The sequence below is a fragment of the Tiliqua scincoides genome, chromosome 3 (genome assembly GCF_035046505.1).
Source record: "Tiliqua scincoides isolate rTilSci1 chromosome 3, rTilSci1.hap2, whole genome shotgun sequence".
NCBI classification, from domain to species: Eukaryota; Metazoa; Chordata; class Lepidosauria; order Squamata; family Scincidae; genus Tiliqua; species Tiliqua scincoides.
This window is the reverse complement of record NC_089823.1, coordinates 195,833,049-195,977,227: the sequence shown is the minus strand read 5'-3', so window position 1 is coordinate 195,977,227 and position 144,179 is coordinate 195,833,049. Positions and strand designations below refer to the sequence as shown.

General features: G+C 44.1%; 1 protein-coding gene and 1 long non-coding RNA gene across 3 annotated transcripts; one reads left to right on the top strand and one right to left on the bottom strand.

Annotated features, from left to right (window-relative positions):
* The first annotated feature begins 34,558 nt into the window (after positions 1 to 34,558).
* DGKG (diacylglycerol kinase gamma) lies at positions 34,559 to 142,378 on the top strand. 2 transcript variants are annotated; one of them, XM_066618899.1, is made up of 26 exons: positions 34,559 to 34,625; positions 38,049 to 38,125; positions 44,115 to 44,135; positions 48,157 to 48,322; positions 51,825 to 51,887; positions 53,893 to 54,144; positions 65,064 to 65,234; positions 73,326 to 73,375; positions 75,936 to 76,010; positions 76,536 to 76,655; positions 81,916 to 82,033; positions 84,469 to 84,557; positions 85,979 to 86,095; positions 87,462 to 87,560; positions 91,432 to 91,548; positions 92,429 to 92,502; positions 93,166 to 93,240; positions 94,362 to 94,447; positions 95,312 to 95,401; positions 97,712 to 97,872; positions 104,316 to 104,380; positions 115,559 to 115,649; positions 126,347 to 126,548; positions 135,958 to 136,078; positions 137,577 to 137,637; positions 142,280 to 142,378. In XM_066618899.1, the coding sequence occupies exons 1-26, from the start codon at positions 34,559 to 34,561 to the stop codon at positions 142,376 to 142,378; spliced, it is 2,727 nt and encodes a 908-aa protein (XP_066474996.1). The 2 variants fall into 2 exon arrangements, with proteins under 2 accessions (XP_066474996.1, XP_066474997.1); XM_066618900.1 differs by lacking the exons at positions 34,559 to 34,625; positions 38,049 to 38,125; positions 44,115 to 44,135; ... (4 more) ...; positions 85,979 to 86,095; positions 91,432 to 91,548 and having other exon boundaries at positions 87,462 to 87,551.
* On the bottom strand, positions 38,209 to 41,104 carry LOC136646041 (uncharacterized). The gene is made up of 2 exons (XR_010794191.1): positions 41,001 to 41,104; positions 38,209 to 38,859 (listed from the first exon to the last, which is right to left on the bottom strand). It is a non-coding gene; the product is annotated as an uncharacterized lncRNA (long non-coding RNA).
* Positions 142,379 to 144,179: the final 1,801 nt, after the last annotated feature.

The window sequence follows — 144,179 nt, the reverse complement described above, 5'->3', positions numbered from 1 at the left end:
GTGCTGGAACGTTGTAGAAATGCAGTTTCCCAAGATCTCTGATAGGGAATCAGGACAGCTAGGCCAGTTTGAAACTAGTTTAAACATTGCTGGCATATGCCCGCTCAAATAGAGACTTCTGGACTCAGAAAGAAACCTTCTCCATGCTCAGATGCTGCTGGAGATTTCAGGAATTATGTCTCCAGGAAGCACCATGAAACAAAGGGCTACTGCCCAAATCAACCAGGATGAACCTGGCTTTGTGCAGAGCCACTGCTGACAGCCTGGCCTTGGAAATGTCAGCCTGGGGCTCCAGCCACTTCAGGTTTGCAGGTCCAGCTGAAATTAAATGAAAAATGAAACAGGCGGGAACTGGAAGTGGGGAGGCAGTTCGATGTGTGTGATGAATTTAAGGGAGTGCTAGGAGGTGGGGACAATACTCTCCCAAGACTAGTCCTGGCTGTCTTAGAACTCTTGCTGAGTGTAAACATTCTCACTCCTGCTCAGTCTTAAAAAGCAAAACGTGATGGCACACAATGGAGCAGCAATGATATAAAGTGAGGGAGCAATCAGAGGGATGGCTGCTTTCCCAGGCTGTCCTCTGCCTTTGGGAGGCTCTTTCCTGTACATGCAGAGAAGGCAGAGGCAGCGTGTTGCTTGAGGAACCCAGGTATCGCTTGATGTGAGTCTGTTTTCTGGCAGGAAGCACGTTCTGCAGCCAGGGATTGAGAGCCACCTTAAGAGTGGTAGCTGGAGCTGTCAGGCTGAGTGGGGAAGCGCTCAGAACAGCAGAGACAGCCGCTGCCAGCAAAGACAAGCTCGATCCACAACAGCACAACAAGCAGCCTTGAGGAAGAAAAGAGAGACTCCTCCAAAGCACTCCTTGCCCTGCCTTCTGCCTGCGTTTCCTACCACCCAAGGAGCCAGCCAGTTAAGCCTCTTGGATTATAAGGGCCAAGGCTACAGCAGGCAGGCTTGGGTATTCAGAGCCATCTGCTGTATTGATTGTGTAGCCCTCCCAAGTAAAAGGGGATACAAGAGAAGGAAAAGCAAGCCTCTGGCAACTTGAACGGTAAGACTGAAAAGCACAAAAAGAGCAGCTTGTTGCTTGCAGTTGGTGTCGCAGCATGTCTGATTGTGTGTTTGTGCTTGTCAGACTTGAAGCTGCTGCTTGTTTGTTTCATTCGAGCTCATGTTGCAGACAAACAGCAAAGCTCTGGCTGGTGGTGGCTTAATGTGGGGAGTTGGTCTGCAGTAGACCTGAAAGGAGGATGTAGCTCAAAGACTGCAGCAAGATGCCTGGGAGATTCTCTTCTTGAATTCAACTGCAGTTTAATAGCTTGTTGGGTCTAGTGCTGTGCAAGAAGACGCTGGGTACTTGATGCCCTCAATATAGACAGACATTGCCCAATGTCAGAGGCTTGTCAGGAAGGAAACAAGTGCCTGTTAACTGGGCTGGGCAGATATTGCAAGAGAATGGTGGGGAGGTAACAGACACCAGAATAGTCCCTGAGGGGACCTTGCTTTCCACCCTCTGGTTTAGGGAGATAGCAGCTAGGAGCTTCCTTCCATTCAATGTTTAAAGACTGTTTTTCTACTACGTGTAAAAATGAGATCCTTCTTCCCTAACTTGCTTCATCCCTGAGTTTCACCTGCTCATTTCATAGACCAAAAGTTTTTTGCTGTTGTTTTGTAACGCAGAAGTGATATTAGTTTCCAGGTAGCTGAGAATCCCATTCCATCTTGTTTACTCAAATCATATCTGCAACATTGGCTTTTGCGTGTTGTCTGCCTGGGAATCAGTTTTGGGATATCATAGACTTGTTTAACAGGAATAATGTTGCCAGCCAACATCATTCCTCCAGGCTGCTTGTTATAGTGCCAAAAGCTGTTCTGCAATGGAGACAGAGATGGAGCAAGTGACCAGCATAGGATGCTCACATAGGTTTGATACTTAGAAGGATGCATCAGATATGTATTGAACCTGTGCACTTTTGCAGGTGAAACATCATCCAAGAGGCAATTTTACATGATATACTGGTTTGGTCAGTTTGTAAGCTAGATATATCCAGGCTGAACTCAGCATGTGTTTATTTCTTTATTTATTAAAAAATAATGCCTCTTCATCTCGCATCTTAACCCAAATCTCAGCTCATTGTTTGCTGTCTGTATGTTAAATGTGTGCTGAATTGCAAGTCGGGTGCATAAGTGAAGCAGTCATGCTATCAGATCACGACAAACTCCGTCTGGATCCACTCAACACCCATTCTGAATCCTGCCCCAAGGCTCAAGTTATCACAAGTAGGAACCTCCATTGGAACATGAAGTTGGGGCCAGATGTTCTATGACAAGTCTTGGCAGACATTATAAAGCTGAAGGCCCAGTATAGGCAAAATTAGCCCATATACGCTTTCAGAGCCCAGCCGATTTGACAGGTGGCTTATACAGAATCAGGCCAATGACCCCTCTCATCCAGTATTGTCATTTCTGGCAGCAACTCCTTAAGGTCTTAGAAGTCTTTTGCATGTCTACTATCAGAAATATTTTATGATTGCAGATGCTGGAGCTTGAACTGAGGACCTTCTGCATGCAGAGCTTATGCTCTGCCACTGACCTGAGGCCTCTCAGAATAACCAAGAAGCATTCATAAGTCCATACCTTATAGTTAGAAATTGCTATGTAGTTCCACATCAAGGGCTTTCTGGAATGGTGCTTACTCAACGTATTGTGCTGATAAATTCCTCCAAGGTGTGCCACAATCTATACTTGGTTTGGTGGTGACAAAGAAGTTTCCATCTGGCTAGGCGACCCTCAAACCACACTTCAAGAAAGCAAAATAAATATTGGTCTAACCTGATGCTCCCTTCTCCAAACTGGCTCATATAGTTGATACAAAACCTTTCTATTTTTAGGCCAGCATTTAATGTAAGGCAATGTGCAATTTAAATTAGCCTACCTAGAAAAATTAAGAGAAGCAGATGACACTTTTTCAATTTGGTAGAAATGGCAGTCTGCGATTTTATTCCAAGAATTATAAATGACATCTGTTTCTTACCGAGAGCAAACGGAACTCGGAAATTAGCAAAACTAATTTTAAGTCTCTAGTCCTCATGACTACTGATATAAAAACAACTTAAAAGTGTGACCTGGATTTTTTAGTTGACTTCAACTTAGCAGAAAAATAAAACATTTTACCAAATTTCCTAGTTTGGAGCCCTAAGTAGTACCAACCACCTACTCTGTTGTAAAGCACTACATCTCCTCTCATCCTTAAGATGTGTTGTGGTTCAATTTGAATTTTAGACAGAATAATGGGTTAGCATTATTATTCCAGGAGTATCAAATGGTTGAAGGACTAATTACTCCTTCATTCCATATAGCAATACGTTGTGATATTATGCAGAAACCATTGAGTCTTTCTTACTGAAAGAACACTTCCAGTGTTCACACGTATGGGGAAAACTATATAGGATAAGGACTGACCCATTCAGAAGGTCTACTGAAGTGGTTGGTTCAGGCAGCAGATTACCTGAGCAGCAGGGCATGCTCTTCTCTATGGGCCTTCACTGCTTCTCCTCCTTCCACTATCTGGACTGGAAAAGAAAGAGGAGAACAGAGAGGGAGAGGAAATGTGGAGGGGAGGAGATGGGAGAGTGTGAGGCACAGAGGCTGGCACATCACCAGGAAAGGAAGCAGCAATTGGCAAGTGCCTCAGGCATCAGGAGGTCTTGGGCCATCCCTGTGTAACATTGCAAAACAAGGGCATTAACTATAGATTAATCAGGCAGTCTTTTTCCTTATTTTGTAAAGATGAAGTCAGCAGTCAATGACTGCACTGAAAGCACTAAAAGGGACCTTCCTATATAAAACTTGCCTCTGGATTTCTTTGTCATAGGTTACCACAAAGGCTAGCCATAATTAAACAACCACCACTGGCATTCCAGTGCACATTGCACTGTCAGAATGGGAGTGCAGAGTGCTTTGTTACCTTTGCTACCTGTTTTTGTTACTAGGCTGCAAGGGTACCCTGTTGTGATGTTTGTGCTTTTTCGTTTCATTTTATTGCACTCTACCTGCAAGAAGATCAGGGTGGTGTACACCCTATTTTATTCTCACAATAACTTTGTGAGGTAGGTTAGGCTGAGAGAAAGAGGCCCCAAGAGCATCCAGATAGTGTAATAGCTGAGTGTGCATTTAAAAATGGCTCTTCCTGGATCTACCTTAGCCCTTAATATAATGAATCTAAGTGAATCCACTGGCAGATGCATGATGTCCTGTACCCCTCTCCAGTTCTTAATGTTTCTTTTGTGACATTAGAACACCAAAGTGTAAGGATGAAATCCTATAACACCTGGAAGTAAGGTCCACTAAACTCAGTTATGCTTACTTATTGTACAGTACTTATTACAATCACTGAATTTACTGTACTGCCAGTCTTGTCAGTCACTCCCAAATGGATTTCTTCTTGCTGATGTAAGTCTTGATGGGCGCAATCCTAACCAACTTTCCAGCAACTTTCTAGCCACAGAGCAGACCCAAAGTAAGGTGCCCTTACCTTGAGGAGGTACAAACATGCCCTTACCTTGAGGAGGCCTCCTTGATTGCCTCCCTACTGCAGGAAGCAGTGCACACTACATTGGCAGAACTATGGCAGTGCTGGAAAATTGGTTAGGATTGCGCCCTATATGTCTCTTCCTGAGGGCGCAATCCTAACCCCTTATGTCAGTGCTTTCCAGCACTGACATAAGGGCAACGCAGCTCTGAGGTAAGGGAACAAACATTCCCTTACTTTGAGGAGGCCTCCGTGAGTGACACCCAACTGCAGGTGCAGCACACGTCCCATTGGCACTGTTATGGCAGTGCTGGAAAGCACTGACATAAGGGGTTAGGATTGTGCCCTAAGTCCTACAAGAGTTTGGCAATGCACAAACTTTGAGAAACCTCTCACAAGAACAGGGATCTAAGGCTTGTGGTGATGTGCTTTTACTTCCTTTTTGGCATTTTAAAACATAGAGGAAGGCTCCAACTGAGAAATGTTCCAGGTTCCCAGCACTTTGTGCCACTTATCCATATCCCTTGAATCAAAGCTCTTCCTTCCACACAAATTTTTCTACAAAGGTTGTGCTCAGGGAGGGAATTGAAAACCTAGGTGCCACCACTGAAAAAACCCTTCCTCTTACTGCCCACCCCCTCACTACTGAGGGGGTGGCACCATAAAAGACTGTCTCTGATGACTTAACGGGGAGGGTCAGATTGTTTGGATGAAGGCAGTCCTTCAGATCACCTGGTTCTAAGCCGTGAAGGGCTTTAAAGGTAAGTACCAGCACTTTGAACTGGGCCCAGAAATGAATTGGCAGCCAGTGCAGGCCTTGGAGCAGTGGTCTGATGGAGTTGAACTGCTGGACTCCGGTGACCACAACAGCTGGTACATTTTGCACTAATTGCAGTTTCTGACTGCCTTCAAGGGCAGTCCTATGTAGAATGCATTGCAGTAATCCAGCCGTGTTGTCACTATGGCATGGACGGTCATTAATGTAATCAGCACAACTAACTCTATTCTGGATTGTATCTATTTTGCTAATTCTGTATGGTATAATTCCTGTCTGCTTAACAGTACAGGGATGACCTGCGATCTTAGGACATGGAACTAGCTGTAAATTAAGGCTCTACCATTATTTCTTCATCAGGCGTTTTCTGTGAGTTCTCATATGTACTGCAATCCATGAAATGTTCTGTGATTGAATAAATTCTGGTAAGCGATTTTCAGTTCTGATAAGTAGGCCATTAGATGTTGGGCAAACTGGACAGGCTCCACCATCTGGAGGATACATTTTCTCTTTGAATTTGTGTAGTCTCACTTACCTTGGGCTGAAACTTGCCTGCAAGATTTTCCCTAGTTTTTTTGTCAGAATACATTTAAAAGTATAAAACCCAAACTTACTTTTGCAACCTGGTAGTTGATGTGTTTGGGACTATAATGTTCACAGTTTTTGCCTAACTTACCCAATTTGGGGCTAAGATACTTCAAAGAGACTGAAAGGGATCCATGATACTGAAATAACTAGTGAAATAATCCAAAAATATATTATAACATAGTGATGCCTGCATCTGTTTTCATGGAAAAATAGCACAGGTTGTTTACCGGCAACATAAGCTAGTCAAGGCTAGTACATACAAAATACCATACAACAAGTGTGTAGATTATGTTTCAGTATCTCCATGAATATTAGTTTCCAATGGAATAAGAACAGATGGATAGAATGGATGGAAAAATTATTGCCCATACATGATGATAACCTGATTTAATATTTAGAGGAGCACAACAGTGATAATGCAAGTCTGGGGGAGATCAGATGGTAAATTCTGGTGTGAGCTTGGCTGATGCAATGACTATGAATGGGGTCCATCACCAGAATTTTGCCTGAAGCGTCACCCAGTGGGACCTGTGTATTTGCTAAAAAAGCCTTAATGTGCCTTGACAGCTCTAGCCTTTGGAGTGTGAAATCCATCAAAGTTTTGAGGAAAGGACAGAGAGGCAGCTAACAGCAGTTTTGCAGTTTGAATTCAAGGACAGAAAAAGGGAAAGACAGCTGTCGTGAGTCGGCTGAAGGTGAAGCTGTTTGTGGTATGGGGGTCTCTCCTGGGAATGTGAAGTGGGAGAGATTAGAATCTACTGCCTTACAGAAGTGCATCTTTGCTTGTGTTTATGCTCTACCTGCTTGCATGCATGTATGTTGTCATGAATATGTACATGTTAGGCCCTGGTTAGCATGTGGAGCCTGAACCAAACTAAGTCAGTAACGGAGTAGTGGCTAGCAGTTCCTAGCTGCAAGAATGTGAGTAAACAAACAAAAAGATTGTTGTCTCTCCTTTGCTGGCCAGAAAGGACAGACAACAAGAATTACAACCCATTGGAATGTTAGCACCTCTGCAGACAGAAAGGCGCCTTATCAAGCTGATGAAGTGCAGCTGTGGATCTCCATTTGGGAGGGGTAAGAACCAGGAGGGCTAGCAACCAGACCCACTCCAAGAAGGTTCTGTCCTCAAAAGTTTCTGATTGGACAGTCTAAATAAGTATGAAGTCACCTCAGTACTAATAGCATAAGAAGTATAATAATGAGTGCCCAAGGGGTGTGTCCATGTTCCTTCTTGGACAGAGTTTTGGTGCAACATCCTACACGCTGTGAGCTCCATTGTCCAACATGGGCATCTGGCCTCACAGGTAGCCTGGAGCTAAAAGATCTACAAGAGTAACTGACCCAGGTGAGAGTTAGGGATTAATAGAGATAGCCAGCTAGCTTTATTATTTTATTGCTGATATGTTTCCTAGATGTTTATGCCTCTAGCATTTGCTGCCTTATGTAACCTTATGTACTTCATAAACTAAAATCTCTTTTACTAAGTTGTATCATTGTCTGTTGGGGCCAAAGGTTCAGAATCCTGCCTAGCAGTTCAGCCAGCTACCAAGTACTCATTGAGGTCTAATAACTTGAGGACTGAAGCTTTAATTGGGGAGAGCGTTCAGTGCCTGCAAGGGATAGAATTAAGCCTAGAGGGTCTCAGTGTCCCTGGACTGACGCACTGGCACATACAGGGTGGTGGCAGTACTACTGGTCAGGGGGCCTTGAGGGCTTTAGGGTTCGAGAACCAAGGACTCTGAGCACCCCAAACCCCCCTATGTTTACAACATGTGTGTGTAGAACAGATATTACAAAGATACCACAAGTCTCCTGTGCCCTCTCATCTCAACCAAAAAAATCAAACATGGGTAATTCTGCCCCAGACCTCTCACTCCTAAAGCCTCAAGGAAGTGAGGAGCACCAAACATTTTTTGAAGTAACAGCACTGAGAACCGAGTTGACATATGTGTTTAAGAAAGGTATTAACTTTAGCTCTTAGGTAAGCAAGTTTTCATACTATTTCATACTATTCTCCAATGCAACAGTATTCTTTCAAAATTCACTATTATCTTTGTATAAGTATGGTTTACTTGCACGGACATCTACAGCCTATAGTATATTGCCAATCAAGGTGAATATAGACAAACTTTCTAAGGGCGCAATCCTAACCCTTTTCCAGCACTGACATAAGGGCAATGCAGCTCTGAGGTAAGGGAACAAACATTCCCTTACTTTGAGGAGGCCTCCATGAGTGACACCCAACTGCAGGATGCAGCACACATCCCATTGGTACCACTATGCCAGTGCTGGAAAGCACTGACATAAGGGGTTAGGGTTGCACCCCAAGAGTCTTCTCCTCTGCTGATGCAGCAGCACCAAAATGGCTACTGCGGCATCCTCAGTGGGGGGGGGGGAGTTTCAGAGGCCTCCTCTAGGTAAGAGAATAATCATTCCCTTACTGAGGGGTAAGCATGGGGAGGAGGGTTGGATTGAATCTGAGAAGGGGGTTAGGATTCAATGGCTGCCACTGAAACTGCCCCTTTCCCAGACTCGATCTGCCCCTCCCCTGCTTCGTCAGCACCCCATTCAGCCTGCCCCACCCCCTTAGCTGTGCCATTTCTCCCTTCCCCACCCCTGTTGCATCCTCCCAGCAATTGTGCGCACCAGGATACAATCCCCTTTTCCTGGCCTGACGCACCCCTTGAGGGTCCTTGGCTAAATAGCTAAATAGGTCTGAGAAGATCAAGTGGCGGCCAGGTGGTTTATGGGGCCTTATTTTTACTTATCTCTCCCAGGCTTCTGGTTACCCCCCCCCATAAGATACAGTTTATGCTCCACTGCCACCACTGTATCATGTAGGCTGATGGGAGATAGAACTGGGGCATAAGTTTGCAATCCTGTGTCAATTTTCTTGGGAGAAAGCACCATTGAAATGCCTTCTGAGTAAACCTACATAGGATTGGCCTCATATGTGAAAACACCTTTTGGTGAACTCCACATGTGTTCATCATTTTTTAAGAATACCTGAAAAGAAGATTATGCGGTGCCAGATTTGGTGATATTTTTATTGAATTTAATGCTGAGCATTTAGCTTTAAAGCTCAAAATGAATGATGGTGTTCTGAGTAGCCACTATTATAATTACAATATGCAAGTACGTATATGTCATGAGATCCAAAGATTTCCTGATATGAAATTAGGAATGAATAATGATGAATATCTGAGGACAAAAACAGAAAATCAGGCTGGCTTCTGTTATTCTTTCTGTGATTTGTACTCAGATGCACTCAGGAATGTGAGTTGTGGAGAAAGAATCAAAAGAATGAAATTCTTGCTTTTTGGAGTTTTTGCATCAAAATGGCTAAAATCTATCTGCCTTACAGAGCACAGTATGACTCTAATTGAAGTTTGCATCTTTCAGCTATCCATTTCATAATGCCACAGTTTGTTTTTTTTTAAAATGATTGGTTAAAGTATGCAACTTCCATTATATACAATATTGATTGGAAATGGTGAACCTGCCAATACCATATCCAGAAAACTACAAATAACTCATGTCTGAGGACAGCAGACATTCTGAAGTCAAAGCAAGTATAGATTTTATTCAGTCAAGCATGACCAAGCTATTGAACAAACTTGCAACCAAGAATCAAAATCCCGAAGTAGCTTGACTGGAATTATAATTTTGCAGTTAAGGGGATCTTGTCTGTAATGAAATGAATGAGATGGAGAGATGGCAGATATGACTCTGAGATCCCGATCCAGAACTAGTGTTCTGGCAGTGCAAGGTACTTTACAGTAGTGCAAAAGCTAGGCCACTGTCACATGCTTTCAGGCCAATGCTGCAAATTGGCAGTGGTGTGACGCATGCAGCAGCAGCTCTAGGAGTCTCAAATCGGTGCTGGTAAATTGGTGGTGGAGGCATGAGAGGGGAGAGAGGGGCAGAGAGGGGAAGGGCAGGGGGCGTTTCAGGGACGATCAGGAAAGGTAGGGGGCAGGAAGGGAGCGGATCTCAGCAGTATCAAGATGTGCCAGATCTTACCCTCTCTTTCCCAAGCCACCCTGCCCCTTTAACTCCTTGGACATATGTCAGCAAAATTGCTGATGTACATCCAAGGAGACCCATAGGCAGGCTACTGGGAGGTTAGTAAAAATGCTTTTATCTACCTCCTGCTGCCTGTCTGATCGCCCCGCCCCACCCCCACTGGATGCAGCACACTGCTAGTGGAGCTGTGTCAGTGCCAATGGTGGGGGATCGGATTGGACAGAAAAATGTGTGCAGATGGAAAGATCTTGAATAGTACGTGAATTCAGAAGATGAGGAGACTGTGATGCACATTATGTCCACTGCTGAAAGCATCCCTTGCTTGTGCTTATTGCAAACAGAAGAGACAGAGAGTGGGGAGGCTGCATGACACAGACTTTGTAAGTAAAGAGAATGGGGGGGGGCAGGCTCCAGATTGTCAGTCCCCACTTGGTACTTCGTGAGCACCAAGTAGGCAGGGAGAAGTGATGAGGAGTGACGGCAGCTTGATCTTCCCCCCTTCCTTCTTGGCCATCACTGCTGGGATCCTCTTCTAGTTTGCTTCCAGGAAGTTGAAAGAGGATCAGAGTGCCCAGTGTGGCAGACTAAAGAGGGAGGCAGTCCAATGGGCATGGGGCTAATACGTCCATTATCCCTCAAGGGTGCCCAAGGAGTGTCAGTCAGCTCTCTGATCCTGTTGCCACTCAGTGAAAGAGAGCAGGAAGAGGATCAGAGCAGCGGCAGCCCACCTTTTCCTCCCGTGGCATTAGACGATGAAAGGAAGAAAAAAAGCTACTGCTGCTGCCACCTCCTCACATCCTGCCAGGTGAGCAATGCAACGTAGATCCCTACAATCTGGAGCACACCCCAACTGCAACCTCCTTACCTTGAGTTTGGCACCAGCTCCTTCATCTGCACCATCCTGTTTTGATTAAACAGGATGAGTGGAGCATGCTGGGAACACCCAGCATTTCAACCAGAACAGCAAGGAGGAAGAGGGTGACCCTGGAGCTGAAGATAAGAGAGTGGGTTCCAGATTGCCTTGCCCCGCCTCACCCTCTTTGCCCATCCAGTTGCTTTCCTAAACAGCCAGGTGGATGAGGCAAACAATGGTAGGTTGTTTTTCCCTTCCTCCAGTGGCACTTAAGGAAGGGGAGGGGAATAGCTACTGCTGCTGCTGCTTGGAGTGCAAGGTGTCAGTGGCATGCATGTGCAAATGTGCATGCATGAAAGGGCAGCAAAATTTGGTGCTGCCTCAGGCAGTGGCCAAGGTTGAGCCAGCCAGGCCTGCCTATTGGGACTTTGTCACAGATCAGTATCTTAATATCATCATAAACAATATGGAACAGAACCACGGAGTGGCTTGTGGTTCCCAAGCTATCAAATATTTACAAGCCCCACTGCTTTATTGAAAATGGCTTTTGTTTTTCCTGTTGGTGAGAATAAGGAAGCAGCACTGTAAAAATCTTTATACGCTATTTAGAAGTTATGAAGGTTTTTTGAAATTATAGATTTATAAGGATATCCTTCTCACACTAATTATCACTAGTTTGCTATACACAAGGATTCGCTAAGAGTCAGAACTCCTTTTCTACTATTTTCGGCCAAAACTCCTCTTCTTTTCACCTGATTTGATTTAACAAAGGCAGTCCATGGGGAAAGTAAAGGAAGGGTGTTTCCTGTAGGGTTTAAAAGACGAGTTCTTTGATGCTCTTGTTGATCTCAAGAAACAAATCGCATTACCAAAGTCAACATTCCTTGAACTTAAGAAACTTATGACCTTGATATGGAAAAAGTCATCCAAGGATGTAAATCATGCTAGAAATTGGCTGTTCTGCCTAGTATCATCTTGATTGCCTGAGAAGAGGATGCCACCAATTCATGAAGTTCTTTGCCAATAACACAGACAGGGCAAATTAACAGACTACTGTAATGTAACAGTCTCTGATCAAGTGTAAGATGAGCCCTGCTGGATCAGGCCCAGGACCCATCTAGTCCAGCTTCCTGTATCTCACAACAGCCCACCAGATACTTCAGGGAGCAGACAAGACCACAAGATACTTGCATCTTGTTTCTACTCCCCTGCATCTGGCATTCTACTTACTCTTGCACCCCCCGCCCCCAATGAAGACACCAGACTGTGGCTTGGGTTTAACATGGGCCACTTTATTAAACACAAGTGACCAATTTTGTAAAACTTGTAACCTACTGAACACACCTTCCCTTGAAAGGATCCATGTCCCTATTGGCTATGGCTGGTTTTTAGAAGAAAGCATTCTTGCCATTGTTACTGAGAGTGCTCTCCAAAGACCCATGTTTGGGGGTACACATGCATCTCTTACTCCTGTACAGGGATCTTTACCCATTGGCTCATGGTGCACCCTTACTGTGCATATCAGCACTTGGATGGTTAATAGGTGAGACAAGAGCCAGAAGTAAATGAAGTGAACAAATGTCTGTTTAATGAGGGATTATTTACAATAATAGGGAGAGGAGAAAGTATGTCAAGTGACACATTCTCTAAGGTAGTGTTTCTCAAACTGTGGATCAGGACCCACTAAGTAGGTTGCGAGCCCATTTCAGGTGGGTCCCCATTTATTTCAATATTTATTTTTAATATATTAGACTTGATGCTACAATGGTATGTGACTGCATTTAGGAAATGTTACAGATCTGTACTTTTAATAGGCTACTCTGTATATGCATTTAACAATGATAGTAAATGGTTCTTACTCCTGGGAAAGTGTGGGTAGGATTGCAGCCTAGGATTGTGAAAAATTTTCCTGCTTGATGATGTCACTTCTGGTCATGGCATCACTTCCGGTGGGTCCTGACCGATTCTCATTCTAAAAAGTGGGTCCCACTGCTAAAAGTTTGAGAACCACTGCTCTAAGGCACATAGTTGTAGTCGAAATTTCTAAAGAGGTTGTAATCCCTTAACAGTGAAAGCATAATTAATCTATGCTATGTGATCCTCAGTATACACTTGCCTCTTACACCAGAAGAGTCTACTAGAAATTGATCAATAGTCCATCAGTAGAGTGCAGCCTGTGGTCTCTCCATTCCTTCCTGGCTTGGGTGACTAGAAGTTCAGAGCCTGAAAGTATTTTTAAGGCAGTTCACGGTAGCTGAAAATGCACTAATTGTCAAGCCAGGACATTTTCAAATCTTTCTGTATCCTGAACAGACTTCCAGAAAGGTGAGACCTGACCAAAAAAAGCAGCTAATCCTGTAATTCAAAATCCAACACGACTCATAATTTTGAGTACAATGGTTTGATTTTTGAACAATTAAATGTTTTCCTTTGAATGTAATCACTAATCAGTGGTTATATGCATGGAAAATAAGGGGCTGTGTCAATCATCTTGGTAAAGCTTCTGCCTGTTTTTATTTGGTTGGAAATTAAAGAAACTTCTATAGAGACATTGGAACATATATGCTTGTATTTTGAGGTATTTTGTATGTGCTGGCTTTGTATATACTGTTCTTCTACAGTACCACTTTTAAAAGTGCTATTTTGGAACACAGTACATATAAATTCAGCCTACCCCCCCTCCCCAAATTGCAAGAAATCTTGTGGAGACCTCTTAACCAAAGGTCAGTATGATGATTGACAACTTAAATATAAAAGTAGTTCCCAGATGGTGGAATGAAACAACACAACATCATGCTCAGTGGCTTACTGGTGGATTGTAACAGCTTCAATTACCCCACAGTTCTGCCTCTAGTGTTTGGTTAAGCTACTGAGAAAACATAGTACTAGAGTCATTTGGAAGCAGTGCTGAGTGGAGCTGGAAAGCCTCCTTTGTGGATCAGACATTAGTGTTCTCTGTCCATTATACAATGTATATTCAATTAAATAAACATATCCTTTAGAAAGATGAGAATCTTTCCTGTTTGAGGTTTTAAAAAAACAAATAAGTGAGAAAGGAGCTAGTTTCCCACATCCAAGTTAGGTGAATCAAAGAATGTGTTATTCATCTGGGAATTGTTGGTAGAAATTATCTGTTTGTTTGAGCACTGACTGAAAAATGTTTCTGGCAAAATTAATCCAAGAAAGTATCTACCACCCACAATACATGTCTTAGTCTTTAATATACTACAGGATACAGTAAATGTTGGTTTTTGTTACAACACACTAACGTTGTTCTTTCTTTGGAATCTGACCAAATCAATCATCATCATCTTAGCACCACTGATGTGCATCATGGATGGCCAAAGTCAATCCACCACCTGTAGCCCCCAAATTCCCCTGACCATCCCACTGCCCCCATGAGCACATCAACAGCTCACCGTCTTTGCCTGTCCTCCTACTCTCAATTTGCTGCCCCTTTTTGTAAAGTGGCTTGATGCGGAGAACCCTAGGGATGGAACTCTCTGCTCCCAGCATTCTCACTGCTGGCTACTTCAAAACAAGCAGCAGCAGAGCTGGAGCAAGAGAAGGTGAGCAGGGTGGGCAAGCATCGGGCCCGTGTGGGACATCCCCCAAACTGTTGCCTGAAGTGTGGGGTTCAGCCAGCTTCATGGCTGTTTTGCTTCAGGCATGCATGGTGATAAAAAAGCTCTGTCTGCCCTGAGAAGCTCACAATTTTAAATAGACACAAGGGATACAACAAAGGAAGGAGTGGGGAGTGGTGGCACAATAAACAGGAAGAATTTGCAACTATTTCATGTTTGTGTACTCAGCCATAGTTGCTATAAGGTAGCGGGAGTAATTATTACTTTTTGCCCCAATGTTACTAAAACAAGCTGCTTTGGTGAAATTATTATGCTGAAAAAAAATTGATAGAATCACAGTCTGTACTTTTTAATCAATGACTGATCTTGCTCTTGAAATGCAATGAGTTTGAGCTGGGCTTTTTCTGTTGGTTTAACTTCCAGTCTCACAGCCTCACCCTGGGATCCAAGTGTCAACCTGAACCTTGCTGATTCTGCCATTTGCAAGAGGACTGTGCAGTTGGGTATGTGGGTTTTTGTTTTGTCTGTGAATTGTTACTGTGAGATCTGTATTGTTACTGTGAGAAAGTACCTTCCCCATGTCACACTGGATCTCTCAGAGATTGCTGCGTCCACAAACGCACTATTGAGAGTGCTTGCTCTTTAATTTCAGAAAGGCAAAAAGGCTCTGAAAAGAGGTACTGGACACCATCTTGATGCAAGAGGGTGCTGTTTTTAAAACAGAATTGTTGATTTAGAAGACATAGTCAGAACCTTTACATAGTCAGAACAGTGGCTGATGCAGTTCCTAATCAGACAAAGCACAGAAGCTTACTGTGAAAGGGGAAACTGTGAAAAAAAAATTAATCTTGTTATGCCAAACTGTGGAGCGGTACAATCTCGTTCTAGTGTGTCCATATTAACCACAAAATTAATTGTGCATTGTGAGTCTAAGGACTGTTGAGTGGGGAACACGTTAGGATAAGGGAAAAAGTGGCTACAGTAGTCCACTGCCTGCCACAAATGGACGGACAATCAAGGGGAATGCTCAGTATATTCCATCATTGGTTAGAAATGAAAATGTCAGTTCCTGATCAGGTTACTGCTCCCAGAAAATTGAGCTGTCTTACTACCATCTTCTTTTGCAGTAGAAAACATCCTGAACAGGGTATGGGGTGTGTGGGCTACACCGGGAGATGTGTGTGTGTGTGTGTGTGTGTGTGTGTGTGTGATACCACTACTGACCAAATTTTTTTAAATCTTTGTACTTTCAAATAATACCATAATAATATATATCATTCTCTGTGTAATTTCTTGCAGAATGCAGTGAAACAAACCACACTGGAATATCTCTATTCTTTCAAAAGTTATAGCCAAAAAACCAGTAGAGCGGGTCAACGGTGCATCACCTGCTGCCTGGAGTATTGCCCTGCCTATTGGATGGGAGGAGGTCCATCATGAGGGGGGACATGCTGGCCTTCCACACTGGGTGATGCAAACCCTAGTGACACCACTTAAATTAAACAAAGGCTTATGGGGGAAAGAGATGTGCCCTTGTACTTTCCAGTACAAAAAAAAGTGAGTTAATGGGACCTTTCTCACAGCCCAATCTATCCACACTTTCCTGGGAGTAAGCCCCACTGACTCTAATGAGACTTACTTCTGAGTAGACATGCATAGGATTGGGCTCTCAGTTGTTTCAAATACATTTTGAATATAATCTTTTTCAAGAGAATATTTTGCTTCTTATAGTCCAACTCATTGACATACCTCTGACAAGCGAAAACTCAAATGTAAATGGTTTCAACTTGTTAGAGATTTTGTAATTGAGCTGGTCTGCAAAGAAGCAAATTATTCCCTGGGAAACATTGTACCTGAAAGGCGATGGGAACAAATAGTCCCGACAGCTGTTCTGATTTTGTGTTTGCGTGAATTACAAGTGTCAGGATCCTCCTTTCCTGTTTGTTACCTGTGTTTTCCCACCATCACAATGAAAATACACTTGGGGAGGGCAGTGGCTGGAAGGGTGAGGGTTACACAGCCTCTTCCCCCCATTCTGAAGGCTACTTCCAGTTTAAAAAAAAATCAGACAAAAATACAGACAAATACAGACAAAAATCAGACAAAAATAAACTGTGAATAATGCATAGTTTGGCCATTAGAAGGAGTTGTGTAAGGAGCTTAAGAAAGTACAGAAACATTTAACTCAGCATTTGTGAGTCAGTGCAGTCACATGAGGCTGGGAAGATAACTAAATCAGCTACTTAATCCATTTACATTAATCTGGAGCAGTCTCTGTACTGATGACACTGTAGCAGGTGTGCTGAGTGAAAGGAAGCAAGGGCTAATATATTCTTGGGGAAAGGTATACACAAAAGAACCAGGAATCCCCACCACAGGAAGCTGAAGTGAGTTTATTTATTGATATTCTTGCATTAACCTCCCACTAGATTTGTTCATCAACAAACTCTTAGCGCTCAATTCAACTGCTATTGCACATTGAGTGAGATTAATACTGAGGGCGGAGAAATATTCTCATGCTGGTGGCCCGTATGTGAAAACTACACAGTATCATCATTTACTGTACAGCAGGAATTGTATTAGTAAGCTTTCCCACACCGGTGGGATTCCATTGCCGATAGACTGTTGTAATATAGACAAAGCTAGATAGAAGAGCATCCGTTGCCAAATATGGATCATGCCTTAATGCACGCGTTGGAGAGCTTGTTTCTCATATCAAAATTTTATCTCTCCAGAATACATTGCATGTGCTGGCGTTTGTTTTTCACCAGGGTGGATGGCTCCAAAAGGATCGATCAATGTTAAATAATCCTCCCTTTGATCTAATGATAGCCTAACAATTCTGTAGGAGTGGGATGTGGGGGTGGGGAGCTGCAGCATGGCATGTAGTAAAAAGCTGGATGAATGAACTGTAGAAACCAAGCAAGGGAAGCTGCTGGTTAAATGCCTCTTTCCCTCCAGCACTGATATTATTATGCTTTCAGATAAAATTAGTTTGTAATTGCCTAGGATGTTTTAAGCAGGGATTGATTGGGCTCTGCTCTGTTTCCTAAGATGGGAAAGCCCAGGCTCAGACTTATTGCCTTCCCTTCTCGCCTTGCTTTTCTGAAGCAAGAACTGAAGCAGGAGGAGGCACGTATGTGCGCCAACCTCCAGAGGCTGAATTCAGCCTCCTGTGCACCAGCATCCAGTAAGTTTGTGCTGGCCTAGCTCGGGCGGCGTGATGGTCTGGGGAGGGTGTGGGGAGGACGGTCTGGGGGCATTCTGGAGCGAGGGGAGGTTGGGCCCACAGGGGGACCGGGCCTGGGAGGGGGTAGAGCCAGGATCTGGCACTTAGGCAAGATCCTAACTGCCTCCTGGGTGGCCCAGCCTAGTGCTGGGCTGCTTGGATATACCCCACCGCTTTAGGTAGTGCAGATCCAAGTAGCCCCATCTGGGCTGCTGCCACATTAGCCGAGGTAAGGGAAATTGATTCCCTTTGCTCCAGGTTGCACTGCAGCCATCCCCACTCCTGCGTTGGATACAGTGCAGGTCAGTCAGCCTGCCTGTTCCAGTGCAGGTTAGGATTGGGCTGCCCAGCAAAACTGCAGGCTGTGAGGGAAAAGCACCTTTCCACATGATGCTTTATTTCCAGAATATGTGTTTTTTCCCCCCAAGTTTGCCTGCAGATTTGGTGGATCATCCTCTGTGAATCTGCCTGCACACTTAGGTCATCTATGGAGGAACTGCACCACATTTTCTGCACCGACTCTTTGACCCCTTGCTCAAGCTGCAGGCTGAAGGCTCCCTCCACTGCTTGCTGTTTCATGTCTGTGAAGCGGCAACAGCAGTAAAGGAAAGGCTGGCCTTTTATAGGCCTTGAGCTATTGTGAGACCTTTATTCATTCATATTGCATCTCTAATATATTCATTTATGTAAATTTATGTTCAAATTTTAAATGTAAATTAATTTTTTTCCCAGCCCCCAACACAGTGTCAGAGAAATGATGTGGCCCTCCTGCCAAAAAGTTTGGTCACCCTTGTTTTAGAGGATATTTCAGACCCATTATGTTTATATGTTTGTGTTCCCTGCTGGTATGTCTACTGGAATTCTTGGTTTTTATTGTTTTAATTTGTCTCCTTCGTTGTGTTACTGACGATTTAACATGCTTTGATTTTTTATATACTGTTTTGTGGATTGGCTAGGCTAAAAAAGCAAGCTAAAAATAGCTTAAACGAATAACCTTCCCAGGTCACTAGGAACTTCTCTGGGTGAAAACAGCCCTACTGTTGTTTTTCTATTTGTGGTAAAGAAAGCATGAGGGATTGCATGTGTGCTTAGTCCCATCCTCTGCACACAAATGCTAACCCAGGGTTCCAGGGGTGGCAATCATGGACTTGATCTCTGGTCATGTTCTGTGTTTGCTGCTGTAGACAAATGTTGTTCATGGAGAACCTGGGGTCCAGGACTATGCATGTACATCATAGGTGCACTTACAGGCATTCATGCATTCAGCTCCCTGGGAAGACAAAAGCTTGAATAGGAGTAATGAGAATCCAAGATCTGATAGTTTTTGTTTTCTTGTGTCTGTGTAGGGTGTGAACAATGATAGTGCCCTCTGCCGGGATCTCAGTTTGAACAGAGGGACATTCAGGGTGGAGCTTGAGGGACTTGGGTAGACTACAGCAGGGTTTTACCCCATTCATTGAAGGAAATGGGGCAAAACAATGATGATATATGATGGTGGTAGGGTTTAGGTAGGTAGCGGTGGTGGTAGAGTTTTGAAGTGGACCGAGGAAAGCCAATTCTTTCTCCCACAATATTGGTGATAACTGCTTCATATTGTGTCTGGTATGCTGCTTGCAGTTTTTAGCTGTTCCTAATTATTAGTGTTAATAGTACTACTACTAATAAATACTAGATCTGTTGTAATATGAATTATTAACTCTGTAGAGTCAGTGTAGCTGGTTCCAGGTGAAATATGAAGAAATGGGGAAGAATCTCATCACATGTGTACCAGAGGTTGTTTTGCATAAAAGCATGGCAAGCATTTCCAAGAGCAAACTATTATGGTAGCTAGACTACCTTGTTATCCCATGGAAACTGCAAAGGTGCTGCACTGTCAAAAGGATCATCTGTTCTGTTTGCCCACTTATCCAGAGATGTTCGGTAGAAGAGTGTCAGCTTTTGATTCATAGTAGGTTTAGAAGGGCTTGCCAGAACCACAATATGAGCTGTGTGCCCCCATTTGTGACATCATGATTAAGTAACCCTTGAAACCAAGTGATGAGCCCTTTTGTCAGTTCAGTATGAGTTGTAATCATAATCAGGGAGTTTGTTTCACCGTGAAGTGCATTGGGATGATCGCTCAAGGACAGGCTGGTGTAGGTGATGCCTACAAAAATTCTTAGGGATTGGTCTGTGAGGCCTTGATGTGCATGCAGGTAACGTAACAGGACAGATGACTGAATGGTGAACAAGAACTGAAGGTACCAGAAAGAATGGAAAGAAGAAGTAATGGCACAGATGTAGCACCTTGAGATATGACCAGCTGATTTAGGTGTTGATGATGCTTATAAAAAAGACTAAACTGTGTTGTCAAAGTAATGAGGCTTGAACCGGGTGGTCTTATGGTATAAACGTGGTTACCAGCACTGACTGATATTATTCCTGTTTTCCCAACATGATGTAATGTTGGATATTTATGGAGATCCTTTTAAAATCTGTTTTCAGTAATCATCTAACGATTGATGCTGATTCCTGAAGACCCCGGGCCAACTCTGGAAGCTTGGCAACTGCAGTGTAAACATAAAGGGATCTAGACCTATTCTCAGGTCTATTGATAGACCAGGTCTATTATTTTCTTGCTTAGCAATATTTGGCTTTATTTTAAATATTTTTTGAGGGTAGATACTCCCATTTTTTCTGTACTGGACCATACATTTAACTGGTTTCTTAAATGTGGAGATGAGCAGCAGCACAGCTACCCTTCCTACAGCAGGACTGCTGGCAGTGGAAAGTACTTTGGGGTATATTGCCAAATTACACTCAGCTGTCATGCACTGTGGCTGATTGGACAGAAAAGTCTAATGCAAAGTTGCACTGACTTCAGTTGATTCTATATTCTGCAGTTGGTGCTGTTACAAACTCTTGTTGTCTGGAAAGAACTGGAACAGGCTGGGAGCATCACTTCTTTCCTGCTGGGATCCCTCAGCCCTTTCTCTCAAAGAAGAAAAATCCTGACCAGGTTGAAGAAACTGAATCCATAACTAAAACATTTCCAAAATAGCCTAGCCTCTGGGGATTTCCTGCTGGTTGCTTGCTCATCTGCTGTGCCCAGTAAGGCTGCCTTCTGTGTTACATCAGAGGTGCCTGAGAAGAAATGCTGGCAGCAATGAGCAGGCTTATCAAGAGGAAATGCTTTCGAGTAGTCCAGGGTTTCTCAAGCACCAGAGCTCCTGTTTCTGGTCTCTGTCAAAAACATTAAGCTTCGTGGCTCAGCCTGCCATCAGCCTTCCCTGCTAAGAGGGAAGTTCTAACAGCCCTTGGCGGGAGGAATAAAACTGAAGGGAGCCTCACTAAGCAACCGCAGACAACATCAGGAAGCTACAGAGTAGGAACGCTAATGAAAGAGGCTGTTTTCTTTCATTTTATCCTGCCCTTCTTTCAAGGAGTTTTGAGCAGCAGATATCAAACCCTCCTCTGTTATCTTCACAATGACCCTGTAAGGTGGCGTTAGGATGAGAGATACTGACTAATCCAAAGTCACCCAATGAGCCTATTATTATTATACTTTAAAATGTATTATTTATATATCATCATCAATGTACCTGGCACACATTACCATAAACTTTGTGGAAATTTGAACCTGACTTTCTCCAGTAGACATCTGGCATTCTAACCACTACAGAACTCTCTGCTTACAATTGTCCATCTTGTCATGTCTAACAGGGATGGATACAGATTTGTTCATAACCTAAAAGATGTGCCAGCCAAACGTTAAACACTTTTATGTGTGATTGAGTTCAGTGGCACATGCTGAAAATCCCCTCTATGAAATCAGTCAGAGCACTTGAGTTTAACTTAACTGGATCCTAACTGTGTGTTATACACACACAAACACACAAACGCAACAATAGAACTGCGTAGTTAGACATTCAATTCAACCCCAGTTAGAGATGTTTAAATGGTGTGCAAGTTTTCCATTTTTTCCATTTCAGCCCATGGTGTCCTGGGATGGAAGGAATGGGATGGCATTTGAGTGGGTATCATGTGGGAGGAGCAGGATATAAATTACAGATTGGAAACCTAAGAGTGCAATCTTAGAATTGATTTGGGCTGGCACAAATCCCTTGCGCCAGCCCAGGAGAGTTGCAGACATGCTGAGAGGAACCAGAGGCAGCCAGCCCGATGCTCCAAGAACTGCTGGCCTGCAGAGGTTGACGTAAGCCTTCGCGCCAGCTTCCTCTCTGAGGCTTGCGTTGGCCTGGATGGGCCGACGCAAGTTGCAAAGGTAGATGGGGGGAGGCGCGGAGGAGGAGGGAGGGAGGCGTTCCTGGGTGGGGGGAGGGCGGCCCAGGGGGAGGCGGGCAAGGACAGGGAGGCGCAGCTGAGATCTGGCAGTTATGCTGGATCCCAACCCCCGTTCCTGGGGAGAACAGAGTGGCTTCAAGCCACTCCGCTCTCCTGGGACTTGTGCCACCTCCAGAGGTGGCACAAGTCTGAAGAGACCCATAGGGGCCAGCAGCCCTTACCCAGGGATAAGGGGAAAAGTTTCCCCTTGCCTCTGGCTAAGGCCGCTTCTGGCCACTATCCTCTGCTGGATATAGCACAAGCCTCTTAATCCACAACCTCAGTTAAGCCACTGTAATATTTGTAGGATGATCCTATGCACATGGTTAATCAGAAGTGCAGTTTTGTTTAATAGGGCTGGCCTAGAGACTGTAATTAGGATTGCAGTCCTAATGAATGTGCCCTGTTGTATGATCCTATCCATCCACTGTGATCTGTGGAAGAGGCCTTTTGCATGTCCTACTGCCATCAAAAGTGCAGTTGACTTGATCTAGAGGGATAAGGCAGGGCAAGGATTTTAAATAAATAAATAAATAAATAAATGAGGCGTACTTGGAGTTAAGCCAGTGTTCATCCTCGATTAATTGGTTTGTGGTTCATCCTCAACGCATCAGTCTGACTCATAATTTGTGAACATTTGAAATTGACAGCCTGAAAATCATTGGTAACTCCAAAATCTTGCAGTCTGGTACAAAACAAAACTGAACTAGAAACATTATAAATCCCTCATTCTGCCAGAGTAACCTAGAACAGAATCAGAAAAAGACTAATATTAGAGAACTGGAAAATTCTGCAAGTTGACATGGGAAAATGTACCGATTGATGCCACAAACTGCACACACAGTGGCAGTGATCCCCTAGGTGGCATATTTAGGATACATTCAGCAGTGCCCCCACCAGATTGCTGGGGACCATGGGGCAGAACCCCACACTGGGCTCCCCCAGGTTACAAGCAGCAGGGGCAGGTGACAGCTCCTCCCATCCTCCCTCTCAGCAAATGTGGGGAGATCTTTGACAACAGCAGTAGCTTCTTCCTCTACATTGGCCAGTGGGAGCATCCCTACAAGTCCAGTAAAGATGCAGAGGCCTCTGGAGGATGCTTCCATTTATAGACGTGAGTGTTGAGCATAGCAGCAGCACAAAGCTCTTGAATGATTCGTGCTACCAGTGCTGGGAGGTTCACAAGTCAGCGCAGCCAAGTGGACCTTTTGATGGGCATGGGCCTTTTGCCAATTCTTCAGCTGATGGACCTCTAATGTCACTCCTTATGTTCAGACACAACCCTCTTTGTTAGTTTTGTTATATTTTGTTTTACTTAATATCTCATTGCTCCTGTACATTTGTTTGGTGTCCTTGTATTACTGTAATTCTAGACTTTTAAGATTCTGAACTAAGGTGTTTTTTTTTCCTCTCTCAAAAAGAGCACTATAAATATGTGCAAATATAGCCATGAATACCTTACATACCAGTAACTTTGCAAAAAAAAAAAAAAGATGATAGAAGGAATCTTGAAACGCTTTGGTGGGATTGTGAATTAAATGGGTTGGTGCAGTCAGAAACAATGCCACTTATGGCTGTAGTTCAGTCACCTTGAACCACAAACAAATCATCCAGTGAACAAAAATTTTTTCCCTTAAAACAATGAAATTAGGTTGTGACATTATCAATTTTGTGTTCTTTGCCATTTTCTGAATAGTCAGAATACACATAATGGGCTGATTTTGATGTCATGCTTTGTAGTTGTGCACCCTCACAAAGCACATATGTTGTTGTCTTTCTCCCTATGCCTGGGATTTTTGTGACAAGGCCTTTAATTGCAAAAAGGTGGTTAATCCAAACCACTCTTCTGTGCATGCTGATAAACCAGAGGGCTATCATCACATGTAGAGGTGTGGTCCAGGTGAACCTGCCTCTTCCACATGACTAAAGAAAATGCATTGAACTCCTTCAGATGTGAGAGGAAGGGCCAGTATTATGCATGCTTCATGAGCGCACATGTCTTGTACTGTGGGGGGCTAGTGGGACAGGTAATATATTGTCCAAGCTGGTCCACTGTTGCAGTTTCCTCAAGCTTTTGTTGTTAGTACCATAGTAGAGCCTTCAAAGCTGAAATACTCAAGGTTCTGAAAACTGGTGCAAAAATGCCTCAGAAGCCACAAATGATGGGTGGGCTTATATAGAACATGCCTCAAGGGGTCAGAAATCCTGAGATCAGAGGTGAAGAGTTGTTGGTGTGAAAAATGAAACAAGTTCCAGCAGGGAGATTTGTCTCCAGCAGGGTAGTACTTGGATGAGATGAAAGCGTTGGATGCTGCATTGAGAACTGTAAGAAAAAAGTGGGCCAGTTTTCATTCTGATCACCTGCATAGAGAAGGAATGCAAGTTGGTACATGAAAAATTTCGCTGTATTTCTAGCTCCAAATACAGTTTTTAAGTGATTCTTCCATAAAAAGGCCCATGGCATTGTATGGAAGCAGGCATTTCACCAGACATATAGCTTTCTATTATAGTGTGGCAGTAATAGGCAAAGTCACACCTGGCAAAGGAGCCCACCTGGCAATAACAACTAACCCTTAACTGCCTGGACTCTGTAGCCCTTCCTCCCAGTGCACGCTTAATGCTCCGAGAGTTGTTCATCCTTTATCTGTCCAGATCATGCAAACAAAAGAGTAACCAGTTTTATGGTTTGAACCTTTGCATGTTTGCTCAGAAGAACAGCCCACTGTATTCAGTGAGCCTTGCTTCAAGGAAAGTGTACACAGAATGGCAACCTTAGTGCTCTTTAATATGTGCGCTGACTGTGTGCCAACAAAATCATGGTCAAAATGTTTTAAAGATTACACATTCAATCGTCTTGAAAATGAGGTCTTAAAGCTACCCATATTGGAACTCACTTGTGAGCATTTTAGTATTCGTCCAAGGGCATGTCTGAGTTCACATGTCTGTTTAAAAAAAAAAATAGGTGCAGGTGCACCAGATTGCCACATTGTCTACAATGCACCTAAGGCTGGTGTTATCAAACTTCTTACTTCATTGACTTGCCCTTTGGATGTGGAAAAAGTCTATGTGAGTTGCTTCTTTTGATATGGGGCATATCTGACAACCTGGCTTCCACTCTGCTGTTTGCAGTTATTAGCATCCTATTGCTCCAGGTGGCTTGAATTTCTTTTAAGTCTTTCTGACTAGCAAAGTCCTTGTTTGTTCCCCAGTTAGTGGGGATGTTGCAAATGTGTGCATTAACTACTGTGCATTGTACCAGACCCTCCCCACCCACCCCCTGCACTGCTGTTTGGCAGCCCAGTCCATGTTATCTCCTGGGGCTGTGTGCATAACAACCAGTAAAACTTAAAAATCCATGTTGTTTGTTTTGTGAAATATCTATACAGGCACAGCTGAGAAAGAAAAGGCATTCAGGGAACAAACTAGGACTGATGATGAGTCGCACCATACATAACATGATGTGCACCTCACTGTAGTCAGAGTACTACATGTAGTACAGTCATTTTGAGAATGACAACTGATAGGTAACAGTGCACGCAGTCAGTGCAATATATAATCAGAGCATCAGGCAAGCATGATGTCCAGGCTGAGTATAGCAAATGGATAGTTAGCTCACATTTCTTTTCAGAAGCCCTAATTTGTTGGCAGAGACTATGCCGATGTGCCTGTGACCACAAAGAAGACAATTATTCAGAAAGTTAAGTTTTTAAAGGCATGTACAATATATCTGCAACCACCACCCATGGGCATAATTACAGAAGTAGGAATTGTGAGGCATTTTCTCCTTGAGATCTTATTAAACATTATCATAGCAACATGATGCTTTGCAGCTTAGATATCTCCAGTCCATTATGTGTGACTTATGCGCTGGGTGTTACAGTTTTATCATGGCGTAACTGTTCAGCAACCACAGTGTGTGCAGATTAGATGGCAAGAGCAATTCTTAAGGCTTAACCAGACACATGAGCCAAAAAAATCCTCAGAGTGCCTCCCCAGCAATATAACTGCTTCCAAATACATGTTGCTAAATTGCTTAGGGAAAAAAAGCACTCTAAAGTCTTTCTTGTGCCCTGGAAAACAAACCTCCTCTCTCCTTTGCCCCCCTCCCGCATCCACAGCCACACACGCCTTTTCTTTTCTCAAGAGCCCTGCTTCTGGAACCACGGCTCTTCCTGGCACTTAAAAAGCTCCATCTCCATTGCTTTTTCTTGTTCCTGGCAATCCCATCAGCTGCAGCTTCTTTCAAAGGCAGCCTCCTCTTCTCACCTCCCACTCGGACACTGGGGGATTTGGGGGTGGGAAAGAGAGTGGGCAGTTGAAAGTATGGAAGTGGGAAGGAAAGTTTCAGCTGCCAAAATGTCCAGGAGCAATGCAGCTTTAAAAGTGTCAGGAATGCTCTCATGGGTTGAGATGGAAGCTCTACTACCAGGGAAGCATAATAATAATAACCTGAGTTGGGCAGGGCTGACAGGATGATGAGGGTAACTAGCGCAGAGAGAGATTAATCTCCTTCTTGGAATATATGCAGTAGGTGGAGGAAAGAGGGGGAGAGTTTACTGAGCAGTTTCTCCTCTCCTGTAGCACTTTCAACCTATATCTGCTTTTTGCAGCAGAAACTGTATAATGTTATTAGTATTAAGGGTGTGTGGAAGGCAGTACTGAGAGCACTTCAGAGAAAATAGGACAGCATTTAGATTCTAAAGGGACCATGTCCAGGAAGCCACTACTCTTTCAGAATTTTTTTTAATGGACTATCTTAATTAGACCATAGGAAGGACTCTATTGCTTTCCTCACTCTAATATGTGAAGCAGTCTCAGCTAGGACCCTGAACTAGCAACAGAACCATACAAGTGTCTTGTTCCATCTCTGCTGGTTACATCTGGAAGCTTCATTGTTCAGGGTTTGACACTGGACACAGACTGTTTCCTAAGCCTTGGATGGGGTCTTGCAGGTTTCATTTTATTTAAAACATTTGCATCCCATCTTTCCACCAATACAGGTCTCCAAAGCAAGTGACAGCAAAAGTTTAAAATGGTCAATTGCAATCAAAAACAAAAGAAGCGGCCAGACACCAACAACAGCTTGAAATTACTAAAGCAGTGAGAAAAGGTTTTACAATTTCTCTTCTTACCCATCCAATGTGAAATATCACCACTTCCAAGCACATAACTGAAGATCAGTAGGAATGGCCTTGTAGCTGCATAGGAAGAGAACTATTGGATAAACATTTTGGTATATTCCAGTTCAATTCCTGAATTGTGTGCCTGTTCAGTAGCATTAGTCTGGAATTATAGTTTATTTTGAGCAAACATGAGGCGAGTTCGAGTTCGAGAACCTTTATTGGCATTAAAACAACTAACAGAACACAGAGAGCAAAATAAATACAATCTACAACCAAAATTCTGTTCAGAACATGGGGATCAAGTAGGAGGAATACATGGGGGGGATTTTCCTTATAATGGCTAACAAATTATCAGCGACCAAATCAGTAATTGCCACAGAATGATCTTCCAGAAGAAAACGTAGGGAATCATCAGGTGAACCAGGAAAAGCTGACAAAATTGGCTCTAGCAAGGTATCACGGAGCGTTCGAAGGGCAGGGCAGTGGCAAAGGATGTGGGCCTCCGTATCAGGTTCCTGGGAGCAATGTTTATGTAAATGTAAATGCAGTGTAAATGCAAACATGAGGCACTGAGATGCAATCAGTCGATATGAAATCTGTTCCTTTTGCTGTGCCAGCCTCTTTTGTCTCCCTGTGCTAAGACTTGAGGCCACAGCAGGTCTTGGCCCTGAAAGATGTTCAGTAGGGATTCAGCCTGGATACTACCAGCCAGCTTTGGTCAAAAGAGGGAACAGCAAGGACATGAGTCAGAAGCTCATGGTCTGTCTTTCTTTAAGCAGCGAGGTGTCCAGATCTGATATCCTGTCCAAATAAGAATGCAAGAAGAGCCCTGCTGGATCAGGTTAAGGGCCCACTGCGTCCAGATTCTGGTTTCTAACAGTAGCCTGCTAGATAACTCTGGAAGCACACACAGATACCTATCATGTTGCCACTCCCTTGCATCTGGCATCTAGAGACAGGCCACCTCTTAAACGGAAGTTACATACAGTCACAATGACTTGTAACCAATGATGAACTATTCCTCCATAAATCTGCCCAGCTCTTGTCCCGTTTGCCATGCTGCCCCTTTGCCTAATATAGCACCCTCCAAATTCATCAAGGCACTTTCATCTTCTACTCTAAATCCCTTCTTCAGGACCACTTTTTCAGCAATACTTTTCCTTTTTCCTCTTGGTCTCACCCAAATCCTCCAGTAGGGAACTCATTATGGGCAGGAAAATGCCATATTAATATTTAATATAGTGCTAAATGTAGTATTATATACAGTTCTAATTGTGAGCAGCTTGGCAATGCTCTCTTATATGAAACCATCCGTCCTTTATCTTGTATCAAATGCTCATTCTGTAATCTCAGTGTCAAATGATGCTGTCTGGAATGACCATCATTTTGAGTGAAATCAGTTAACCATTCAGTTTCATCTCACTTCAAGACATTTCTGCAGTATGTGAGTTCAGCTGACAGCCAACATTTAAGGCAGTGATTTTCAACCTTTTTCATCTCATGGCACACTGTCAAGGTGCTAAAATTGTCCAGGGTGATGCATCTCAAGATATGCACTTATTGCGCACATGGACATCTCAAGAGGTAGGTCTTTCCCCCAGTTCTCCAGCTCATGCCACCAATAAAAAAACTAGCATAATGCAAAGCCTGCACTCAGTTCAGTATTGAGGCTATAAAATTAAATGAAAGTTGCTAGAGGCCCTAAGATTATGTGTATAGATGTTTGGAGATCCTCCTAAAAGTTGTTAGAGAAATGGAAAAATGATACAAGCTAATTCAGAATTTCATAAGTGGTTAGTCTGAGGATCTCAGAGAGTCAAAATCAATGTTATTAGCGCAATATCTCATTCACGTGTTTAGACAATTAAGTGATTTTCATTTGTTTAAATCAAGGCTTCCTGTCCTCTCCTCCTTGCTAAGTAATTAAGCCATTTCTGCCCAACGCATATATGCAACAGGGACCAAATGTGTACACCTGTGGGCCAGGCAGAAATGGGTTACTGCTGTTCTCTCTCCTTGTTGAAAATTGGGTATTTCATACGCATGTTAAGAAACACAAATGGGAATCTGCTGCACCAACCATTTTCTAAATGGTATTGGTCTAGTCTGAAGAACAAATCTATATATGGCCTCCTTTGCAAGTCCTCTTCATTGTGATTTTTATTTTGTATTGGTATTTTATCACTGTTGCTACAGCTTATGGCCAAACAAATACATTTATTTGCTATTTTTAAAAATGGCACTGTTATGTTTAAAGAAAGGCCAGTCTTCTCTGAAATCAATCTCAGATGTTTCCTACTGCTCAGGAACAAAGCTTTCAAGGCTTCTTTTTTCCACTGTGCAGTTCCAGAGGGTATCTCAGGGTTGTGATCCTGAAAAAAACATTTCTTGGCTAGCACTCCTTTCTTCTTCTCTCCCACTCTTTAAGTTCCTATTTCAATGTGCTCTCCTCTTTGGCAAGCAAATGGTTTTAACATAGAGCAGGGTGTCAAGCTCATTTCGTACAGCGGGCCGAACAGCATTCATGATGCCTGCTGAGGGTCAGAAGTGATATCATTAGGCAGGAAGTGATGTCATTAAACAGGTCATAACCAGAAATAAGCACTTTTTCTCACTTAGAAACTCATTAGCTGCAAATGGGAATCAGAAGAAAAAAATACACAAACCTTGATCATATTTCAAGATATGGGAGAACCCAATTACCATGCGGGTGACACCTTTCAACAGTGTCACCTCAGCACTGCTCAGCAGCTGAGAGCCTGAGGGTCAGATAAAAAGCTTCTGTGGGCCACATCTGGCCCGCGGGCCTTATGTTTGACACCCTGACATAGAGAGCAAACAGCGGTTTTGGTTTGATGAAGACATCTTATTCAGAAATAGCTTTCATTGACAAGTGCATTTGTATAGGACTGGATATTTAGTTCTGTATAGAAAGCAGGTATATGCCGCCCCCCCAGGAGTTTTTGTCATCTATGACAAAATTCAAATCAAGGACCTTCCAGCTTATAGCTTCATAAACCTACAGACAGACACCTGGATCTTTGTAGAAGCAGCAATCAACCTTTTCTATGGCCTTTCGGACAGAAATTGTGTCTGCTACTTCATATTTCAACTGCGTACTCGCATCTCAGTAGTACTCTTGTGAAAGAACCCTTACCATTGACTGATTTAGTTTGGCTTTATAAATTTCAGATGCTCAAATCAAAGAGTGCTGAAAGTATAAATGGGTACAAAAAATCATGGTTAGAACATTGCTCAGTGATTTTAATTTTACTGTAGCTCTGTAATCCTGTCTACTCCCAACTTTCATCTCACATCTCATGAAATTTCTAAAAGTAACTTCTCTATTTTTCTCTCTCAGAGCAGCAGTTCATCCAGGTCTCTTAAATGTCAGAGAGGATGCAGCTTTGATTGTAGACTGGAACATAGATAGCTTTACTGAAGCTCCTTAAAAGATGCTCATTTAACTTTGGGAGAACACTTTCTGTCTCTAATATTTATCTCTGACTACAAAAAAAAATGTTGTTCCAGCATTTAGACTTTTTGTCTGGTCCAACATTAAAGCAAAGGTCTATTTATATGCAAATAATTGTTCCCTCTTTCCCCTCCTTGTTGCAAGCCACCATAGTGAGTGTGGCTAGCCCTTTCGTAGCCATCAAGTTGCTCTGATATGCAGAGGAGGGTTCACATATATATCCTCCCCCTGACCTTAATTCTGAGTTGGGATGCTGTGGGGGTCCAGTGCAGCCTCACTTCCCAAGCAGGGCTGTCCCTTTGGCAACAAAGGGGAGCTTGCTGTCACAAGGAAGACAGAGTTTTTGCCCCCACAGCCTGGGAAAGCTGGGCACCCATCTGGGCTCAGCCCCCAAAGACCAGGGTTCCCTCAGCTTGGAAGCTAGCTGCTGTAGGAGCAATATGGGAAACCAGCTGACTAGGCCAATCCCAGCTCCTAAGCACCCAGACTTGCCTTTTTGTAGGGCTAGCACTAAGAGATTGGCAGCAGTAAGGGAGATAGCTCTTAGCACTTGGCAGAAGGACTAGACAAGTAACTTGAACAAATAAGCAATGGCGGACCTGGTTGGGGGGCAGGGGGCAAAAGCCCCAAGTGCCCCACCCATTTTGGATCGCTTGGAAAACTTTCTGAGGCTTCCAATGCGGTCTTAAGCAGTGCTTCCGGTTTCTTGAAAGTACTGCTTAAGACAGCGCGGGAACCCTCAGAAGGCTTTCCGAGTTGTCCCTAACACTATGTGAGGCTCCCTTGCACTGGAGAGGTATCTGGGCGGGGGGGGGGCATGATGCAGGGGACCAGTATCGCAGACCTGTGCCTTGGGGCACAATGAAGGCCAGGTCCATAACTGCAAATAAACTTTTATTAAAAACAAAAAGGAAAGAGATGGTGGCAAAAGCAGGCATGTACAGTTGGATAAACACAGGTCTTTGAGTTAGGCAAAACACTGGTCTTGTAGTTAACTACAAGCAAATGAAAAAAAGCAAAATGAAAAAGCAAAATGAAAAAAAATGTGACATGACTTATCCAGACATAGGCCCTGCCTGGAAAAGTACTATTTCCTCATTCCTTCAGCATCTAGCCTGGGAGATAGACTGGATCCTACAATACACAGGCGACTTCTGTGCATGTGAGAATCAACAATAGCCCAGAGTAGCTGACTGCTCCACCTTAAGGAACCTTGGTAAGGGATGTTTGTCTCTTTCCTAATTAGAGGGATCAAGGGCGCAATCCTAACCAACTTTCCAGCACTGACATAGCTGTGTCAATGGGGCATGCACTGCATCCTATGGTGGAGATACAATCACAGAGGCCTCCTTAAGGTATGGCAACATTTGTTCATTTGAGGCTGCACTGCAGCTGATCCAGTGCTGGAAAATTGGATAGGATTGGGCCCCAAGTCAGCTTGAGCCTTCTCATCTACTCTCCAACCTGGTCAGGTGGAATTGAGTGCCTGATGGACTGGTCCATACCAATATCAGAAGGTAGGCTTTCTAAGATCTATTGTTCCTTTACTACCAGACCAAGAAGATGAGCAATACACAAAATAATTGGATCATGCAGCCATCTCAATAGTGGAGAGTTCAGAAGGACTCAGTCTGAGCCCCTTTCATATCTTTCCTCGTTTAGGAATGAGGAAATGGTGTCTAAGTAAGTACTTTTCTAGGCAGGAGTTTCCCCAGAGGGGAACAAAATGGGGGGGGGTTCAACAAAGATGCTAAGAGTGGAAATAGCCTAACTGATCAGTGTGGGAGGAAATTATCAGGAACCACAGCTCTTGCACCATAACCTTGTGAGTCATGGAGCCTGTGAAAATCCTACTTTGCTCTTGGGATTTTGCTCTGGGCTTTTTTCTTTGGATCTCAGTCTTATCATGGTGAGTTTCTTCTCCTGTCCCCCTGCCTCAGGTAGAATGAATGAAATGATATATTTATTTAAATATGGAGTGGTAAGAGGAGCATGAGAGTGATGTGGGGAGGAAGGGTAGTAGATAAGTTTCAGTCTTACTCTTGGTAATTTTGCAGTGGAGTGGTATTCTTTTAGTTCCATCACACTCTCATCCCTGTCTATGCAATGGTTTTCAGGGCATATCTGAGAACTTCTTCCACTTTTCCCTCCCTTGTTGATGCCTTGCTATACCCTTCAGTCTGCAATACTGTACACACTTCCTTGGGAGTAAGCTCTACTGAACATAATAGGACTTACTTCTAAGTTTACATATATAGGATGGTTCTATTACTTAGATTAGCCACAGTGTGTGATATTCCTGTCTACTCCCCACGTAATAGAAGTGGGTAGGACAGCCTTGCTGCTGAGAGACATGCACTCAAACACTGGAGTGGAGGGGGGAACCAACCAGAAAAAACGGGGTTATGAAATGCCAACTGTTCAGAATGGAGGATGCTACTTATATGGCTCTGCAGGGATGCAGTAGCAGCATTTAGTAGCTGCCAGTGACTCTTAAAGCTGCTCTCCACACAGAATCATCACATTCAGTATTTGAGCTTGCTGGGGAAGGAACTACAGTCTCCAGGCAACTCAGTGGTTTGAGAACTGGGAAATCTGTGATTTCCCAACAGTGGACGTGTTTGCTGGAGAAGAGGGGAATGCTGTCAAGAGGGAGAACAAAATTTTAGTGATGACTGTGCATTCCCTGCTCAAAACCTGCAGCATCTGGAAAGAACACCATTCTTTCACCATTCCCCAAACCACTGTTTAGTACTCCCATTTGGAGGGGAGCTGTTGCTAAGGTGCTCTATTAACCTCACACTCTCTCTGTGGTTAGAATGTCTAGAGTCACAGCATGCTCCATAAAACTGGGAGAGCTTAGAGAAGCTTGCTGGATTTGATTTTTGCACAGTGTTTAAATGTTAAACCAGATGGCGGATTCACATACATGCACACAGCTTTTCATGGGTACCAGGTGTTATAGTCATTCCGAGGCATGAAGCCAATTCCTCTTCCTAGAGCTGTCAAGCATTTGTGTTTTGAGAAATAGCCTTAATTTGTAGCGTATCTCCAGTCTACAGTGTACTGATATAGGGGGAGGGCTAGAAGGGACATCCTGCATTTCAAAACATCCAGTTCTCAGAACGTAGATATTGATTTTTGAAAGCATAACCTGCAATTTAGGTGCTAATAGAGCTGATCCATCCCTATGGTTTTCCAGTTGTGAAGTCCCTTGCATAGTTCAGTCAAGCTCATGTCTGAGATTCTTATTTTCTCTTTCATTTCTCCTATAGATAGCAAGGTCATTCTATGGCTGTGCCAACTGTCCATCAAACCTGGCTGGAAGATCAGTTATTCCTTACACTTTTATTAGCACTGGAAAGTTGGATAGGATTGGGCCCCTAGTTTGGCATACTAATCACTGCACCACTTGGGAAATAGCCTGTTTTGCTTTTGTTCATTAATGCCAGACTGCTGGGATCCTGAGGCCCCCACAATCTCCTCCATCTCTCTTCTGGTGGTGTGTTGGGCACTATTGCTGCTATTGATACTGTGGGTTCAGTGGCAGAGCTGGAGGAGACCTCTGATAGGGGTATGCTTGTGGCCATTGCTTAACGTGACTGACCTCTGAAAGCACCCCTGGGAGTTATTTGATGGCTTCTTATTCTTTTTACACATTCCTAAATGAACTTTGGGCAAGGCCATTTCCTCCCTCATTTTCCTGAAAGCTGAAAAGAAGGAAGCATCTTGGGGAATGCACATGTAATGCTTTGATGTGATATCTTAATTCTAGAATTGAAGACTCTGGCTTTCTCCATGAAAAAGTTTCTGATGGTAGCCCTAAGTACAGTAGCTATAAGGATGGCTCTGAGGGAACCAAGGACATCGGCTCTCCTGCTGATCAGGATTTGAGTTCCACATCTAATGATAACAACAGTGACAACACTAGGCTTTTCCTGCCATGAATGGGAGCGATGACCAAAAATAATTCCTAGTTCCAGAGGTGCATCTCCTTCAAGGACCTTAGCTGAAAGTGGACACAGCCTCCCCAGACCTCACCTGAAAGATGAGTGATGGCACATGGATCACACTTAGTCCGGCAGAGTTTGCTCAGCTGCAACAGTATTCTGAGTGTAAGTATTGTACCTGTCTCAACTCAAATATTGTAGTTGCTGTCAATTCTTTATATAGGCAACAGCATAAACTTACCTTATTATTCCCTTACCACAAGCTACACTGCACCTATATGCAGTGTGTATAGATTTCCTGTTAGTCTTCAGGATGGACTAAGAGCCCAATTCTATTCCCTGCCAACCCAGAATTTGCAGCACCGCTGATGGAGCGTGTGCTGCATGCTGTGGGGGCGGGGAACAAGAAGGCCTAGAGAGGTAGGTAATCTACTTTTTATTTACTTCTCCGTATGCCTCCTAGTCTCCAATGGTCTCCTCGGACCTACACCAGGTCTTTAGTTGATGTAATCCAAAGGAGAATTAGAGGTGGGTCCAAGTTGGGAAGGGGGGGGGATAAGATCTCAGCATAAGCAGCTGCTACCGAGATCCCTCCCTACCCTCAACCTGGCCTGCTCCCTGCCCCAATCCACCTATGATCCTTCTTCAGCTGCCCCCACCATTGACCTATCAGAGACAATGCAGGATGGAGGAGATACTTTGGGCTTCTGTCACCTGCGCATGGCCTCCAGCCATTTACTCTGGCAGCTGCAGCCCACCAAATGGCAGAGTGGCTTTCCTGTGCCATCAGTTCAGAACTTACGCTGACAAATCACAAGATCTGGATAGAATTGCGCCATGAGACAACGGTGAGATTGCAAGATTAAAATGGGTGACACATTCCATACAAAGGAAGAATACACAAAACCCTATTTTCTTTTTGGGGGGTGGGGGAGGGGGAGGCACTGCTTCTTACACCAAAACACCAAACGGAGTGTCTGGGAATCTCCTATGATGATAGTATTTTGGTACTGAGCTTTCAGATTTTGCAAAATGCACAACTCAAAATCAAATAAGACACAGGTACGTCATTCACTTCATAGTGCAGTGCCTCTTTTGCTCCTTGTGGAACTGACTGGCTTCTTGCCACTGAAGCATGCTTGATTACTTTGATGCCTCAGGGTAATACCTGTCTTATTCAAAATTCCACTCATGATGGCACAGCTGTGTGATGTGGCTCTGCAATGAAATGTGCAGCATTTCATGAGTATGTATAGAGTTTAATCTACATATTTATATTTGGAAGTAGGTCTTTTAAAGCAAAAGTACTATCTCCCAACTCATATCTACCAATCCATTATTTCTCCTGTATCATATACTTTATGCTTTCCTGCAGTTGGAGGGCATTTTACAGCTGCTTTACAGCAGCCAGTGCCAGTGGAATGTGAGTTTGGCCAGTGCAGCAGCCCAATAAAATTGGGTTGCCACACAATCCTAAGCATGTCTACTTAGAATTAAGTAAGTAAGTCAATGGGATTTATTCCCAAGTAAGTGTGTTTAGGATTGCAGCCTAAGAGGCAGCCCCCTTACCAAAAGGGCTGGCAGTGGGATATGTGGAGGAAGATGTTAATCCCTTCAAGGCCTCTTCTGATTCCAACTCTGATGAGGCAAGTTCAAAAGAAGCAGACCTTCAGTCAACCTTCTCTGCTTGTGGTAAACAAATTTCACATGGGAATTGCCTGAAGTGTCGGCCAGTGGGATCAGGGTGTTTCGAACAATTTCTTCCCACTGACCTTATCACTATGAATTTCATCTATCAAAGGCTGTAGCCCAAATAACACCACATCCATTACCAGTTATAAGATCTTGAGCATTTGTGCAGCCCCTTTGTAGTTTATTTTTAGAAGTCTCATTCGACATCTGAGAGCAGATTCCTCCTTTTAAGCATTTTTCCTGTGGTATTTCAGTCTATTTTGATTCTTTCAGGCTGACTCCTTAATCCAGGGCAGCTGAGCTGTGAGCTTGCTGAGACATTTCACCTCCTGGAGTTCTGAGACCCCAGCAAGGAAGATTAAAAAAAGAAACTGGCTTCCATCGGGACATCTTATGAAAGAACTCTTTGCAAATATTTTTAGTGTTAGGAAATAATGGAAGATATTATCGCATCATGTTAAGTTTACTGTGCTCTTTGTGCAAGGAGCAGAGGGAGTTGAGCAGCTCTCAGATCTGTGGTTCAAGAGAGGAATAGCCACAGTGGAAATGCTACTATCCCACACAGAACCAAGTTATCATTATTGCTGGAGGGGAACACAGATGTGACAGCAAGCATTTAAATTTCTGCTTTTGATTTTAAATGGGCTTTGATAAGGGTAGGCAGCATGGTTAATTCACTCAGTGCCAACACCAGATTGCTGGAGACCCTGGGGTGAAATTCTGCTCTGGGCACCCACATGATGCAATACACTGGCCCTGAGGTTTTCAAACTCTCCGGGAGTTTGAAACCCACAGTAAGTCTTTGCGGGGGGCAGGGAGGAGGGGGAGGCAGCAGGGGCAGGGGGAAGGCAGTGACGCGATCCCCAGGATCGCGCCGCTCAGGGGGCTGCAGGGACTGGGGTGCACCCTCCACTCCCTGCAGCAGCCGTCCCTGTGTGCGGGGAGCCCTGCGTGAGCGCCTGCAGGGCGCCCCAGGTCAGGGAAAGGGAGAGTGGAGCGATCTGCTCTGCCTCCGCAAAAGCAGGGAATTGTTTTTTGCCGAATTGTTTTTTGCCATCTGAGATGACAAATTTGATAATTTGTCCATGCCTTGTCCATGCCTGTTTGCCTTGATAGGCTACTGCTTCAGCACCATCTTCTTATTTGTCTTAAACTTGCTCTTCTTCCTAATAACAGGGACATCGTCATGCAGCTAATTGAATTGGATCATTCTGCATGTTACATTAAGCATTTGTTTAACAGTGCCATGTTTGTTTCTTTTAAACAAAGTAGCAGCCAGATTTATCTCCCTCTGCGGACTATTGCATGTGGAAGGCAGCTTCAACCTTCCCCTTTGCCATGGTCCCAGTCTGGAACAGGCCCTAACAAGGTCAGCTTGGAACAGCCTTGGAACAAAGTTCCCTTTAGCACCACATGATGAAGCACATGCATGATTTTGACATGGGATGACCTACTTGTGACTTGCATATATTTTTTTTTCTGTTTGAAGATCCTTCTGCAGAAAAAAGATATCCACTTCTGAAGTGGCTGTAAGTTTGCCAGAACTTCTTATGCCAAGGAATCTTAGAAAAAGCAGCTGTATTCTGTTCTTGACACAATGTTAGGCTCAAATATTTATAAATCTTAGGTGCCAGTTTTATGCATCTTCTACTTCAAAGAAAGTAGGATATTGTAAATACAGCATCTCAAGTAGCTCATTCATTTGCGAGTTCATTAAAAGCCTCTTACATGAAAGCAGACTGGATGGTCTGAAAATTAAAGAGGTGTGTCATGACTTTTACAATTTTGTTTCATTCAGAATTTTGCAGTGGTTATATATTCTCATTTCTAAGCTTGATAAACTGCTTGGGACTGGGTTCTTTTTAATTATTACTGTAATGCACTCTCTCCTTCTAGATTCCACCAAAAAATTAAAAGATGTTTTAGAAGAGTTCCATGGGGATGGTGTCCTATCAAAATATAATCCGGAACAGGTAAGGAAATGTGCAGTGACTGTGTTCCTAAAAACAAAACCAGCTAGCTATGTTGGTTTGATTGAACAAAATGACAGGGTCAATCAAATGATACCATTTATTAGGATCAAGCAAGGTCACAATGCAGTAGGTGAGCACTCGAGTGATGCAGAACTCTTCCTCAGGCTGAATGATACAAAAATATTTCTAAAAGGTAAAAAATATTTATCATAAAATAGGGGTTTCTGAGGACATTGCTAAGCCTTTATCTGCAAATGATCTCAAAGCAGCAACAAAGAAAAATGTTGTAGATGTGCAGTCTGGTCCTAGGCATGTTTACTCAGATGTAAGTTCCACTGAAGTTGGTGAAATTTATCCTATAGTAAATGTGTTTAGGACTGCACTGTTAATTAGGTTGGCATCTTGCCACAACTTCAACTCCCAACTGTCTTTCAGACAAAATTCAAGGTATCAGTTTAGTGCTGGTGATAGGCAGAGCTTGCTCATCTATGAGGCTGACTGGGGCAGTAACCTCAGATAGCGGAGACACCTGCCATCAGCTTCTGCCACTACTGGGACAATAGAATGTTAGGGATCTTGGAGGTAATCTAATCTAGCCCTCTTCTTAGTGCAGGCAACAGCTTCAGCATCCCTGACAGGTGGACATCCAGTCTCTGCTTGAAAACCTCCAAGGAAGAAGAAGCCAGAAGTGTATGAGGCAGAGTGTTGCAGTGCTGGAACAGTTGTTCTGTACTCTGGAAGAGAAGCATAGAGAGGACAAAAGGTGGCAGGGCAGACATTCTAGCCCACCACTCTCCTCTCCCCCACACTTCCATTCAGTTCCCTTCTTCTCAAATTCAGAGAGCAGAAGGAGTGTGAGGGACAACGGTTGGTGCATCACTGAGCAAGGGGGTGCCTTTTGGGGCACCATCTCGGATGCTGGAAGGTCTTAGGCTGACCTGGTTATGGGAGTAGAAAGAATTAATCTGGTGAACAGGAGTTATATTTGTCTTTTTTTTTTAAAAAAAAAGAATTTTAAAATTGTACATTACATTAAATCTCCTGTTGATGACCTATTAGATCCCTTCCAACTCTATGATTCTGTGACTGACTCTTAAGTCTTCAGGATGGAACATCTGATATAAAAATACATTGCTATAAAGTCATCCAAGCAAAATACATGTCATTTGCAATAGTTTAGGATTCGTCCTTTCTCACTCGCTTGTTTCCCAAAATTCATAGTGTATTGGAGAAAGAACAATCTCAGATCTCTTGACACCTGAGGGCCCAATCCTATCAAATTTTCCAGGGCCAGTGCAGCTATGCCAAGGGGTGTGTGTGCTGCATCCTTTGGTGGGGAGGCAGTCACAGAGGCCTCCTCAATGTCAGGGAACATTTGTTCCCTTACCTCTGGGCTGCATTGCGGCTGCGCCGATGCTGGAAAGTTGGATAGAATTGGGCCCTGAGGTGGCATGCTAAATGTTGCCCTCTGACTTGATGATGTGCCCTCTGTTTCTCCAATGCTCTAACTCAGCAGCCTCTACTCCTGCACATTTTCTCTTTCTCTCTGTCCCCCTTTTCTTTTCCAATCCAGGGAGTGGAAAGAGAAAAAGGAACAGTGGAGGCAGGTAAGCAGGCAGAGTTGAGCTGCCTGAGACAACTGCTTCAGTTGGCCTCATGGTTGGACCAGCCCCAGCCCAGATGTAAATACTAGCTGAATGTTTAGAATTTAAAATTGCCTATATTATCATGAGTTTGTACAAAACACAGACCCTTCTTTTGTTGTTTATGGAAAGTTAGCTGCATGAATATACTATAGCTGCACATGCATGTTATGTTTTCTAATTTAAAATTGGAACTCTCAAATAAAAGCTCTCAAAACAAAAATAATGCAATCATTATATGTATATAAAGATAACTTTGTGCATTGTCACTGGATTCAAATGGGTAACACTGGTTCTTTTCTCTGTTGTTTTACCCCTTAAATGCACAGAAACAAAAAGTTAAACAGGATTTTTTTCATTCTTCATTACATCCCTTACACTAACTTGTTACGCTTCAGAATCTGACAGGAGGAGGTGGGGGCAATGAATGCCCTGTATTTTTATATGCAGCAGAAAAGGTTAAGAAATGTAGGAAGACGCTGTCCTTTAACTCTCCCTGTTCTGAAGGACACTAGACCCAAGGAAGGGGGGACATACCATCACTATTACAGGAAAGGAGATTATTAAGGACAGTAAAGAGCCTTGTTCCGAGGTAAGAGAAGGAAAGTGCCGCAGAGCTATTCAGTGACACAAAAGGGGCTCCAGAACTGCAGCATATCAAATGAAATGCAAAATGGGCTTAAAGAATTTGTAAGGAAATTCTTGACACATGGAGTAATTACTGGGACAAGCCAACAAAAGAAACCTCGGAAACTGCCACTGCATGCCCTGCTCAGAAGAGTACATGTTAGGCACTTCGGAGGGAAGAGGACAAATGTGATGTTGTGGGTGGCTCTAAGTGGGCTGCATTGCTTTCCATCAAGAGCATATGCTGCGGTTTGCGTCCCACAGCAGGAGATATTACTGTGATTATTTCTATTGCACAAAGCGACTGAGGTAAATTCATTACTTCCCGCTCAGAGAAATTACAACATTTGCCATTGGCTTTAATGACTAATTGCCTTTAAAATCTCTTTGAAGAACAGATTTGCTTTCCAGCAGAGGATGCGGAGGAAGCTGACCATGAAGGAGTGAATTTTGAAGGGGGGGGAGTTATTTTTCCTGCAGTCTCATTGTGCCACTTAATTATCATTTGTTTAGTGTCCCTCCCAGGACTTTATCCCTGCAGTAATGACTTACCAAGGGAGCCAATAACCCGCTGCTAAAATTATACCATTGCATTCTCTTCCTACCTCTCTCAGGAAAAGCCGAAGTGGGATTGTTATTTCCCATTCTTTGAGGGGATATCCCGTCCTTGCTGGCAGGAAGGTCAAGGATACCCTTCAGACAGCAGCTCACCTCTAGCAATAGCAACATGGGTTGTGACGCTGAGCAAAAATCAAGGATATTACGTACAGACTGCAGAGCGAGTGCTGCTTTCCCTTGCCTTCCCTCTTCTAATGACACACATACAGCCTCTGCATAAAATCTGGAGTATCTCTTCTTGTTTGCTTTTCTTCTCATGCTCCAAGTGGTCTGTCCATTTTGTTTTTCTTTTCATGTGCCCTGTATATTTATCTGCTCAAAAGTGTGTTTGGCAGTAAGCATTTTAAAAATGATTTTATAGTGAGATTTTTTTTTTACCTTTTAAAAATAGCTCTGAGAAAGTAGAAGTGGTTTCATGACTGATTCAAGGGCCAGCTCATCAGTATCATGCACAGCCCTGCTCTAAAAAGTGGGGCAGGGGGAGTAGCTTTGTGACTGATACACGTGTCAGCCAATCATCGTTGTGTAAATGTGAATTCTGATGAAAACCAGAACAGGTTCCTCCTGGGCTTGATGTGGGCTCCAAAAGCATAGACAGTGCTTCCACAGTAGTGACAATGATAAAATTATGTACATCCATACGAACTCCCCTGACAGCCCAATCCTATCCGTATAATGCAAGGTCTGCTAATGTACCTTGCTGGAGTGATAGCCTCTCTGCTGACCGATGCAAGAACCAGAAGGCCATGTGCTGCCAGCAGAAGTCCCTGCAGACCAACTGCTGGGAGGATTCTGCCAGCAGTGGGGGCGTTTTGGGGACAAACTGGAGTCAGATAGTGACTGATCTCATCAGCGCTGGCATCTTCCATATCCATGCTCCTGGCAGACTCCTCAGATCTGTGCCAGTAAAAGAGCTGGCGTAGATCTGAGGAGTCCCTTAGGCATAGCGGATTGTCTGGAGACCGACATAAAGGTCAGTGTTTTTCTTGACTTCCCCTTCCTGGCTGCCCTGTCCCCAGTTGGCCCACAGGATGCAGCGGACACCCTGCATCCTGTGTGCTGGCTCAGGATAGGATTGGGCAGTAAATCACATAACTTGAAGTTCACTTATAGCACAAGTGTTTCAATTGCATATTGTAGTACTTGGAACATGTTCTGATGTTGGGATGGTTTGTTTACAACAACCGACAAGGCAAAACGCATCCAAGCATTCTTTTGCTTAACCTTAAGAAAGCTAGGTGTGATGATGTCATAAAGTCATCTGACTGGGTGTGGGGAAACCACCTGGTCTCTTCACCTCACTGCTTTACCTTGATAGGTGGTCTTGGCTGTCCAATATCAGGGCACATGCCAATCCCAGCAGGAGGATTGGCTAGAAGAAACCCAGAGGTGATGAGAGCAAAACCACGTAGAACCTGTCTGGGCTGCCATGTGGCCCTTCTGTTATGGTCCTGAGTTCAAAAAGAACAAGGCTATTGCAGGCAGGGACTCTGAGACTTTTCAGATGCTGAGGCATCACAGAGGCCTCTGGGACGTTGAAAAGGTCCAAAAATAACAAACAATGGGCCACAAAAAATAGGGGAAAGAACAGGCAATTCATCTCACCATGGCATGCAGGGAGGAGAGGATTAATTCTTTTCTCTTGCACAGTTTTCCCATCAAAACCCACACACAAGCAGTTGCTATCTGGCCCTGAGGTGGCTGTTTGTTGGAAATAGTTGCTTTGGGGTAAATAGCTTGAGGGACAGCTGCAGCCTCATTGCAGAGTGGGCTTTTCAGTGGGAAAACAGCACAAATTGAAAGGGGTCCATCTCTTTCTATCTCAGGCCTGCAGATCTGGATTGGACCTGCACATGGCTGGTATTTTAAATTAAAAAATAAATCTCAGCCTAGATCAGTGCTGCTCAAACTTTCAAGCACTGTGCGCCCGGAATGCACTCCCTGTCTGGACCACATCTGAGCATTCTGTGCAGCCACCATGCAATGTCCTCCCTGTTGCATCGTCCGCCCGGCATCCCAGAATGCTGTGCAACAGGACATCCAGGCAGAAGTGACTGCCCAGAGTGTCCCTGTCCTCCAAATGGGGAGGACATTGCATGGTGGCCATGAGGAACCAAAAGGTCCACTCACCGGGCAGACAGATCCGTGTGGATGCCAAATCTGGCCCTTGGACTGAGGTTTGCCCTCCCCTGATCTAGACCATGATGTGTTTTTAAATATACTATTGGGCCTTTACACCAATAAACACTTCTTCTGCTAGCAGCAACTGCCAAAAAACAGCAGTAAAAAGGTTACTCCTTCTTCTCTGCACCACACCACCCCCCAAGCTGGATACAGTGCATGTCTTTTCAGCACAGTTGCACCAGTGGGGAAGGAAGGATAGGATTGGGCTGCTAGACTAGGCCTTAGATCAAAGGAAGCAGAGCGAGATCAGGGAGTCTGTGTCATCATTCCACTGAGACAAGTTGCTCAGGTTGCTCCTCTGGCTCGGAGACAAGTGTTTTATCCAGTTCAAAGGTCGGTTTGGGTCCGTTGACAACATTTAACCTGGCAATACACAGTAGAGTGTGCCCTTGCTCCATGACCTTGCTCCACTTCGCCTGGTTTGCTGAAGTGAATGCCAGGAGGTGAGCCATTGGAGACGGCTGCTGGAAGACCTCTCCCGAGAATCTTGCATGTTGTGGCATAGCTCCATATACCCTAACCCGAGTTCCTTGGAGGAAGGGCAAGATGCCAGTATGATAAATAAACTTCGTAACTCATTTAATCCTTTGAACAGTGAGTTCTTTCTTGCAAAATCTCTATCTATCAGCTGTAAACTAGGTGGAAAGCCAACACATCAGCGAGCATGCTTGTCCTGAAGTCTACCCCCTAACATGCAAGCTTTTCCAGCTACCGGGAAATTTTGACATGGTGATAGTTTAAAAACACTGACGACCCCCCCCCCCCCGGTTGCATTCTGAGTTGGTACAGTCATATCATATGCTGTCCTGAATGACAGAATTGACTCTGTCCACAAGAGTGGCTATTTCTGTTCCTTTGCTGCTCAGCACTTCTTCATTGAATGTTGCTTTGTCTTTTTCTGCTCTTCCTTTCCTCAGAAACAAGACACTCTGAACCAAGTAAGATTTGTTTTCCATACTCTGATTATCACATGTGGTGTTTATGTGTTGCTTTGCATGTCTGCTGCTACCTAAACCCAAGGATCCAGAAATCATGTATCCCAGCGGCACACAGTTTCAGTTCATGCTCACTGAGAAAGCAGGACAACCTCTCTATTCATAGGGAGTCAGCAGCCAGAGGGTCGAATCAACAGTGACGTTTTATGACTGTTGCCTCTTGAATTGTGAATTGGTCTCCCTGTTTCAGCACCCTTAGCCATGCAGAGATCACTGCCCATCATCACAGACAGGTCATAGCTGGTGGAAATCATATGGCTATGAGATGAAGTTAAAGGTACCTTTTTCACACATCAGGCTTACATCAGCTTTTACTTAAACTGGCTTGTGACATAAATATAAAACCTACTTTGGCTGTAGTGTGCATTCCATTTTTGCTCCCTGTTCTTTTTAAATCACATATTAACAAAATTCACAGAGTAGCAGAAGATAGATTCAAATGTAGTATTTTGTATTTCACAGGCCATTTGGATGGGGCAAAGAGTCAGCATGTAACCTGTTACCTCTTTTCATTCTCCTCCTCTCCCACACCCCCATACAGACCAGTAACCTAGGGCGCAATCCTAACCCCTTATGTCAGTGCTTTCCAGCACTGACATAAGGGCAATGCAGCTCTGAGGTAAGGGAACAAATATTCCCTTACTTTGAGGAGGCCTCCGTGAGTGACACCCAACTGCAAGATGCAGCATATGTCCCATTGGCACCGCTATGTCAGTGCTGGAAAGCACTGACATAAGGGCTTAGGATTGCACCCTCAGTTGATAAAATGACTAGAGGGTGGAGCAATGAAACCATCACCACAATCCACAGCTGCAAGATGACATGCATATCTAGTCTTTTCCCCCAACTGATTAAAACATTGCTGACACAAGTGACAATGAAAAGGAAGGGGGGAGTCCCAAATGAACATTCAGACCCCAGGCCTCTCAGAGTCTTAAAAGGGCTTACTGTCTCATATGAAAACTTCCCAACAGAACATGAAGTATCTATCAGGAATGAAGAGCCAACAGGATTTTTCAAGGTGAGATAAGGTTCAAAACATTAGCCCACTCATTTGGGGGCTAACATGCATGATCTCACAGCAATCAGCATACCTATACAGAAATACCTTCCATAACACAGGGGATATGTTACCAGAAAGTTGAGCACTGTAAGAAACAGCACTATAGGAAACAAAGCAGGAAACTGGCGTGGATTGGTCCTGTGCTACCCAGAATGCACTGCTCCCATGGGCTATAATAGTAATCAATCATGCCAGGACAAAGAGCACTGTGATGAATTAGTACTAAAAGAAGAAGCATTATGGGGGTATTACTGTCTGGACAGCTTTTGATCTGGACTGCAACTGTACTAGTAAGCTGGTATGCTAATTGCTCTGAGCTTTGTGTGAAATTTTGCAGATGGTAGAATATGCTGGCAGGATTGGGGATTCCTGCTTGTAGACTGCAAATTACCCTGCAGAGTTAGAAGAAAGGCAGTTTTGCAACATCTCTAGGATGCCCCTTTGATCCCACACTGGATTCCCAGCACACTGCTTTGATGATGTGGTATCACAAAGTTGTGAACTTAACCTCCTCCTGATAAGGTGGGCATGTCAGCCGACTGCTTCAGGGCCCAAAGCAGTCTGAGAGAGCAGCCTAGATCAGGGCCAGGAGTTTGTGTTCTCTGAACGGTAAGAAGAATAGTGCACAATGGAGAGCAGATGTGAGGCATTGGTGTCCTACGCAGAGGGTCATGCTGCTACTCAGCCCAGCAACCAAACTCAGCCAGAGCTGTTTAACCAATGCCTCCAAGGAGACCCCACATGAACTCCCCCAAGTTGCTTGCCACAGCTTGTGCTGAGCATTTTGTCCTTTACTATGATCTACGTTCTTGGAGAACTTTGGCAGTATCTCCTACTCAAGCACTGTTGCAGCTGCCTGCATATGCATACAGTTCAGTGTGTGTTACTGCTACCAGTGTGTCTGATGCGTGTCACTGTGTTTTGTGGCAAACATATGTGGAGCACGTACTCCTGCTGTGGAACCCTGCTTTAGTCTGAGGGAAAGATAAATTTCTGGTTGCTTTCATATTTGTCCTGTACGTATGCTTTTGAGAAGTTCCAGTGCATACTTATTGATGTATGCATTCCAGGTTGCCACTGTGATGTAAGAAGCATCAGAGGAAGCTTAGTGTATTCTGCTGTACGCAATTGGTGTCTGTCGTGTGTTTTCACCCTGATCCATTTGAGTCTGTTTTGCACTGGGCTAGATATGCTTCTGTATAGTTCTGCTGCACAGTCCATGACCATTTCTCAGGAATTATTTGGTTATAAATTCGTCTTCATATCTTTTCCCTTAACACTTGAAACCTGAACTGCTGCAATGGTGGAATGCACACTGCAAGTTGGCCTCAAATGTGTATCTATCACCAAAAACTCATTTTGTATTATCTGCTTTACCATGGGTCCAAAGCCCATCATCAATGCCCCCTCATCCACAGTGATCTGACTGTCATTAAATGTAATTGTGCACAGTTGGCCTAGGACAGGGGTCTCCAAACCCCAGCCCCAGGTGAGATGTGGCCCACAGCAAGCCTCTGTCTGGCCCATGACCAGTCCCTGGTCCCCTGAGGGCCTCTGGCACAGTTGACCAAACAAGCTGTACTTGTGAGGTGGGGGAATGAGGGTCCATTTAAGTGTATGTTTTATTTCTGTAGTATGTGTTGGTGCTTGAAGGAATCCTGGAAATTTGAGCCTATTCATTCATTTATTCATTCATCTAAGTTTCAGTTTTAAATTTTATATTTAAAATTTTTTTTCCCAGCTCTCAGCACTGTGCCAGATATTTGATGTTGTCCTTTAGCCCAAAAGTTTAGAGACCACTGCCCTAGGAGAATCCCTCTGCAACCCCCACTCCTCAGGGATGATGGAATATTCATTGTGAGGGAGAGCACTGCTATCAGTTGTTTTTCCTGGGGGTGGGGGGTGCCGAGCCATTCAAATCCTGCCCACAAGCCCAAAAAGCTACGATCTTTCCTATAGCCATTGGTTATTTGCATTGTCAATTTATTTAAATATATGCACATTTTAAATTAGTTAACACTGAGGCTGTGGTCAAAAAAACAAAAAAACCACAAAGGAACCCAGAGGTAAACATTCAGGTCAGCTGAATTTAAAAGTACTCAAGAGATATTCTTCCTCTCTGCCCTCAGGTAAGTGAACCATTGGCCATATTTAGCCTTTTAATCACATGTTTCTGAAATTCTGACATTCTCCCTTGTCTGTCTATTGGGGATCCACATGGTTTCTGTGACACACTTGTTGGTACCTGTTCAGAATTTGAATATCACGCATAGCAATGGTTTGAAAATTTTGTGACTAATTCCAGTCATTAGGAATGACTGTGAGGAATGGCTGTATTGTTGCACAGAGAGCCCGTTTTTGAAAAATGAAAATATGATTGCTGAACCACAGATGTGACAAGAAACATATCGTCTGCTTCGGAGGGGTATTTTAATGCATTTCTGCCCAAACCACAGGTGTACACACTTGATCCCTGTTGCGTATATGCAATGTTGAGCAGAAATAGCTTAAAATAGCAACCACACAGGGACCCAATCTATATCAGCACTGTGTTATGTCATCCATGCTGTTTTCCCACTGAAAATCAACCTCTCAAACGCCCAGAGATGCCATTGCGGCAAATGGCAGCTTTAGGCGCCCATCACAGTTTTGGTGACAAATTTTCATTAGTGAAACAGTGTGGAGGGAAAAAGATAAAAGTCCCCTACTTCTGCAGCACAATCCTGATCTTGGTTAAGCTCCACACAACTGCTGTTTTAAAGTTTAAAAAACTGGGCAATGATGTGCTTAATGTTACACCAACTTGGCCTTGAGCTGAAGGTGAGTACTGTCTGTGGCGTTAGGATTTCTCATGGGATTTTTTTTTTTTTTTTGCCTTCCTGCCTGCCTTCCTCCCCACAGCCCATTGACTATGAGGGGTTCCAGCTCTTTATGAGGACTTATCTGGAAGTGGATATTCCTGAGGAGCTTTGCCAACACCTCTTCATGTCCTTCAAACGAAAAGTCTGCCAATCTTCTCCAGAGAGCCGGCGGCAAAGTTCCAGTGTTCCGCAACTCAGCAATCTTGGTGAGCGGCATCCATTCTCCGGAGGCAAAGCTCTGTCTGCTTCCTACCTCATTAGCCATCACCTAGTGATTCAGTGCTTCACTTGAAAGCTTTAATTCAGTTGTGCATGTTCAGTTTCATAAAAACTAGAAATAAAACCAGAATATTTTAAAGCTTCTCTTTGGCAGATCTGTTTTTAGAGAGGAGTGGAGAAGTTGTTGTTGTTTTTAACAACAAGCAAGATGTCAGAAGGTTTTGAAATATCCAGTCTTAAAGATGGCATATTCTGAAGTTGTACATCCTCTTGTCCATGCCTGACCAATGTCCAGTTGATCTGAGCTAGGAATGTTTTATATCTGGCACTCACATGCTTCGTGAATAGGTCCCATAGGATTGTCCTGCAGGAGCACAGCTGTGTAAACACCTCTTGCAATGAAATATGCTCACTAACAGAAGGGCAGCCCAATCCTATGCATGTTTCGTTGGAAGCCAGCTCTACTGTGTTAGATGGACCCTACACACAGGTAAGCATGAATGAGCTTGCAGCCTGAGTGATTAGGAAAGTTAGGAACAATGCTGTATATTGGCTGTGGAAAGAGTAGAGAGGCTCAACCATAGAGTGACTCAACCATAAGTACAAAAGAGTTGTTTTCTTTGATTCTGTTTCCAATAAAAGCCACCTGATGCCCCTGGAAACTCCCAAGGTTGACATGAAAGGGATGGCCATTCTTTGCTGTTTGTTCCCAGCACTTGGGAATCAGGAGCATAGACATGTACTGCCTTGGTTCAATGTTCCTAGGGCACAATCCTAATTAAGCCGGATCCTAACCCCCGTTAACAAGCAGTGCAGAGCAGCTGTAAGCCTGCTGAAGTGGCGCAAGTCCAAGTAGACCCATAGGGGTTGCAGTGGCTTACCTGGGGGTAAGGGAAAGAGTTTCCTCCTATCTCTGGCTGAGCCACTTTGTCGCCCTATCTCGGACTGGATACAGCGCAAGCCTTCTGGCCTGCCTGTTCCAGCACAAGATAGCATTGCACTGCTAGTGATTTAAAGCATGAACGGAAAAGAAAGAGAGACACTCAAGAAGTGAGGTGATACATATCTTTGTCAAGCTTTCTACTTTTAGTGACATCCCTGAAGGTTACAGAGGATTCTGGGGCATCTTCTAATAGAGGACAGTGTATGCCCAGTTCACATGGATGTTCTGGCCAGGTCCATGGAGCCTCATTGTTATCACACATGACCTGAAAACATGTCCAACACTTTCTTTAGCTTCACACTGCAGGAGGAAAACAGCAGCAATGGGCAAATTATCTTTCAAGGAATAGTGTCCACTACTACTGACCTCCTCACTGAGGAACCCCTAATAAACTTCTGGAGAATACCAGGAATCACTGGAACATACCTTGAAATCTAGGTAGTCAGGGTGGCACAAGAATAAGGCAAATGTTGCAGCTTGCATTGGGTGGTGAGCTTTAGGGAGCAGCATAAAGAGTTGAGGTGTTTTTCAACCCAAGTCTATTGCTGCCTCCTTGAAGCTCACTCACTGTTCCAGTCTGCTGAGTGGAAAGTAAATTGGAAAGCAGAGAACTTGTCTCTTACCCCTTTACTTTTCTCCTCCTTTTCTCAGTCCCTTTAAACAGAACAGGAAGTGCAGGACATGTGTCCCCAGCATTCCCAACACATTCCACACTTCCTGTTTTGTTTAAGGAATTGTGCAAAAATGGAGCTTGGTAAAGGGTAGAAGGCAGTCTTGCTGCCTTTCCCCTGATGGGACAGGAGACATGCAGTGGAGGCAGCAATGGGCAAGGAATCTCCTTCAGCTGCCCTTAAGGATAGTAGAACAATATCTGAATCCTTTATCGGCATAACACATACAAGACAAGAAAAGTAATGAGTGATAACCTAAATTTATTCTGAGATTACGGATTTCTATCCCACCTTTCTACTTCCTCAGAGGCCCACAGATGCTTCTTCCCACCATTGTCCTCACAAGGCACTCTTACCTATTTCATTTTGCGTGTGCAGGATTCTTTTTCAAAGAAATGTATCAACAACTTTATGATCTGAAATCTGATACAGGCTGCACTAGCAGAATTCTCTGTTCACATACTGAGCTTCAACCCACCTCACTGACTGCATGATTCTGCTCATCCAAAGATCTCTTGCTGGCTTCAGCAGCAGATGGAGAACCACTTTAGTGGATGCTGTGCAAGAAGAGGGAGTGGACAGATGGAAGGGACAAGATGGTGTCTTTTTCACACCATTAATCTCTTAATGGCCCTTTTCAATGCATTCAATGCAATCTCAAAACACCATGACTGAGTTTTACAATGAAACATATGACTGTATATATTCATACTTAACAGTCTTTGTGATGTGGGTAGTTTGTGCTGGGCAACTGCATGGGGTCTGGTGTAGCAGCAAGTTTTTCACAGGCTATGTGACTGCACGGCAACCCTTCCATGCCCTAGGATAGGGCAACTTGCACCATAGCACTTTGAGAAAATTGACCAGGTACTGTCGGTTAGTCATTCTAACTTAGGGCTGCTTCACAGGTTACAACACATTCTATAATTTCTATTTCTACACATTCTATTCTACACATTTCTACACATTCTATTTCAAGAGCTTTCTAATGGTGTAATAAATGTGGAGTTGTGAGCTAAACCATTAGGGAACCACTCACTACATTGTACCCCTGAATTCACCCTAGATCTACAGTTGGATTCAGTTTGCATTTCCTATTATCAGGGCCTCTGGGGCTGGAACTAGGAACCTCTCACTCCCTGGATTAGAAAAGGAAAAGGGGAGCCATGAAGAGCATTGCAGATGCTTCGGTCCACCACTCTCCTCTCCTCCACAACGCCTTTGTCCTCTTCTTTTTTCAATCCAGGGAGTAGGCAGAGGGGGAGAGGGAGCAGGGGAGAGGGTGGAAAGAAGTGGGCTCCCCCACCAGTCTGCTGCCTGAGATGACCACCTCAATCATCCTCATGGATGGAATGGCCCTCTCTTGGCCACTAGATGACACAATCTCAGTGATGTTCCTTCATAACTGCACTTGGAGCTCTAACTACAGAGGTTTATGCCTCAGGGCCCTCAAGATGCCAAAGGGACTGAGGGTGTGCAACTTTGGCCCCTGCCTTGAGCAGACTGTATGAGCCCTCTTGTGGCTGCCTGGCCAACCAAATAGCACCAACTACACTTCATCCTGCAACTCCCTACTGCTTCCAGTTTCTTCACATCCTCCAGGTTTAAGTTCAAGAGGAGCTATTCATGGCCTTGAACAGGTCCTGCTCTTTTCTACTTAGAGTTTGCACTTAAGATAAAGCAAAGTAGGTGTTTGCAGCTCTATGAATTCTAACCAGGTATTTTATGTCCTTTTTCAAAAAGTGAAAGGTGAACTTAAAGAACATGATGGCTGTTGAATTGCAGTAAACATTTCTTTATTTATTGCAATAAATATTTTGCAAATGTCCATTGTTAAAGTGTGTGTTTATTCTTCTGTTTCTTCCATACATTCAGAGGCCAAGACTATTGATACAGGCATCTCCATCCAGACTGAAGTTGCTTGTGCCCCTGTCACAGGTATACGCTATGAGTGCATCATATTAAAGCAAATGAAATCCCTGCTCCACATTTTTGAGAAGGCTTTGCAAGCATAAAGAGGCTAAGCTCTGTTCAGATTCTGTTCCTTGTGACATTCTGCCGTCCCCGCCCCCCGTTTTCTCTGGTACTACCCTTTCTCCGGAATCCTGCTCAGTGATATGAAGCAGCTAAGTAAACAGAGTGAACAAACAGTGCTTGGGTGCCACAGCTTTTTAAAACTCGATGTGCACTGCCAGGAAACAGTTGCTAAGCAGGGATGTCCTTCTGTCACTGCTGCATTTCTGGTATTACAGTGAGGTGGCATTGACCATCCTGGTTAGATAGATGCAGAAGATGATGGAAGAGAACATCCTTGAGTTGATTCTGGCTGCATGGTTATTGCAAAGGAGGCAGCTGGGGTTCAAACACCTTTGTGGATGTGGCAGGTCTTGTTGAAATTATGCGTAGGAGTTCGGTAGAAATGAGTACAAAAGCTCCCTAAGAGACTCTTACTCAGTATTGTGAAGAGTTTTCAGGCCCTCTGATGAAAAGAACAGTAATAGATGGAGGGACGTCATATCTCAGCAGTGGCCTGCTCTATTAAAAAGAATAGTATAAGGTAAATTCAGCATTTATGGTTAAGTTTGTCCAGTTGTATGCATGACAGCTGCACTTGCTGTCTTGCTCTCCTGTCCACAGAGGATACACATATGTTGCATAGCCAATTATTTTAGGTGGGCACATTAAAATAGAAATAGACCCTTAAACTTTGCTTCCTAAGTTGATTGCTTGCAGCCAAGTTAGTCTAGTGGTAAGCAAGTAAAGTAGATTGAGAATAGAAAACTGGCATTCTAATCTTATGGAGGACTTATGGCAGCAGATCTCCCAATCCACTGCCATAAATTCTCTTATAGTTTTGTAAACAGTATACTGCTGTGGAGCCACCAGCACAGCCCTGGCTCCCAAAGGCCCCACCAATGCAAGTAATGTAAAGGGAGGTTCAGGGGAGGTTTGAAGCAGGAATCAGGCTGAGAAGGGGGTGATTCAGGGAGTGATTCAGGGATAGCAGGGAGTAGATCTTGGCAGCAGCAGCACTATCCCCATTTTCCTGGTCTGACATACCCCCTGCCTCTCCTCATATGTTAGCAAAATAACTGCCATAGGTCTGAGGCGACCCTGAGGCATAGGTTACCCCTGTTACCTAGGGGTAAAATATACTTACCCCTCCCTGGTCATCTGGTTGCCCTCCCCCCCCACCACCATTGGATGCGGCTTGCTCTCTAGCAGTGCAGCCGCATCACATAGGGATAGGACTGTAGCCCTGCTCTGGTTTATCTGAGCTGTGCCACATACAGAGATTCCACTGGCGGGGGGTGGGGGGTGGGTGCAGACCAGAATCATAGTGGCAGTTTTGCTGGCTGTTTCTCTACCATCCTTAGTCCTGTATATGGTATAGCAAAGTAGATAATTAGTAGAGAACATCTGAGGCCAGGAGAAAAAAAAAACAAAACCACAGCATTCCAAAAAGTAGAAAGGAGATCTCACAGGAGATATGGAGAGAGCCCTGGAAAAAAAGAACTCCTCTCTGGAACATTTCATGTGAGCTATGGATGAATTCTCTCTCCTTGATTCTCTTGAAGTTATGCTTACACAGCTATTTCTGCCTCTGGTTTAAGACTGAGTGAGATGCAATTACACCACCAGTTAATTGGCCATAGAGATGAACTTGGGAGCTCCTCTTATGTGAAGAGGAGTGTAAGATCAGCAACTCGGAGAATAAACAAGACTTGAAAGAATGAGTAAAGAACAGGCCTGCCTTATTAGGGACTGTGCTGGCAAAGGAGGTGCAAGAAACAGTTGTCCCTCTGTCCAGCACACCCAACAATAATGCTTGCCCAAAATGGGACCAGTCCTCCCAAACTCCTAACTGGCATGCATAAAAGAACCAATCTCATTAAAGATTGTGTGATTTCATGTTTCTAATGTACCTGTGTTTGAATTACAGGGATCAATGGGAAAACTCTCCTAAGTGCCATGGGACGGCACACACCTGAATCCAAAAGCTCCCAGGGAAACCTGGCAGAGCAGCAATCAGCATCTCTAAGTCCTACTCCAACTGCCAACACCAATGCCCTTGGGAATGCCTCACCAAGCTGGTCCCGGTCATCATCACAGAAATCTGCTGGTACCCCTTCTGCTCACAACTCCTCAGGGTCCTCCAAGATCTCAGGTTCTCTGCTTAGCCCACAGTCCCCAGGTGAGTTTCCCTGTTTGTCCTTCTCTTCCTCGTGTGATGCCACCATTTTCCAGCCTTACCCAGGTGCAGCTGGGAATCCAAATTCACAGGCCAAAGCCATGCCTTAAAGTTCTCTTTCTGTTTTGTTATTTGTGGTGAAAGTCAGTCAGTGGCGTCTAGTAAGGAAACCTGAAGTGGAAATTACAGCTGAGCAGATGGACTTTTGTCACTGTGAGAATGTGGGAAGCAAAGGGCAACAAGAGGGATTTCAAAAACCAATTCACTCCTAGGTCAATAAAATATGTTATTTTCAACATCCTGTCTCCACAGGCCTAGCCACATCTATCTCCGGCACAGTGGTAGTCAGGCACTCCTGGGAGTTTCCTCTGAGACACTGGGAAGCATTTTGCTGTTGTCTTTGCAAACAGAGGACTATATTTGCAACAAGCTAATTTATCTGTGGCACTGACTCCAGCTGCCTCAGCTCAGCTGTGAAGCTTTGGTTCTATTTCAAGCATAGTGGATTCTGCAGCATCTTAGCCCCTTTGTTTGCATTTGGGGGGGAAAGACCTGTTTTCCTGCTGAGATCCTGTCAGCCAATATCTATATTCCATGGCAACAGGAGCCTGGGTGACTCATTGCTTCCAGAGCACTACTTATGCCAGGGAAGGGTGAATGGAAGAGGACGCACCATGCAAATCTTCTCAAGCCATAAAGGCCAGAGCTTACCACAAATGTGCCTGTTTGCAGTAGCCGCCAGGATTTGTCTGTGAGCCAGTTTCTTCATTGCTGCCCTCCAGCCAATGTTCTGTTTGGTGTTGCTTTGTTTTCCAAGACCACATCTTCCTTCATGGGCTCTTTGTAAGGTTGGTTCGTACATTACATGCTGTGGCAGACTTGCTGGTCTGCCTGCTTCCATGAATGAGAATTTCCGGTTTTGAAACATCTGGTGATCATCTCAGTTGAAAAGAGAGGTTCTGCAGATGCCTTCTTCTACATGTGTGCACACATATTCCTAAATGTACATATCTGCCATATTAAGTTTGTATGAACTGATCTCTAGTTATGAGTGCTAATTGTGAAATATGGTACAGTTAATATATGAACAAAGGAAGGTGTTTAATATGGAGTCGGGCAACTGAACTCTTGAACTCAATATTATCTACATTGACTGCCAGTAGTTCTCTAGGAGACAGGAAGATTTTGCAGCCCTGTGCAAAGCAGGGGCTCTACTATTCAGGCACAGCCCCTCTCCAAATAGATGTGACATGTTCAAGTATATGAAAAAAAATTTCCCATCTCATCAACTTTGCTAATGGAGAGATGCAAGGAACAGATGCAGGGAAGGAAGAAGCAAAGGGAGTGGGATTGATGCGAATAAATGTGGTTATCCATACTTAAGGTCCAATTCTATCCAACTTCCCAGTGCTGATTCAGCTGTGCCAACAAGGCATGCCCTGCATCCTGTGGTGGTGGGGCAGTCACGGAGGCCTCCTCAAGGTAAAGGAACACATTGTGGCTGCATTGGTGCAGGGTTGGATAGGGTTAGGTCCTTCAGCTTTATTGTGGTTGAGAATGAAGACTGAGTGGTTAAGCAAGGGTTTCATTGAAAAGGCAGGGCTGGGGGAAAAAGAAGCATGGTACCACAGAGATGTTCTGTGAGGGGCCTCCAAATTCAGTGGATTTGAAAGGGAAGAGGGGGACAAAATAGAAGTATGGAGGAGAGAAGAGCAGTAGGCTAGAGTGACAGAGGAGCATAAGCTGGCCCATCACCAAGTTTGGGGGTGACTTTTGGCATGGCATCTCAGGTGCTAGAAGGTCTTGGGCGGTCCCTGAGGAGGCCAAATGATGATAGGGAAGCAGTGTCAGGGGAGAAAGGCAGAAAGAAATAGTGGGGTAAGGCCAAGGATTTTGTGCTCGTTGTAGGAGAAGCCAGTGAAGGGAGTTGAAGAGGCATGTCATATAATCATATAGGCAGGTCATATAGTCACATAGTCATTATGTACCAGTAAGAACAGTTGCTATTCAGTAGGGGAGATTTCAGCACAATATCAGGAAGAAATTCTTGATGGTAAGAGCAGTTCAACAATAGTACCAATTACATAAGGAAGTGGTGGGCACCTTTGCTGTAAGGTCCTGACAAGTACCTTTGGAAGATGCTGTACAGCAGCATTTCTCAAAGTGTGCTTCTAGGAGCCCTAGAGCTCCCGGAGACTCCTCCAGGGACTCCACAAGCACACCATAACTGCCTGCCATCTGCTTCCTGCTTGGTTTGCTCATCTCTCCCTCCTGCCTCCCCTGTTGGGCCTCCTTCCTCATTCCCCTCCTGGCCCTTTGCCAGTATTTAGCACTGGGCTTGGTGCTGTGCTCCTCTTGGCATGCGCTGGTGCTCTGGAACCCCTCCCCTCGAGACTCAATGAATGTGCCAGAAGGACTCCCCAAGATTCTTTTTAGGAGTGAAAAACCAAAAGTTTGAGAACCACTGCTCTAAACAGAATTTTCCTGCTTCAGGCAGAAGGGTGGACAAAATGGTCTTGAAGGCCCCTTCCATCTCCATATGCTATTGACAGAATTGGATAAGAAAATTTTAATACTGTTCTGATATACTAGCCCTTTTTGATTAGATAAAAATTTGTGAGTTTTGTGCAATACCACAGGATCTCAGTGGTGGAATTGAGAGTAAAAGACATCTTAAGGAGGCATATTTTGCTGTTAATGGTAATATAATATGCAGCTAAAGGTTCAGCTAACTCAATTACTACTGACCTCCCAATGCATTTACCTACTGATGACCGTTCACTCATTCCAAGGGTGCTCCCAGCCCCCAAAGGCCCCTTGTCAACGGAACAAGGCCCTAGGGCAGATCCTCCTGCATTGGTGGCTAAAGATCTGATAATGGAATTACAGCTGGAGGGGGATGACATTGTGGAGGGTGCCATCAGCGCCCTTAAGGAACTCACAAGACCAGAACAACTAAATATTATCAGATCCCTGGACAGGGTTAAAGCAGAACTTCTCAATTATAATACGGAAACTTTGAGCTATGAAATCCATCCTCTGACCCTTCCAGTGCCAGCATCTGCTCTTCAATCTGCTTCAGAAGTAGCTACTGAGGCAATTCCTGTCCCTTATTCCGGGGATTTTACACCATCTCCTGTGACCAACTTAGCCCTGAGTACCTGCATGTCTCATTATCCTTCTGGTGCTGAGTGTCCATCAGGAAGCAAAGACTGACTAATTAATGCTTCTCCAGTCCCTGCTACTTCTTCCCAACTAAGAATTCTTTCCTGGAACATTGCGGGGTGGAAGAATAAGAAAAATGACAGCAGTTTCTTAAGCTATCTCAGAACGTTTGATATTATTCTGTTGCAGGAGACATGGGTTTTGGACCATCTGTACATCCCTGGCTACAAGGCTTTTGCAGTACCTGCAACTAAACCCACCTCTAATGGTCGTCCTTCGGTGGGTTTAGCCAGCCTTGTACTGAAGCGGTTTAAGTCATGCCCTTTAGACATCCTTCCAGGTTGTTGTAAGATACAAGCACTGAGGGTGTCTTTTGCAGACATTGACTTAATCTGCGTCAACACCTATATTCCTCCTTTGCTTAACAGCTTACAAAGGACCCAGCTCTGGAATGATCTATTGACTTGTATGAATGAGCTTAAAAGGGCCCACCCCCATGCTGAAATTCTTTTGCTGGGTGATTTAAATTCGAGGGTGGGGAACTCAGCGGAAATCTTCCGCAGAGCCTGGGATGTGGATGATGACAGCTCCCTCCCCCCCATTTGTGCACTAAGCAGGTGGTCCAAAGATGCACACTATAATGCCAACGGTATGGCCCTTGCTAAGTTTTCCATTACCACTAACATGATTTGGCTTAACGGTCTAAAAGAATTCCCCAATGCTGATGAATTTACTTTTGTATCCTCTCGTGGCGCCAGCGTTGTGGATTACATTTTGGTATCCACTAAAATGAAGCATCATGTGAAGGATTTTACCATTGGGGACGTAACCTATAGTGACCGTTTACCTTTAATCTTGGTCCTTGACCTCCATTCTGGGAGTGTTCCATCACAAGCTGAGGTAGAGCCAAATCTAGAGTGTAGGTATAAAATTGTGGCTAACAGTGCTCTTTCCTCAAACTTCCATCGTTTATGTACGGAACCAGCAAGCAGAGATTTTTTATCGGCCATTCGACAGGACTCTGATCCCTTTGTTCAAATCAAATCCTTTGAAGGTTTTATTGGATACATTTTTAAGGTCCTGAGTACCAGGCCCATGTCGGTTAAGACATGCAGTGCTTTTGACAAAAAGGATTGGTTTGACAGTGAATGTAGGGATCTTAAGATGTGTATCAGGGCTTCTTATTTAGATTTTAGAAAGTACAATGACCCCAGTTGTTTAGTTAAACACTCCATTCTCAAAAAACAACTAAGAGTTTTATTGACAGAGAAAAAGAAAAAGTTTGTTTTAACTCAATGGAACAAGCTGCATCAAGCGATTCAACACAAAAATAATAAACAATTTTGGGCAGTTGTAGCGGGTTCATGTAGATCAGAAACATACGACCCTGCTATTATCCCTTCGTCCACATGGGTCCAACACTTTACAGATCTTTTTTATGATAAGAGCAAATCCCCGGACACCTACCCAGACTTCACCTCTGTGGATCTGCCTATCTGGCCTCCTGTGACCCCTGATGAAATTAAAGAGCTAATTATGCAATTGAAGCCAGGGAAGGCCGCAGGGCCAGATGAAATACCACCCTAGCTTTTAAAAGGTGACCCAGAATGGTGGGCCCAGTTACTTGCCCACTTTTTTACAATGATCGACAGCTCTGGCCTATTACCCAATGCCTGGCTTACAGCAACAGCCGTGCCTATTCATAAAAAGGGTGACCCTACCATACCAGGAAACTTTCGGCCTGTTAGTTTGCTTTCTGTACTAGGTAAGATCTATGCTAAATATCTATGCAATAAACTCACTCTCTGGGTTACTTCGCAAGGCATCTTAGGCCTCGAGCAATCTGGCTTCTGTTGGGGCAAATCAACTTTGGATAATTGCCTGATCCTGTCTCATTTGGCCTATAAGCAGGTCAGGATATGTAAGGCTCGTCTTACATCAGGGATGTAGGGGATCAGGGGTCTCAATGCGTGGATGAGACAGTGGTGTAGGGAGGAGGGGTTTAGATTCGTTAGGCACTGGGGAACGTTTTGGGACAAGCGGGGCCTGTGCAAGAGGGACGGGCTCCATTTGAACCAGAATGGAACCAGACTGCTGGTGCATAACATTAAAAAGGTGGCAGAGCAGCTTTTAAACTGATCCCTGGGGGAAGGCCGACAGGAGCCGAGGGGCATCCGGTTCGGGACTCCTCATCCCTATGGGATGAGGATGGGGAGGTTAGAGAACAATAAGACAAAGGCAGGGTAGGAGAAGAAATTGGGAAATGTGGGGTGATGGGATGTGATAGACGGTTTGGCACAATGAGAGGATGCGGGGACAAAGGAGCAAATAAGCAGCCCATCCTGGGGCATTCCGTGTATAAATGCTTTTATGCAAATGCCCGAAGTCTACGAGCAAAGGTGGGAGAACTGGAATGTCTGGTGACAAGGGAAAATATTGACATAGTGGGCATAACAGAAACCTGGTGGAATGCGGAGAATCAGTGGGATACCGCAATCCCGGGCTATAAACTCTACAGGAGGGACAGGCAGGGGCGTGTTGGAGGTGGGGTGGCCCTTTATGTTAAGGAAGGGATAGAATCCAGCAAAGTAGAGATTGAAGGTGGGTCCGACTCCACCGTAGAATCTTTGTGGGTTAAATTACCAGGCTTGTGCAGCGATGTAATACTGGGGGCGTGCTATCGTCCTCCAGACCAGAAATCTGATGGGGACCTTGAAATGAGGAAACAGATCAGGGAGGTGACAAGGAGGGACAGGGTTGTAATCATGGGGGACTTCAATTATCCTCATATTGACTGGGTCAATTTGTGTTCTGGTCACGATAAGGAAACCGGATTTCTTGACGTGCTAAATGACTGTGGCTTAGATCAGCTAGTCACGGAGCCCACCAGAGGGCAGGTGACTCTGGATTTAATATTGTGTGGTACGCAGGACCTGGTTAGAGATGTAAACGTTACTGAGCCATTGGGGAACAGTGATCATGCTGCGATCCGTTTTGACATGCACGTTGGGGGAAGAAAACCAGGCAAATCTCTAACAAAAACCCTTGACTTCCGACGGGCGCACTTCCCTCAGATGAGGAGGCTGGTTAGAAGGAGGTTGAAAGGGAGGGTAAAAAGAGTCCAATCTCTCCAGAGTGCATGGAGGCTGCTTAAAACAACAGTAATAGAGGCCCAGCAGAGGTGTATACCGCAAAGAAAGAAGGGTTCCACTAAATCCAGGAGGGTGCCCGCATGGCTAACCAGCCAAGTTAGAGAGGCTGTGAAGGGCAAGGAAGCTTCCTTCCATAAATGGAAGTCTTGCCCTAATGAGGAGAATAAAAAGGAACATAAACTGTGGCAAAAGAAATGTAAGAAGGTGATATGGGAGGCCAAGAGAGACTATGAGGAACGCATGGCCAGCAACATTAAGGGGAATAATAAAAGCTTCTTCAAATATGTTAGAAGCAGGAAACCCGCCAGAGAAGCGGTTGGCCCTCTGGATGGTGAGGGAGGGAAAGGGGAGATAAAAGGAGACTTAGAGATGGCAGAGAAATTAAATGAGTTCTTTGCATCTGTCTTCACGGCAGAAGACCTCGGGCAGATACCGCTGCCCGAACGGCCCCTCCTAACCGAGGAGTTAAGTCAGATAGAGGTTAAAAGAGAAGATGTTTCAGACCTCATTGATAAATTAAAGCTCAATAAGTCACCGGGCCCTGATGGCATACACCCAAGGGATATTAAGGAATTGAAGAATGAAGTTGCAGATCTCTTGACTAAGGTATGCAACTTGTCCCTCAAAACGGCCACGGTACCAGAAGATTGGAGGATAGCAAATGTTACGCCTATTTTTAAAAAGGGAAAGGGGGGGGACCCGGGAAACTATAGGCCGGTCAGCCTAACATCCATACCGGGTAAGATGGTGGAATGCCTCATCAAAGATAGGATCTCAAAACACATAGACGAACAAGCCTTGCTGAGGGAGAATCAGCATGGCTTCTGTAAGGGTAAGTCTTGCCTCACAAACCTTATAGAATTCTTTGAAAAGGTCAACAGGCATGTGGATGCGGGAGAACCCGTGGACATTATATATCTGGACTTTCAGAAGGCGTTTGACACGGTCCCTCACCAAAGGCTACTGAAAAAACTCCACAATCAGGGAATTAGAGGACAGGTCCTCTCGTGGATTGAGAACTGGTTGGAGGCCAGGAAGCAGAGAGTGGGTGTCAATGGGCAATTTTCACAATGGAGAGAGGTAAAAAGCGGTGTACCCAAGGATCTGTCCTGGGACCGGTGCTTTTCAACCTCTTCATAAATGACCTGGAGACAGGGGTGAGCAGTGAAGTGGCTAAGTTTGCAGACGACACCAAACTTTTCCGAGTGGTAAAGACCAGAAGTGATTGTGAGGAGCTCCAGAAGGCTCTCTCCAGACTGGCAGAATGGGCAGCAAAATGGCAGATGCGCTTCAATGTCAGTAAGTGTAAAGTCATGCACATTGGGGCAAAAAATCAAAACTTTAGATATAGGCTGATGGGTTCTGAGCTGTCTGTGACAGATCAGGAGAGAGATCTTGGGGTGATGGTGGACAGGTCAATGAAAGTGTCGACCCAATGTGCGGCGGCAGTGAAGAAGGCCAATTCTATGCTTGGGATCATTAGGAAGGGTATTGAGAACAAAACGGCTAGTATTATAATGCCGTTGTACAAATCTATGGTAAGGCCACACCTGGAGTATTGTGTCCAGTTCTGGTCGCCGCATCTCAAAAAAGACATAGTGGAACTGGAGAAGGTGCAAAAGAGAGCGACTAAGATGATTACGGGGCTGGGGCACCTTCCTTACGAGGAAAGGCTACGGCGTTTGGGCCTCTTCAGCCTAGAAAAGAGACGCCTGAGGGGGGACATGATTGAGACATACAAAATTATGCAGGGGATGGACAGAGTGGATAGGGAGATGTTCTTTACACTCTCACATAATACCAGAACCAGGGGACATTCACTAAAATTGAGTGTTGGGCGGGTTAGGACAGACAAAAGAAAATATTTCTTTACTCAGCGTGTGGTCGGTCTGTGGAACTCCTTGCCACAGGATGTGGTGCTGGCGTCTAGCCTAGACGCCTTTAAAAGGGGATTGGACGAATTTCTGGAGGAAAAATCCATTATGGGGTACAAGCCATGATGTGTATGCGCAACCTCCTGATTTTAGAAATGGGTTAAGTCAGAATGCCAGATGTAGGGGAGGGCACCAGGATGAGGTCTCTTGTTATCTGGTGTGCTCCCTGGGGGATTTGGTGGGCCGCTGTGAGATACAGGAAGCTGGACTAGATGGGCCTATGGCCTGATCCAGTGGGGCTGTTCTTATGTTCCTTGATTTTAAAGGTGCCTTTGATTCTGTGGATAGGGAGCTTCTCTGGGCCAAGTTGGAAGACATGGGGATTGATAAAAGATAACTGCTGCTGATTAGGTCCCTCCATCTAAATACCTCGTGCAGGGTTAGATGCTCCTGGAGGGGGAATCTAACTCACTCCATCATCACTAACAAAGGGGTCAAACAGGGCTGTGTCTTGGCCCCCATGCTTTTCAATCTATTTCTAAATGATCTTGCCCCTTCCCTGAAGGAAGTAGATGGCCATTGTCCAAAGCTTGGCGCAAGCCAAGTGCCGCTACTTCTGTACGCGGATGATGCAGTACTGATATCTCGTACTAGGATTGGCCTGAAACGTCTGCTCAGTCGCGCCACAGAGTATTTTTTGACCAACAAATTGCAGATCAATTATGCTAAATCTAAGATAATGATATTTGCTAACAGATGGAAAGCTTTTAAGTGGTCTTGTAATGGCAACAAAATGGAACAGGTTAAGCATTTCAAGTACCTGGGTATCAACTTCCATTACAGACTCACTTGGGCTTTTCATCGCAAGGCAGTGCAGAACGCATCCAAATTAGCTTCCTCAGCCATTTCCCGTTTCTTTTTCACCTGCGGCAATGGTTATGTTCTGGCCGCTCTGGAGGCGTTTAAGGGAAAGGTTCTTTCCCAGGTTCTTTATGGCTCTCCTGTCTGGTATAAGGCTATTAACCAACCACTAGAATGCATCCAAGCCTCCTTTTTACGGAAGATTTTGGGCTTACCCAGGTGCGTTCCAGGTGAGGTCCTGTGTCTCGAGGTGGGGTTAATTCGACTAAGGACTACTGTATGGTTAAGACTCCTGAAATTTTGGTTTAGGATTTTATTTAACCCCACCTCTTCTGATCTAATGCATCAATTATTATCGGATCCAGTCCTGCCTATAGAGATCACTGATCTTCTAACTAAAATTAAGTCAATAGGGCTGGACACTGCAGAGTTAGGTATGATTGGTTGTGATGCAGCTTACAGAATTGTCAAAGGAAGAATTCTGGATATTGAACAACAAGAGCTGTTTAGTGCCGCCAGAACCACTTGTTCTCCACTCCATCTTCATATTCCAGTCAGTTTTGGGAAACCGGCCTCCTTCTTTTACCACCTGGTGTGCCCACAGGCCCGGAGAGCTTTCACACTGGCAAGGTGTAACGCTCTTCCATCAGCCTTGTTAACGGGCAGGTTCAGCGGTATCCCCTACTTAGAGAGGAAATGCAAGTGTGGTAGGGATTGCGTTGAGACTTTAATGCATACCTTTTTTTACTGCCCGCTACATGATGTGTCACGCAAGAAATTTCTAGGTCCATTGTTAGCTAGGATGCAGGGCTGGGAGGATTCAACCATGCTTCAGTCTCTCCTTTCCACTCCTGATCCTGAGACTCTGGATAATGTTGCTTCCTTTTTATCTGGGGTAATAGCCAGGCAGAGCCCTGGGACTCTGGGCAGCGACTGATGTTTATGCTTATGTTGTGTTGTGTTGTCTTTGTATATTCCTGTTTTGTTTTGTTCTTTCTCTGTATTTTATCCCAATAAAGGTCTTACTGAACTGAACTGTAATATGCAGCCCTTGTTCCCATACCTAGCTCTGGTGCTATGCGACAGTACACATATTTATTTTTATCTATTCTATTCTGTAGATAGTTCCATCCTGTTGCATTGTACACTCAAGATGGCTCCTAATCCTTACCAATATAAAATATCAACCAATGCATAAAATACAAGAAACAATTTTATGATGTCTAGGTATGTGTGTTGTTTTCTAGTCACAGCAGTCCCTCTGTCCTGGAAATTGGCCAGGACAATCCTAGGCAAGGTCTTCAGAACTGTTATGCTCTTAACCCTGTAATGACTGGTCACTGTTTTGTTCATATAAAATGAAAAATTCACAGATAAAAAAGTTCAGAACAGCCCCTCTACCCAACAGCAATAAAGTCACAAGCTGAGCAAAAGGGCTATTTTTTAAAATCCTAAAGCAGTTGTGAAAAAATGTGCTTGGCATCTGGAAGGCTAAGTTTGAGATTCATTGATGCACCTCCTTGGAGATAATACTGAAGCTTCCACATACATAGCACTGGCAGGAGCAGGAAGATGGATGGCCTCATTAACTTCAACCTGGAGAATGCTACAATTCTAAACACAGCTTTCCTGGAAGTTAGGAGCCTGGTGGATTTTTTTTACTGTTAGGAGGATACTGCTTTGATTTTTGAAGCTTAAGGCTGTTTACATTGCTAGAGATACAGCAGACATTGGGATGCAGGTAAAAGCCTGTGAACCCCTTCAGATGTCTCTGTGCCACTGGTGGTGGGAGCAAGTCAAATAAAGACCAGCGATTGCATGGTCCAACACCCTCTAAAGTATTAACTAACATTTATGCCTCCCTCTCTAGGCTCCCGAAGCTTGGAGAAGAAATTACCATTCAGCCTCCGAAAGAGCCACAATTCCCTGAAAACAACCAGTCCACACTTGCCAGCCCCACTGGCTCAGGTAGTCTACCTGAAGGACATTGTCTGCTACCTGTCCCTGCTGGAAAGGGGACGGGCTGAGGATAAGCTAGAGTGTAAGTGCTTGGGGGACAGAAGGAATGTATGTAACTACAGCCTCAGTTGCAAAACTGTTGATGTCATGGACTCAAATGGCAGTGTGGGGAGGGGAGGACTTGGAGGGGTTTGGGTTCAGTGGAAGTAGTAAAGGCTACAAGCCACAAGTGGGAGCCAGTGTCCAGTTCTCTGTGTGTGCTTTAAATGAATCAGATGGCAAAATGCTCATCCATTGCTTTGCAACAGAACTTTATAAGTAGTCATGCTGGCTATGTGACATACCTTCTTATGAGATGACTTGAGGTTGCCACATTGACCCTAGTTGCTATTTTTATTGTCCTTTAGCTTCCTTTGGGTGCTGAAAACCCTTTGAGCTCAATCTGCCAGTCTTCATGCCCTGAGCTCGCTCAAGAGTCATCAACCTTGTCTTTGTTTTGCCAGCTGCATTTTGAGAGAGTTTCAGACAGATTTCTTAGAATTGGGATGTCACTGGACTACTACTTTCCAGCTGGGTATTTTGGGCAGTAAAAATGGGCAGAACTAACAGTGCAAGAAAATACACCTAAAATACATCACTTTAACTGTTAGCCCTTCAAGGAACAAAATTTGAAAAACCCCACACATATGCTTCTTTTATCAATTTATAATATTGGGGTGTTGCAGCAATGGTCCTAAACTCTCTCTGTGTCACTCAGCTGTCATCTGCTACCACCCTGGAAATCCAGCTGCTGAGGAATTGCTGAATAGAACTCATTATTGACTCTGACATGAGATCCAAGTTACATGATCATCTTTCTGATCTCTCAGTTATTACTTATTTGTATGAAAAGTCATTTCAGCATGTCAGAGCTGAAACTGATATCTGGTACAGTGGTTGCTGTTTTTACCATTTTGACCTGGCTGTGATATAAATCTAGCCAGTTAAGGAAATATTTTTTTAAAACTGAAATTTCCACACAAATTCAAACTGGGCAAAAGTTAAGAATTCACATTTGATTTCTAATGTGCAGCAGTTTATTTTGCTTTTTGAAATTAAACTTTGCATGATACTTTAGAACATGGATATCAAACTCTTTCATACAGAGGGCCAAAGTTAGCATTCTTGGTGCCTGCTGAGGGCTGGAAGTGATGTCATTAAGCAGGAAGTGACATCATTAGGCAGATGATGGCTAGAAATAAGCACTTCTTTCTCATATAGAAACTTATTAGCAGCAAATGACTGAAGAGAAAATGTGCAACTCTTGTTCATACAAGTGGAGCCTGTTTATCTGCGTTAGTTCCATTCCGTGACTCAGCGCGATTTACAAAAAACACATTGTGCTAAATTCTATAGAGTTACACAAATATGCTGCAGCCTGACACTTCCGGATGGAAGGAAACTAAGGCAGCTGTTATCAATCCCCTGCCCTGCGCCATACTCAGCCCTCCTGTTGCCAGCTGTCCTGCTTCTTTCACAGGTGGGATGGTGAGCTTTTAAGAGTCCAGTCCTTTGCCTGCCTACTCAGAAGTAAGCCCCACTGTAGTCAATGAGGCTTACTCCCAGGAAAGTGTAGGTCGTTTGTGAATTTGTTTGTGTCAGCTGGAGCAGGAGAGCCTGCACCAACTCAGTGGAGGGGGGGAAATTTGGCAAACACTCCCTGGGTTTTTTAAAGCAATCCCCTCTCCTCCCCCTCCATACTCAACCCTCCCCATTGCCAGCTGTCCCAGCTTCTTTCACAGGTGGGATGCTGAGCTTTTAAGAGTGTTTCTACTCAGAAGTAAGTCCCATTCCAGTCATTGGGGCTTACTCCCAGGAAAGTGTGGAGAGGATTGTAGCCTTGCTGGGCTGTTTTGTTTCCATAGGCTGGAGCACGGAGTGCCTGCACATGGGGAGGGGGGAGATTCGGCAAACACTCCCTGATTTTTTTAAAGCAATCCCCTGTGTTGCTACTGCACCTGCCCCCCCACCATATGCTGAGAGAGAGAGCAGGAGAGAGCCACCTGCTGCACCTGCTCTGGCCACAGAGGTTTTCCACCCACCTCCTTCCCCTCTTCAGCCTCTTTGCTGGCTCAGGGGCTCCAAGAGTGCTACTGTTCCTTCACAAGGGCAACCTCTTCCATGGCTCCAGGGCTATTCCCTGCCTGGGCGAGGCGGAGCCTTTTTGCAGTGTTTTGGGTTGCCTGGAAATGGAGCAGAGGCCATCACAGGGCAAAGGAGGCAAAGGTGTGTGTGACTTTCAGTTCCCCCACCCCATTTGTTGAGACAAATCCCATGGATTTCAATGGATAAATAAGTTGCACCTGTAATCTGAAGATATGAACAAGCCCAATTATCATGCTGGGAGAGCCCAGTTATAACACGGACCAGTCTGGGGCCTTATGTTTGATACTCCTGCTTTAAAAAAATCTTAGGGGGACAGCCCAACTTCCTTTGCACATACTGTAGATACTCACATATAGTATGTAAAATTTTTGCCAAGTAATCAAGCTCCAATTATCACTTTATCTCTGGGTCAATCAGAGGGCAGAGTCTTTCAACTCTGAAAAGTTTCCAGCAGGCAGGCACTGCTCATTAGAAGCAATGCAGAGATCATTTGTTTCTACAGCAACTTCACTGGGAAATTCCAGCCAAAGCTAAGCTTTTATTCTCCTTCCCTCAATCCCTTTGCCAGTGGTTCTCAGACTCTCCCAGGGAGTTTGAGAGCCACTAAGTCCTTGCATGGGCGGGAGGGGGGAAGGCAGCAGTGTGATCCTAGGATCATGCCACTCAGGGGGGCTGCAGGGGCTTGGGTACATGTACCCAAGCCCCTGCAGCCTCCCTGGTGTGCAGGGAGCCTGGTGCAACCTGCAGCAGGGCTCCCCACAGCAGTGAAAGTAGATGTGGAGCGATAGCACCCTGCCTCCGCTAAAGTGGAAGTGGAGCACAATCGCTCCGCATCTACTTTCACTGCTGCGGGGAGCCCTGCTGTAGGTTGCACTGGGCTCCCTGCACCCCCAAGAGGCTGCAGGGGCTTGGGTATGTGTACCCAAGCCCCTGCAGCCCCCCCCAGCGGGGCGATCCTGGGATCACGCCACTGTCTCCTCCCTGCCTCCAGGCTGCACCCACCCCTTAAGGGGGCAGTGGCCAGGGCCAGCAGACTGGGGCGTCGCAACACCCCAGTTTGAAAATCTCTGCCTTTTGCAAATGCTGCTGCAGCCTTGTTCTGCATTGCAAATGCTTGTAAAGCAGGTCTGTTTTTTTCAGCACCAGGATGGGATCCTCCTTTCCATTTGAAACAAAGTCCCAGGCTACAATTCAGTGCATCATTACTTAAGAATAACACCCATGGAAAGCAGTGGGTCTACTTCTGAGTAAAAAGGGTTGCAAATATTTCATCTCTCTGCTGTGAATTGACTTGCACACTCTCAGTTATGTGTTATGGGTTGTATGTTGTACGTAGAGCTTCTGGCTTAACACACCAGACACCTTAAAGGTGGATTTGATTCATGGTTCTGCTTCAGTGGTTCCCAACCTTTTTCACTTGCATATCCCTTGGCAGCCCATTTCCATAAATTGTACCCTTCATATTAGCAAATTGTTTGTAATAATACAAGCATTCCTCTCTATGAAAACCCAGACTGCATGTATTCATCACATACTTTCTCTTTTCATCTGTTTGAAGAGCAGAAGACTCTGCCTTTACAATGTTTTGCACCAGAAGTGTCCTGAGAAATTCTGGGTGATTGATCACTTTCCATATTATGTTTCAGCTTTTTTACTGTGCTGGTTTTCAATCAATGGTTCATACATGAATTGATGACCAAAAACTAGCTATTGGTGGGGCTTTCACAGACAACTAGCTACCTCCCTTCCTGCCTTGCAAGGCATTCTGGAGCATGACCTGCCTTTTTCTGCCATTATTCCATTCTTTTTCAAGTACTCCTAAAGGTCCTGTTGAGTGTCCCTGAGAGTACAGGAATACCAGGCTGGGAACCACTGTTTTACTGGTATGTTGTTTATAGTGCACTTACTCTGATCGTGTTTACAAAAAGGTGGTGAAGACCAGAATTTAAAAAGAATGAAAATGTATCTTATGATCTTTTACTATGTTTTTAATAAATTAGAGACTACAGTTCTTAGGTAACAATTAGTGGTAGGTTATTTTTCAGGATCTGGCCTCGGGTAAAATCAGATAAAACTATAGTCAGACACCCCTGAAGTTTGACCCCTGACTTATCTGAGGGTCACGGAAAATTCCATGATTGTTGGCTCAAAACCTGCCCTCAACTTATCTGTGGGATCAACTTATAGGTGAGCGTCTGCGGTAATTTGAGGCCAGAGTTCTTGAAGAGGGAAAGGATGAAGATGAGTCCTTTGTGATTGGAGCATTAGCAATTACTTTCCTTACAAACTCTCCTCAAAGCTTATTCACACAACCACCACAGGACTTGTGATGGCTTTTTTTTTCTTCTGATGGCTGCCTCTTTGTGCCAAGTTGTTTGTCTGACTCACTGCCATTACAAACTCCTAGTTTTACATGTTAATGAACCCATGTTAATGAACACTGCAGTGGCCACAGAAATTGTGAGACATTGCTAAGGAAAACACTCTGAGATTCCCTTCTTGGGAGAAAGGTTTCTGTAAAGTTCTTATTGCCTGAAAACTATAATATGAATAATCCATTTTGACATAATAGTTGAACACAAATGTGCCCACAGAATCTCTCCAGAAATGCCATAGCAAGAGTGGAAATGCGAAGTCAGAAGTGGCCTCTAGAGACAAGGGTGGTTTTTAAGCCAGTTGGACCAACTGTTCCCAATTGGGCCGCGTGCTTAAGGGGGCCCTGTACTAGTGTGAAAATAAAAAACAAAATCATTATTTATACTAGGATCATTTCACTAAAACAAGTGGTTTTATAACTATCTACTTTTCAAAGGTAATCCACACGTTTTGTTTGTTTACTTGTAGGTTTACAAATGTATGCAATTTTACATGTGCTGAGATTCATTTGATCCATTAACTCCCATGCGCTTCTAAAGCACACATTTTTATTGCTTTTCATTCTATTAGAAAGTCTATAATAAATTTTATTTATATTTCCCAGATTTCTACAAGCCTTGGCTGTGAACCTGGGGCCCACAAAAAATGTTCCCAAGTGGGTCCTGCAGCTCCTAAGGCTGGCCCTGTCTAGAGCAGGGGTGCACAAACGTTTTGGCAGGAGGGCCGCATCATCGCTCTGACAATGTGTCAGGCCAGGGGAAAAAATAATTAATTTACATTTCAAATTTGAATAAACTTATGTAAATTTACCCAAATGAATACATTAGAGATGGAACTTGTATGAATGAACTTATTTATAATACACATGAGAACTATAATACAGGCTTGTAGAACCACATGAGAATTATGAACTATTTGCCACACTTGCACAGTGTGTATTTGCACTTGCACTGCAAATACAGACCAGACCAAGCCAGAAACACATGGACACATAAGTTGTTCAGAGGCAATTGAGGGGGGAGTTTAAAATAATGCACAGGGAAAAACAGAAAACACATGGAGACTAAAAAAGGCCTTGATCTATCTAGGCCCGCAGCTCGCGTCTGGCAGTTGCAACCGGCAGTCATAGGCCAGTGCGGGCTTCAACAGTTTCTGATGGGCCAGAAGCTCATTGGAGACTGGGGGCTGTCTGTGGGCCAGATTGGGGGGTCCCTAAGGGCCACATATAGCCCCCCCAGACTGGGGTTTGCCCCCTCATAATGTAGAACCACATGAGAACTATGAACTGTTTGCCACACACCTCTTGCACAGTGAAAACATACAGACCAAGCCAGATAGACCAAGCCAGAAACACATGGACACATAAGTGGTTCAGAGGCAATTGAGGGGAGGGAGTTTAAATGATGCCCAGGGAAAAGCAGCAAACACATGCTGACTATAAAAGGCCTTGCTCTGACTCGGCATGGGCTCTAACAGTCTCTCACAGGCCAGAGGCTTATTGGAGACTGGGGACTCTCTGTGGGCAGTTTTGGGGGTTCTTGAGGGCTGCAAATGGTCCGCAGACCGGGTTTTGTCCACCCCTGGTCTAGAGGGAACATTTCTGGGGTGAAGACAGGTCCCTGAGTGAATGGTAGTGGGAGCAGGGCATACGAGAAAGTGTTTGAAATGATCCCCAGCAAATGTGTAGGAGGTTTTCTTGTAAATGGGTTGTTTTCTGAGGCACAATTGTTCATCTCGACTCCTATTGCCGGCAAAGTTCCAGTGTTGCACATAAAGTATGGACTTTATAGTCTGAGCTGATTATTACGATCCAAAGCTGACAGGAGAATGAATGAATATGTCCAGAAATTGTGTCTATAATGATGAGAAATGCAAGCTGCTACCTGCCTATTATCTTCTGCAATGCACAGAATCCAACCCAAGGGAAATAATTCATGACTGTGTTCCATTAACTTTCCAGAAAACTGCACATGGCTGCCCTCTGGTGCCCTTGACTTGTTTTGCATGTGCCTTTTAATCCTTTTAAAAAGATGCCATATATTGAAAATCTGTATTATTACCAAAGAATATTTGGATGAAACCTACATCAAGAGTGGCCCTACAGGTAGCTTCTTAACAGTGATCACCTAAATTCTTTTTTACCAAGAATGATTTTCATTATCTGGAGCAGTCAAACAGTCAAAGGTTTGTGGCGTATGAAGAATGTTGAGATTAAAAGATAAATTCAGCATACAATTATAGCGTTAAGAAAATAAGCAGAAGCATGATACAGTAGCTGAAGCAGCACAAACAACAATACAATGTTTGACATCTAGTCTAAGGCTTTCATGAGTATTAGTGTTGCAGTAAGAACAGATTGGGCTTAATGGCCATGGTCTATGAAAAATTTCATTTCCTAACATTTTTCCCATGACTGTGGTGGGCATTTTCACAGGACCCTATGAGAACCTATGAGATAGGTGAGAACCACATCAGTTCATCCTCAGCCTTGGATTCTTCAATGTCTCTGCTCTGGGGTGAGATGAACAGTCCTTGGTGGGGGGAGGGACAAGTCAGCCCAGGAAAGGTAAGTAAAAGATATTTTTACTTACCTCTCTCTAGGCTGCCTGGTCCCCAATAGGTCTCCTCAGACTTATACCAGGTCTTAAGCTGGAGTAAGTCCTAGGAGATTCCTAGGGGCAATTCTGAGCCAGGAAGGGGAGCTAAGATCCCGCATGTACTAGTGCCACTAGATCCACCTCCCTCCAGCCCAGCCACTCCCTGCTGCCAACTTGCTAGTGATATTGGAGGATGGTGAAGGCTCTGAGTCTGATGGCATTCTCAGGTGACCTCTAGCAGTTTGCACTGGGATTCCTGGCCCATAGAATTGCAGAGTGGCCTATGCGCCTTAGCCCAAGACTGACAGTGGCAGGTCACAAAATCTGCCACCAAAAGGCCTGGATAAGATTAAGGGCCCAATCCTATCCAACTTTCCAGTGCCAGTGCTGCTGTGTCTATGGGGTATGCACTGCTTCCTGTGTTGGGGAGGCAGTCTTGGAGGCCTCCTCAAGGTACAGGAACATTTGTACCCTTACCTTGGGGCTGCATTGCAGCTGCACTGTTGCTGGAAAGTTGGATAGGATTGGGCCCTAAGCTGTTAAAGGCTTAAATTGCTTCAGACCAAGGTACCCTGTGGACCATCTCCCTCCATGAGTCCACCTATGTGCTGAGCTATGTTGGGAAGGCATTTCAGAATATCCTATTGTTATCCAAGGCTCAGCTTGTTGGGATACATGATAGGGCCTTCTTGGTGGGTCATTTTGCTCTTTCCTGCATTACATAGAAGGCTAAAGGCATACTTTTGTTGGCCTAATTGCTCCTGGTTGCCATTTCTCTCCCCTCCTCCCCAGTTTCTGAGATTTATATGATGTTGCTGATTTGTTAATTGTCATTTGTATTTATAGTTGTTGTTTTTTCTTTATCATGCTTTATCTATTGTAAACCACCTGGAATTTTCAAAGAGAGGTGGCTAATTAACTGGAAGCTGTGGGTTCACTAAGGTAGAGGTATATATTGCAATTGGTGTGGCAAGAGAGCACTGAGGCCGATCAATGATGCTTGTGGGCACTTGCATTTATTACAGACTGCTGTCTGCATTTGTGTTCTCTTGCAGTTATGTTTCGTCTGTATGACACAGATGGCAACGGCCTCCTGGACAGCTCGGTAAGCCTCAAGAAAGGGAGGGCACACGTCTCTCTCTAAACGCCTGGGGGTTCTCCTTCTGTGATTCAGAGAATCATATGCTTACCAGTGAAACCCGATTGAAGTGTCTGTGTAGAATTACTAGGTCTCCTGAACTTCAGACCCTGTGAGAAGGACTGTCAGATTTTTTTAATCCCAGCCTTCTTCCAAGGAGCTCAGAGCAGAATATATGGTTCCCTCCTTTTAACTCCAAGATACTATGTGACATAGATTAGGCTGTGAGTTAGTGATTGTCCCAAGGCCGTCTAGCAAGTCAACTGAGCGAGTCTTTGAACCTAAGTCTCTCCTTGAAGTCTGACACTCTAGCCCAGTCATTTTCAACCTTTTTCAGCTCACGGCACACTGACAAGGCACTAAAATTGTCAAGGCACACTACCAGTTTTTTATTTACATTAAATTACTGCATTACAGTTAATCTTGAATTAATACAATTAAAACATTACATGACAAAAAAAATTGAAAAGAAGCATGGAGAGGGAAGTATATGTGGTTTCTGAAAAGGAGGAAAAACTCTATGTTCAAATTCTTATCAAAAGTGCCAGAAAGTGTTGGCAAAGACAGGGCAGGTTGATCACATAGTGGAGAATGTGGGTGAGGGGCAGTGAGGTGACATGATTGAAACAAGTGCAGGATTAAACTGGGGGTGGGGGAAGAGAGAGAGAGAGAGAATGTGAGGCAGTGATTCTGTATCTTTGGAAGGTGCTGACAAGTGAGGGGAAGGGACAGTAAGAGAGTTGCTAACTGTGATTGTGAGATTGGGGGGGGGAATATTCCTGGGGAAGGGGGTGGGGTGGGGGAGAAGAGGAGAGAGAAGTGCCAATTGCCTGCTTGTGTATTTGAGAAAAAAGAGTGCAACCAATAGCCCAATCCTATGCATGGAGAGAGGTGAAAAGCGGTGTGCCCCAAGGATCTGTCCTGGGACCGGTGCTTTTCAACCTCTTCATAAATGACCTGGAGACAGGGGTGAGCAGTGAAGTGGCAAAGTTTGCAGACGACACCAAACTTTTCCGAGTGGTAAAGACCAGAAGTGATTGTGAGGAGCTCCAGAAGGATCTCTCCAGACTGGCAGAATGGGCAGCAAAATGGCAGATGCGCTTCAATGTCAGTAAGTGTAAAGTCATGCACATTGGGGCAAAAAATCAAAACTTTAGATATAGGCTGATGGGTTCTGAGCTGTCTGTGACAGATCAGGAGAGAGATCTTGGGGTGGTGGTGGACAGGTCGATGAAAGTGTCGACCCAATGTGCAGCGGCAGTGAAGAAGGCCAATTCTATGCTTGGGATCATTAGGAAGGGTATTGAGAACAAAACGGCTAGTATTATAACGCTGTTGTACAAATCTATGGTAAGGCCACACCTGGAGTATTGTGTCCAGTTCTGGTCGCCGCATCTCAAAAAAGACATAGTGGAAATGGAAAAGGTGCAAAAGAGAGCGACTAAGATGATTACGGGGCTGGGGCACCTTCCTTATGAGGAAAGGCTACGGCGTTTGGGCCTCTTCAGCCTAGAAAAGAGACGCCTGAGGGGGGACATGATTGAGACATACAAAATTATGCAGGGGATGGACAGAGTAGATAGGGAGATGCTCTTTACACTCTCACATAATACCAGAACCAGGGGACATCCACTAAAATTGAGTGTTGGGCGGGTTAGGACAGACAAAAGAAAATATTTCTTTACTCAGCGTGTGGTCAGTCTGTGGAACTCCTTGCCACAGGATGTGGTGCTGGCGTCTAGCCTAGATGCCTTTAAAAGGGGATTGGACGAGTTTCTGGAGGAAAAATTCATTATGGGGTACAAGCCATGATGTGTATGCGCAACCTCCTGATTTTAGAAATGGGTTATGTCAGAATGCCAGATGCAAGGGAGGGCACCAGGATGAGGTCTCTTGTTATCTGGTGTGCTCCCTGGGGCATTTGGTGGGCCGCTGTGAGATACAGGAAGCTGGACTAGATGGGCCTATGGCCTGATCCAGTGGGGCTGTTCTTATGTTCTTATGCATGCCTGCTCAGAAGTAAGCCCCATTATAGTCAGTGGGCTTACTTCCAGGTGAGTGTGGATGGGGCTTACTCCCAGGAAAGTGTGGATGGGATAGCATCCCCAGAACCCAATCCTATGCATGCCTGTTCAGAAGTAAGCCCCATTATAATCAATGGGGCTTACTCCCAGGAAATATTCACTAATTCGCTAATTATTCACTAATTCACTAATATGTTTTGCTGATGATCTTATATATAAACACAAACATTATAAATGTGTGTGTTTTTGCTGATATACTTCTGTACTTACTTAATACCTAATCCTATCCAACTTTCTTGCGCTCATGCAGCTGCAATGCAACCTCCAGGTAAGGGAACAAGTTCCCTTACCTTGAGGAGGACTCTGTAACTGTCCCCCCATCAAAGAATGCAGGGCATACCCTGTTGGCACAACTGCATCAGTGCTGGAAAGTTGGATAGGATTGGGCCCTTAGATGACTACCTTTTTGTTTATTCCTTTTTGGGCGGTATTTCTCAACTCAGGAGTTGGATCGTATTATCAATCAGATGGTCCATGTAGCAGAATACCTGGAGTGGGACTCCACAGAACTAACACCGGTGAGTTATCTCTGCTCAGCCCTGTCAGAAATTAAGCTATATAGGCCAATCTTGCTGTCCTCAAGCATCTCTGCAGAGAGGAGCATTACTGAGGCTGCATCACCACAGACATGCCAGAGGATGCCTTCTTTTATTCGTCACTTGCCAATCTGCATGCAAAGTTACCTTAAGTACCCCCATGAGCTCCTGAGGCATATAATTCATTCAAGCATATCACAGCTCCAATGATCATGTGACAAGAATGGAATTGTGAGATAGGAAACAAGGAAAATTAAGGGTAAGAAGCTGAATATTCACTTTTCATTGGTGAATCCTTTAGCAGAGAATCATGATGTCATGGGAAGATTAGCTTGGTCTAGCTTGGAAAACATGAGAGCATGTTCTGAAAGAGCTGCAATAAGAAAGGAATGGAAAAAGGAGTTCTGGAATTTTAGATTAGTGTTTGGTATTAGCTGTTTTTCTTCTCCAGAAAGAAGAATACTGCTAATGCACCCTACCAATGGACTAATTGCTTTCTTTCTGCAGATCTTGAAGGAGATGATGGAAGAAATAGACTATGACCATGATGGAACTGTCACACTGGAAGAATGGATTCGGGGTGGCATGACCACAATCCCTTTGCTGGTTCTACTGGGCATGGAAACAGTGAGTAGCAGTCCTGGCTTCAGAGCCAGCATAAGTCCTTTCTCCAGAGGATGTCCAGCTGAGCAGCAAGTTAGTAAAAATGTCCATCAACTTTCCAGGTGGATTTAAAATGTAATAAATCCAGTTTCATGTTCTTAGTGTTTTCGGCACACTATGTAGTAATATTAACTCATTTTAAAATATAAATCCCTTGAAATAACTACTATTTAAAAGAATTGGGACCCCATATGCCATGTAGTGGCATATCTCTGCTATAGATATGGGAGGAGCTATGCTTTGCATGAAGGCGTTTCAATCTTCGTCATCTCCAGTTATAAAAAGAGTCCGAGGTTGAAACACTGAGGAAGATCCCTGCTTGAGACCTTGGAGAGCTGGACTAGATGCACCAATGGCCTGACTAAGGGCCCAATCCAATTCAACTTTTCAGCACCTGTGCAGCCGCAATGCAGCCCCGAAGTAAGGGAACAAATGTTCCCATTCCCTGAGGAGGCTTCCGTTACTGCCTCCCAACCACAGGATGCAGTGCACACCTCATTGGCATGGCTGCACAGATACTGGAAAACTGGATAGGATTGTACCCTAAGGCTGCTTAGTAATGGAGGAGCACTATCTTACATGATTAAAGGAAGCCGATTTTATACAGCTGCTTCCAGAGGTCACACCATATGGGGGCGCCATCACCCCAAAGATCAGATTCTCAGCACACCTTCCTTTAACAGCAAGATGTTGGTAGAATGTACTTATTCATTCACAGCTTCTGTTTCCCACTCACAGATTGATAACTAAATAGAGAATAGGACGCAATCTACTGGAAAGTTTTCCTGTGCAAGCCCACTGACATGAACGAGAGATGTACAAAAACACCATATTTTCTTTCATTTCAGTGAGCCTTGCTCTTGCACAGCACCAATTCTTAGGTGTGATTTTTAGTACAGATGTGACACAGGATTACATACTCGTATTTTTCCATTCAAGGGAAAACCTCATCTCACATTAACCCAATACTAATAGTATTAGTATCCGCTGTTCTTGGTAACCTCCAGATTGTAAGCCATAACAATCAGTTTCAAATATCTGACCTTGGAAAGATTCAAGGTAGTTTTTTTAAAAGTTCATTTCAGTTTTCATGGGCTAATGGGCAAGACCTTCATGCATATTCAGTGACACATGAACTCTCATATAGAATCCTTGTCCTCCAGCCTTTCACAAGTGCACCAGGGAGCCATATGTTTTCAAAACACCTTTGTTTTCACACCAAGGTTCACAGCCTGAATTCCTGGCCTGTTCCATCCCCTGTGATTACATGCATGCGCACACACACTCTTGACACATCACAGAAGGTTGTTCTCCACCTCCTAGTCATTTGCTCAAATGCGTTAAGCAACATTTCTATCTAGACAGGCAGATGATGGTGGCAAAAGGTATGAAAGGGAAGCCATGTCCATGTGTGTGCAGGCCTACGGCCTTAGGAGGGTAGGCTTTAGGGACCAATTGGAAACCATTTTTATGGAACCCCAGGTTCATTGCCAAAGTCTGTAGAATCTTAGAGAAATAGACACAATTTATTACAGACTTTATACCTCTATGGTAGAATGGAAAGATACCATAAAAGAGGGACTGTCCCTGGTAAAATAGGGACAGCTGGAATGCATGAAAATCCTTGAAAATAGCCTCAATTAGATACACTTTTTTGATCCATCCAAACAATAGCTGCAATCCACAAGAGTAAATTACGCATGAGTCAGGCCACTGCATGTATGCACAGCTGGTGCTTCCTTTGACATTTTTACTGCAGCAGTTCCCACTCTCAAAATGACAAACTCCCTTCCTACATTTATTGGGTATTCATTGTATCTTAATGTTATCCACCTTGGATGCCTGTTGCCAGATCGCAAGGCATGGAAATAAATATGTTGAAACAAGTGATCCATTTGAAGAGCAGCTTGCCCTCTTCTAGAGGAGAAACTGCCGCAGAGAAAGCTTCACAAGCAGTTCCACCTGTGCACACCAATGCCCTTTTTTTGTGCATAAGTTTGGTTCTTTTTTCATTGTGGCCTATTGCGGTCTCTTCCCTCCGGTCCCAAATCAAATAAGCAGACACAGAGTGATTACATGGCGGTTACTGGGAAACTCATGCTTCTAAAAATTTTGTAGCTGGGCTTGGTAATGTGGCAAAACAGGAATAAACAAAATTGCCTTCTAAAAATGGGCCACCAATGATAAAATGATTAATACAAAATATAAAAGGAAGTAGACATTGTTTGCAGGAAAATGGGAACTCTCTAGAATGTAAATCAGAATTTGTTCATCATTTGCACTTACTGTACTATGTTGCTTGGCTTCCATACATTCTTTTGCTTGGAAGGGATGATTGCTCAAGAGTAACTGTTACTTAGCAGCTTCTGTCCAGTGGCAAACAGAAGCTTGGGGGGGCAGCTTCTGTTCATTAGGACCATGGTGCAAGCTGAAAGGATTAAGAAAACCCTCTGCCTTGTTTTGATCCCAATCTCGATTACCCACCCACCCCAACTGCTATTTAAAGAAAAAAATGCATGACCAAATTACATGTTTAACTTGTGAAAGTAAGAGCAGAGGAGACAAGTATACAAACAGAGATGGGGGCCACCCATCACTCTGCTATCTGAAGTGACCACTTCAGTTTATCTCATGGGTGGGCTGGACCTGTGCTTAGATCTACTGCACTGACAGAAAAAGTGATTCAGCTCATGTCAGAAAATGTAGGTTCTCTGTTTTCTCCAGTTCTGGTGTCCAGGGTATACTAAGGAGCTGCCACTTTTCTCCTTGCTGTGAGCACTTTGATGGCAGATTACCTCCTTCTATACCTTGGTCACATGGTGGCTGCCTTATTAGAAGCCTTGGGAAGTGCTTTTGTTATACCTGGAATGGTTGGATGTTCACAGTTGCTCATTGACTTATCTGCTGGACCATGAGGTCAGTGACTTCAGCCTAATTCTGGAACTTTCTGAACTGGTTCCCATTAATGCCTTAAAAGGTATTGAGTAGCATGTCCTTATGAAGGACTGCCTGAACCATATAGCCTGATTTTCCTATACGGCAGTGATTCTCAAACTGTTTAGTACTGGGACCCACTTTTTAGAATGACAGTCTGTTGGGACCCACCGGAAGTGATGTCATTAATCTGGAAGTGATGTCATGGCCGGAAGTGATATCATCAATTTAGACTTCAAACCTAGGCTACGATCAGCCAAAGGTCCCATTACACAGTGCGCTTGTGCGGTTATTTTGCATAGCTTGTAATTCAGACATTCCAGTTTGGAAGTCAAGACTTGTATCCTTCTCCAAACATACAGCACCCCCCCCTTCTAGCAACTCATCTTCTCACCTGTTTCGGGTAAAGCACTAGGCCTCTCCCCCATCTGGAGTCCACCCTGCCCAGCTGCTCTGTACCCTGAATTTTTAGCTCTGCATTTTAATTGGGGGCTGAGCTAGGTGTTTTGCCACCCCACGTGAAATTGGCTCACAACACACCTAGTGGGTCCTGATCCACAGTTTGGGAAACACTACAGTGTTTCAATTGAAATGCAAAATAAAAGGAGGAATACCAGTGTGCTAGAGCTGTTATTGCCCAAAGTACACATATAGGTGTTCAATTTTGCTGCCTCATTATGGTCTCTGATCTAACAAGTTTTGCATGATCAAAAACTTGCAAAACTATAGTAGGGCAGAAAAATGAATGTAGGCACCACCCAAAATGATGGTTCTATTTTATGCCTTCAAGTCACTGAAAAACCAGTGCTTGAATTACAGGGAAGCAATGGGGACCTGGCTTCCTATAGCCTTTTCTGCTGACCTCTTTGACTACTGTTTTTAGAAGTCTATACAGGAGGCCATGGTTTGACTAAAATTAAATTTACTTATTTGAAATCACAACCACTGGTATGTAGCAAGGTCAGGGTGGCTTACAACCATGTAAAAAATAAAATGTATATAAAATCAAATATAAACCTCTACTCTGACTGGTTCTTTTGTTATTTCTGGTTGTTAATTACATTTTTTTAGTTCTAAATCTTTGCTGAGAAGGGTAAGATATATTTCTAAATGCAAAAATGTGTGTGTATAAAATAGGTATTTATAATAATAACAATTAAATACATATATTTATTATAATATTCATTTATAAATAAATTATATTAATAGAATTTGTGCAGGAAAATGCCACCTTGGGCATTTGCCTTGGCAAGGGAAGATATAGTAGGAATTTTTTAAAATGAATGAATGAACGACTCAATAAATAAGAGTCCAAGCCTATGCATGTCTACTCAGAAGTAAGTCTCATTATAATCAATGGGGCTTACTCCAAGGAAAGTGTAGATAGCATTGTAGCCTAAATCTTCATCCATGAAAGGAAATTCTCTTCTGTTCCATGATAGCTTACCTTCCTAAACTGAAGAGTTTTTGAAGACCCAGGTACATCTTAGCTATCATCTAGATCAGGGGTGTCAAACATAAGGCCTGATGTGGCCCCCAGAAGCTTTTTATCTGGCCCTTGGACTCTCAGCTCCTGAGCAATGCTAAGGTGACACTGCTGAAAGGGTGGCCAGCATGATAATTGGGCTCTCCCATCTCTTGAAATACAATTAAGATTTCTGTATTTTCTCTCCTGTCATTAGCAGCCAATGAGTTTCTACATGAGAACAGAGTGTTTAATTCTGGTTTTGACCTGTTTCATGGCATCACTTCCTGTGTAATGACATCACCTCTGGCCCTCAGCAGGCATCATGAATGCTATTTGGCCCTCTGTATGAAATGACTTTGACATCCCTGATCTAGATTATTCTCATAGATGTGCTTATTCACATCCTCAAAAATGTCAGTAAAGCTTTAAGGCTGTAAATGGGTTCAGACAACCAGTTAACACATACTTCACATGGTAATTAAACGTATCACACATAGAAAAGGCTATCTGGTTAAAGGTGATGGAAAGCTCCAAATTACTGGATTATCATGTAATGATAGCAATTAGCATGTGTCAGACATTCATGGCTTCCTAACAAGGAAGCTGTTTGAATCAGCATGTAAGGTTGCTATGCCATAGCCCCAAATCTAAAGCCAATCAGGCAAAACCGATGCCATTTTTGGATTCAGCACTCCAGATATACCCAAGAATAGGTCTAACTTTTATGACTGCAAAATGTGTGTAGGCGTGTGTTTTGTTTTGTTTTTTTCTCTAAAGGACCAACATGATTTTTGAGTCTCGGTGTGCTTTTTCCCCCTACAGAATGTCAAGGACGATGGGCAACATGCCTGGAGGCTGAAACACTTCAAGAAACCAGCCTACTGCAACTTTTGTCGTACCATGCTGCTGGGTGTCAGGAAGCAAGGCCTGTGCTGCTCCTGTAAGTGCCCTGCTGATACCACATGCACAAGACCAGCAAGGTTGACTCCTGCCCTTGCCTGGTAACATTAAGGATGCTTTGGCTGTTGCCCACATGTGAGTGAGCTGGAATCAATCAGGTCAGAGTCCCCAAGGCAGTTGGGGAAAGGATTGCTAATGCTTTATTCTTTTTAGCCCTTAAAACAAGCACAAATGAAACTATAATTCTAATTGGGCTTCCTGTTCTGGAAAAAATTAGGAGCCTTTCTGGATTTGCAGTTTTCAAAAATAGCTGGTCTAAGCCAAAGCTTATTTCTGCATCTTTTTCTAGGGATGGCAACTCAAGTCAGGTGACTCAAGTTCAAGTAACAAAGGCACATTTTTTTGCTGACTCATGTAACTCGAGTCAGCTGCATCGATGACTTGGGCATTGACTCAAGTCTGAGGCCACTGACTTGGCACTCAGTCCCCACGCATGCAGACTTGAGTCTAAATGTGTCTAGGTGTGCTTGCTTACTTTTTTTGTGGCATGAAAGACCTTGTGGGGCCATCATTCAGACCGGGAGAGCATCAGGGAAGTTCCAGCCAGGAGGCAGGGAAGTGTTAATATTTTGCTTTTCATCAGAGGGAGGTGGGAGCAGGCTCTCTTGTCCATCTCTGAAGGAACCAATGGTCATTGGATGAATGATGGGCGGTCTGATTTGTTTCTTTGGATGAAGTGGGGCAGAAGGAGGAGCCCAAAGGGGTTCTTGCCTTAGAATTGTCTGCACAACCATAGAGGGGGAGGAGGCAGGGAAGCGGGGGGGGGGAGGCAGTTTGTAGCGATAACGCTTTCCAATCGCATGGCTCCTGTGGGCTCTGTTGTTACCTAGGAGGAGGAAGCCTCATTGAACAACTGGCGCAAATGGAACTTCTTCTGAGTAGAGCTGCAAAGGATTGGGTGAGGTCATACTGCTAGGCCTCCCAGCTGCTAAGCCTCCCAGCCTCCCTCTTGCCGCTTCTGCCCCCTCTCTCATGCAGTCTGTCCCACGCCCTCCCGCCTTGTTTACAGATGAGATGGGGACATCAGGGGAGTGGTCAAAGAGAACACAGAGCCCAGCAGCAGCTCCTTTATTTTCCGCTGAGCCGTACCTGACACGTGTATCAAAAAGACTCGTGATTCAAGTCGTTTCAAGTCGTGAAACCGATCTGGGCAACTTGGAAAGTTCACCTGTTAGAACTTGTTTTCGAGTTGAGTTGTAGGGGGGCAGGAACCCATGACTCGAGTCAAACTGCACTGAATTTGCCCATCCCTGTCTTTTTCCAAGCAAGGTGATGCTTTCCCTACATCCCAAATGCATTCAGCAGTGGCAACAGAGCCACTTGTGCTCCCAAAATGTCCTACCCATCCCCATATACTTCAAACACTGAAGGCAGGATCCAGTCCTCTGCTGCTGAAGGTTTTCTTTTTTCCGTTTATGATCAACAGGGCAATTTGCATAATTATTGCTCAGGTATTTTCTAACTGAACCCTTCTGGAGTCTTAAAAGTGACTCTGGCTACCCTCTGAAGTCCTCTGAAATCCATGAAATCCTCTGAAGTTCAGTGAAATCCATGTCACGTCCTGTAAATTGTTTTAGTGCTGAGGCAGTAGAATGACTGCTTGTAGTAGAAGCAGATTTATGTTTATGGCTCAGACTCCATTTTATTGTATTTTATGTTTTTATGCAAATGTTATGAGCCACTCTGAAAGCATTGGCCACAAGGGGAAAGGCAAAATGAAAATATGTTAAAGAAAATAAATTTCCATTTTCCATCATAGGGCCAAACAGCATTTATTTTCACACAGCTTCTGGAGTTCACTACTTCTGGCTCACTTTTTGCAAATCATATGCTGTAATATTTTTGCACCTTGTCAGAATTTCAAAAGTGGTTTCAATAAACATTTTACAGATAGGAAACTGAGGGTAAGAAGATTACTTGAGAAAGGCCAACCGGCTAGGTTTTTGAAACCTTTCATGGAAGACCCCGAAGATCAATCTTATATAATCGATTATGACAACAGATCACCAATCAGGGCAATATGGTTAATACTATATACCAGCCATTTTCAACCACTGTTCCATGGCACACTGGGGATGGTTCACTGTAGATGGTCCACAGGTGTGCCACAGGAATTGGGGGGGGGGTGTCATTATTAGTAGGGCCATTGGGGGATTTGGTGTGCCTTGACAATTGTCAGAAGCATGGTGTGCCTTGTCAATTGTCAAAATATTGATGGTGTGCCTTGGCAATTTTAGCGCCTTGTCAGTGTGCCATGAGATGAGAAAGGTTGAAAATCGCTGCTATATACTATCTCAAAGAAATAGGATATGTAGAAACTGGCCTTTAACAGCCCATCTTGTCACATCTCTGTAAACACATCATATGAACATGTGGTGAACTTAGATCTGCTGTCTCTCTTCTTGTTCTCTACAGTTTGTAAATATACTGTTCATGAAAGATGCGTGTCCAAAGAGATTGCTCCCTGCATCAGCACTTATGTGAAATCAAAGAGAAATACAAATGTAAGTGAGACTCATAACTCATGCTTATGAGTGAATGGAAGTGAGTTACTCATAACTCATGCTTATGCTTATTTGTCGATAATCCTCCATCTGTCCCAAACCATTTGCAATGCAAGACATGCTATCTATACAGTCACAGTAACACCATAATAGTACCAAAAAAGATTCCTGCATTTTGTAGGTAACTATTTCACTGGTTTGTCATGCTTGTGGTTTAATGTCCATGCTGAACAGGGCCAGCTCATCCTTGAGACTGATAGGGATTATCATATCAGACACCAAATTGGCAGTGAGGCACCAGATTGCCAGGGAGACACCCACCTCTTCCACTCACTCACTCCCACTTTTTCTCCTCCTCTTCCTGCTCCCTCGATTGAAAAAGAAAGCAGGGGTAAGAAGAGGAACTGTAGAGGTGAGGAGAGTGGCAGGTTAAAGCATCTCACCACTCTTCTCTCCTTCATACTTTCTTTTCCCTTCATCCAGTCTTTCTTTTCTAATCCAGAGAGTGGGAAGAGCAGAAGACGACACAACACCAAGTAAGGGAGAGCAGCATTCAGCAGGCTTCCTCAGGCACTGTGAGGCTTGGGCCAAAATGGATGCTAAACTGAGAAGGAAAGAAACTGCCTTCTGGACAAACCCAAAGTTATTTGTTGCAGATAACTCCATGAGCCACATCTGCCTATTTCATTATGTAGCAAGTGTCCAACAGCACCACTTTAATGGCAAAACATCAGGGAGTCAGGCTGCAATCCTATTTACACTTATGTGGGAGTAAGCCCCATTGACTATAATGGGACGTAATTCTGAGTAGACTTGCATAGGGTAGGGCTGTTAGGGCCCAGTCCTATCCAACTTTCCAGCACCTTTGCAGCCGCAATGGAGTCTTGAAGTAAGGAACAAGCATTCCCTTACTTTGAGGAGGCCTCTGTGACTGCCCCCCACCACAGAATTCAGCACACACCCCATTAGCACAGCTGCCTCAGTGCTGGAAAAGTGGATAGGATTGGGCTCTTAGTCTCTTTCAAGCTTCTGACCTCCCATGAACTGGCAAACAGCTGAAGATCCACCAGTCTAGATAAGCTGGCACAGGGGGTTGGAGGGAGGTAGAGAGAAGGTCGAACGGGACAGTGAGTAGCTGTAACAGGGTGGTAATGGAGGCAGGGTACAGGATGAATAGGGCCTGGGGGGCAAGTTCAGTGGCAGTGGACACCCCGAATTCCAACCCCCTTCCTGGGCCTGATCCGCCTTCATGGAGCAACGTGGACTTGCACTAGAGATATCAATGCAAACTTGCCCATAGCAGCTGCTGGGGCTTAGCCCAGGGCAAGGGGGCAAATGTCATCAACATGTAGGGATTTAAGTTGGATTGGACTGCCTGTTTCTTTATGTAGCAAGACTCATCTAGTCTCCTGCATTTCTAGGTTATGCAACACACGTGGATTGAGGGGAATTCCCAAGCCAAGTGTGATCGATGTCATAAAAGCATCAAATGCTACCAGGGCATTACTGGTCTACATTGTGTATGGTGCCAAATCACAGTGAGTACATGAAGAGTATGTAGTGCTACTTTTATCAAGGATACTGGAAGGCTCAACAGTTCCGGGAAAGTCATCTCCTAGGTCATGGCACACTGTGAACTAGCCAGAAATGAGGGAATATGGCTCCATTTCTGGTGAACAAGTGAAATTAAATGAAATTACATCATGAAATTACATGACCATGTCACAGAATGCAACTGAAACAGCTTGGAGCATAAATGTGCTTTGCTATTTTCTTGGTTAGGGATCATAAGTGCAGGATTGAATTCAGGACACTGTTGCCTCCTACCAGTGCCTTTCATGCACCAGTCTATGCGGTTATCTACCAGCTATTTTATGACATTTGCTCCAATGTAAGCAGGGAAAAGCTCTGCAGAAGTTACATGATGTAAAATCTCCAGGAGTTCTCAGAGGCAAGCTTGCAAAGAGCTCATCCAGGACCCAATGGTGTCACTACCATTGCTGTCACTGAGATTGGCTTTCCATGAGCCTCTTTTGGCAAGAGGCAGTAAGAGGCATAAAAGAGGCCATTTCTCAACTTCTGGAAATACAGTATTTCTCCTTTCAATTCTAAATTCGAGTCAGTGTCTGCAAAAATATCTCTGCCTTGTGTCCTTTGGTGCTGAATGCCCCTAGAGTAAATTATCAGGCACAGGAAGGAGGAGTTTGTCAGGCCTATAGAAAAATGGCAGGCAGGGTAAGCATTGACTTTGCAAAGCATTTTCAGTTATTAAATGTGCACTTGGGTGTTTAAGGGGTTGTTTTATTTACATATTCCACATGATGCTGCTTGTCCTCCAGAAAGCTCAGAGTAGCTTTCAGGAGGTCCCAGGCAGAGATCTCCCATTCAGGCAGTTTACAGAGCAAGGCCTGCCTGCTTTTAACTGTAGCAGCAGAACTGTGCCTTGCGTTCTTAGACCATCCTCTGGGCCATATGATATCTGCCCAGGCATGCTGAGACATGCACAAAACTAGCATGTTATGTGTGCAAAGACTTCTGGGGCCTCTTCACTTTGGAACCTGATTCTTGTGCACTTTTACAGCAGCCATACTGAAGAGCTGCCTTCTTAGCTGAGGTGCTTTGCTTTGAAGGAGACTGAATTACATGTGAGGGACCCCAGGATCTCATTAACAATAGTAGAGACTGATGTGGCAAGGAATAAATGGTCCCAATGGAAGCAATTGCTTTGTTGGGGCAATGGAGGCATGCTTTGCCTATTTTAGAGGATCCTGCAGATAATCTCTGTCCATAATAGAGAAGAACAAATGAATTCTAAATTAGCATAAGAGGATGGTAGATTTTAAAGGAAAGGTCTATGAAACCTGCCTGGTATATACTCTGACACTGCTTTCTCTCCTCTTGCAGCTTCACAACAAATGTGCCTCTCACGTGAAGCCTGAGTGTGATGGTGGGCAGCTCAAGGACCATATCTTACTGCCCTCCCACATCTGCCCAGTGGTTCTGGTAAATGAGTCTGCTTGGGACTCTTAGAATGGGTGTATATACCAGATTTTTTCTGTCTTAACAGCACACTCCTATTGGATAGGGGAATTGGATAAGATTGGGCTATGAGTTGTATTAATTTCTCTGGGATTTACTGCCCAATCGTATCTCCCACCATCGGTGCTGATGCAGTGACACTGTCAGAACATGTGATGCATCCAGTGGTGGTGGTGGTGGTGGGGAATCGACAGCTAGCAGGAGGTACATAAAAGTATTTTTTACTAACCAGCCATTTTGCTGGTGTATTTTCGAGGAGAGAAAAGGGGTGGGGCAGAGTTGCCAGGGAAAGGGGATAAGATTTTTTTGCACTCTGGTGCTGCCAATCCCTAGCATGTAGGAATGTGCTGGAATCCCTAGCATGTATGCACTGCTGAAACAGAGAAGCCTGCGTTGGCTCGGTCATGTTGTGAGAATGGATGATGGCCGGATCCCAAAGGATCTCCTCTATGGAGAACTCGTGCAAGGAAAGCACCCTACAGGTAGACCACAGCTGCGATACAAGGACATCTGCAAGAGGGATCTGAAGGCCTTAGGAGTGGACCTCAACAAGTGGGAAACCCTGGCCTCTGAGCATCCCGCTTGGAGGCAGGCTGTGCAGCATGGCCTTTCCCAGTTTGAAGAGACACTTGGCCAACAGTCTGAGGCAAAGAGGCAAAGAAGGAAGGCCCATAGCCAGGGAGACAGACCAGGGACAGACTGCACTTGCTCCCGGTGTGGAAGGGATTGTCACTCCCGAATTGGCCTTTTCAGCCACACTAGACGCTGTTCCAGAACCACCTTTCAGAGCACAATACCATAGTCTTTTGAGACTGAAGGTTGCCAAGAGAAGGTGCTGCCAAGATCCACCCCTTCCCCAATCCTCCCTGAACCTCCTTCTGCTTTGCCCTACCCCACCCATGACATGCTCCAATTTACTGATGGTGCTCCAATTTACTAGTGCTGACAGAGGCCTCTGGACCACTGCTGTGCTTGCCATGCTGCTGCCTGTTTGTGGCAGTGCCTGGAAGCATGCAACAGTGACCCAGCTTTTATGCAACCAAAAAACACTGTGTGCTGCTGGAATACTAGCTTGAGATCATGAGGTAACCTTCTTAGGATATAGCCCCACCATGTTGGGAGTAGTGTATTTTGTTTAATTAATTATTGTGGCTGTATGGTACAATCTCTTGAATTTTGTGCTGCCTTTTAACTACTGTAAACCTGTGTGATCACTGGCAAGCAAACAAAGTTGCAGCAATGTTAAGCAAAGAAATTTGAACTGAACCAAAGTGGCTGTAAGCTGCTTTCAGAACCGTTCTTGGCTTGAAAGTGGGGTATAAATATAATATATAAATTAATAGGAATATTATTAATGCGTTCACTGTATTAAGGTGTCCTAAAACAGCCATGCAACATTTTTAATGTTTCAAACCCTTGCTTAATGGCCCAATCCTATCTTGGGCTGGTGAAAGGAATGCAGGCTCACCAGCATGCTGGCACCTTTATCCTACATGCCATCTGGGGACGAGGGTGGTCAGGAAATGTAAGAAAGAGCGAAACTTAGTTTCTTCAGGCATGCCTGGGCCAGGACAGGGGTTCAGGATGTGGTGAATGCCACTGACACCACAATTTTTTCTGCCCTTCCCCCCTCATCCCTACTCCTCCACTAGCAGAACCCTGCTGGGGGCTGGTCTGCACCACAGTTTGCGGCTTTCCACCTGTTGCATCAGCAGCAGCACTGAGCAGACCAGCAGAGAGGCTACCCCACTGACAGGACCCTCATTGCTCTGGTGTACCTGGCCATAAGAAACCCCTGTTTGAAACAAGTGTAAACAAGGCCTCCCAGAGAGGTTTTCAGCTGCAAAGATTGAGCAGTGGTTGAGTTTAATGTAAAGTCTTGCAACAGAATCAGCTAGGAAGCAAGTCAAATTTTGAACATTTGAGCCATCATAAAAACAATTTCAAGTCACTTTTGAAGAGACTTATTTTGGAATTCAGTGCTACTCTATAAGAACATAACATAAGAACATAAGAACAGCCCCACTGGATCAGGCCATAGGCCCATCTAGTCCAGCTTCCTGTATCTCACAGCGGCCCACCAAATGCCCCAGGGAGCACACCAGATAACAAGAGACCTCATCCTGGTGCCCTCCCCTACATCTGGCATTCTGACTTAACCCATTCCTATAATCAGGAGGTTGCGCATACACATCATGGCTTGTACCCCATAATGGATTTTTCCTCCAGAAACTCGTCCAATCCCCTTTTAAAGGCGTCTAGGCTAGACGCCAGCACCACATCCTGTGGCAAGGAGTTCCACAGACCGACCACGCGCTGAGTAAAGAAATATTTTCTTTTGTCTGTCCTAACCCGCCCAACACTCAATTTTAGTGGATGTCCCCTGGTTCTGGTATTATGTGAGAGTGTAAAGAGCATCTCCCTATCCACTCTGTCCATCCCCTGCATAATTTTGTATGTCTCAATCATGTCCCCCCTCAAGCGTCTCTTTTCTAGGCTGAAGAGGCCCAAACGCCGTAGCCTTTCCTCATAAGGAAGGTGCCCCAGCCCCGTAATCATCTTAGTCGCTCTCTTTTGCACCTTTTCCATTTCCACTATGTCTTTTTTGAGATGCGGCGACCAGAACTGGACACAATACTCCAGGTGTGGCCTTACCATCGATTTGTACAACGGCATTATAATACTAACCGTTTTGTTCTCAATACCCTTCCTAATGATCCCAAGCATAGAATTGGCCTTCTTCACTGCCGCCGCACATTGGTCGACACTTTCATCGACCTGTCCACCACCACCCCAAGATCTCTCTCCTGATCTGTCACAGACAGCTCAGAACCCATCAGCCTATATCTAAAGTTTTGATTTTTTGCCCCAATGTGCATGACTTTACACTTACTGACATTGAAGCGCATCTGCCATTTTGCTGCCCATTCTGCCAGTCTGGAGAGATCCTTCTGGAGCTCCTCACAATCACTTCTGGTCTTTACCACTCGGAAAAGTTTGGTGTCGTCTGCAAACTTAGCCACTTCACTGCTCAACCCTGTCTCCAGGTCATTTATGAAGAGGTTGAAAAGCACCGGTCCCAGGACAGATCCTTGGGGCACACCGCTTTTCACCTCTCTCCATTGTGAAAATTGCCCATTGACACCCACTCTCTGCTTCCTGGCCTCCAACCAGTTCTCAATCCACGAGAGGACCTGTCCTCTAATTCCCTGACTGTGGAGTTTTTTCAGTAGCCTTTGGTGAGGGACCGTGTCAAACGCCTTCTGAAAGTCCAGATATATAATGTCCACGGGTTCTCCCGCATCCACATGCCTGTTGACCTTTTCAAAGAATTCTATAAGGTTCGTGAGGCCAGACTTACCCTTACAGAAGCCATGCTGACTCTCCCTCAGCAAGGCCTGTTCGTCTATGTGTTTTGAGATCCTATCTTTGATGAGGCATTCCACCATCTTACCCGGTATAGATGTTAGGCTGACCGGCCTATAGTTTCCCGGGTCCCCCCTCTTTCCCTTTTTAAAATAGGCGTGACATTTGCTATCCTCCAATCTTCCAATCTTCTAATTTGCTATCCTCCAATCTTCTACAAGATACTGTATATACACTAACAGCTATTGTTTGTACTTTATGAAATGTATTGTTGAGATATTATCCACGTTAGCATTCTGTGTTTGGCAGACCATTTAATATAAGAATTTTATAAACTATTAACTATGGTGTATTATAATCTTTTGGTTCTGTATCAATGCAGTTGGGATTCCATCGTATGATTTTCTTGTTGTTAGCCAGCCCTCTTCTTTATGTCAAAGTTCTTAAGCATTTTTTCCCTATTCCAAAGGATAGGCAATCCCACCCAAGACGATCTGACAGTGAATCACCATCCAGCACCACCCCAGATGACACCAATCTTATCTTCAGATACAACACCACAACAGTAGATGGTCACGGGCTGCAGGTGGGCAGCTTATGGTTTTCTTTTTTCCTTAGTTGCTTATGATCATGCATCTGTTTGAGAAAAGACACTTTATCCATCACACCTAAATTGCAGGCCAGTTGTGAAAGAAGATGTGTCAGAGAGAAGGTGACAATCTGCAGTTGTCCCTTACACTCTCCAAGAAGTCAGTCCTGGGATTTATACATTGAACACTAAAAGCCCTGGTAAACTGTGCATCCTCACTAACAGCTTAACACTTGAGACCATCCCCCTACAGTTCCCCTACCTTATCCCTGTATCCTCTTCTGAAAGATGCCTGTGTGCCCAATCCTATCCAACTTTCCAGCACCAATGCAGCTGCAATGCAGCCCCGAGGTAAGGGAACAAACCTTTTCTTACCTTGAGGAGGCCTCCATGACTGCCCCCCCCCCCACCACAGGATGCAGTGCATGTCCTGTTGGCTTGGCTGCATCAGTGCTTGAAAGTTGGATAGAATTGGGCCCTGAGTCATAGAAGCAAAGTCTGCAGAAGTTTTCAGGGACTGATATTGTCCCATTAATCTGTGTCTTCCATGTCACATATATTTTCTTGTACTCTTCCTCATTTATGCCTGGACTGCAGTTAGGGCCAAGGGGATGTACCTGTTATATAGTGGTCAACAGAGTCTGTGTATTGCAAGGCAATACATAGGACTGGCGTGGACAAGAGAAACTGCGCAAATTATTGGTGATTTCAGTCTATTCTATAGCACTAGATTCTACTGACCCAACACTTTGCCAGTTGCTTATCTTGCTGCTTATGAATCAGTGCCACATGACTCATTCTCCCCCATTCTGTATGAATGAAGTTTTGTATTCTGTATAAGAAAGCTCCTTGTTTGATTTGCTCTTTGATTTTTCAGATCACCCCTAAGCCTGGAACTCATCCACTGCTGGTGTTTGTGAACCCCAAAAGTGGAGGGAGACAAGGAGAAAGGTATATTCCCCTAATTCTATAGAGAAATTGCACCTTCCCAAGATATTGGTGTCTGTGTACCAAAAGCACCAGTGTTATTCGTTGCATGTGATCCAAACATCTTCTTTCAAACAAACTGCTTTCATAGCAGAGATATGTTTTCCTTGCACTTATAATATTGTGTTGCTTGGGAAATGTGATTTTTTTTTTTTCAGATAGCCTGCCCATTACTGATGCGAGAGTTATGTAGAATGTGACTGTGGGAAGTAATGCAGGCATTTATTAGCTGACAAGATAGGTCCTTTGCTGCTTTCCCTGGAAAGGACGGCAATAACTCAAGTTACTCGTGGACCTTACAGGAGGGATTGTAGGATGAGAATGAAGGCACCATGTTGTTAATGTTCATCTGAGAACATCATCAATTTTGGAGAATCTTGAATGTGCTGCCATGAGCTACCATAGAATAAATCAATATGTCCTGGCACTGAAGACCCTTGCATGGGTTGTTAGAATGTGCCATGATCTACACATGGTAAACAGCACCTGCTATATTTGCAGAGCTGCTGTGAGCTGGGGAAAAGGAGTATGAAAAAGTGATCATTCCCTCCACCCCCCACCCCCCCGAAAAATAATCATCTGCCTTGGCTCTCATTCATCACTTCTTGTTTTTCGTACTCACTTTAGGGTTCATCGGAAATTCCATTATCTGCTCAACCCCAGACAAGTTTACAACCTGGACCGAGGGGGACCCACTCCTGGGTATTGACATTCAATGCTCAACTTTCAGACCATCTTCATCCTGCATCCATTTAGCCCTCTTTCTTACTACACCCTCTTCTCTGTTCTGACTTTGTCCCATTTTCCTCCCCCTGCCCTTTTGGCTCTCCTCTTTTTCCTCCTCCCCTTCCAACTCTCTCCAATATCCCTTTCCATCTCCATCTTTACAGAGACTTTACAGAGACTTATTGACGTACCTTATACTGAGGAACTCAGCCTGCTGCCAGTTCTTAAAAGTATGTATGCAGTCAGTGCTGGAGTTTATGACATTTGTTTGACTGTCTTGCTGTAATAAACTCTGGTCTCTGGTCTCTACATATGGAGAAAAACAGTACACCCTCGTGTGTAACCTATGTAGTCCTAGCCCTAAGTCTATCCAATTTTCCTTACCTGTATCTGTAATAAATAAATAAAACATTATATATATAAAAAAAGAGAAAAACAGTAGATCTTATGCCAGAATATAGAGAATACACTAGTCATTTGCACAAGTCATTTGTAACAAGTCTGTTGTTTTTTATTAGATTTAGTTACAACTAAATTTAGCTGAATTGTGCCCAAAATCTGCACAGAATTACAGGAAAATTCTGTGAGCAGCATCAGGCAGAAATTTAGGCTCCTCCATTCAGGGCGCAATCCTAACCAACTTTCCAGAACTAACCCAGCCACAGTGCAGCCCCAAGGTAAGGTAACAAACATGCCCTTACCTCGAGGAGGCTACCTTGTCTTCCTCCCCACTGCAGAATGCAGTGCATGCCACATTGGCACAGCTATATCAGTGCTGGAAAGCTGGTTAGGATTGCGCCCTCAGTTATTTCCTGAAAATCAGATTTTGCATTTTGGTGATACTGACCATTATTCCTTCATAGGCATTCCTCTGAAGTGGCCAGCATAGTTCTACTGTTCACTGTTATATTGAGAATTAGCAAGAGCTGCATGATTTAAGATCCCAGAGAAATACAAATTTAACATGCCTTTCTTCATTTTCACTTTGGTGTGTCCTTACAGAATTCCAAAAATTCAGGTATGGCATTTTTACTTATTTATGAAAAGCAAAACTGTTCTAAACTGTTTCCTTTCCTTTTCCTTACATTTTTTCTTAGATTAAATTTTTTCCGTGATGCCCCAGACTTCCGTATTCTGGCTTGTGGAGGAGATGGGACTGTTGGATGGATCTTGGATTGCATAGGTAAATTAGAAGCTAGGACGCTGTATAAATTGAACTGCATTAAATGTGAGCAGCTACTGATGGTATTATAAATATTAAGAAATATTTATATACCGCTTTTCAACAGGAAGTAGCTCACAAAGCAGTTTACGTAGCAGAACAAATCAATAAATGGCTCCAAAGGGCTCACAGTGTAAAAAGAGATGCAGAAGAGACAATAGCAAAGACACCATAGTGGGCTGAAGAGGGACAGTTGCTCTGCTCCTGCTAAAATATAAGAGTTCACCACTTCAAAAGATGCCTCTTTGTCCAATTAGCAGGGGTTTATATGCCTCGAGTTGCTGCCGCCTAACAGCCCAGTCCTATAGGTGGGATGCAGCAATAGATCTTGCAATCCATTATCACATCCTGGGGCCACTGGTGTGGCAGCAGCTCTGTCTTAGAAATGGCAACTTCCTGTGGCTTCTTTCTACAACAGGTGATAAATCAAGGAGCTTTTTGCACAGAAACTTGACAGATGGATGGATGGAACCAACTGAAGCTTTTCCATACAAGCAGAGTTATGCTGTCTTCAGTTAATAAAACATTGTTCAAACCGTACCATAACATAGGCTACCTTGCTTTGTATACATTGAACACTTTCCATGGCTAGTGTGTTCTTTTCTGATTGCATGGCCAATAAATACAATTGCAGTCTTATGCCAATAAAGGTTAAATAAGAAAAAATAAATAAATAAAAATACAATTGCAGTGATTTCCATCCATAGCTCTGGGAGATAGTTGAGAACTGCCTATCTTCCTTTGCATGGCAGATTACGTGCAAAAACAAAGAAAGTCTCATTCATTGGTCTCTTTAGGTCTCTAATCCTCTTTCTTTTTTTGCAGATAAGGTAAACTTAGCAAAGCACCCTCCTGTGGCTATCCTGCCCTTGGGGACAGGCAATGACCTTGCCCGTTGTCTACGATGGGGTGGAGGTAAGTGAGATTGGCTTAGCATTGCAAGATCATTCAGTGTGACCTCACACCATGACATGCCAGTGATCCCTCCTGCCAGCAGACCCATGTGCTGCTGAAACCTGTCAACTGCTTCCAGTATCACCTGCCATTGTCCATGTCTTGTGCCACTGGAGTTTGTCTGTCACTCACAGCTCCTGAATTGCCAAGACTGTCAACCATGTTCGTACATGGTATCCATTTTTTAAACTCTTATAATATTAACTATGCAGTCAACAGCTCTATCAACCCCTTCAAAGCACTGCTTCCCATTCAGTGCCAAATGCCATTTGATTATATCACATATAATCTCAGCTTCTGATCACATGCCCTTCAGGTGCTGGTCGTGGACACTGCTGAGACTTTTCTGTAATGCTGCCATCACCACATTAATGTCGGTTCTCCAATGCGTTATGCATGAAAATTGGGACACACCGAGGGTATTGCCGTTACCATACCAAGGATGACTGCCTAAACCTCTGCACCACTGTTAGACATTGCTAAAAATTCTTCTCTGCCTGCTGTATATTGTATTTTTACTCTTCAATAGCCTGTCCTGCATTATATAAAAACAGATTTTTTTTCCTTGCCTAAAGATATGCTGACAAAATCATAACTGCCCAACAATATAATATCAGCCATTCAAAATGAGCCCCCAACCCCCAGTGTGTCAAATGGTGGCTATTATAAGATGCCATACAGCTCAATTCTAGCCAGGTTTCTGTGCTACAATGCAGCAGGGCTGGTGCAGCCTCCACGGAACCTAGCCTGGGAATTGTGGCTGCTGGAGGTCTCCTTGAAGTAAGGGGACCTTTGTCCCCTTATCCTGATTAAGGCCCAGGAGCCTCTATGGGGCTACTCAGATATGTGACAGTTCTATGGCTGGCACAAATCCAGGCTGCCCCATGTCAGGCTTGCAGGCTCAGGTGGGAGGATAGGATATGACAGAGACCTGCTCTCCAATCTCCACCTGGTTCATAGGGTTCTAACATTATCCCCATGCTGAGTCTCAGTTCAGATTGTGCCCTTGCCCCCATCCCATGCATACTGTTTACACAAGGAAACGAAGCTTTCATCAGAGCCCATGTGGTCTTTTTTCTTCAACAAATTACAGGGGTATGGTATTGACTGGAACCACAGGAGGTACAGTTAAAATGCCCTAACCCCTGCCACTGCCCTGATCTGGAATGGACCTCTCCGCACATTGCTTACACCAGGATAAGCATGCCACGTGCTGTTTGGCCTTTAACTATCCTTCAGGCATTATGTTAAAAGTTTTAAAGCTTCTATTTTTTGTGGCCATTTTGGAGGGGAGATTGATACACTGGCTGGTGGTAGTGTGGTGACCTTTTGGGCTTTAGTTCTGAACTTGGTTTTTTATTATAGCTTGCTTTTTTATTGTGCTTTTGTTGTAATTTTTCACAATGTTTTTGTTGACTGTGTTTTTTGTTGTGATTTTTCTGGATGAAAGCTGTCTTGGGTGACCTTGGGTGAAAAAGGTGGGATAAAAATCTTATAAAATAAATAAGTAAAATTATGTTAACAATACTGTATTCAAAAAAATCCCAGCAGGCAAAAAACAGGGACAGTTATTTGCTATGGATGGGCAGGCAAAAAAACAGAGGCAAAACAGAAATAGTTGTGAGCTTCCTCGGGCATGAGTAGATGGGCCTTTGGCCTGATCCAGCGGGGCTGTTCTTATGTTCTTAGTTATTTGCTAGGCACCAGAAAACAAAAACTATCTGTGATAAATTTGGACAGTTAAAATTTTTTAAAAAAATACAATTTTGCCACTGACAACCCATTCTTCAACATTTGAAATGTACAAAATTATGCAGGGGATGGATAGAGGGATGTTCTTTTCCCTCTTACACAACACCAGAACCAGGGGATATTCGCTAAATTTGAGTGTTGGGAGAGTTAGAACATACAAAAGAAAATATTTCTTTATCCAGTGTGTAATTAGTCTGTGGAACACCTTGCTACAGGATGTGGTGATGGCACCTAGCCTAGATGCTTTTAAAAGAAGATTGGACAGATTTCTGGAGGAAAAGTCCATCACAGGTTACAAGCCATGATGGGTATGTGCAACCTCCAGATTTTAGAAGTAGGCTGCCTCAGAATGCCAAGTGCAAGGGACTGGCACCAGGATCACAAGTCTCTTTTTGTTTTGTGTGCTCCCTGAGGCATCTGGTGGGTCACTGTGAGATACAGGAACCTGGATGAACCTTTGGCCTGATCCAGTGAGGCTCTTCTTATGTTCTTATGCCTTTTCTTTTTCCCCCTCATAAGGTTATGAAGGAGGGAATTTAATGAAAGTCCTGAAGGACATTGAACACAGTACAGAAGTAATGCTGGATCGATGGCAAATTGATGTCATCCCCAATGACAAAGAAGAGAATGGGGATCCTGTTCCATTGAACATCATCAATAACTATTTCTCCATAGGAGTGGTAAGCAATCTACATGGTTTTGTTCTGTGTCCTGCATGGCATTGTAATATTGGAACACCTTGTGGGGCATGTGCACATGGACACACCCCTGCAAAACAAGGCTCCTTACCTCCTCGCCCCGCTTCATCCTTGCATGGGGTTTAAAGTTGAAACTGCATGAGGAAGGCATGCTCCACTACCTTGCTCCATCCTCACACAAGTTTTACGGTATAAAGGGAATGGGTACCTTTAAACTTTATACACCACATCTGGATGAGTAAGGAATGAAGAGAGAGGGTAGCAACGTGATCCTTCCTTGTGCTGCATTTATACTTTAAACAGTGTGTAAGGATGGAGCGCAGGGAGAGAAACAGATGATCCTATTCTTGTTCATTTTAGCAAGTGGGAAGCAGATCAATGTGGCTCACATCCACAGCAGGCTGGAGGGAGATGGTGACAGCAGACACAGAGTGAAGGTGTCCCGAAACTGCTGCCCCTTTACTCCCTTTGCCCAAACCACTGATGGAAGCCACATCAGGTTGTTTCATAGCTGGGCCACCCATACTTTGTTTAAATACTAGTAATACTTAAACCATATCAGTAGGGACAGTTCAAATAGACTGTCCTCCACTGAGAATACAAGGTTGAGCACCTGGTGGGGAGTTAGGACGTGTGCACCAGTGTTATTAATTGCATAGTGGACAGAGCCAGCAGTCAGTATCATCCAAACTCATGCAGACAATTTTTAAGAGAGCAGATGGTGTTACTAGAGAAGCACCACTGCCCATGGTATATGCAGCAGACTCATTATTTTATTTTGTCCTACTATCACCTGAGGTCAAATTGGTTTTCTAGGTTTGTAAAGCATCACAGATACCTGCATACTTTGTTTACCAGAGACAACAGTGCAGTGTGTGCACATACCACATCCAATAACTTCTGCCAACTCACCGTTGTGATTTGGTGTACTGTTTCTTTTTCTGGGCATGCTGTCATCTTGGCAAATGTGAGGCTAAAAAGTATGCTTTGCACTTGGGAACAAAAATCATGAGCCTTGTGATGTCTCTTAGATCCCTGTGGGGATTAATTCTGCCAACTTGTGATCTGAGAACTCTCTTCTGCAACAATACATTATATTTTTAGTTCTGACAGTTCTCTTTGTGAGAAGAGGTGGGAGAGAAGCAATTATAGTCCTGGTTCTGAAGTCTGACGATATCTCTTACAATATTTTGTGCAGTTTGTCACCATTGAAAATAAGGATCTTGAGATGGAGACCTCAGCTAAGGGCCAAACTACTTCAATGCTTCAATGCTTCAATGAATGCTTGAGTTTGCCCCTTTTAAAAAATGTACTGTTCTCTTTCCCTTGACCCCAAACTACAGCAGCAGATAGTGGGCTTTAGCATTGGGCCTTACCATTGTTCTATCCCAATTGTTCATGCCTGTGCTATTTATAGTTTAAAAAAAAAGTTCCTTTGGCCTCCAATAGGCACTCTTAAAAAAATTACTATAGTTTCTGGAGAAGCATATAATCAAGATAGGAAATATGTTGGGGGCTAAGTGCTAACTCTGCCACCTTCTGTTGCAATACAGGCCATATACAGGTCCAGCCTATTTATACATGGATTTTTTATACACAGATTTGACTCAACAGGAATGGCCCCTGCAAATGAGAGAGAATGTGCTGATCCCTGGAGAAGGGGAAAAATGCATCCTTTAAAAATCAGTTTTAAAAACTGAACAGTCCTTTAACAACAGCCTCCTTAATGAGTGAGAGAGAGGGCAGCAGGCTAACAATCCATCAATCCTTCTTTCTCCTGCGGACCCCTCCCTCCCCCCAGCAAGTGAAAGAAAGGTGATCATTTTGCATTGGTGAAGGGAGGGGCTGAGTGAAGTGCTGATGGATTGTCTTCTTAATGACTCTTATCTTAGAGTCAAAAGGTCAGCAAGGCTGTTTTTCAATCAGTGGAGCAAAGAAACTTTGTTTTTTAAATTGATTTGCTATAGTGTGTTTTTTTCTTGGAACGGAAGGAATAATTAGTCTCAACCTGTAGTCAGAGTTAAGTAAGTAATAAGTAAGTAAGTAAGACTGGATAAGTAATATAGAAAAGGAAATTCCTATGTGTGATCAGTGTGTATTGCATCATGGAGATACTTCAGTTCTGGCGACAGGGCATATAAAACATCAGCTGGGCTAGGAGGGAAATGGCAGTGTAGTAACTTGGGATCTTGTTCTGAGGCCTGTACTACATAGAGAGCTATTTAGGGAGTTGGTTAGTCTGATCAGTAAGGAGATGTCCAGGGCAAGCATCACACAAAGGCCTGGCTCTCATGCGTGGACCATAATACTTTGCACTTCAGGTAAGGAAGTGGCATGATGGAATGCTTCTTCATAAACAGTAATAAAAAAGATCCTTGCACATAGAAGACTGAGTATCAGGGAAAAGGATTCTAGCCAGTTTTCGTCATATCATTCTTATTTTCTATGTGGAAGGAATTTATTGTATGAAGGAGCATTCCTTCAGGTAATTTCCCACAACTGCAATCTAAAGTCATAGAGGCCAAGACACTGGCTTCTTACTTTGATGGGCTTCAGAGGGCAGGCCTACCCCAGCATGTGCTGAGATCGCACAACTTTCATATGGCCCTGACTGCCTCACCTTGCTTCCTTATTGGCTGCTGCAGTTACCTTGAGAAAATCTAGAGTGGGGTGGCCAACCAGCAGCATGCCATGTGCCACTTTTTATGTAGAGAATCTTCAACATGCCATTCCACCAGTAGCGTACCAAGGGTGGGACAGTTGGCCCTGGGTGTAAAATGTGCCATTCAGTGGCCAGAAGACTGGACCTTCCTGGGGATCTCAAGGTGGGCACTAGGTCTACCCATCACTTTGAGTGACTGCTCAAAGCCAAGGGTAGACCTAGTCTCTACTTCTAGATACCCTGGGTAGCTGGTAGACCTGGCCTCCACCAAGGAATCTTGAGGCAGAGGGCTTCACAGTGTGCCACTTATGAAGTGTCCCACTAGTGACATGCATGCCATAGGTTGGCAACCTTTGATCTAGAGCAGGGGTCTCCAAACATTTTGGCCAGAGGGCCACATCAAATATCTGGCATGGTGTTGAGGGCCAGAAAAAGAATTTAAATCTAAAATTTATATAAATAAATTAGAGATGGAACTTAGATGAGTGAATAAATGAATGAATGGGCTCATTCATTCAAACTCTCTGGCCCTTAGAATACCCTCCAGATGCAACCAGAACACAGCTCCAGTCATGTTCGGTCAAGTAGGCCAGAGGCTTTCAGGGGAGGCTTGGCCGCAGGCCGGATTGAGGCTGGCTATGGGCCACATCTGGCCCCCAGGCCGGGGTTTGAAGACCCATGATCTAGAGCAGGGGTGCCCAAACCCCGGCCCGGGGGCCACTTGCGGCCCTCGAGGCCTCTCAGTGCGGCCCTCAGGGAGTTCCCAGTCTTCAATGAGCCTCTGGCCCTCCGGAGATTTGTTGGAGCCCACACTGGCCCGATGCAACTGCTCTCAGTGTGAGGGTGACTGTTTGACCTCTCGCATGAGCTGTGGGATGAGGGCTCCCTCCACTGCTTGTTGTTTCACGTCTGTGATGCAGTAGCAGCAGCAAAAGAAAGGCCAGCCTTTCTTTGTGCAAGGCCTTTGTGCAAGACCTTCATTCATTCATATAAGTTCATCTTTAATATATTTATTTATGTAAACTTATGTAAATTTACTCAAATTTTAAATGTAAATTAATTATTTTCTTCCCCGGCCCCTGACACAGTGTCAGAGAGACGATGTGGCCCTCCTGCCAAAAACTTTGGACACCCCTGATCTAGAGTGATGATGATTCTAGATTTTCTCCAAAAAACATCAAGACTGTCATGGCTCTGGCAGCAGTTGAGATTCTTCTACCAAGCATACCAGATTCACTACCAAGTCCACTGCTCACCTGCCTGGGGGGGGGGGGCAGCTAGACAAGGGGAAACAAGCCCAGAAGGAGGGCAAGCCAAGGGGGCATTGTGCTCACACAAAGGGCCCCCCAAATTCTTATGCCCCATGACCCAGTGGACAATGATACAAACCCTGACCTTGGCTGCTGTTTGTTAAATTTATATCCTGCCTTTCCCATGCAGATGCAAATGCTCAAGGCAGATAGAATGAGGTATAAGGTTTTCTGTATGGGCAACAAAGTGCTGCAAGGAAGTTGTGGCATTTTCCCCCATTAACAAACTGTGCTCAGTCTGTACGGACTGGCCGTGGACTTGTCATGGACCTATGCTCATGAGTATTAAAAAATAGATATTAGCTCACTAGATGGTGCTGGACGTTTGCAGCATATTATTGAGCTCATATTTAGTACCTGGAAACATTTCTTCCCTAGCCTAAAGCATTCATTAGTAACTTGGAGAGGCCATCTTTGATCTCATGCCACTTTTTGCAAGAAATCTTCAAATGGTTGCTATTTAAACCGAAAAGGGAGCCATAGGACAACCCTGCATCAACAGTACCCAAAATGCTCTCGCAGGATGCTTCTATTCATTGCTTCGATTGGCAACAGTAGCAGACAAAAGAAAGTGCAAAGCAGTGAAAAGAAAGTACATCAGTAAAGAAATGTTTTGTGTTGCAAAGGATTTAGGGACACCATCGTTGTTCTGTGTAATGGTAGTTCATCACTGCCATGTATATGAGCACAAGCTGGTTGTGATGACCCACACCTGCAATTATGTGCTCATGCACGTTTCATGCAAATTGCATTGTCAAGGGCATGTCTGCCCTAATGAATAGTATCATGAAATGCGTGCTATTGAGAGTTACGAAGATTTCTTAATTGGGTGGAATGGAAACACAGTTAAATTTAAAACACAGTTAAAACACAGTTAAATTTCAGCAACATAAATGTTAGTATTATATCAATGCTAACACGGATCTTTCTGTTGCTTAAATTTAACTGTGTTTCCATTCCACCCAATTAAGAATTTTGCATAACTCTCAATGGTATGCATACTCCTGCGCTGATAGAAGTTGGTCCAATAAAAGATATCACTTTACCTGTGTTGTAGGGTTGCTAAGAAGCACCTCACAACAGCTGACTAGTTTAGTATTCTGACATGGTGGGAGAAACAGCTGATTAAAAAATATATATACCAAAGCATTTGTTTTAAAATTGTCTTGTGTTATATTAAGGTTCCATTTGTACGTGATTGATGATTGTCACAACTGTAGATCAGGCATGAACAGTGTGTGTGACAAATGGCTATAATTGATGTGCTGACCTCTTAAAATCTGCACCCCACAATTTATTACATTAAATGACTTCTAAATCATTTTTAAAGCTTTGCAGAAATCTTAAAGAAGATGACTCTAGTGTCATATGTGGCACCCAAGCCATAGATCCATTGTGCATTATAATCTGTTGCAGGGTGCTAGCAGAATAAGAGAAGTATATGAGCACTCTGTGATATTCTGGAAATCTCCATGCTGACAAGGTGCCTTTAAATACAGTATTGCCATTGATGATGACAAGCCTTTTCACCTCTGCAATCCAGGCTACCACATGCTACTTCCCATCTTCTCCCTCTTTATTTTTGGGCTGTGAAAAATGTGGGCCAGTAGCTATATCACTAACAGGAAGTTTTGGATTACAAATAGATCAGACCATGGGCTGGCAGAGGCCTTTCCTAGTGACACCTCTCCAGCCCATTACTGAGTTGTGGGTGATGAACAGCTTTCTAATCCCTAGATGGTGCAAAGCACATTCCTAAGGCTATGCAAACCCAGAGGCTGCAAGAGAGGCCCTGTGTTACTATTTTGACCTCTCCCCCCACCCCCCCCCCGCTATGGGATCATTCAGGCTATGCTTGCACAAACACAGCAGTCCTGTATCTGGGCACGTGACAGCTATGGAGGGTAACATGGTTGTCTGCAAACCACAAGACTGCTCAGAAGAAATCTTCATTGCTTTCTTAAGGAGCTCAACATTTTTAGAAAACATTCTTGTTTACATAATAGTCTCTTCTACTTCAAAGGCTAAAGACAGATTACATTGAATAATGTACATAGGCAAAATGGACCTTTGCCCAGCTGAAAGGCTGTCAATCTAAGGACCTGATGCTTTTCTTTACATGCACCTTAAGGCACACATTGGAAAGCAGTGACAAAATGGAGGAATAGCTCAGGGTTGAACTGATCAGATGCAATTCTAGCACATTAGGACCTACTTTGAGAGCCCTGAAACTTGATATCTAGTCATTCCAAAATGGAGGAGAACCATATTTTCTACATAGAGTAACTTTATAATCAGCTATCAGATCAATTGCCCTCACAGCTGCGTCCACAACTGAAGGGATAAAGCATAGCAAAATTTACAATCTCTTAAATTGTTAGCACCAGTCTTCGGTTTTTAGTCACGGAGAAGCCTCATTTACTTTTTCTCCCCTCCTTTCTTTCTCTTTATAGGATGCATCCATTGCACACAGGTTCCATATGATGAGGGAAAAGCATCCAGAGAAATTCAACAGCAGGTAAGGTCACTGTGGTGCAAAAAAGAAGTTACGGTGAATTTTGGGTACAATAAATCAATTTGCTTAGCTCTTGTTCTGCTTGGAAAGATCTTCCTTAATTGACAAGGAGATCACTAATACTGAAGTAACTATAGATAGTTCTTTCTCCGCTGCTGTGTTAATGTCAGGTGGAGCATACTTCTTCTTGGTAGGAATTTAGCTCTGTAGTCCTGTTAGGAAAATAGGCAACTGGAAAATGTATTTTCTCCAAACTGGAGGCACTGGCCAAACATTTTCTCCAACATGCCCGTACAAGGACACTGCATGATTGCATCAGATTCCTGCAAACCAAGGGTGTCCAACTTGCTCATGGATAGAGGCTCTGTACTGTGAACAGCTGCATAGCAGGAATAAATTGAAGCATTTCCAGTGTGGAAAAGCAATGGTGGGGGGGGGGACTTCTACTGATTTCTGCAGGAGTGGCTTCAGAAGCCACTTCCAGTTGCATAATTCTATCACTCTTGCCAACAGCAACCAACTCATTGGTGATTCTTCACTTACCTGTATTTGAGAATCGGATTTGAAAATTTGCATTACCTGGCCAGCTCTTCATAGACATTTCTTTACATCTTCAGTCTAATTCTACTTCAAAGTGACATTTTCTTGTCACACTGGAAACTGCAACAGAAAGAAACCGATTTCCCTCTATAGACTAATTTGTTACATCAGGCCCACAGCATGCAAACCTGGAGCAACAGCCTACATCGTTGTAGGATTTGTAACCACCACATCTTCCAGGTTGCAATATCTTAGTCTTTGCATGGAAGGCTGCTAGAATTTGGCTGTAAACCCAATTCCATTCATTCACACTTCATAATTACATACAAATTCCAGGGCCAGCAGGAACAGGCTATCAAGGCAAAGTGCAACATCAGGTTAGAACTAGCTCATGTTTCACTTGAAGTTCTTAAAAAACGGTGCAGCAATAGTAGGACACAGTCCCTAATGGCCTGTGGAAGAGGCATTTAGGGAAACACTCCAAGAATCCTTGTGTTCAGAAATGACTTTGTAAATGAACAGATCACCTCTGAAGTAAAGATCTCTCTCATCCTTTAAATGATACCTTAGGGAAAAGTCAGAATTTTCTCCAATTTTCTTTCTTTCGTTTCTTTTTTTTTTTTAACTATTCACATACCAGCTCTTTACAGCAGCATGTTTAGCCCAAATTGCAACATTCATATGATGCACAGATTGTCTGAATCATTTGGCATGTGCACAAACATGACTTCGCTGCATTCATCTGCAAGCCTACATGATGTGGGTTGAACATTACCAAAAACTGTTACAACTATGCACTGTGGTCCAAGCTGCAACAGAGGTTACTGGCCATATGCAGAGTGGTTGTATAGAACTCTGATGGACAATAGGTAGGAAAAATGTGACACTACTTCCCAAATTTCAAGTGAAAAATACCTGTCCATCATACTCCCAGACTGGGTATGTTTTCCATTAGCTTTCTATGGATTAAAGTTAAAACCCACAAATCTGCTGAAACTCACAGTGTGCCTTACGTCATTCGCAGAGTCTTCCAAGGGAGTTTATGAACAGACCTAGAGAGAGAGTTGTGAATATTCCTGTTGCTAAGGTTTCCCAGTGCCCTGCATGATGAAATATAGAAAATGACAAAGTTGTACTTGGAATATCAAAAATCTAAACTTACGTTAAAAAAACAAGATCCCAGAGAATGTTATCCCTAAATTTTGCAGATAAAAGTTCAGCAATATGGTGGAACTGTTATGAATTTCCACTATTCACTCTGTGTATTTTCTGCCTGTCCTGTCCTGTCTCCTGACCCCTTGCCTTTGGTTTCCTGTTCTAAACCCCATTTCTTTCAGCTGTCTTATTTTCTCCCCACCACAGAACTTAACCAGAAATACTTAAGGTCTTAACCAGAAATACTTAACGTCTTGCAGAAATTCATCTTTGCAAACATGATTGAAGTTTAAATGTAGGCTACATTACATAATTTAACCCCTGCTAACTGGGTAAGAGGCACTTTTTCAAGTGGGTGCTCCTCTTTTTTTAGCAGGGGGAGAGTAATTAGCCCACCTCACCCCAGCAGTGTCTTTTCTAGTGACTGTCTGCTGGTGTTCTTTTGCATCTTTTTAGATTGTGAGCCCTTTTGGGACAGGGAGCCACTAGTTGTTTGATTTTTCTCTGTAAACCGCTTTGTGAACTTTTAGTTGAAAAGCGGTATATAAATACTGTTAATAATAATGTTAATAATAATTTCTTCTGCATGGAGATCAGATTTTCTTGGTGAGGAATTTAGTTTGGTTAGTGCACACTGCTCTGGGGAGTTAGAACCCTCACAGATTAATTAATGTCTCCCCTAACATGAATGGCAAAATGTTACAGTTGGGTTTGGCACACATACATGAAGTCAACCCTTAAGAATGAGTACCAGATTCATGGAAGTACCAAGGACTGAACTGGCAACTATGTGCACAAATGCCTGAAAGCTCTTTCGCTATTACAACTGCTGTCCCCCTTTCCTCCACAAAATTCTTGGCCTCCAACCATTTTCCTAGCCCTCTTATAAAACCATCCTCTCTGGAGAGACACCCAATTGACATCTCTAGTCACTGTTTACTTTTAATATGTTTTCCCACCTCTTATTTGTGGCCTGTTCTGGTTAACCATGGATTTCCTCTCCAGCACCTGTGGACATTCAAGCCTGACCAACTGCCTACACAGTTCTGGTTCAGTGGCAATTTGGAAACTGACATTCTAACTGTGAGGAAGGATGGGGCGTTCAGGATAAGAGTGGTCACAAAGGGCTTGTACCATTGGTTTCAAACCATGTTTCTGGGAAGCCTGAGATTCTTTGTAAGTCTCCTCCGCCCCCCGCCCCCCAGGAGCAATAGCTTAGTAGTTATCACATTCTTTTGTTTGAGGGATCCTAGGTTCAATCCTGGCATCTCCAGTTGAAGGAACTCAGGTTGCAGAGCTGAGAAAAGGGCTGCTGCTTGAGACCTTGAAGAACTAGTGCCAATAAGCATAACTGGGACTGGAGGATGCACCAGTGACCTGAGTCAGATGAAGGCAACTTCATATGTTCTCATTGAGAATATCTGTATTGGTGAATAAGCTTCTCTTGAATATAGGTTACTTATTGCTATCTGTCTTTTCCTGCCATCTGTTTCGAGTGCACTCATGGCAGGCAACATAAGGCTCTACATAAGAACTGATCTGCATGTCCTGATGGTGTGCTTGAGATTGTGCCCCAGAATCTCCTGCAGTAGACCAATGGGGCCATGGCAGATGGTGAGGAATTTCTTGGCAGACAAGACTGTATGTAAAGTATTCCTTGAAAGTGACTGTGTTAGAAAAATATGCAGTGCCTTATCTGACAGTGACAAGAGCATTTATGGTTGAACTGAGCTTTCAAAAACTCAACTGAACCTGAGGAGGTCGTGGGTGAAATCACCTCACCTCTCTTGCATTTTCAGAATGGAGGTTACAAAATTAGGGGCGTTTTGACCATATTCAGGATAGGGCCTGAAACTCACAGACCCTCTTCCCAACACGAGTGCCAGTGGATATCTTGCCCCACTCTGAACATCACCAAAATGCCCCACTCCATTTTTGCAGCCTGTGAATGGAGCCACAAAATGGAAAGGTTACTTCAGTCTACCATCAAAACAAGTGCTTAAAGGCAAGAGCTATACCTTCTACCTGATGTTTGAACCCTTGTGGTGAGTTTTTTGAAAACCGAGTTTTGAAAACTTCATGTTTGTTGAAGTCTACCACGTGTATTATTTGAGTCACAGACTATTCCAAGTGAATTTATAAGATAGATAGAGAATTAGAGATGGAGCTTACAAAATGATTCTTGATCTGAGAACAGGGTTTGAAATTCCTGACACAAATTTCTGGGCTAAAGGCTTTTGTAAAGCTAGATATGGATGACAGGGTTTTTCAGAGAGTTGGAGGCAGCTTGAGAGATCACTACTCTTACATCCATCCCACTTTTGCCACCGGTACACACATCTTGCAGGGTTTTGTATTGTTTCAAAAATCTGCCAAATCTATTTGACCAGAGACAACAGTTCAACATTACAAATGAATGCATATACCATGAGGAGCAAAGCCTCTTACAAACTACTGTTGTTTCTTTCCAGCTTAAGAAATAACACAAATCATCTGTTCTGAGATGCTTTTCTTGCCATCGTCCTATTAGGTCAAGTTTGAGTTTCCCTTTATTTTAATGTAGCCCCGAGCTTTTCCCCTTCAATTCAGATCCAAGTGAACATCTCTTCTGAATGGCAAGTGTGTGTTTAAAATGGAGTAGAACTCCTCCCAATTCAGGGAAGAGTATGTACCAGGGAACCTGAACCCGGTAAGATGCACAATAATGAGGGCTGCCTTATTTAGTTCTGGAAATGTTTTTACACCTACAAGTGGATGGGAGCGGAACAGCTGCTGTTGCTGTGTTTGTAGCATTACACCAGTCTTTAAACCTTTGAAAGGTTTCTGAGGACTGAGTGAGAATTTTGGTCCAGGGAGTGAAATGCAGAAGTGATGGTACTTCCTGTAAACAAACTCTGTTAGGTTACCATGATCCCTGGGGCTGCAGTGAAGTCATCTTGGGCCAGATAGATGCTATCAGTTGTGTAATACAGAAAGAGGGAGCATGCAGGCAGGTTAGCATCCTAAGCAGGGGTGACAGGTACTCTCTCTTCCTAAGTAACTGCTCCTGGCCCTCTACCTCAATTCACACTCTTGCCAGTAAATTTTTTTTAAACCCTTATATCCCAAACACTGAATATGAAGAAACCCAGCTTCTCAACCAGGCCCTGAGGAATCTGGCCAGGATCTTGATCTAACTATGAGAAAAGAGGCTTCCTCACAAACTAGGGCTAAGTAATATTTTAAACATGTGGGTGAATCCTTGATATTCCCCACATTATTTTCTTTATAAAAAGAAACGCCCCATTTCTTGGCTCCCTGCAATTTCATCAAATTGTTCCCCCTCTTGGAGGCTTCTACAAATAGGTAGAAAGGTAAGGGGGTAAGGGGGCATCACAAAAGGTAAGGGGGCTAGGACTCCTCTGCCCCTCCGCAATTCAAGCACTCAGGGGATATCTTTGTAACTCTCCTATTCTCAGATCAAGAATCACTTTGTAAGCTCCATCTCCAATTCTGTTAGTATTGTTGAAGATTCTGCTTTACCTGCAGTCACATTTATTCTGCATTTACCCCAAACCCATTTATTTTAAAGCCAAGCTGTACTAGAAACACCTAATTGCCCTTCAGTATGCTATCATGTAATCAACAGTTCAAAACGGAGCTCAGCAACTGCAATATGTGAAAAAGCTATGTGCAAGGCCTTCCAGTTCATGTACATTCATGCACTGCAGACAAGATGCATCAACCCACCCACTCAGAGACAAAGAGCCCAATCCTAGTCCCCACCATCTAATGCTGTGCTGCTAGAGCATGCACTGCATGCCATGGTGTGGAGACAATCAGATGGCCAGCAAGAGGTAAGTAAAAAACTATTTTATTTGCCTCCCAATAGACTACCTGATCATGGATTTCCTAGGACCCACACCAGTAGTTTTGAGGAGAGGAAAGGTATGGGTTGGATCAGGCTGGAAAACCAGGGATAGAATCCTGTGCCTTTCTGCTACTGAGATCTACTCCCCACTCCTAGCCCTCTTCCCTCCCTGCTCTGAACTGCCCTCCCTCTGCCTGGGCCAGTGGAGCATCTGAGTGAATCTGGAGCATGCACAGAGCCACTAACCACTTCCATCAGCAACTCCGTTGTGTGCAGCAATGGTGCCACATTTGCTCCATCACAGGGCCATTTATGGAAGTGGTTTGATAGATTCACTGTTGTAAAGGGCCCATTGGATTGGGTCATTAATTTCTAGAAACCTTGGGGAGAGAGCTGAACCCTGGAGAATGCCAGTGTAAAATGTGTGGTGTAAAACTCATGAACATTTTAATAAGGGATCCATGAAGGCAAGAATAGGGGCAAACTAGTGATCTAGCAAGTATAAGAAAATAGAGACATAAAGAGCATTTATCATTCCCACCTTTTATTTGATAGTTTGCTAAGCCCCCTGAGTGCCCAAGAGAGCCTACTACAGCTAAGATCTGTTGTGCTGTGGATGCAAAGAGCTAGTGACAAGGGTTATCAGTAAAGTAAGCAGGAAGAAACAGTCAGTGTCCTGCTCAACTTCTCACAGATAAAGTTGAGAGCACTGGTCAAGGGGTCAAAGATAGCTTGTGCCAAGCTAATCACAAGCTCTTATACTCACACATGTTTTTTTACAAACCTGCTCCTGAGACATGTGCCTATGAGCATATCTAGCTGCTGTTTCACACATTTCTGATTCAAGCTGCGAGAAACAGCATAACTGCATCGCAAGCAGAGGTGGTCCATTCATGAGGTCAACTAAAACAGCATTCAAGAAGCAGGCTGGGGAAAGTGGCAAACTCAGCCACCCACCACCTTCCCATCTGTTCCACCCCAGGAAGGCCCACTGCCTTCCCTGACCTCCTCCCAAACCCAGTGTTAGAAGAGTGCCCTGCACACTAAAATTGGCAGTGAAAGAAAAGACGAGATGAACTCCAGAAAGCTGCCAAAAATGGAATTGAATATAAAAATGAGCCCCTGTAATCCCAATGCATTTTGATGAGATACCTTTTTCTGAGGCACAAAAAAAATGTCTTTCAACTATGTGGATTCCTACAAGTTGGGACCATCCAACTGTATTGGGCCTCCAGAAAATATTTTTATATTCAATTTCATAAATGAACAATTTCTGGGGTTGTCCTTTTCTTTGTTTGCTGGTTTGGGTGCAGCTCCTTTTCCCTTCATGTACATTAAACTTAGCAGTCATGCCAGTATGTATGGTCAGAAGAAGAATAAAGAAGAGGTGGACTTGTCAAAGGCCACAGATACATGCTACTATCTCCTTAGGCACATGCTGCTACATATTACACCAGGCAGACAAAGAACCTGCATGTGCAGCTCAAACCTCAGTTGGCCTCCCTCTAGCACTGAATCAATGGCTAATATGTGATCCTGAATAACTGAGCTGTTTTGTTCAGAAACATTTCTAGACCATGTTACATTAAATGTGGAGAAAACATTTGTTCCGTTCTGCTAAAGGCTTAGGGGACAACTTTCAGAGTTCCGGAAGGGAAACCATCACTCAGCACAGCTTTCAATGCTGCATCGAACCATCTCCTCCACACCAAGACAGACACACACCCACTTGCTCCAAGGCATATCTCTCTTATCCTTTCTGGCAAGAAATGTGAATAAAACATTCTGAAATCTGCCAAGTTATTTTTTAAAATGCAACAAATCACAACTGAGCAAGGTTGTGCAAATCATCACTGTTCCCTTCTCAGAATTTCAACCATGGCATTCTTGAACCCCTGGCGACAGCTCCAGCAATGTCGGGATAAGGCACATAGCAGGGCAAAAATAAATACTGCCTGACGTCTGTGTTTGCATTTAGTAAATCAACCTGTCTTCTGTGCCTTAGATGAATGTTTCTCGCTAACCCCAAGTCAATCTACAGTTTGCTGTTTCTCTCTGATTTACCTGTGTGGCTACAGCCAAACCCCTCATTTAGGCATTTAAAGAGGGGAAACAAGGTTGGTTGCCCTTGTTTCCAAGGACGCAGGCCAGGTTTGATCAGGTTTTGCATTCACTGCTGTAGACGTTTCAGGCTTTCATGACTTCCTTCCAAGTAAATAATACTTAACATTCAAATAGCATTTTCAGCGTGCACAAAGCTCTTCACATATATTATTCCAATGTTGTCCTTATAACAACCCTGTCAAATAAGCATTATCCCCATAGCTGGGGAGTTGAAGCTGTGCGGGAGGGCTCGCCTAAGGCCACCTAAGGCCACCATTACTAAAGTGATGACACTGCTGAAGCAATTATTTGGGGTCCTACTTATTCTGAATTACAGTCAAACAATAAATGTCTGTACCTATCCTTACCTAAAAGACTCATTCCTAAGGAAAAACAAATAATTAGCAACCTTGCTGAACCCATCCCACACTCGAATTCTTTGTGGCTTTTCTTTGCTGACTCATTTTTAATCAACTAGCTGTTCTAAGCATCACAGCATTGATTGTTTCCCTAGTCTATGTATGATTATCTGGCAAGGACACTGTGCTTCCATCTTTATTGAGTTCTGAAGTAGTGAGTTCAATCTCCTTCTCCAAGGCCAGATTTCACCCTAAAGGCTCAGCCTTGATCCTACACTGTTTCCTTAGATTGAGACATGTAATCTGTTTGCCCCTCCAAGCCCTCAGTCCCTTCACACAGCTAGCGGTAGACAGATTTCATGTTCCACTGCATGGTGAATTTTTTGCTTCAACACAGCAAACCACATAGATAGAATCAAATCAGAGCCTCACCATGAAGCTACCTGGAATAGCAATTTGGTGTGGCTGATATCTCAGTGGATCTCGGTATCCACTGATGTGACTCACCACTGATCTGACTCACCACTGATACTGGGGTCCACCTTTAAATGCCTTGTAACAAGGAAAAAAGCACCAAAATCCAATTTCCTACCTTTGTGCTGTTAAATCATTATAATTTCATTCCATTAGATTCCATTATTCACCACATCTAGTGGCTGAATGTGGTCTTGCATTTATGCCAATGCATTCTGGGATGACAGTGGAGGAACAAGAAACCTGGAAGTGGGTCTTTAAAGCTATTTTTCCACTGATTTGGAATCCACTAATTTTTTTTTTTTAATCCGCTGGAGGTTCTGGAATGGAAACCCAGAGGATAATGAGGCATGACCTGTTCGATCTTACTGTAACATAGTAATAAAATAACAATACAATCCTATATATGTCTACTTAGAAGTAAGTCTCATTAACAGGACTTACCCCCTGAGAGTGAGTATATGATTGCAGCCTTCAGCATATATAATATCAGGCAGAGTGGAAATAGCTTGAGCATCTGAACCAGAAACATTTAAGGAATTCTATAGTAGCATAGTATAGTGCCAATAAAGTCTTCGTTCAAGTTATTTCTGAGACCATTGTGAATAAGGCAAGGGAAGATCTTCCTGAGCTAACAAATATTATTCAAAGTGCACCTGTTTGAATCAGTTTGTTCCATGTTACTAGTTTATTCTCAATGCGTAGTGATGGATTACCCCAAATAGGAGAGCAAGCAGGAGGAACATACTCTTCATTCTATTGCTTGATCCCTCATGTCAGGTCCTCCTCCAAAAATGTTGCATAGATTTGAAATTTGGCAACATTTTCAGAATTTGAATTAAGATGTGTTGCTATTTCATTTTTGAAATTTGACTTTGTGTTATAGTTTTAACAAAAAGTCAGTCTTAAATTTTGTTGAAGTTTTTTAAGGTAACAACGTTAAGTATCCACTTAGCCACCATCAGCTCTTGAGAAGATAGACACCCTGCTGTTACTGCACCTGCTGTCTGTCTCTTCCGTCTCTGTGGTAGGAAAAGGAAGAAGCTATAATTCCTTCTGGGACAAGATATGTGCTGATGTCATCTGGATTTGAAAAGAAAGCTCAGCCCTCAGCATGGCCCACATCTTATGTTGCAATACTTCACCTCCCCCCCTCCAAAAAAACCCTGAAATATAAATGTCCTCAACACACACCAGCAAGTAGCTGCCACTGACCTATTATGGCTCTGACGCATTTCCCAAATTCTAAGTGATACACATAAGCCCAAGATCTTCTCTGCTTGAATAAACTTGATCACACTGAGTTTCTGGCATATATATCAAGGTGCCACATGGAAAGCGGCCTTTGTAGTACTTCCAGCTCAGCCAAAAGCAGGAATTTAGCCTAATAATTGCTTCCAACTTGGCAGCTAGCTCCAACCAGCTTAGTCTGAATGACCTCTGGGTAGTTTGGGGAGGGGATGTACCTCAGTGATGGAGCACGTGTTTTGTTGCTGAGGAGGTCACAGGGTTCCTCTCTGGCAGCAGTTCCAGGCTGGGATTGGAAGGATATCTGCTTTGAAACTCCGAAGAGACACCGCCAGCCAGTGTAGAAAATACTGACTTAAGCAGACCTTGGTCTGACTCCAGAGAAGCAGCTTCATAGGCACCAGAGAGCAGTCACCTCTCTTAGAATCTTCCCAGATTTTTAGTGTTATAGTGGCACTATACCTGTGTACTTATTACTGCTTCGTTGTGGGATATGTAATCTAGACACCATTCCTTGAAGTTATGATTCTGTTTAAGAAATACTGTAATCATATTTTTCCAGTATTGGATGCTGTACTATTGTATGATGTACCTACAGAGATGTTATTCTTTCTTTAGTCAGCATACTTATTCAGAATGTGGTTGAATGGTGACAAATGGCACCCTCCCTTCCACCCAGGCCATTTTGTAACATTTAAGTTTCGTCTGATTCTTTAGAGGCTGAGACATACTCCTCCACTCAGTCTGTCCCATGTAGGAGTGTCCATCTACCCCTTTAAAAGGAAGGCAAGCACCAGTTTGCTGTCCTATGACAGTGCTCCCCCACAAAAACACAGTTTCATTTGTCTTTTGTATTCCTTTTGTCTTTGAAAGCTATGCACACTCTGCCTCCAGTCCAGGAGTGCACATCTAAGCATTAAATGAATGAATTAAAACATTCATTTGGCTGTCACTCACAGCATGGCTAGCCTCTTGCAGTCTGTATAAGGACTGGAGATTGCACTCTTGTCTTTGAGCAGCAGATGGTTGGACCATTGTCTAAATGTTAATACTGGGGGAGCATGCACTCACTGGTTGCCTGGGAAAACTCCCTCAGTGCCCATCTTTATTTATGTACCTGGAGCCTTGGTACTCCGTGTATGTTTCAAACATATCTCAGTTCAATATACTTGGATCTTTTTCCAGCTCTTGGATTTTCCACCAGCCACCTTGCACAGGTCTTATGATACAACCTTGATACAAGCTTGATACACAAAGGTCCTGTTTTGAGGACGAGAAACATGTTCTTTGGTGGCTATTTCCAGTGGCAGTGTCATTGTCCTCTGCAATGCCGCACAACTTTTGCAGTAAACATGAGATTCAGCAAATAGTAGGCAGGGCAGTATATGAAGAAAAAATTTCTCCTGAATGTCTCCCACTATAATGCCCCCCTCTTTGTTTTCTTTATGCCAGGATGAAGAATAAGCTGTGGTATTTTGAATTTGGCACAACTGAAACCTTTGCTGCTACCTGCAAGAAGCTCCATGAATACGTAGAGATTGAGGTAAGTTTCCAGGAATCTTTGTACTGTTGCTCCTACTGGGGACTGTGGCTCTTCCTCATCACCCCGGGGATGGCAATGTTTTTGTCATTGTCCAGTAGATGCATGAATATTAGTGCAGATATGGGTACCCTCCCTCCCTTTCTTTCAAATGTTGTTTTGGAGCTGATTTCTTATCCACCTCATGAAAACTGCCAGAGATATATGATGATTCCATGTAGCAGTCATAACATATAAGCTGCTGCTGCCGCCGCCACCACCAAAAAGCATTTCCAGGAGCTTTAGCATGGCAGTCCTAATGTAAGATTGGTCCACAGTAGATTGGTCCACAGTAGAAGTTTTCCAGGTCTTCAAGGAGCAAGTTCAGTGCACCTTCTCTCTCAGCTAACTGGCACCTTTTCTGCTTCTGAATCAACTTCCTGAGAGTCTCCATGGGCAGACCAAGGAAATCAAGAGATCGGTACAGGTGGCTCAGTCCCCATTCCAAAAGGATCTAATTGCTATATTTCCAGCTGTGTGCTAAGGCACCCAACTAGGAGCAGTACAAACCCCCTCTGATCAAATACAAACACTCAGCACTTAGTTCTGATCCTGCTTGAGCCCTTTTGATATTCTTTTTGCTGAGATAATATATATCAGTACAGAAATAAAAGAATAAGTAATAGTTCATAAATAGTGCAGTATTAATTTTACACAATATTTTTGGTGGATGTCATAGCAGAAGTATACACAAAAGAGCTTCAGCACTAGGATTGTGCGGTGAGACCAAGTGATGTATTTAACACAGTTTAAGAGCCAAATCCTCCCCCACACACACACTACAGCATGCAGCTGTGCCAAAAAGGCATGCGCTGATGCCACGGGGGGGGTGTGACCTGAAGGCAAGCATGAGGTAAGTAAAAACATTTTTACAGGCCTCCTATAGATCCCCTCATACATGTGCCAGCCATTATGTCTGAGGAGAGAAGTGGGAAAGTTCTGAAAAGAGGGAATATGATCTGGCCTGCACGACTGCTGTTGGATCCTCCCCCTCCCTCCCCCTCCCTGTTCTCCCATTCCTCCCCAACACACCGGTTACGCTCCATCCCATCCTATGAACCATCCCCCACACTAGCTTACCTGTTTTGGAGCAGGTTGCCTCATGGAAGCTGACATGGCCGCAGGCCACCACTGCTGCCACTGCTTTGCAGTGGCCAGAAATGGCCACTGGCGGTGTGCACCATGTCATCAGCAGCTGATTTATGACAGTGGAACAGTGTCCCATTGCCATAAATTGAATGTTAAGATTGGGCTGTTGATGTTCTAAATTGAGGGTTGTGAAGAGGGTGAATGCGGTGGTCCATCTGACCCCTATTCTTCAAGAGGTCTGTAAAAACCTAGCTTTTATGTTTGGCTTTCAGAGAGGAAAAATACCTGCAGGGATTTCAGCTTGTCTTTCAGCTGTAATTTTGGTTTTGCTAATGTTGCTTTTAATTCATGTGTTTAATTTATTTGATGTTTTATTTGTGCTTATTATATCATAAGCTGTCTTAGGCTGCCTTAGAGGCAAGAAAGGCAGGATAGAAATGTTTTTTAAATAACCCTGTAAAATATGTATGTATTTAATTAAAGATTTAAACGTTGGGGGGGAAAACCTAGAAAGGAAGTTCTCAAAATGAAACTGACATGGAGGATTTGCCATCCATATCCGTTTGAGTGGATAGATAGAAGTTATTCCTTTATCTCTCACCCTACTAAAGCGTGGGATCACCCAATGAAGTTGATGAACAGTTGATTCAGAACAGGCTGAAGAAGGAGCTTCTTCATACAGTGCACAGTGAATTTGTGGAAAATCACTACCACATGATGTGATGGCCACTAGTTTTAGAAAACATTAAACAGATGCACGGAGAACAGTTTTGTCAATCGTTATTAGCTATGATGGCTAGATGGAGCCTCTACTTGCCTGTGTAGTTTGCTACTGAATACCAGTTGCTGGCGGGTGGGGTGCGATGAGCAAGAGGGCTGTTACGTTTTGCCCCACTTATGGGCTCCCTGGAGGCACTTACATGGCCACTGTTGGAATCAGAATGCAGGATTAGATCTGGTCTGATCCAGCAGGGCTCTTATGTTTACACAATATCAGCAGATTCATTCCATTCCTGTGGGAAACCTTGTATTTTCCCAGGTGCAAAATATGAGTGCTCCAAAAATGTGATATCCCAGCCTCAGAAGCACAATAGTTTTGAAACTACACACAACATGTGCACTAATAGGCACATTTATAGGAAACAAATGATTGGCGGTGAGGGCCTTTACAGCAACATCGTCCTCATCCCAGGCCTCCTGGATGGGTCTTCCAAAAGCAACCGTGATTGGGGAAGTGACAAAGGAAGCCCTTTTTTCTACAAGCCACATGCAAAGCTGCTAGCTGCAGATGTACCTGCATAAAGAAAAGGCCTCCTGCATTTTTCCAGCTGCCCGGTGCTGCTGAGTGCTAAGGAGGGATAGGAAGAAGCAGATGCATTTCCCCTCGTTCCTTCCCCACGTGCTGTTAGCAGAAGCCACAGCCCAGGAGGGAGTCAGAAGACGCCATCCCAGCAAAACTTTGCCTGCTGAGATGCTGCCGGTGGGGCGCTTCCTGTTCCCCTTGGGGCTTATGACTTCCACAGTCTTCACAAAAACAATCGTCATGTTATTGCTAATTAGAGAGCTGGCACATGATCGTGCTTCTGGCCCACAATTACAGATAGAAGCCAGCCTTCAGATGGAAGACAGTCAAATATATCCCGGCTAACAATACATCTCCTGTTGCCCCTCATTGTTTGCATGTATACAGAAGCTCTCTTTTTCCACAAACAGCTGGAAGCTCCCGTTGCTTGTTTAGAGACATCGCACTGCGCTGTGACATCATGAGACACTCAGGGTACAAGGGGGAGGTTGATTTACAGTGGAGAAAGGGCCTGTTTGCATACAGATACCAGAGGCAGCAGTTTGCCGAAAGGAAACGCAGCCGTAGAAACTGAGCAGCATTTTGAAAGTTTGTACACATCTTTGATGGATTCCCTATAAGCGTACTTGTCGGCACTGGCAATCTGGGCTCTTGTCCTCTCTGAAGCCAGTTTTAGGAGAATAGAATTATGCTGCTTCCCTTCCCCCTTACAGCTGTACTTCAGAGTATGCCTGGAATTGTGAGTGTGTGTAAATCCTGAGCCTGCACACAGGCATCTTTGGGTTTCATGGAAACAGCGTTTAATTAGATAGAGGGGTGTGAGCTCCTTGCCAGTGGTTGCTAAGAGCTCTGTCATTTAACAGTTTGCATTGGGCCTTTTGTGGGGGGGGGGGGGTGTTTTCTGTAAACTTCCTGCTTTCTCCAATGGCAGATAAATGAACCTTTCATTAGTTATTCATTAAAGCTAGAATACAGAAATGTCAACGGGCGCAATGGCCTTGCCAAGGCAATTGGGTACTTTGCAAATTGATCTGCATCCGCCCATTGAGCACAAAATAGTTTTAAGAAAGAAGAGGCTTCAAACAGGACTGAGTCAATGACAGATGTCACACTAAGGGCCAACCTGGCCAATACTTCAGGCAAATTCCCACATCAGGTGGCGCTTCATTAGTGTCTCTAAAAACACTGACACTTCAGAAAACCTTAGGGCCGGTTCAGATAGCTGGTGCAGATCTGAGAAGCCCCAGAGGTATGGCTGGGGCTTTATTCAGAGTAAGAGGAAGTATATCACCTTACCCAAGGAGACCTCCAGCTGTCTCCTGAGCTGCATTAGATGCCGCATAGGCCATGCAGCCCCACTGCACCAGTGCACCTCAGGGTTGGACTGTCTAGCTCTCCTTATTCTCTGAGCTGCCTCAAATGCAACAACTGATTGGATTTCACCCATTTTAATACTCCTGATCTTCCCCTGTAGTAATTGAACACGCTGTTCCTTTCATTATACCCTATAGTGTGTTTTAAAAAATGCAAGCAAGGAATTCCACAGCTTCCTTAGGGAATTTTTTCCATTGTCCAACTTTTCTTAAAACTAAGGGAGGGGTAGTTTTGGTTTGGTTTGGTTTTTGACCGAACAGTACTATTACCTCCCACACCCTGTGCACTCAGTGCTTCTATAAATGCAGCCCAAAATGGCATTTGCCTTTTTTTTTTTCTAGGCATCAACTACTGAGGTTGTGATTCATCTTGTTATTTACTACATCTCTCTAGTCCTTCTCGTCTGTGCTGGATCCTAGCCAGTTTACCCCCATTTGGCATACCTCTGTGTTCTTCCTCCCGTTTTGGGAAATAGTATGTACGTTGTAGTTTAATTTCATGTTGTCTGCAGCCCAATGTTCTCATCTGTCAAAGTGTAATACTATGCATATGTTACGTTCTTTCTTGAGTCCTGAAACCAGTGGGACAGGACCACTCCAGTGCCCCTCCATATTAAAAACAGCAACAACTGCCCATGCATAGCAAAGTAGATGTCAAAAGTTCTAGTTTTCTCCCTCATATGCTAGTTTTGTTATGTATAGGGTTTTATTTTTTAAATGAGGAAGCATTAATCCTGCAGTACCCTACTGTCTTCTGAAGTGGAATGGTTTGTGTGAACTGGTCCTCAAAGTTGAACAAAGGAGAGGAAAACTTATGGGTTCTTTTACATACAAGAGGCAGTGTGGCATGTGCTGACCTGGAAGTTGCATGTACAGTCATTGCACTTGGGCATGTGTGTATTGAGATAGAATCATCAGGCTGGAAGGACCCACAAGGTCATCTCGTTCCACCCCCTGCCTGTAGTAGGAAATCCTCCTATAGCACTTTCAGCAGGTGCATGTTGAACCTCTGCTTGAAGCTCCCCAGCGAGGGAGAATCCACCACCTCCCTTGGCAATCTGTTCCACTGCCGAACCACCCTTACTGTCAAGAATTTCTTTCTGATGTCCAACTGGAATCTCCTCTCTTGCAGATCTTCTGTTAAATATGACAGCATGTTCTGTGTTTACTGATCAACAATAGACTGAGGATGAATTTAGTCACTTTACCAAAGCACTCAGCTTTGGTACGTTGAGATTTACCAGCAGATGTCAGAATTTTCTAATGTTACCCATGGCTTCTTGGGTATCTGTAATATTTATCATTAATGTCATCCATCTCCAAATTTCTGACATTTACCCTAAAATATATGTGCTACTGCTTGAAACACCAAGCTTGGGTACTGACTCCTAGGTAGACGTGCAAACCTTTTCATTGACAACCCAGACTACCAACATTCTTAAGAATTAGCACTAACTGTCAACATTGGCTGAATTTCTGACATTTACCAAAGAATCCAAAGTCACACCAAAAATAAGCATGAGAATCCGTTCTTTGGAAGTTGTGGTAGACCAATATGTTGTAAGTAAGGAGAAAGAATTTGGGCTAGTACATTAAGGGGAAATGTAACTTTCAGAGCAAAGAGGCCATAAAATAGCTCCTGAAGAGGTTTCCAGACTCTATAAAGACAGAGATTCAGGAATAGTGTTAGGTTTAAGGAAAGCATAGAAATTGCCCAATCCAGATGGGATGAGGTGTGTCCGTTTTTTTCTAGTCCTTAGAATTGCTACCTTTGATTCTCTTTTTGGATTGCCTCTCAGTCCTGCTCTATGAGCCAGCCAGTCAGCCAGCCTAGCAAAAATACAAAGCTGTCTTTCAGCTGAGTGCTTGCTTTTGAAGATTCTGTTTTCTACAATGCAATAAGGATTCATGCCTGAGAGGCTGAAGTCAGATGTGGAATGTACAAATAACACTTCTCACCTGTGATGAATGCCCTGAATTTTTTTCCTTCCCCCCCTTTTTTTCTTTTGACTCTCTTAACTCTCCAGAAGTTCCTGTGCAGGTTCAGCAGTCTAAAAAGATGCTGAGACCCGCTACAGCAGTCTTTGTTAGAAACTCTGTTACTAGCCAACCATGTACGTAGGTGAAATTGAGACATTCCTCCCTGACTGGAGTAGTTAGTCTTCCTTGTGATTGCCATAGCCCTGATGACTGGGCCATCAAACTTGTCTGTCTAGGTAAAAGCAGTGGGATGGAGAGGCCTGGTGGGTTCTGCTCCTCCAATCAGGTAACTCTGTGTCATCATCAAACCTACATTAGTTAAGTAGAAGCACAGGGATATTTTTGTTTTTTCTGCCTGGTGTGCCAGGAAAACCTAATGCTGGTTCACAGAAGTTACACCCACTTATTCTCCAGTAAGTGCAGGCACTGAGCATTCGTGGGACTATGCAAGTAGCTAGCAATAGGGGCTATATTTATAGCTAGAGGTTTTCATTTGCTTTCCCTCCAAGCCAGCTGCAACTTCACCACTTTAGCAATATGCTGGGAGTTTCTATGTGCTTTACTCTGGAGTAGCATCCCAGTTCCATCTGCTGGGTGTTATGATTTACTATTTGTCATTTGATCAAGCTTCTGCTTTGTGTCCATCCAGTCACATTCAAGCATTTTCCATCAGCATGCTTGTACTTTTTTTCCTACCCTCCTCCTTTTACTTATTTACTTTTAGAGCTTTAATAAACAAGTTCTGTTCTGACTCTTTGCTTGCCTAGCCCATGTTCATGGGTAATTCAGTGGGTTGCCATACCTGATTGCTCGTGCAGTTCTGCTGTAGTTTTGTTTTTTTTAAATAAGAATCCCTGGAGTTCAGTGCTTTTCCCAGATTCCCCTTCTGCCTAGTCTCTGTAGCCAGGGATGGTGGCAGTCGATAGAAACTACCAGATCCCCCATTCAGCTACTCACCCAGAGGAAAAGGGAAAGTAGAGAGCAAGAAGAGTGCATGAACTCTAACCACTAAGCACTACACCCCTCAGTCAGCTGGCTCTCTCCCACTACTTTCCCTGACATCACCAGATGCATCTGAAACATTTTGCAGTGCAAATGCTTGACTAGGGCTTAGGCCCAGAACCCATTTGCAACACTTCATAGTCATGGAAGACATGAAATAATAATGAAGAGCATACCTTTGAGCATGTACAAAGTGCATTTCTATCACTACAAATAATTGCAATCAGTCTCTTTGCATCTAGGATTAAGAAGAAGCACTTCCAGGTTAGTCAATATGAATTGAGTATTATTGATTATTGAGCCTTCATCCACTGTCTTTTGAAATCCACCAATGGTAGTGAGATTGCAGAATGCCTGTTTGAGACAAAGAAGAACAGTGGTTACATACACACAACTCCCATTTACTAATCATATTCCCGAACCTTCAGCCAATTCTGCACCATACAATAGTGCATCTGTGAGTACGGAAAAACAGAAAGCCCCAAAATGTAATGCGTTGTGGAAAGAGAGAGACATTTCCTAGGCCTGCATCTTGTGCAGGTATATATGTTTAGAAGACAGCAATCCCAGGACTGCAAACTGGTGACATTTCCAGTTGAAAGTAACAGTTTGCCCTCCTTCTGGCTCCAGGCATCTGTCATGAGCACAGAGAAATGGCAGTTTTGTTTTGGAAATTGGCATCAGTTACGGTATAGGCTGCTGGAAATAAAGTTGGTTTTTTCCCCAGCTGCAAATTTCTACTTCCAGTCTCCTTGCCAACAACCCGTCAGCTGCCCCATCTCAAAGAGGCCATTGTACCACACTGGCACAGAGACAAAGCAGGGTTAAAGAGAGAAGCACACTCACTGCCCATTGGATGTTCATTGCTGTATTGTGTGAATATGTGGCATCTATATCACATGCTGCAGCTTGCCAAACCTCTGCTTACCCAGCACAGATGAGGTCCAATTTTAAAACAACAGCACTGACAGAACGTAGCTTGTTGGCAGCCATTGTTCCTTCTGGACTAAAGCGGCAGCCGCATCTCTCATGCATTTATCTACTCTGTATTCAGGCCAAAGTAATTTTTTAAAATGTAGTTGGTGCTGTTGTCTGTCTACATTCCTTTAGATTTGCCCAGAGGTTCTCACTAAGGTTGCAGTCCTACATGCACTTGCTGGAGGTTGCGTCATATTGAACCTAGCAGGATTTACTTTCTACTTTGTGGCACTATGTAGGGCATTGTGGGGGCAAAGCATGGCAGGCAGCAGCCACCAGCTTGAAGACTGTTACTGCAACTCCCAGCTGGTCAAGACTGAAAGAAAACTGTGACTGTCACCACAGTAAGGGAAAGGGGGCCTGTTCAGATAAGAGAGGGGTTAACAGAGGCAACCTTGTAGGCTTGGAGATAGCTTTGGCTGGGTTTCTTCCATACTGGAAAGCAGGGAGAGCCAAAGAAATGCAAGACCACAGGCAGCATCACAGAATGAAGTATCCTGTGAGTGTCCCAAGAGGCTGACAGCTCAATCCCACTGAACCACGCCCCCCCCAGCCAATGCACCACTGAAGAGTGCACTGCATCCTGTGGGGGGAGGCAGTCTTGGAGGTCTATTCCACGTAAGGGAACATATATTCCCTTGCCTGGAGTAAGCCCTCACTGCCACAGACCTGCACGAGTGATTTAGCTGGCACGAGACTGAATGGACCCGGGAAAACAGATCAAGACTGGGAAGAGGGATAGGATATTGGCTGTCTCCTCCCTGTTCTGCCCCTTCCTGCCCCATTCCACCCACCACCATCCCGCTTCCTTCCCGCCCTGCCCCCTTGTTGACTTATTGGCATCAAGGTCATTGATCAGCTGCTTGCACATCGCTTGTGGTGATGGCCTGGCTATGCAAAACAGTGTGCCCCCTTTTGCAACAGCTGTAAAGGACCTTGTGTTGCCAGAACTAGTGTTCTGGCAGCACAAAGTCCACATAGGGTTGGGGCCTGAATCAGAGATCTTCTTCATGCAAAGCAAGGTGATGCTGGTGGGGAACCATGGTGCTTCTCAAACTATCTGATGAGGTGGACAGGCCATTTTTTTTTCCAATGTGCCTGGGACCAGTACCATATCTGTGCCATATTACTACTATTATTTCTTTCCTTCCTGGAAATTTGCTGCGGTCTGGCAATCAAGGGGTTGCAGACTGACACCAATCAACAGACCATCACTTTGAGTAGCAGTGCTCTAGAGGATGCCTGTTGGCCTCTTGTTGACAGGATTGTAATTACCTTAAAAAACAAGTTTGCAGTCCTTGGCCTGGCTTTGCTCTGTGATTAACCGAAGGCAAACATGACAAGGGCTGCCTTTTATCAGTTAAATCCATGATTGATCAACTGCATCCTTTCCTGGAAAACAAGAATCTTGCCACTGTGCCCCAAGAATCAGCTACTGTAATGCAGATGACATGGCCCTTTAAAATTGTCCAGATGCTTTAGCTGGTACAGAGTGCTATGGAGGGTAGGAAGACATTCAACCCAGTGGCGTCACTAGGGTTCTTCTCACCCGGTGTGGGATGCCAGCACATCACCTCCCATGCCGTCGGCGAGGCAACAGCCCAGGTGGTGGGCGTGGTGATGTATCCTGCCTGCAGTAACCCCCCCTCCAAAATCAGTAAGGTTTTCAGTCCTATCCAGTGCCCAGTTCAATTTAAGAACTTCTGTTTAAACCAGATCACTGTCAGGATCAACCTGACTTTGCAATCTCAAAAACGTTCACCTTATCAGCTGAAGCCGCTGTTTTGATCCTTTTTAGTGGGGGTAGGGGGGGAGGCTGCCTTCTGGAGCATTTGTTGAGCTCCAGTTCCATCAGATCAGGACCATTCTGGAGGCTTCACATTCGCCTTTGCCTGGCCTGACCACCAGCCAAGGCACATTTGCTTACTCACTAGTAAACATGACCGTGAGGCTTAGTTTCACTTTCCATAGGGCTCAATACATTCTTCTGCTTGGAGGGAGGGACTTCCTTCTCAGATGTTTTTGGGGGCTGTGTTCATTGGATCAGGACCATTCTGGTGTCATTGGATTCCTCTCAGCCTGCCCTTTCCAATGGACTAAGGCAAGTTTGCCTACTCACAAGTAAACACGTGATACAGCTCAGTGTCACTTTTCATAGGGCTCCAAGTATTTTTGTTCTCTGGTTTTTTGGCCATAACCTTTGAGAGAAAGGAGATATTTCACTCTGGTTTTTTGCATTGCATTCTGCTGGACATTCTGCATCCAAAGGCATATAACATGATGGTACTACTCCTAACCACTGCGATTTTAGTGTGTCAGCCCCCCAGTGCGTGTCACCCCCCCATGCACGTCACCCGGTGCGGCCCGCACCCCCCTAGTGACGCCACTGATTCAACCTATTTTATGGACTGTGTTTGGTTCAGATTTGTTTCTAGACCCAATAAAAGTTGCTGGTTTGGGGCTTGAAGATCCTACACAACTTAATTTCTAAGAATACCTCTCCCCACATAAACTCACACATAAGTACTTGTTAGGATGTTGCAGTGAGGCCTGACTTAGAGTCCTGTTGCTAAATGCACTGCCAGCTCCAGAATTGAGTAGGACCTTTCTAACAGTCTCCAATATTTGGAATTCACTTCCTGGTGAAGTGTAGGTGTACTTGTTCCGCTTTAGGTGAAATTATGAAGACTTTCTGTTTCAAAAAGTTTTCCAGGGACTTTGAAGGTGCTCTGATTTGTACATCATTGCTGTGATGTATTATATATTTTGCAATGTAATGTTTCATTGTTTATGTGGCATTTGAAAATCACCTTGGATTTTTATGAAAGTGTAGTAGAATAGTGTTTGAAAGAAAGATCCTGCAAAAATATGGTGAATCATAGATAACCCAGAATGTTTAATGACTTGTAATATCTTTCGCTTTCCCTCCCTGCCAGTGCGATGGAACAGTTCTGGACCTGAGCAGCACTTCATTGGAGGGTATTGCAGTCCTCAACATTCCCAGCATGTATGGAGGTTCCAATCTCTGGGGGGAGACCAAGAAGCAACGCAGCTATAACCGGATGAGCAAGAAAGCACCTGAAAAGTTACTATCCTCAGTTGTTACTGATTCCAAGGAGCTCAAGTTCTGTGTCCAAGGTGAGGATGCCTACAGCTGTGATTTCCGTAGGAGGAGGAGGTTGCAGATATTTTAATAGCTGGTCTTCTCTGGTTTCTGTCCCTGTGGAACAAGTGCCCTGACAAAGACATCCATACCTGCCAATATTTGAAGAGCCAAATAGTGTGATTTCTTGCAGTAAAAGCCTCCAGGCCCAATCCTAACCAGCGCACACCGGCTCACTGCTGGTGCACACTGTTGCAAATATGCCGTAAGGCACGTTTGTGGGCCCTAGCACTGGTGAAGCACTGGAGCTCCACCGCTCAGCGGTTGTGCAGACTGCCAGGCAGCGGAGAGGTAGGTGGGGGCATGGGGGGGAGGCGGGGAGGAGGCGTTCCAGGTGGGAAAACTAGAGGGAAGGTGGGGAGAGGGTGGGGAGAAGGTGTGCCAGGGAGGGAGTGGGGCAGGAGGGAGGCAGGATCAGTGGAGCTTTGCTTCACTGGATCCTGAGCCTTCAGGTCGGGCTGTCCGCCCAACATGGAGGCTCTGAATTCTATGCTGATCCTCAGGTTGTCATAGAATCAACCTATCTTTGATAGGAACGAAAGTCCCCTTCTCCCAAGGAGGTGGTGGTGGTTGCCTGGGGCGTGCCGGATGCAGCGGCAGCCATTTTCAGTGCCACTGCCACGCTGTGCGCTGGGCAACTCAGGATTGTCTTGTCCATCAGTGCAAGAAAGTGATAGATGTTTATACTCATGGGCTGTATTGCAAACTAAAGTCAAAAAACAGGATAAACAAGTTATCCTGATTATCAGGACACCAAATCTATCATGAATACAGTACAATACAAATCAAAATGGGAGACAATGTAATAGCCTGCTTGTAATGCGAAATCTATACACAACAGGCACAATCCATGCCCCCACCCTCCATTTTTTCTATGCAAAACCCAGTAAAATGACTGGTATGCAAGAGATTTATTGAACATTTCTGTAGCTTCCACTCATTTTCATGGGGTTTGCGCAAATGTACTTCACAGGGATTAGTGCCTGTGTGAGGATCCTTAACCAAACCCCAAGAAACACTTCCCAGATTTGTTTACCAATTCCGTCTTCTGGTTCTGGCTGTAATTGTCTTTGAAATTGGTTTTCTTGAACTATATCAACCTACTGGTCAAAGATAGGTTGTAGGGAGACTGGATTTTTCTCTATTACACCCCAGTCAATTACACTTCAATTAATCTGAAGTAAGCCCCATGTAGTTCAATGGGGCTTATTCCCAGGTAGTGTGCAGTCCTATATAAACTTCCCCAGGAATAAGCCCTATTGAATCCAGTAGAGTTTACTTCAGAGTAGACATATCTAGGATTGTGCTGTTAGTTTCTTGTGCAGCCATTGTTAATGTCTAATTTGTGTTAATTCATTGATGTCATTCACTTACATCAAAATGTCCCCATTTTATTAAGCAAGCAGTCTAAATTGCCAAAGTGCATTGCTGGCAGATCACGGTGTATATAGTGGTGAATAAGCCGTTAATGTATGGCTGATGTTGTTACGTGCAATAATAATATTGCCAGAGTAGATGAAGGAACAGGACTGGCATCAGAGTTTGTTGCAGGACTTCATCTCTTGATCTATAATTCTGTTGACTGGTCCACTCCTCCCTACAGTTGGCAGTTTTTCTTCTGGCAAGTTTCCTGTGCCTTTAACAGCTGCAACAACATCCAGAAATTCAGAACTTGAAGTTTTTACTGCTATGAAGGGGCAGCAATGGGGAGATTTCACCTGCTGCACGAGATATCTACCAGGAAAAAAAAGCTGGTGACTCTTACGGCTACAGGAAAGTTACTTTTCCAGTTTAGTCGGCTGTCTGAAGGCAAAGATAGGACTTTTCTTCCTTGAGGCACTTTCTCTGCTAGTGACCAAGATTACTTTTCTGGAATTTATTTTGTTTTCTGGTCACTCACCTCTTGCAAAACTTATATGGTTTAGCTAATGGCCAAGAGCATCGTTTAGGAAATCTCAGTGAAGAACTGGGGCTCTTGTAATGCTTCCAACAAAACTAGTCCAAGTAAAAGCAGGTTGACAAAATGGAAGAGAAAATCCCAGATAGGGGAGGAGATGATTGTGCTGTCCTGCCTTCTCAGGGCTCACTGGAAGTATCTGTAGGATGGTGACCATTGTCACAACAGTTCCCAGAGATTCAGTAGCAGGCCTCCCATAGCCTGTCAAGACAGGTGCCTTCTGTCACTGTTCAATGGGGCTGATATAAGGAAAGGGAGGCTACAACTCAGTGACAAAGCCCATGCTTTAAATGCAGAAGGTGCCAGGTTCAATCGCTGACATCACCTGGTGGGGCAGAGAAGCATTCCTATCCAAAATCATGCCATGGTACACTGTACTGACCTAGCTAGACTGATCATCTGACTCAGTAAAAGACAGCTTCCTGAGGTTTAAGCTACGTGTGCAAGCTACAGCAGCAAGCCTGTACCTTCAAATACGAAGACTTCTCCCATCATGCCTAAGGTAGGCAGTAAAGCTGTGGTGTCATTTAAACAATGTGAGGTCCATGGATGTTTGGGGATTTGAACCTGAATCCCCTGATTTTAGGCCAGTATGCTAACCGCTACAGTATGCTGGGTCTGCTGCCACCACTTGTAGTTTCAGTCCAAGTCTTCATCCAAAGATGCCTGTCTCTTTGATGTTCTTAGAGAGATACAACTTCTGCACCTCCACCAAACCTTCTCTTCCATCAGTTGTGGGGCAAACTGAGGGCTTAACACTCTGTTGTCCTATAAAAAGGAAATACTGTAACCATATAAAAACCTTGTTAGTGTAATTCGGTTGAGTCATCTGGCCAACCCAAATGGATCTGAAAGTAACACTTGATTGATTTCAAAAGTAAGGCAGAGAATCAGAGTGACTCTTAAATGTGCATTCAGAAACAAAAGATGGCATCATCTGAATGGAGGCTCTGTGCAGGTTTTACAGTCAATGTGGTTAGAAAAGAAATGCCCAGTTAGTATCGATATAATGCACTGATAGGGAAAGCCAGAATAAAGGTTCAAGTTGGACTTCTTTCAGAATTCAGGAAGTCAAGATCAAGCATACCGGATAAGATTCAAAATTGAGTTTCAAATGGTGCTTACAGCCGCAACTTCACAGCTGCCAAATTCAGCTGGAACAATAGTGTCTTACAGGAGAAGAGAGGCATGGTTGCTCATTTTGATTCTCACCTTGGGCCAGCCTGAGACTCCTCCACATGTTCTTAATTCCAAGCTAATTGGGCAAGGTAGAGATTGAATGACATGGCATGAAGCCAGGTGGGATTTGTGGACATGACTGGACACATGCTGACAATTAACCAGCCCTCTTGCTGTTAGTCTACCACACCCCCAACCAAGGAACCTTAACTGGCAGATCTAAATGATCCTTAAATGTGGCCAACAGTCATGGGCATGTGTGAGGATGTTCCTGGGTACCTGTCTTGACCTTGGACACCAAATAGGGGCAAGTAGAACATTCCCAGGAAGATGCAGTAAGGTTGCAGAGGTTACAGTAGTTAGCCATCAGCTGCTTTACATTTTTCTCTACAACCTGTTGTAGAGAACAGTTGTAGAGAAAAGTATGGTCACTATTGTATGCCTGCATTTCTGCAGAAGAAACAGCAATGCATAGCTTGGCTGCATAAATGATGTTGATCTATTTGACCTGTAAACACCTTTTCTGTGATCTGCTTCTTTGTTTGTGGTACAGAGTGTCTTATATCAAAGTCTGTCTAGCTCAGAGGTAGCCAACCTTTAAATTTAAGGCCTCCTTGACCTTTAGCAATTGTGTAGAGGAGGGAATTGCAGCAGGTGCAGATTGTCATCTGTAAGAAATTCCTTCCTCTGCACAATTATCCAGAAGCCCTAAAGCTGAAAGGTTGGCCACCCTGATCTAGCTATTGTCAAACCAACTGACAGTGGCTCTCCAAAAGGAATTTTTGTCTGCCATACTGGGAAAAGCCAAAAATGAAATCTGGGACCTTCTGCACGCAAAGCATGTACATTACCACTAAGCCACAATTTCTTCCGCTAAACAGATGGAGGACTTCTGCCTTTGGACAGGGGATGGACTAAATCAGGGGTCTCCAAATTCCAGCCCGGGGGCCAGATGTGGCCCATGGCGAGCCTCTATCTGGCCCATGGCCAGCCTCTTGTCCCCTGAAAGCCCCTGGCCCACTTTGCTGAACATGACTGGAACTATGCTCTGGTTGCATCTGGAGGGTGTTCTAAGGGCCAGAGAGGTTGAATGAATGAGCCCATTCATTCATTTATTCACATATCTAATTTCCATTTCTCATTTATTTATACAAATTTTATATTTAAATTTTTTTTCGGCCCTCAAAACTGTGCCAGACATTTGATGTGGCCATCTGGCCAAAAAGTTTGGAGACCCCCTGGACTAAATGATGCCCTTGGGGTCCCTTCTGTCATATATCATTCTTTATGTTTTTAGTAACCCCTCTGCATCCTTGTCATGCATATATATATATATTTTTTTTTTTGGGGGGGGGGGGTGTTAGCTAAACATGTCACACTCCAAAGAAGCATTTTGCAGGGGACATTTCCAAATTTGTCTTTAACCTGAATTTCATTGGAAGTTGTGTGTTTAATTCGCTGCACCTCATTCCAGTCTCTGTTGAGTCTGAGGCTTCCCAGCAAATGGATCTTGTAGGTTGATTAAGTATTCATGGCCTGTAGCTAATGACAGCACAAGCACAGTGGGGCAGGGCAGAGTTGCTGGGAATGAAAGGGGAATGCTACTGCCACAAAGGTAGGTCAAGAGGCACAGATCATCACCTTGCTAGTTTCTCCGAAATGCTCTTTCAATGAGCCTGCTGGGCTGAAAATATGAGAGAGACCTATCTATATACAAGTGGGAGAAAACGGAAAGCACTGGGAAGGAGCTTAGCATAGCAGGTGTTACTCAGACATGATGGAATGACTAAGAGGATGCTTTCGTACAGCTACGGGCTACAACACAAGCAGGCGAAAGGAAGTTGCAGAGGTGGTGAAACAGCACTCTCCCCCTCTCCAGAATATTCCATTGTGACTAATGCAGTAGAATATCTGAATGGAGAGAGGACTGAGGCAGAATCAAAGAGGCATCGAGGCCTGCAGGCATTTGCAGAACAGTCTTCAAAGTGAGACCTCATTTGGAGCAGTGGGTGGAACATTTCCCAGTCACTTTTTCCAAATGGATCTCCATGTTTGAAGACAGCAACCTTAGAGCAATTATGAAGAGGCTGGTAGCACAAGACCTGCAGGCCATACTCAGCCCATCTACACTTCTCTTCAAGGCACTTCCCCCCCCCCACTTTTCCCTAGAATGAAACAATCACAGGTACAGTAAGTTGACAAACACAGCAGTTGTCAAGAACACATCTTGTGATCGCCTCTCCTTCTTTGACAGGATGACTGGTCTGGAGGAATGCTGTAGACATAACATGCTTAATCTCAGCAAAACATTTGACTTTTGGCCCAATCCTATCTTGGGCCGGGATGCACAATGCAGGGCCTCTGGCACAGAGTCCACTCATCTTGAACACCAGTCGGGGACCAGGCCAGCTGGGAGACAGAAGAAACGAAATACTTTACTTACCTTTCTGGCTCCTACAAGATCCCTGATGGGACTCCACAGATCTACACCAGCTCTTTTGCTGGCAAAGCTCTGAGGAGCCTACTGGGGCATGTCCAGCCAAGGACAGGGGTGCCGCTGCTGCTTTGACCCCTGTCCCTCCACTGGCAGAACTCCGCAGGCAGCTGATCCGTGTTTCATTGCTGTGCTGGCAGCACATACCTTAGATATGCCAACATACTGTGAGGATAGGATAGGGCTGTAAGTCTCCTATGATATCCATGTGCATAAAATGGTCATATGGGCTAGATAGTACTATCATTAGGTGGGTTCGAAGCTGGGTAACAACTGTTCCCAATGAGTGCTATTAAATGGCTCTACATCAGCCTGGAGGGAGGTATCGAGTGGAGTGCCTCAGAGCTCAGACATGGGCCCTGTGCTGTTCAACATTTTTGTAGGTGACCTGGCTGAGGAGGGGTTGAGAGAATACTTTTCAAATTGACACAAAGCTGGGAGGGGGGGTAGCTAACACCTTGGCAGGCCGAATCAGGATTCAAAATGATGTTAACAAACTAGCTCATTGAGCCAATACCAGTGGTGAGTGCCAGATCTTATCCCCTCTTTCAAACACTTCCCCACCCCTTTTTCCCTCTTCTGGCATGCACCACCAAAACAGGGGGCGTATGTCTGGGGAGACCTATAGGTCGCCCAAAGGTTTTTACTTACCCCATTTGCCTTTGGGTTGCCCCCACCACCACCACCATGGGATGCAATGTACACCTTTCTGGTGCAGTTTCATTGGCACTGGTGGTAGGGGATGGGATTGGGGCTTATGGTTCCTATGGGCAGCAATAGGACCAATGGTTAAAATTACATGAAAGTAGATTTAGGCTGGATGTGAGGAAGAACTTCTTAACTTTAAAAACTGTCCAGGACTGGAACACTCTGCTTTGTGAAGTTCTGGGCTCTCCTTTATTGGAGATTTTCAAGCTGAGGCTCAATGGCCAACTGTCAGGGATTCTGTAGCAGGAGGTTGAACTGGATAGCCTCCAAGCTCCCTTTCAGCTCTAGCATTCTGTGATTCTATGCATGCAGTCTTTATTCATGCCTTCAGTGGCAATGGGTAACTGACCTGAAAACTAGCCATCTGCTACATTAGGGCAAGATTTGAAAGGGGAAGTTTACAGAACTTTTGATTATCTGATTGCTTTTTGGAGCGCAAACATCCACTGTGCGCACAAACACTGATTATTCACAAATCAGTCTTGAGTCACACATAGGATTTAACATAATAATGCAATTTTACATGACCCACCAACAGCCCAGTCTTCAGAGATCCTTCTCAGTGTATGCCTCATCCTTGCCAAAGTAAGCATGTCACAACAGTGCCCTTTTTGGGTCTGAATGAACTCAAGTAGCTCTGATCCACAACTTAATTATGTTCCTTGTATCCTGGAAAAAGAACCACAGTGAAGAAAAACATTCTGACACTGACTTTTAGACTGTGGCATGTTTCAGAGATGGAACATATGAGGCCAGCAAAGGAAGGAAATGAATGCTGTGATATACTTTTCAGGCCACCAACACTGATTTCTTGAGACTCCAGCCTTAACTTTAGGGAATTAAACACGATGGTTTGGGGCAATGCAGGAGGAGAATGACTAAATGAAACTGACTCTCGCTGTTAGAGCTGCAGGTGCACTCTTGGCATGGACACACTGTTGGGTGTGAAATAAGCAGATGCTTCCAATTTGCTCTGCTTTCCCATTCATTTCTCCTTGTTTGCTCTTCATTGTTAATCTGGGACAGTTTTTCCTCTTCACACAGCAAAGGCACCAGAGAAGGGACCACACATGCACACAGCTGAGTTAAGCAACAGGATTTGCCAAGCACTGAAAGGGGACAAGGCAAAGCCCCGCTATTTATCATTGGCTGCCTTGTCATTCTGAGTGCTGGAAGAATACTGTATCCCTGAGACTGAAGGATCTACCTTGCGGAAAGATGCCTGGGTCCATGCAACAAATGAGCAACAATTGTGCATTTGGTTGTGCTCCTGAGTAGGACTGCCCATCAGAATGTTGTCCTGCAAAATCCCACTGAAATGAGTGGAAATGGTTCAAGCATACCACCAAGTGCACAGTTGTGGCTCCTGTTTGGTTCCACAGGATCCAGGCAGCCTCTCTCGAGGAAGTGTTTCAGTTTCATTGTGCAGCAATTTTTCCATCATTCAAAGAGCAATATGTAGCGGCTGGGAAAGTGTCATTCTCTTTCCAGCTAGTTGGGTTTTATGATTTGGAGTGGTTTCAAATCAGTGGCACAAGCACCTTTGAACAATGTGACATCACAGGTAGCAAGTGGCACAACTCACTACAAAGTCTGTGCCGTGCTGTGACTCTCAGAATTAGTGCTAAGACTTGTAGGAAGTCTCAGCTGAGAGTAGAAACCAAATACTGTAATCTAAAGGCAAAATGTGGCTTTGTCAGCTTAACACCTCCCCCCCCCCCAAAAAAAAAATATATATAAGAACATAAGAACAGCCCCACTGGATCAGGCCATAGGCCCATCTAGTCCAGCTTCCTGTATCTCACAGCGGCCCACCAAATGCCCCAGGGAGCACACCAGATAACAAGAGACCTCATCCTGGTGCTGTCCCCTACATCTGGCATTCTGACTTAACCCATTCCTAAAATCAGGAGGTTGCGCATACACATCATGGCTTGTACCCCATAATGGATTTTTCCTCCAGAAACTCGTCCAATCCCCTTTTAAAGGCGTCTAGGCTAGACGCCAGCACCACATCCTGTGGCAAGGAGTTCCACAGACCGACCACACGCTGAGTAAAGAAATATTTTCTTTTGTCTGTCCTAACCCGCCCAACACTCAATTTTAGTGGATGTCCCCTGGTTCTGGTATTATGTGAGAGTGTAAAGAGCATCTCCCTATCCACTCTGTCCATCCCCTGCATAATTTTGTATGTCTCAATCATGTCCCCCCTCAAGCGTCTCTTTTCTAGGCTGAAGAGGCCCAAACGCCGTAGCCTTTCCTCATAAGGAAGGTGTCCCAGCCCCGTAATCATCTTAGTCGCTCTCTTTTGCACCTTTTCCATTTCCACTATGTCTTTTTTATATATCCCTACTTTACTTTGATACTTCAGCCTTTAGGTAAACCTATGAAGCTGCCTTGTTGGATCAGATGAACTTAGACCATTGGTTCAGCTAGCCAATAGGTATTACATTTATATCCGTCCTTTCTTCCAGAAACTCAAGGCAAGAGAATTGCAAGTCAGACTCCCATCCAGATGTAACCATGTTGAAATCAGCACATTGCTGCATTATATGCTGTTCTGAAAAGCAGTTACTGTCCAAAAGGCTGGGATCTTTTCAGAGGCAGAGGTTTTTATTTGAGCTTCTTCTAAATGCCTTGGAAAGCACAAGAGCTGTGCAGCCAAGACAATTGCACTATGAAGGAAAACATCTGGAGAAATGGAGGATTCTGTGAGTTTCTCTCACACTTGTAAAAACCCCATTTGAAAAAAATTGGGTTTATGGTCAGCCTGCCTATGTAAACTGCCTTGAGTCTACAAAACTGCCTACTAAACTGCCTTGAGTTTATGCGAAAGGCAGTGTATAAATATTGGATTGAATGAATGAATGGGAATGCCTGGGAACTTCTGCATGCAAAAGATGAATCTGCCAAGTCTTCTTCAGTCTTTTCAGTTACTTCCATGCCAATCTTTCCTTGCTCAGTCCCCTCACTCTCTGTTGTCCCTGGACAAGGCAAAGCTCATCCTTGTCTTTGTTTGAGTAACATGCTCACCTTCTCTCATTAGATCTCAGTGATCAACTGCTGGAAGTTGTCGGCCTGGAGGGGGCTATGGAAATGGGACAGATCTATACTGGCCTGAAGAGTGCTGGCAAGAGGCTGGCCCAGTGTTCCTCCGTCACCATCAGGTACCCACTCTGGAGTCTTGGTTCTACCTCAAAGCTTGTGCCCCACTTCTCCAGGAGATCTGTCCTCAAACCATGAAATCACACTGCATGTGGAAAAGCATTGTGAGCATCTCTGACATCTCTCTCTTGCTGTGCACGCTATCCTACCCAAGCACAAAATCTACTTGTCTTATCTGGTTTATATTGCACTCACTATTGTAGGGTTGAATTGCCTGCAATTATGCCTCCATTAATTAATTGTGGAAGTATGTGCTAAACTTATACGGGGAAGGCCAGGAGGTACTCTTGGCTCACCAAGACATGGGGAAAGAATGAAGGAGGTGGGTGGACAAGTTGAGGGCAAACTTCAGGCGAAGCAGCAAGCTGGCTGTGGAAGCAACAGGGCAGCTACATCTTTCCAGTAATCTGTCCAGGAGAAAGGGCAGCATGATGTCACTAACACTAGGAAGGATCTGAGATTATATCTTGCTTGTGAGCAAGCCAGCTCTCAAGCAAGGCTCTATTCTCAAGTGAGTATTTCATGCACATATTAAGGTGGGGGACAGGAAATGGATGTGGAAGAGGAGGTAAAGCTTGGGAAAGAAGAAACTTCAGAGCTTCTCTCAGACTCTGAGGAAAGCCAGTTGGGCAGTCAGGCTGAATTATTTTCTCCCTACATTTGGGTTCCCCCTATGCCTCAGAAGTGGAGATAGGAGCAGCTTTGTGAGTCATGATATCTCCCAGCAAGCTGGACCAAAATCCACTTGGCCAATCAGACATAATAAAGTGGGTGTCTTAAAAGGCATGCACACCCATCTTGTTACAGTCCTGAGAATCTCAACTTCTATTATCCTTAAAACTAAGTTTCTAGTCCACTGGGTTACAGAGGTGCATTTGCAAATGGGGTGACAAAATCTTAAGTGGTCATCTAAGCATAGAGGCAGGTTTTAGATGGGGGAGGGGGGAACCCCAAGGGGGTTTTTTTTGCACATAAAGAACAATTCTAAGGAAAATGTGTAGCAGCAGATGTGTATACATACACATCAGGGCTGGTTCATCCATGAGGCCAACTGAAACTGTTGCCTCAGGAAAAAGATTGGTGGGCATGTCGCCTCACATGTCAGGAGATCTTAGACAGGCCCTGATGCTTATGATGGGCAAATAATGTTAAATAGATGTATTTGAAAGATGTAAATAGACTGTAGCCCTTGTGCCCCTCAACAAGCTGCCCAACCATTATATCTCCATGGTGGGTAATTACCTCAGTGTTAACCACCCCACACAGACAATGGAGAGCCTTTCCAGAGCTCAAGATTGCAATCCTATCCACACTTACCTCGGAGTAAGCTCAATTGACTATAATGGGATTTACTTCTAAGTAGACATGTATAGGATTGGGCACCAACTTATGTATCTTACTCTTCCCACAAGTTCAGTTATTGGAAGCTTATTGCAAAAAACACTGTTCTTGCCCATTTCATCTCTTAATGTGTTACTGTGTCTTATTTGTGGATTCCAGGACAACAAAGCTGTTGCCCATGCAAGTAGATGGAGAGCCCTGGATGCAGCCACCCTGCACAGTGAGTAGTTAAATTTCGTGAAAAAGATCAGAGACATACAAGTGAATCTCACATTTATCAGTGCCAGTGGATATGGAAGGTTTTATCTCTAGAGACAGCTGTCAGTGGGATCCCAACCTCAGTAAAGGAGCCTAAGGAAAGTCTAAATTTCAGAGTAAGCTTCTATTTCATATTTTAAAATGAAGCACGATAACTAAAAAAAATCCTATCAAATAACCCTTTCATTATTTTAGGAGAGTGAAATGTGTTGCTTCGATCTTCTTTGATGTAGCATAAAACCTTGCACACAATGACAGCCATATTTGTATTCCTAATGGAAAATCAAAGACATGTTAAAGGGGAAGATATCTATGATTGTAGCGCATCATGGAGATAATTGGAGATAGTCAGTGTATCCTCAGTGTATCCACACCAGTGTCCACAATCTGAAGATCAAAGGAGGATGTGTAAAAGATGCTAATAGAACACTTTGAGACATGACTTTCCTCTGTTGTTTGTGAATGGGTGGAACAGAATGTTGCAAAGAGGCATTTCAAATGAGATAAAAAGGATTCATAGGATTCATGTATACATGCAAATATCACCAGTGGCAAGGAACTAGTACCAGAAATCTTTTTCTCATTGGTTTTCCAATCACTTGCATAGTACTTGTCAGTTTCCAAAGGGGGCAATAAACACGGTACAGTTACAGGACAGAATAGAAAAGGCCTTTTTTGTTTGTTCTCTTTTTTTCCTTTTTTGTTTTTGTTGTTTGAAATTGTCAAGACCTTGTTGCTTGTGTGTGTAAAAGTTTTCCCCAAAGCTGAAAACTTAGAGACAGGTTTTTTTGTTTTTGTTTTTTTTTTGGGGGGGGGGGGGTTAGTTTCTTTTCCTGTCATATTAAACATCAGCTTTGCCTTGCTTCAAGGCCCTAATCTGCCCTTGTGACAAATGACTGGTTAAACAAGAAATGCTTGCTGTGTCTTCCTTGAGAGGCTGCCACTCCTGAGTCATCCCAGGGGGTCACCCCGATCCTTTGCTGCCTCTGCAGCCACCCATACGGTTTAATGACTGGGCTATCTTAGCACCATATCAAATTCAACCAGCATTCTGATAAACACCCTTGTTCGTTTCATAGAGAACTGGACCAACTAGTCCTTTCTTTCCTTCTTTGCAATTCATTTCTGGCTGAAGCAGTGTCTTCTGTTTCCTGGAGCAGCAGGGTGGAGACCAAATTGTGAGCACTGTCTTTTTTGGCAGTGATTTCATATGGTCACAGGACGGCACTTTGGATCAGGCGGAACAGGACACAGAAATCCACGTCAGCATTTTGATAGAATGTGTTTGAGTGGCGTTCCAGTCTCTGCATTGTCATTAGGAAGGAGTTCTCCATAGCTGCATGACAACTATTTCATAAGGAGCATCAGAAAAGAAAAAAACAAATATTGGAGAGCAAAGAAGGGACAAAGTGCATTTAGGGGCAAGGGTCAAATCTGTGTCTTTCAGATTTCTGAAAGAAAAACAGCCATGTATTTCACATCAATAATAATTCTTAACATTCACATAGCTATTTTGAGTCTTCAAAGCATTTTGCAATCCTTGCAACAACCCTGTAAGGTAGATCAGTACTGTTACCCCCATGTTGCAGCTGGGGGAGCTGAGGCTGAAAGGGAGTGGCTTGCCTAAGGCCATATAAAGAATGCAAGGCAGAGGTGAGATTCTAACCAGGAATGCACCAGCTCTAATACTTCCATACTGAACATAAAGTGAAATGGAAGTGAGCCCATAGGGAACTGCTCGATCAGTTGATAGATAGATGCTCGCCCCCTCTAACCATCCTTCCTGTGCAAATGCTCCATACAGACTTTGAACTCCACATAGCCTTACTAACAGTGGAAAAATGAGGAATTCCCAGCTTTACACACCCAGGTAGGGCAAGGTTTTTTAAACTGAGAGCACTCACTAGTCTGCAGCAGTGGAAGCAGCTGAGTTCTCAAAAGGAAAACTCCCTCACTCACTCATGAGAGCTGGAAGAAAGAGAGTCTCCTGGCATGGACTGTATCCTTCAGTTTGATGGACTACAGGGGGAAAGGGGTGCCATTCAGTGCTGGAAGTCCATTAAATTCAAGTGCATTTGAGTCAATGGAGATGCACATGTGCAAAACCTAGTTTTTAGCTAGGCAGAAAACATCCATTTTTCCCAAAATCTGTCAAATCAATGATTCACTGTATATCAGCAGCATGCAGAGTGCCCCTGTCTGCCTGGCATTCTCAATAACTAATAGAAAATTAACAAGTTGGAAATTTGTTCCATATGAAATAGCAAGTGGTATAGATTTGTATAAATGTACACATCTTTTGGAGATATCATTGGAAGGCAATAATTGGAGAATGTTCTTTGCAGTTGGGCTGGGGATCATAATCTCCAATCAGTCATTAGTGGAGAGTGCTGTAATTGCGCAATGCTTCATGGGGATCGTAATTTCCAATCAGTCTACCAGGAACATTCCTTCTACAGGGACTCAGCTTGGCTCCCTTCAGATTATAATTGCTACTATTTTTGTTAACTGAACATATGATGACCAGAAGCCATGCGGAATCAAATAATTTCCCACCTGGCCTGGAAAACCTGGCTAAAGTTCACTAGATTTGAAAGATTCCACAGCCATGAAAGAGGCTGAAGATGCTTCAGATAAATGTTAAGTCTCAGAGAAAACTGTACTCCAGCTCACTCCAGTCATCTCCCACTTCTTTACAGGGAAGTTTAGTATTTCTGACATCTTCACACAATTTTTCCAATATAGGTGGGGAGAGGACCCTTCTTTTACTCCTGTATCCAGTCACCCCTGTTTTGCATATCTTTCTTGGTACTGCCTGGCTCAGTTCCTTCTGCAGCCTGGTTGTTTATCAGCACTAGAAGAAAGGCACATTGAGGCCCCAATACCCCAGATCTTGCAAAGCTGACAGGCTCACATTCTAGTCTCCTAAGAGGTAAACTTGAGGAAGGTGGTGTCCTTGCTGTCTCACAGACCCCAAGGATGTTTCCTCTGTTACAACAACTGCTCTTTTAAATGAAAGTGGCCTGAGTTGCCCCAAACCAGCTTGGGGCCACCTTTCTTTTAACATGGCCAAAGACAACATGAGTATCATCTCTCAGTCAGCCAAAGGAACACTGCAGGAACCACTACAGAAGGAGCCAGTAGGCCAGGAGTGGCCAACCTTTCAACAACAGGGCTTCTGGACCCTGTAGAGGAGCTGCAGCTTGTCATCTGAGAGATAAGACACCTCTTCTACACTATTGTTAAATGTCCAGGAGCCCTAAAGTTGAAAGGTTGGCCACTCCTGCAGTAGGCGAACCTGACTTATTCATGATGAGGGGAATTTCTTGTTCATGTCCTTCTCTGGTTGCCAAGACAATTAAGGATGCAATCCTGACTGCGCCTTGGGCAAAGCATGTTTGCGCCTCCTCAAGAGTCAACCGGGCCGGCACAGGAACATGCATCGGTCCACAGAGGCTGAATCCAGCCTCTGTGACAATCCAGCAGGGAGGGTTGCATCTGCCGAGCTTGGCTGACACAAGGGTCTGGGAAGGTGGGGAGGAGCTGGGGAAGAGTGGGAGGGAGGTGTTCTGGGGTGGGGGGGAGAGCAGGCAGAGGGTGGTCCCCAGGGCTGGCAGGTGGGGAGTGGTAGGCAGGGCTGGGACCTGTCTGTTATGTTGGATCCCAACCCCATTTCCCAAGCAGCACGGTACAGCTCCAAGCAGTTCCGCTCTCCTCAGACTTATACTACCTCCGGAGGTGGCACAAGTCCAAGGAGACCCACTGGGGCTATAGTGACTTACCTGGGGGTAAGGGGAAGAGTTTCCCCTTGCCTCTGGCTGAGTCATTTCAGGCCCCAATTGGGCCCCCAAGATTGGATTGCGCTATAAGAAGCAGGAAGGAGAATCATCAAAACAGGAAGGGTGGGGGACTCAGCACAGCTGGAAGCAGGGAAGAATAAAAGGCAAGTGATTAATGTGATGGTGAGGCAGGGATGAGAACTTGAGTCAGGTGACTTGAGTCCAAGTTGTGAAAATGAGCTGTTTTCTCTGACTCGTGGAGACTTGGAAGGGGAGGGGCCAAAGGGGGCGAGTTTGCTCCATAAAACAGGGAGGCCAGGGATGAGAGGCGGTCAGTGCAAAGCAGGGAGCTGTGAGGTGAACAGCGCCTGCTCCTAGACCAGGTTTAGCAGCTCTGCTAGGGAGGAGGACAAGGGTGCTGGATTCCCCCTCCAGCCAATCTGAGGCCTCCCTGGGGGTGGAATAAGCCTGCTCCACGCCCCTCCAGGCCAGGGACTCTACATAAAGAAAGAAATCACCTACACAACTGTTAAGTGTATAGGAGCCAGGTGGTCCTCTATTTCATCTGATCCTAGCACACAGTAATGTGGCATGGATAGAGGTTGGTAGGTTACATAGAGAGTCCCCTAGTACTATCTAAGAAATATAAAATGCTTGCCTTCTCTCTAGTCTCCTGATATTATGTAAAACAGCAATTCTTCTAACAAGTTTATGCATGTCTACACAGAACTAAGCCCCATGAGACTTACTCCCATGTAAGTATGTATAGGATTTCAGCCTAAACCTACTCTGATTCTTATTTATTTCCATTTTGTTTATTTTCAGATTAAAATCATCCACAAAAGCCAAGTGCCAGTGCTACTGGGACCTCCTCAAAAGAGTAGCTTCTTCTTCCTGAGGAGGAGAAACCGAACTCGAGACTAATCGGACTGCAAGCAAGCGAAGAACAATCTCAGAAACAGCAATTCTCCATTCCAGTGGCAACCACACAGGGAAAGCCTATGGAAAAGAACCCTTCATCCTTTCAGATTTCTTGGCTTCTGAATCTGCTTCGGAAATATCAGTCTGGAGGCAGCATTATGAACTCTTAGTGGAAAATAACAGGGTTGGCCCTCGGCAGCCGAACTGAAATAGCGGTGTGGTTTGTATATACATGCACACATAGCCACATTCTCTAAATATCACTGGCAGGGATAACACTAACATTGATGGTTCAGGAGGATTTTTCCCCTCCACAATGCCACAGTCCAGGAGGGAAAACTCTCCTGAAAGCTGGGACTCTGTTCTGGACAGCCATAAATTACACAGCCCTGTCAGAAAGCAAACAAACAGGCATGGAAACAGTGTGTGTGTGATGTAGCCCTGCAGATGGGATGCGGGAGCCTTTCCACTCATTTGGACACTTTAGAATCCCAAAAACCTAGAAAGAAACCCAAGCTTCACTTATTTATTGTAAGAAGTATGTCAGAAGACATTTGGCATCTCACGGCACTGCCCTCGTGGTCACCAAACCCTGCACATCATTAGAAACGTTATTTATTGTTTCTTAGTTTAGAAAACACTGGGGAGAAGAGAAAGAAAAGGAGGGGGCACATCATTTTTCCTGCTCTTACAACAACATCCCTTGCTAGTTTGGTTGTAATTTTTGTTTTAAATGCAGAAGCTGGGTTAGGCGTTCCATTTTCAGAGACACATGAATGCAGAAAGCTTTTGATGCCAAGAGAAAATGAAAAGGTGAGGTTGAAAGGAAAAGGGAAAAGGCTTTTTTTGGAAGCAGAAAGAAAACTCAGGGTATTTTAAATGTATGAATAATGTCACAGTTTGATATGATGACAGCCTCAACAAATTTGGGGATCGCTTAAGCTTAGATGTATACGGCACCTTCCTGTTAATATTTTTGTATTCTTTTTTCACATTTGGAGAGGTTTTTCCTCCAGTCTGAACACATTTGACAAGCCTCCATTTCCCCGGCAGCTTCAATTAAGACAGAACTTCTCCAAACTCTCTTTCCTCATAGGATTGATTGATCCAGTGGCAAATACTGTGAGTTGAATGTAGGACAATATTTCACGCAAAGATTTCATGCAGGACCAAGTGCAAATTCTGTTGGAGATATTTGAAAACCACTAGAGACCAACCTGATCTCAGTGGTCACAGTTAGAGGTCAAACAGAGGAGATGATTTTTTTCCCCATGCATTAATTTTTCTAACAGAGCAGACAGAAAAGAACAGCTCTAAATAGCTCACAGTCATGGGAGGCAAAAATGGCTACATTTTAGGTATGAAATGAATACCTGGGTCACATGCTGTCTTCATTCTCTTGCTCTTTTAACTCTTTACACTGTCAGCCACATGTTAAATTGGCCAAAGTAAAATATAGCAGGTAATGTCATTGCGAGCCATGTTGGACTGAAGTTCATAGAAGCTCAAATGCCATCTTGGTGTGATCATCAGTTTTTGTTCATGAGAGGCTGGACTCAGTAGCCTATCTTGAGTAGCCTATGGGACTATTCTTCAGTCCAATCATTGGCAAGTGGATCTATGAAAGGATTTTTATTACTTCATCAAACAACTGGGAGCAGAAAATGTTCTTTACAGCCTCCTCTATGTAAGGCAGCTTTACAGCATTTTGTTCTGTTGGTTTTAGCTCCTCACTGGTGCTCAGTGTTGACAAGTACGTCTTGTTTACTTTTAACTGCAGAAGAATAAGGAAGTGTTGGTTGAC

Bases quoted from the DNA above. Each gene is read 5' to 3' on its own strand.
- DGKG (XM_066618899.1), top strand. From the start codon at position 34,559: ATGAGTGATGGCACATGGATCACACTTAGTCCGGCAGAGTTTGCTCAG. The intron at 51,888-53,892 runs GTATACGCTATG...TTTGAATTACAG, and splicing joins TGCTTGTGCCCCTGTCACAG to GGATCAATGGGAAAACTCTC. The intron at 94,448-95,311 runs GTAAATTAGAAG...CTTTTTTTGCAG, and splicing joins ATGGATCTTGGATTGCATAG to ATAAGGTAAACTTAGCAAAG.